This window comes from Coffea arabica, chromosome 7e (genome assembly GCF_036785885.1).
Source record: "Coffea arabica cultivar ET-39 chromosome 7e, Coffea Arabica ET-39 HiFi, whole genome shotgun sequence".
Taxonomy (NCBI): domain Eukaryota; kingdom Viridiplantae; phylum Streptophyta; class Magnoliopsida; order Gentianales; family Rubiaceae; genus Coffea; species Coffea arabica.
The window spans coordinates 4,953,102-5,091,973 of record NC_092323.1 but is presented as its reverse complement, the minus strand read 5'-3'; the positions used below and the strand labels follow the sequence as shown (position 1 = coordinate 5,091,973).

At 39.2% G+C, this 138,872-nt stretch overlaps 16 protein-coding genes, 1 long non-coding RNA gene and 2 other non-coding genes across 26 annotated transcripts in view; 15 read left to right on the top strand and 4 right to left on the bottom strand.

Annotated features, from left to right (window-relative positions):
* LOC140011027 (wall-associated receptor kinase-like 14) overlaps nt 1-3,675 on the top strand; it is a 5,158-nt gene extending 1,483 nt beyond the window's left edge. The window contains exons 2-3 of the mRNA XM_072058855.1: nt 1,599-1,673; nt 2,253-3,675. Of these exons, the coding sequence (XP_071914956.1) occupies nt 1,599-1,673; nt 2,253-3,544 (1,367 nt within the window). The 3' untranslated portion in view covers nt 3,545-3,675. The remainder of the gene's footprint in view (nt 1-1,598; nt 1,674-2,252) is intronic.
* Nucleotides 3,676-3,846: 171 nt separating this feature from the next.
* Nucleotides 3,847-4,569, bottom strand: LOC113701687 (uncharacterized). Its single transcript, XM_027222448.1, has one exon. It carries the CDS (start codon nt 4,543-4,545, stop codon nt 3,982-3,984), a length of 564 nt encoding a protein of 187 aa, XP_027078249.1. The 5' UTR covers nt 4,546-4,569; the 3' UTR covers nt 3,847-3,981.
* Nucleotides 4,570-6,692: 2,123 nt separating this feature from the next.
* On the top strand, nt 6,693-10,053 carry LOC113701777 (uncharacterized). 2 transcript variants are annotated; one of them, XM_027222569.2, is made up of 6 exons: nt 6,693-7,060; nt 7,138-7,406; nt 8,536-8,757; nt 8,868-8,958; nt 9,117-9,390; nt 9,477-10,053. In XM_027222569.2, the coding sequence occupies exons 1-6, from the start codon at nt 6,795-6,797 to the stop codon at nt 9,813-9,815; spliced, it is 1,461 nt and encodes a 486-aa protein (XP_027078370.1). In that variant the 5' UTR covers nt 6,693-6,794; the 3' UTR covers nt 9,816-10,053. The 2 variants fall into 2 exon arrangements, with proteins under 2 accessions (XP_027078370.1, XP_027078371.1); XM_027222570.2 differs by having other exon boundaries at nt 6,695-7,060; nt 8,554-8,757.
* Nucleotides 10,054-16,008: 5,955 nt separating this feature from the next.
* On the top strand, nt 16,009-19,169 carry LOC140011159 (BTB/POZ domain-containing protein At5g66560-like). Its single transcript, XM_072059660.1, has 4 exons — nt 16,009-16,708; nt 16,799-16,868; nt 16,961-18,337; nt 18,478-19,169. The coding sequence occupies exons 1-4, from the start codon at nt 16,671-16,673 to the stop codon at nt 19,060-19,062; spliced, it is 2,070 nt and encodes a 689-aa protein (XP_071915761.1). The 5' UTR covers nt 16,009-16,670; the 3' UTR covers nt 19,063-19,169.
* Nucleotides 19,170-21,981: 2,812 nt separating this feature from the next.
* LOC113701577 (cold-regulated 413 plasma membrane protein 2) lies at nt 21,982-24,952 on the top strand. The gene is made up of 4 exons (XM_027222300.2): nt 21,982-22,340; nt 24,067-24,174; nt 24,274-24,344; nt 24,452-24,952. The coding sequence occupies exons 1-4, from the start codon at nt 22,153-22,155 to the stop codon at nt 24,703-24,705; spliced, it is 621 nt and encodes a 206-aa protein (XP_027078101.1). The 5' UTR covers nt 21,982-22,152; the 3' UTR covers nt 24,706-24,952.
* A 492-nt stretch (nt 24,953-25,444) lies between these two features.
* On the top strand, nt 25,445-26,051 carry LOC113701530 (uncharacterized). The gene is made up of 2 exons (XR_003450932.2): nt 25,445-25,630; nt 25,774-26,051. It is a non-coding gene; the product is annotated as an uncharacterized lncRNA (long non-coding RNA).
* LOC113702552 (small nucleolar RNA SNOR75) lies at nt 25,768-25,860 on the top strand. The gene has a single exon (XR_003451190.1). It is a non-coding gene; the product is annotated as a small nucleolar RNA SNOR75 (small nucleolar RNA).
* Nucleotides 26,052-30,442: 4,391 nt separating the features above from the next.
* On the top strand, nt 30,443-30,516 carry TRNAI-AAU (transfer RNA isoleucine (anticodon AAU)). Its single transcript has one exon. It is a non-coding gene; the product is annotated as a tRNA-Ile (tRNA).
* Nucleotides 30,517-31,376: 860 nt separating this feature from the next.
* Nucleotides 31,377-33,717, top strand: LOC113702187 (oxygen-evolving enhancer protein 1, chloroplastic). Its single transcript, XM_027223252.2, has 2 exons — nt 31,377-31,806; nt 32,766-33,717. The coding sequence occupies exons 1-2, from the start codon at nt 31,567-31,569 to the stop codon at nt 33,519-33,521; spliced, it is 996 nt and encodes a 331-aa protein (XP_027079053.1). The 5' UTR covers nt 31,377-31,566; the 3' UTR covers nt 33,522-33,717.
* A 3,478-nt stretch (nt 33,718-37,195) lies between these two features.
* On the top strand, nt 37,196-40,448 carry LOC113700359 (CASP-like protein 5C1). The gene is made up of 3 exons (XM_027220789.1): nt 37,196-37,682; nt 39,662-39,794; nt 39,886-40,448. The coding sequence occupies exons 1-3, from the start codon at nt 37,552-37,554 to the stop codon at nt 40,078-40,080; spliced, it is 459 nt and encodes a 152-aa protein (XP_027076590.1). The 5' UTR covers nt 37,196-37,551; the 3' UTR covers nt 40,081-40,448.
* A 2,852-nt stretch (nt 40,449-43,300) lies between these two features.
* On the top strand, nt 43,301-44,232 carry LOC113701499 (uncharacterized). Its single transcript, XM_027222199.2, has one exon. The coding sequence runs from the start codon at nt 43,456-43,458 to the stop codon at nt 43,939-43,941; it is 486 nt and encodes a 161-aa protein (XP_027078000.1). The 5' UTR covers nt 43,301-43,455; the 3' UTR covers nt 43,942-44,232.
* Nucleotides 44,233-61,463: 17,231 nt separating this feature from the next.
* Nucleotides 61,464-61,976, top strand: LOC140011085 (STS14 protein-like). The gene has a single exon (XM_072059227.1). The coding sequence runs from the start codon at nt 61,464-61,466 to the stop codon at nt 61,974-61,976; it is 513 nt and encodes a 170-aa protein (XP_071915328.1).
* Nucleotides 61,977-62,227: 251 nt separating this feature from the next.
* On the bottom strand, nt 62,228-67,512 carry LOC113701761 (uncharacterized). The gene is made up of 12 exons (XM_027222540.2): nt 66,905-67,512; nt 66,723-66,801; nt 66,183-66,255; nt 65,841-65,924; nt 65,516-65,632; nt 64,886-65,308; nt 64,238-64,641; nt 64,023-64,122; nt 63,874-63,933; nt 63,718-63,804; nt 63,373-63,501; nt 62,228-63,035 (listed from the first exon to the last, which is right to left on the bottom strand). The coding sequence occupies exons 2-12, from the start codon at nt 66,797-66,799 to the stop codon at nt 62,733-62,735; spliced, it is 1,857 nt and encodes a 618-aa protein (XP_027078341.1). The 5' UTR covers nt 66,800-66,801; nt 66,905-67,512; the 3' UTR covers nt 62,228-62,732.
* Nucleotides 67,513-76,403: 8,891 nt separating this feature from the next.
* LOC113701910 (histone-lysine N-methyltransferase SUVR5) lies at nt 76,404-90,425 on the top strand. 5 transcript variants are annotated; one of them, XM_072059523.1, is made up of 12 exons: nt 76,404-76,885; nt 80,296-80,840; nt 81,959-82,261; nt 82,365-82,475; nt 83,262-83,372; nt 83,914-86,733; nt 87,325-87,486; nt 88,366-88,482; nt 88,546-88,649; nt 88,770-88,907; nt 89,455-89,542; nt 89,952-90,425. In XM_072059523.1, the coding sequence occupies exons 2-12, from the start codon at nt 80,382-80,384 to the stop codon at nt 90,057-90,059; spliced, it is 4,521 nt and encodes a 1,506-aa protein (XP_071915624.1). In that variant the 5' UTR covers nt 76,404-76,885; nt 80,296-80,381; the 3' UTR covers nt 90,060-90,425. The 5 variants fall into 5 exon arrangements, with proteins under 5 accessions (XP_071915624.1, XP_027078605.1, XP_027078609.1 ...); XM_027222804.2 differs by having other exon boundaries at nt 76,410-76,885; nt 80,313-80,840; XM_027222803.2 differs by lacking the exon at nt 76,404-76,885 and adding an exon at nt 79,012-79,192 and having other exon boundaries at nt 80,313-80,840.
* Nucleotides 90,426-90,459: 34 nt separating this feature from the next.
* LOC113701911 (uncharacterized) lies at nt 90,460-91,445 on the bottom strand. The gene is made up of 3 exons (XM_027222809.2): nt 91,266-91,445; nt 90,833-91,159; nt 90,460-90,734 (listed from the first exon to the last, which is right to left on the bottom strand). Exons 1-3 carry the CDS (start codon nt 91,366-91,368, stop codon nt 90,664-90,666), a joined length of 501 nt encoding a protein of 166 aa, XP_027078610.1. The 5' UTR covers nt 91,369-91,445; the 3' UTR covers nt 90,460-90,663.
* Nucleotides 91,446-95,085: 3,640 nt separating this feature from the next.
* Nucleotides 95,086-99,055, top strand: LOC140011102 (BTB/POZ domain-containing protein At3g50780-like). 2 transcript variants are annotated; one of them, XM_072059294.1, is made up of 3 exons: nt 95,170-95,397; nt 95,554-96,602; nt 97,677-99,055. In XM_072059294.1, the coding sequence occupies exons 2-3, from the start codon at nt 95,961-95,963 to the stop codon at nt 98,649-98,651; spliced, it is 1,617 nt and encodes a 538-aa protein (XP_071915395.1). In that variant the 5' UTR covers nt 95,170-95,397; nt 95,554-95,960; the 3' UTR covers nt 98,652-99,055. The 2 variants fall into 2 exon arrangements, with proteins under 2 accessions (XP_071915394.1, XP_071915395.1); XM_072059293.1 differs by having other exon boundaries at nt 95,086-96,602.
* A 4,156-nt stretch (nt 99,056-103,211) lies between these two features.
* Nucleotides 103,212-109,929, bottom strand: LOC113702132 (BEL1-like homeodomain protein 2). 2 transcript variants are annotated; one of them, XM_027223145.2, is made up of 5 exons: nt 109,563-109,929; nt 107,731-109,293; nt 106,070-106,452; nt 105,212-105,272; nt 103,212-104,075 (listed from the first exon to the last, which is right to left on the bottom strand). In XM_027223145.2, the coding sequence occupies exons 2-5, from the start codon at nt 109,216-109,218 to the stop codon at nt 103,425-103,427; spliced, it is 2,583 nt and encodes an 860-aa protein (XP_027078946.1). In that variant the 5' UTR covers nt 109,219-109,293; nt 109,563-109,929; the 3' UTR covers nt 103,212-103,424. The 2 variants fall into 2 exon arrangements, with proteins under 2 accessions (XP_027078946.1, XP_027078947.1); XM_027223146.2 differs by having other exon boundaries at nt 107,731-109,284.
* Nucleotides 109,930-129,899: 19,970 nt separating this feature from the next.
* On the top strand, nt 129,900-135,220 carry LOC140011133 (protein DA1-related 1-like). The gene is made up of 13 exons (XM_072059511.1): nt 129,900-130,081; nt 130,375-130,529; nt 131,283-131,420; nt 131,598-131,787; nt 132,398-132,542; nt 132,799-132,919; nt 133,101-133,184; nt 133,462-133,581; nt 133,746-133,958; nt 134,102-134,164; nt 134,261-134,376; nt 134,453-134,511; nt 134,609-135,220. The coding sequence occupies exons 2-13, from the start codon at nt 130,446-130,448 to the stop codon at nt 134,941-134,943; spliced, it is 1,668 nt and encodes a 555-aa protein (XP_071915612.1). The 5' UTR covers nt 129,900-130,081; nt 130,375-130,445; the 3' UTR covers nt 134,944-135,220.
* A 3,500-nt stretch (nt 135,221-138,720) lies between these two features.
* LOC140010974 (serine/threonine receptor-like kinase NFP) overlaps nt 138,721-138,872 on the top strand; it is a 2,409-nt gene continuing 2,257 nt past the window's right edge. The window contains exon 1 of the mRNA XM_072058698.1: nt 138,721-138,872. This exon is cut by the window's right edge and continues 2,257 nt beyond it. The gene's annotated coding sequence lies outside the window, so the exon portion shown is untranslated.

Here is a 138,872-nt window from a genome sequence, read left to right as displayed (position 1 = left end):
ACATCCAATTATAGTTTAATCACCCTTAGGTTCTAATTAAACTTTATCAAGGAGCAAGTAATTCTCAAGCGGTTTGACTCGACAAACCAAACAAGCCCAAGCTTGGGATGGAAATTCGTTTGGAGTACTTTTATACTACGTACAACACTAGTTTTATTATCTCCCCGATGGCTTAATCCAATTGTTTTTGAGTTTTGACTCCGGGCGCTATGTGAAAGGTCTTTTTGTATTTATTTGACCAACGAGAAGGAGCCATATTTTTCATATTTTGTGGGCTGATTAGGAGTCAGTCAGTCTACGCAGGATAAGGCTGCTCATTCTTGACGGAAGGAGTTCAAAAAATAGATAAAGAGGAAAACCATTGGACTCCAGAAGAATTCCTTGTCCGTCGGCATAGATTTATTACTTTTGACCTTCAAGGTTTTTAACCTGTCCAAACTCTCGGACAAATTGTGGCAACATAGTTCATTTAATTAAACAGTTAGATCTAACGACATTCTGGTTTTACTTTGTTGGTTGATTTATTTAACAACTAAAATGAAAACTTCGAAGATTATATATAGATATTCTTAATTAATTTAACTCTGTATTTTTAAAATTTCACTTCTTCCCTTCTATTTAATTAAAGATTAAAGGAAAAAAAAAATCATTGAGTCACGAAGGGAGCCTTCAGAAGAATCTTCCACGCTATGGCGTACGCCTATTGGCCAGTCATGATCATGTGTCATCATCCCCAATAATGAAGGGTGTGGAAATTTTATTGGTTTGACTTTAAGCATCGTTGATGATGGTTACCGATTGCTATGTGGCATGTGCAATGGCTTACGAGGTCCTGAAGGAAGCTAGTATGTAGTATTTGGTGTTGTCTGCAACTGCATGCTAGCTATTCACGCGACGTGTAATCTTTGGGGCCAAAGACTGAACCACTATGCGACCTAGAGGAGCTAGTAGTCCCCATGATTATTGGGATGTTAAATTCTTAAATGCGCCGCCATGGTCAATCGAGAGGGGAGACTTGGTGAAGTAGAATATTATACTAGCAGTTCACACGATCCTAAGCTTGAGGATGCAACAATCACTGATTTATTTTTCATTTATTCTTAGTGGTTCAACTCGTAAACTGATATTTAAATTGTTGAGAAACTTGACAAACGATCTCTCCTCGAGAGCTCGGGCTTGAGGAAGTCAAGCGAGCCACTTTTGTGTTACTGGTATTTGTTCCTTGCAATGCTCATTCATTCTTTTTCCCCCCCTCCCTTTCCAGTGCTCATTCTTATTAGGGCAACGATTCTAGAATCAGCATTCAAAAACAGCTCATGCATTGTCTCTTATTACATCCTTAAACAGGGTTAAAAAAAATAAAGAAAAAAATTTTCCCTAAAGACTTGAAGGCGCAATAAAAATGTTACGAATCTGAAGTGTTTGCTAATTAGAAGAAAGCATAATTAAATTAAACTCTCTGAACTGAAAAGTGTGGCTTCTCTTGCTAAGCAAGACTACCGTACCTTTAGAAGAACAGCCCTTCAGTTAACTGTTCCCTTTCATTTTTCATGCTCGTTAATTCCCTAATCTTTCATCATCATTTACAATCTCCACAGCTTCTACCTGCAATGCTTCAAGATACATGCCAGGTCGATGTGGTGGGACTACAAAAGTTGGCATTCTTGTTGGAGGTAAATTTTTATTGGCTCTGTGATTCGGAAAACTCTTCTAAACTCTTCAAATGGCGATAGAAATGTTTGCTCCCATTGCCAGATAAATTAAATGCTTTGATATCTCATTTACTGGTGGCTTCTATTTATAGCAGTCTTGTTTGATACTTGCATGGAACTTCTTTTGTCAAGGTATCATATCTGCTAAGGAATCTGCATTAATCTACACCTCTTGTAAACTTATCATGTAGAATTGCAATCTCGAGATTCAAATGGAACTATTAAAGAAATTCCAGGGTTGTGCGCTTAATTCAAAAAGTTATTCTCCTGCTCTTACTCTGCCAGATCCAGGCTGCATTTTGTTGCAACTGCCTAAGCTGGTGTAATACGTATTGCATTAATGAATCTTCACCACTCCACCACACACAAAAAAGCGGCTTTTATAACTGGAAATGGTAGTTTCTTTTATAACTGTCTCGCCTTGGTTCAAGGCTGTGAACTAATGTAATAGGGTTCTAACTAAAGTTGCCAGAGGAAATTACTATTACCGGAAAGCTAATTACTTCTAAAATTTGACAGTGGGCCGCCCTTTTTTTGTAGGGATAATTGCTGGAGCTTCTCTCATGGTTGTTTTATCTCTTTTCTACTACTGCATCCGGAAGCGATCAAAATTGTTGAAGAGCCGAATGAGTGCAAAGCGTCTTCTGGGTGAAGCTGCTGGCAGCTCTGGCATTTCTTTTTATCCCTATAAAGATATTGAGAAGGCCACATTGGCCTTTTCTGATAAACAAAGGCTGGGAACAGGGGCCTATGGTACAGTTTATGCAGGAAAGCTCCATAACGATGAGTGGGTTGCTATTAAAAAAATAAAGCATCGCGATCATGAAAGCATCGAACAAGTCATGAACGAGATCAAGCTTCTGTCTGCTGTGAGCCATCCTAATCTGGTACGCCTCTTAGGTTGCTGTATAGAGGACGGTGAACAAATCCTTGTTTACGAATTCATGCCGAATGGGACTTTGTCTCAGCATCTACAAAGAGAAAGAGGTTCAGGGCTTCCATGGACAATTCGCCTTGACATTGCCACTGAAACTGCTCGTGCAATTGCTCATCTTCATTCGGCAATTAATCCACCGATATACCATAGAGACATTAAATCTAGTAACATACTCTTAGACTATAACTACAAGTCAAAGGTGGCGGACTTTGGCCTTTCGAGATTTGGCATGATGGATGATTCCCATGTATCCACTGCTCCACAGGGAACCCCAGGCTACCTCGATCCTCAGTATCATCAGAACTTCCATCTTTCAGATAAAAGTGATGTATACAGCTTTGGGGTTGTTCTGGTTGAGATTATTACAGCATTGAAAGTGGTGGATTTCTCGCGAGCTCACAGTGAGATTAACTTGGCTGCGCTTGCTATTGAGAGGATAGGGAAAGGTTGTCTGGATGAGATAATTGATCCATTTCTTGAGCCTCACAGGGATGCTTGGACACTCTCATCTATTCACAAAGTAGCAGAGCTGGCTTTTAGATGCCTTGCTTTTCATCGAGACATGAGACCGTCCATGATGGAAGTGGCAGATGAACTTGAACAAATCAGGCTTAGTGGCTGGGCACCGCTAGACGAGAATATCTGCATGGCATCATCAGCGGCATCCTCTTGTTCGTCTCCATTTAATGGAAGTGAGAAATCTTTTAACAGTAGAACAACAAAGAAGAAGACGGGGGTAGGAAGTAGGAGAACAAACGTTTCACGAGGAGGAGGTGATTCGCTATCTACCACGGAAGAGACAAAGGACAGTTCCCTTGTCTCAGTCCAGGATCCCTGGTTAAGTGAGCAGGACTCGCCATCAACGAACAGTTTGTTGAGCAACATTGTTCACTAATGAAATTACTGTGTCGTCTGCACATAACTTCCCATTAAAGCCGTCTTGTGGATAAAATATACTATTAGGCAATGAATGGTGATTAAAGCCTTCTTGCAGCCATTATTCTGATGAAGTTGGTTTACTTATCATATCAGTCTCACTTCTTCCCGTGAACATTATTGGACCAGATTGTCTCAGCCGTCCACATTTTATTTTCTAGTAAAACAAGCTGCAGCGAAAAGAGTCAGATGACTGAAATTCGAGTTTTATCCAACAAACTTTGGTGCAAAAAACTTAAAAAAAAAAAAAAAAAAACGAGATGGAGTAAAGTTCACAGATTGCATGTAGTACTAGGAATTCAACGTCAAAGCTACAAATGAGACGGAGGATTATACATACACGATACAACCAATTACAAATTACATTCTGCGTTGCAGAAAAACGAACAAATGGGCTCAAGATTTCTGAGCTTCAGGCCCTAAAATCCCGTCCACAACTGACGTGGCAACCAGAACACCAACAAATTCAGCTCCCGCCACCACGCCCGCCTGGGCAAATCCTCCGAAACTCACCGCCCCTTCGATCTGTTTCTCCGCTGACACTATGTCTTTCTCCGCCGTCTTTAGGCCTTTCTCCGCCGCTTCAATTCCCTTTCCCGCCACTTCAATTCCCTTGTCAGCTGCCTCGAACCCTTCCCTAACTATCTCCTCAGCTGCTTCCTCCGCTTTCTTCAGCTTCTTCCTCAACCCGAACAACCCTATGTCCTGCGCTCTAGACGGCATCTCCCCAGCCTTCAGTGCTGTGGTCGCGGTCATCAGCAACAGCAACTCCCTCCTTCCCGGAATGCCAACCGGCGCAACCCTATTGACGCGAGAATTGTGCGAAACAGAGTGGTCGTGGCGCACACAGTGGAGGGTGAGTGTGCGTGCTACTATTGAGCTTGTGGACGCCATTGCTTTTCCTCTCACTAACCGGCGAGCTCTGAAGCTAATCCTCCACCAGTTTAAAACTGGTATCATCCAGATGAAAGGACCAAAAGAACCCCACCCGTCTCAAAGAGGCTTCTGGAGAAATCTTTCGGGCTTTTAGTCATTTTAAAATACAAATTTGGTCACAAAATTGTTGGTTGAGAAAATGGTTGGTTTATTTCGTCCTCCAAAAAATTTTTTTTTTTAGTTCCCACTTAATTAGCCCTTGCACAGTTGCACTTGTTTCCAAATTCCAATAGGAATTCTTTATGGTACGATTTTCAAATGAAATAGTACGCGTTTTCTAATTAAGTAACTCATTTTTATAACTAATAATAAAGTGGTACAATTCTATACACTTTTTTTTTTTTTTGAATGAAGTGATACATATTTCTAAAAAAATCATGAGACTGATAAAGTAAATTAGTTTCATTGAGTTCAATTCTGAATTAGGCTATAAGTGACAAAAGGGTTTGCCTTACTCATAATTCTAACATAGTGGTATAAATTCTCTCTTTCATTTAAGGTTTTTTTTTAAATGGACACTCGTTAATACTTCTAAATAATACATATTTTACTATATGAATGCATATACTAACAATAAACGAGTGTGTTTGGATGGTAGATTATTTGAGATAATATTTTAATGTGATATTTGTGAGATAAAAATATGATTGAAAAATTGTTGATGATGCAAGAACATAAAAATGGACAAAAAAACCACAGTCCAAATTTTGTCTCGTATTTAGAAACATTAGTACCTAAACTACATTTTAATAGGATACTCATTAAAACTCTTCATTTACAAAAAGATTTTTTTGAAAGATGCTCAAGGGACATTTGTTGAGAGTTCTAAATTGCACATAACTTACCATATCAATACATGTACTAACAATTATTATTCTATATTGCATTTATAAGCTCTTCCTAATTAATTTTATATTTCCAAAATATTAACACCTAAATTACATCATTGGTGCATTGTTAGACAAGAGTCACAAGACCCTTTTTAAAGAAAAAAAAAATCAAGTTGGTTGTTGGCATAATTTCCTTATACAGAGGAATTTGATTTCCCAATGTGGTATTTGATTTCCTTAAATTTTTTCTCGATTAAGGGTCTGTTTGGTTGGAAGTAAAATGTTTTCCTTGGGAAAATATTTTCCGTGGAAGTAATTTTCCATGAAAATCATTTCCCTTTCATCATTTTCAGGTGTTTGGTTAGCTTATTGAAAATATTTTCTTACTTCATTTTTCTGGTGTTTGTTTAACTTTTGAAATATTTTCACTTTTATCTCTATTTTTACTTTCTACACATTATAACTACATATTTCTTCCCATGCAAAATAAGAAAATTTATCTCATTGTTTAACTTTAAAAAATCTTGGAGAAAGGTATATACGAATAAAAAATATCTCCTTAAGCAAATAAATAAATTGCTGGCCATTTAGTGTCAAATATCAATCACATGCAATGCTTATTGTGACATATATCTTGCACTCTCACTGCTGAAAGTTTCTCTAGAAAAGAATGTCCCTATTATACATAATTAATTACTAGCATAGGATGAGCAGAATGAGGTTTTTTTTTATTTTGAATATACTAGGGGGAGGGTTGGGTGGTACGGGGGAGGGAGTGTAAGGAAGAGATCTTGGGTTCGAGTCTTCATGTTTACACTAAAAAAAAAAAGAACATACTACAAGATGATTTCAGTAAGTTTGGAACATACTACAGGCAAGATGCATGCATTTCGAAAAACAACTTCAGGAAGTTGGGAAAGGAAGTTGTTTTCCATAAGATGAGTGAAAATATTTTACATAGGAAAATGTTTTCAGTAACTTTTGTGCAACCAAACACGGGAAATTAGGAAAATATTTTCACCCGAAACAAACGGACCCTAAGGGACTGTAGTTTTCTAACAAGTAACGAGCAGCTTTATTTTTCTTTTCACTTCTTTTTTTTCAAAGAAGTACAAGTATTTACTACATTTGTCAGTAAAGGTAGTACTACGAATTCTCACAATTTTGGCTGCCTAAGTATGAGAGATTAGCAACAGCAAAACCAATTAATCCTAGACGGCGTCGTCTGGTAATTACCGCAATGTATCTCACAATTTTGGCCTGCCTATGAGAGATTAGCAACAGCAAAACCAATTAATACTAGACGGCGTCGTCTGGTATATTACCCGCAATATTTGGTCTCCCGAAATGAACATTTTCGTTTTTGCGCCAGAAATCGAAGGTATTCTCTTTTTAAAGTTGAGAAATAGAAAGAGGATTTAGAAAAGTAGGGTTTTGAAATTCATGGCGGAGGAAGCCCCGAATTCCGACATCGAAGGTCCAAACGTCGTCCAGAATCAGAATTCCGCTGAAGCAACCATCGAATCGGAGTTACAAGGAGGCACAGAGTCTACGTGCAACAATGCCGAGAGCTCGACCATCTCGTCCGGCTGCGAACGGGAGAAGTCTCTTGAGTACGCCGAAGAGTTGATGGAGCTCGGTTCAAAGGCCGCAAAAGAACGGGACTACGCCGAGGCCACTGATTACTACAGTCGTGCTTTAGAAATAAGGTTGTATATGTGAAACCCCAATTTCTTTACCGAGAATTTCATCTTTCTTGAGTTAATTTTGGAAATGTTTTTTCTAGGGTCGCGCATTTTGGTGAATTGGCACCGGAATGTGTGAATGCTTATTATAAGTATGGATGTGCGTTGCTTTATAAAGCACAAGAAGAGGCGGATCCTCTTGGCGCTGTGCCGAAGAAAGAAAGCGAAGTGAAGGCAGATTCCGACAAGGATGGATCTGTTGAGAGTGGAGCAACTGGTGAACCCTCTGCAACTCCTGCTGCGAGTAAGGCGGGAGAAGCTGCTACTTCAAGCACTCATCTGGAAAAAGAGAATGAACTGGAGACTGACGGTGTGTCATCCCGTGCATTATATTGTTCTATGATATTTCGCTTATTTTCAAGTGATTTATTGATGAGAGATGCACATTAAGAAAATATAAGTAATCAATGATTTACTAGTCCATTCCCATCCATTACAGTTACAGTGTTTAAAATGACTTTAGAGTGTTGTCTTGCTCGTACTTTGTCAATCATTTTGACCTGCTTTAGACTAATCTATATTTACATAATAAATCGGGCAGTCTTTTTGAGTCATTGATTGTTGTGTTGAGTTGAAGCATCTTTGCTGTAGCCCATTTATCCTTTTTGAGTAGCATTAGTTGGGATTACCTTGCTCCTGTCCGTATATCAGAGCATGAAACTTCTTCTATATTCTGTCACTCTATTTGTATTAATTTTCTAACACAAACTTTGCAGACTCCAGAGAAATTGTTCCATACCTCATCTGATCCCGGGGCTGCTGAAAACAAGGAAAATTCTATGTTTGCCATTAAAATTTTGCAATTTGGGTCCTTTTTTGGTGTTTTATGCAATTCTATTACTCTGCATGGTTTCGTCTGAATCATTACACGCTGCACAGCATGAACACTTTCAGAAAGAACATAAATATGCGCTGGTGCACTTTTCAGTAAGTTGGCATATTTTTTAGGCTATCTTGCTAGGGTTAATAGTTGGGCCTTTTCATGTCACCAATTGACTTTTCATTTGGTATGCTTCAACTTATCCTTGCTTTTCTGTTGCCATATTGCGCAAGATTGTGAAAAGTTTGTGTACTAGGAAAACAACCATGTAAAAAAGGTTTAGAAACGGTTGTATCATAAAGAAATTTATTCTTACTGTTAAACAACACTCAAAAGATATATTAGAGGTCTTACTAGTCGTTCAGTTAGAAATTTGTCTAGGTTGTAATAGATAATGCAAAATAGTTCTTATATGTTATGGCTGGTTCAGACACTTTCTCAATACTTACAGTGAGAGCTGTGGTTGCACTGAAATTGTAAGACTTGAGTAGGAGTCTCAACAGTCTGTATGTTGGTGGTAATAAATACAAACAAATTGAGCTCTTTATGTTTTCAAAGAATGGTTGAATATTGTCAATGATTATCACCATTTTGGCGAAGCATATGATCTTTTACGCAGGCTTTTCCCCTTCTCCAGAAAGAACTGAAGCGAAAGATGTGGAAGAAGATGAAGAGGAAACTGACAGTGAAGACGTAGCTGAAGCTGATGAGGATGAATCTGACCTGGATTTGGCATGGAAAATGTTGGATGTTGCCAGGGCAATTGTTGAAAAGCACTCTGAGGACACAATGGAGAAGGTAGACATATTGTCAGCATTGGCAGAAGTTGCTTTGGAAAGAGGTCTGTTTTCTGTACTAGTGAAGAGTACCTTTTTATAACTATACAGAACTCTGCAGCTTCTCTATTTTAGTTTATAAGTTACTATGATTAGCTTCATTTTATTTGTGTAGAGGATGTTGAAACTTCGCTTAGTGATTACCTGAAGGCCCTCTCGATCTTGGAACGCCTTGTTGAACCAGACAGTCGACATATAGCTGAACTGTATCCTCGTTCACTTTCAGTTTTTAAAAAAAAAAAATCTGGGATCATGCATACAAGTAATCAACTTATTATTCCTGATTTAAGCAAATAACAAATGTGTTTCAGCTTCACCTGTCATTTATATCTGACACGTCATTTTGCTTAACTGGATAATTTAGAAACTTTAGGTTATGTCTGTGTTTGGAAATTGGTTCTAAACCTGAGGAAGCAATTCCCTATTGCAAAAAGGCTATCTCCATTTGCATCTCTAGGTTGGAGCGGCTTACTAAAGAGGCAAAGGAGTTGGCAGACTCAACCTCAAAAGCAGCTGATTCAGAATCAGACCGAACTCTTCAACACTGTTCTAGTACATCCAAGTCGGTCATATCTGCCACTGCCAAAGAATCAGAGATTGAAACACTCTCTGGTCTCTCTGATGAACTAGAAAAGAAAGTGAGTTTGACTTAGATCTGCCTATGGTGATTGTTAAAGCAATTGTTTCTACTCAGCTTAATTATTGTGATTTCTTTGACATGCAGCTTGAAGATCTACACCAGCTTGTTTTGAACAAAAAATCTTTGCTTTCAGATCTCATGTATATGATGGCTGCAAAGGACATTGAAAAAACTGCAGCTACTGCTGCTGCTTCTGTACAAATGAGCTCTTCTCAGATGGGAACTGCTAATAGCACTGGGGGTGTTGATTCTTCAACTGTTTCCACAGCTCACACTAATGGTTCTGCTGGAGTAACACATCTTGGAGTGGTGGGAAGAGGAGTCAAGCGAGTCCTAATGGACCCAAGCACCTCCAACTCCAATCCTGTGAAAAAACCTTCTGTAGAGCCTTCACAAAATAACACTGATGGCAATGCTTCTTGAAGGTCCTTACATTTGAATCTTGGTATTGGAACAATATTCTGTGTAGAGATTTAAAATTGGTGGTAACATATGTCGTTAGTTCTCTATGTTGTTATTTGGTCCTTGATGCAAGAAAGTAGTTTTGGCCTTGTCTGAGAATAGCTGTGAGACAATGAAAAACTGACTGCTTTATTCCTGCAGCTTGTAGATCATCCTTGCGGCCCATGATTGCATGTTTGCACTACATTGTCATTTTCAATGTTTTGTGATGATTACTACGGGTATTTGAGTAAATGTAGTTTAATTATCATCAGCTATCTGCAATTACCAGCGATTTTAAAGCAAGTGTTCAGGCAATGTGTATGGCCCATGGTGATGATTGAATCTTGTTGAAGGCATCATAGTCGCATGTAATACTCGTTAGGTCTCTACGTGATTGTGTGTTTATCTTGTACTAAGCTTAGCTACTTGTTTTGGTGCTGTTTGCTAAGTTCATCTGTTTGTGTCGATGAACAAATATTTTATGGCAACAAGCATAGAAGTTGAAGCCAGCGGGTCCGAACGCATAAATCCATAAGCTTTTTGTATTTTGGCTTGGTACAGTGGATATATCGCCAATCACAAACTTTCATGTGATGCCTCAGAACATGGGTAGCAGGTAGCTACTGATTTGTCCTTTGTGAATGTTTGCGATATTCTCTTTAGATATGATTGGGCACAATGGGTCCATAAATGTTTTGTAACGGTTGGTCTGTCCGATGATGTATAGAGCTGTTTTTGTCCACGCATTTCGGTTGCCCAAATCAGTTTGATTAGATGCAATTTTTCTGCCGAAATCTACAATTGCAAAGTAGAAGAGAGCCGTGGGACACTTGAAAAAATCAATTCTCCGAAGCATTTTTGGAAAGATGCCAAACGCTGAATACAATGTGGCATCCTCACTGTTGCAGCTGAAAAAAGGGCGGAGGCTCCAGCTAAAGAGTATTTGGGGAATTCCTATGTAAAGCGATACCTTCAACACCAAGGTGTCTCGGAGGCGTTCAAGGAGAGAGGACAAATATTATACATCACAGTCGATAGGTGTGATTATCTATATAAGCCCCCATCCTAAGAATAAGGGGTGAAAAAGCAGTAGAATCCAAAAATAAAGCAACCTTGCATTGAAGGGGGTATAAAATATAAATCACCTGCCAAAACATGTGTTACAGAGTGAGTTGCAAGGAATGCGGGAACTTCTCCTGGGGTGGCTGTGGCAGACATTTGACGACTCTCTACTCCAGCATTGAAAAGGGGAAGCATTGTATGTGTCGACCTTGGCCAGGTGTAGCCATTCCATCCGACTCCAAACCGGAGAAGGTACCAGCTTCAACAACCGCACCCACAGGTATATAAAAATCATCGGAGCAAGCTGCTCTCCATTACCATTGTTCTCCAATTTCCCTCAATACATCTTTGGATCAAAGACACATGTGCCAAGTATCATCCAATTGCCGACATTAGTTTTTTAAACTATATATTTACTTAACCATGGTAGAAGATAAAGTTTGACGTCATTGAATAATGACAATCTATTAAATGAAACTTACCATCTTATCTAGGGGTAACCATGGTTCAGGTTTGAATCCAAATTGAATCGAGACCGACTCGACGGTTTGTTGAACCAGAACCAGAACCAGAATTGGATTTTGGAAATCGGAACTAGAATCATAACTGTAACTAAATGTTCAGGTTTAGATTCATATTCACTAAAATTTTGAATCGGAACTAGAATCGGCAGTTTAGGACCTGCTTAAACTGTCTGAAAAAATATTTGCCACCTAAATATATTTGGTCAGTTTAGAGTTCAATATCGATAGTCATCACCTAATACCTGTAATTTCAATCATAATCCAACAATCCATTGTCCCATTCTTTTAGTAGATCTTTACCTCATGATTAATTTAAATCCAAGACTAATATAATCTAAACCCATTGTCCCATTCTTTTAGTAAATCTATACTCCATGATTAACCAAAACCAATCTAATATAATCAACAATGAGATTTTTTTGTTATATAAAATTTGCATGATTTTTGCTTTTATAGAAGTTGTAATTTGATCAATCTTTTGCTATTGCAAAAGTTTTTTTCACCAATCAATCGTATTACAATAATCTACACCAAATTTCCTTCCTATAAAAAATGTACCATCAAAAGTCACCGTTATTAACTAATATAATCCATAATATAGTCCACACCGATCATCAGTACACAAAAAAACAGAGTAATTAGATACAACTTTATACATTGTATGATTTTTTGTTGATGAACTCATTCTTTGAAAACTTGTTGAGTATAACCATTATTGGTTTATATGGTGATGGAGAAAATTATACAAAAGGAAATTTTCTTTTACTCTATATAATAGATAAAATACATTTTTGATGAGATGTATAATTTTGTTCATCATTTGGCTTGTCTTTGAATGAGATATGAAAGTCCCTTTATATAGTATATCAGAAAATATCTGTACGGGTGGTACTTTAATTAATTTAGTCGAAAAAATGTTAAATGCGTCTTTTCTTGGGGTAAAGAAATAAAACAGAAAGAATAAATGAGGTTTGAATAAATAATTAAACAAATTACGAAAAGATAATTTTGATTAGCTCTCCCTCTGATCCAAACTAATAAGGATCCCTCAAATTTTGGCATGACATATTAGAGTCTTTATTTATTTATTTTTTGGAAGGACACGACATATTAGAGTCGGAACCGAAGTTTGTTGGGTTGGCTTCTTAACCAAGGTTTATTTATAAGTAAGTGTGTTCTGGACCAGTAATCAAACATGTACTGTACTCCTGGAGAGGATCCGGGTCCATAAATAACCATCAGGGTTTGTGTTTACTTGGGTTGACGAGCATTAGATATTAAAGTAAATTTGAACAAAGTATTTTATGGGGAACCTAGCGATGCACCCAATATATATATAGAAATAGCAGTTGACCCAATAATTTCTGTTCTCGCGCATAATATGCGGTGGCTTTTGACGTTAATTGGAGATATGACAAGTACCATTTTTCATTAATCAAAGTTTAGGATAGAGATGGTCATTACATTAGCATTGAGTGCTGAGCATCAAACATTTTAGTCTTTTCTTTTTTATTTTTAAGAGACAGGACAGGAAAAACAAAAGAAAAGGATAAAAAAAAAAATTTATTTGTCCAATTAACGAGTTCCGCTCGTGACTGATAAGTCACATGAATGAAACCATTCCATGGATTGACAGAGCTGCATTAGTTCACGGTTTTGTAGGCTCTACATTAAGTAACAATAATAGGGTAAGACGCATGACCAAAAAAAGCCAAGTCTGTCTATATTAAGACAAAACCAAAATAGAGCGAGACCTGATAATGGACGAGGGCCATTTATTTATTGGACTAATCAATCTTCTGCTGTGACGTGACCGTGCACGTATTGTCACGTTTAGATGAATGTTATTAATCTGTGCTGAATTTAAATTTTAAATCTAAATTTTACTTACGTGCACTGTCAGTATATATAAAATTTTATTATTATATTTTTTTTTGCTCGTTTTCTTCTTCTGCAGCAAAAATGAATTCTTCTTAAGGACGCTATGGTCAGCACACAGCAACATCACTTATCCTGGCGGGGCTTAAGAATAAACGATGGGCTATCGATACAACGGCGACTTTTGTTGTTGTTTTTTCCATCCCTCCGTGGTCCTGGTCCTGGTCCTGGTCCTGGTGTTGTCTTTTTTAAGCGTGTTTTTGTTTTGTGGCGGATGCTTTCTGCAAATTTGATCAAGGTCAATTAGCATTGACCAAACCTGCTTGCGTTTCCAAGTTCAAAGCTTGAATGTATTAAAAAATATAATAATCCCTTTTCTTTTTTAACCTTGTGCAGGGTGCCTTAAAAATTTCTATTTACTGTAATGGTTTCCAGTTTCCACTCCACTTTTAAGCTGTTAAACATGAATCAATTTGACCACATTTATGAGTAATGACCCACGTGTTCACTCAATCGGGGCCGTGATTATTGTGCCACAAAGGTGCATTCCTTCCTAAACTTCTTTTGATTCGTCTTCCGGCCTTCAAGACCTGGGTATGTACGTTCAATTTCGAAATTTGAAAAGCCTGAGCCGCAAAATTAATACTACTGGTTTTGCGACCACCTACCTGTCAATTCATTAAGATGACATTAAGGCATACAAAAGGTACCAAGATTGGGTTGGTTAGGCCTGCAGGGTCCGCTGTTACTAATGGCAAGATAACCATAGGATCTGATCTCTGGGTTTCTTTTTCGGGCATGACTCAAAGGGGTGGCCATCGTCACCTCCTTGTCAAGGACGATGAATCAATACCAATAAAAATTCTTTTACAAATGTTGGTTTGATTGTGTTGTAGGGTCTGTGCCCAATGGGTACTTGTTGAGAAAAATATATAAACGCAAATGAGAGCGATACTTACTTGTCGGTGTGGACGTGCCTGTAGTGCATCTGGTACGTAGGACGCGATTTAAGTGTGTTAACCATTAGAAAAACCCTATGTTGTATATTAACTGTTTGGATTGCATTTTCTGAAATGTTTTTGGGGAAAGATTACTTTTTTTTTTTTTTTTGGGTAGGATGTGATCTATGTATGGCAAAAAAAAAAAAGTGATCAAAAAATGTGAATAGAAATATTCTGACAAGAACCTAAAAAACTTTTCTACAAAAAATCAATCCAAACAGGACTCAATATTTATTATTGGTACTTTTATGGACATTTAATACTCTTCTAAAATTTCCGTTCCACATTCATATTGAAATTCAAACATTGATCTCGTGGGTCACGGTGAACGCGTAAGCTACCGAAGACCTTTGAAATTGGGAGCCCACGATTTCAGAGCTTCGAGTCGAACAATAGCTGGAAATGTGGGCTTCTAGTGTCGCTCGCAATCAAGTTACATCCAATCTGCTTGTGGGATCGTTTAAATCTTCTAAACTGGATCCACATAATCATACATTTTGACCCCATTTATGGTTTATCAATTTAGTTAATAAATTATTGTGGAAAGGGATTTAAATAAACAACACTAACACATCCAACACATCAGCAGAGAGAGGGGGGGAAGGGGAATAATTAGACAATAAAATATTATGGCGGTGCTCGTGAATTTGTGTATGGATAACTTGAAGTCAATCAATGTAAACGAGCATAAAAGATGTAAATGAAAAACAGATTAGTCGTAGATAGTAGAACGGATGCGGATACTTACCTGTGAATTATACCCAAAAAAAAATGCAAATGAGCATTACCCACCAAAAAGAAAACGCGAAGCGAAACGCAAACACGGAACTGAATTACGAGTTTTGGAGATTTTCTGGGAAAAGTTGCCGCTGGCGTCAAAGCACCAGAGTGAACACTCAAGACAAGCGGATTCAATCACACAAAAAAAAAAGAAGTAGGATGCACAATGCAAGCGAGGACAGCCTCAACTCGAAAGCAAAAGTGAGGTATGACTGTTGACGATGAGGGGTGAAAAGATTAAGTCAGGCCCATGCAATTCAACCAAGTAAATTTTTTGGTCTGCATAAATTATCTTTAAGAGCAAATTATTCGGTTAGACATTAAATTTTTCTAATAGTCAATATTTGGTCACTCAATTATTAATAGTAGTATTTTTTTATCCACTGAATTATCAAAAGTACACATTTTGGACCATTTTGTTTTATTCCACCATTAATTCTACCGGAACTAAGGATCTGCACTTTAGGTAATTTACTCTTATCTTCAATCACTTTGCAGTTCACGGTAAGGTAAGGTAGGCTGAGACATTTCATACGGTAAGTCATATATTTTGGTAGGAAATCAACCAAACGCAATTAGTTTTACGGAATGCATCTTTCGAAACTAGAAAAGAGTTGGTGCTTGGCTTTGTTTAACGTCTTAGACACTACTCTTTCTGATATTTTTTCTATCATCCTTTTATTTTATGTACGTCGAACTAGTCAGTATATATATATATATATATATATATTACATCAAATCACTCAGTTTAGGGTAAAAAGGGCACAAGACACGGTTGGCAAAGCAATGCATGTTTTAGGTACCCGCAGACAAATTATGACGGCAATTATCACAATAATTAGTAGCAATTCTATGTCCTACTTCTACCACTAGTAGTATTTTATTTACCACTTACAAGAAGAAAGCAGGCAATAGGAACTCGCGCTTTTGAAACTCTGCCCTTTGGCCCTTGACTATTGTCCGTGTCCATCCATGGACCAACCAAAACAGAAGTGAAAAGGAGAAAAAGAAGCAACAAGAGAAGATTCTGAATGAATTCTCCGATTTCTTTGTTGCTGCTGTTGTTTTAAAAGTAAGAGAAAGAAAGGAAAAAAGCGGCAGGAAAAGAAGAAATTTCCCAAAAGAATACGATCCATTATCATCATTATTAGTGCATGATTCATCCCTTTTCTGCTTTTTCTCCTATTCGCTGAAACCCCATTTGTCCGTTCTCAAGATCCCTGATTCCAATATATAACAACTCCCCCACGATCCAGCCTCTCTGTTCTCACTTCTCATCCATCCTACTCTTTTTTTTTTATTTTTTATCTCTGCTTGATTTTCCAGTAACACAATCATTTCCACTGCACTCATTCATTTCCCTCTGTTTCTCCTTCTTCTTCCTGGTAACCCCTCTGATTGTAGTACGTAAAAAGAGAGGGTTGATTTTTCCACTTTTTTCAGTCCCATCCATCACATCCATTCTTTCCTCTCTCCTTTTCCCTTTTATCCTGTTGGATTGAGTCGTAGCTCTCAGTTTTCATGGATCTGGTTTAGTTTTGGCCTTTTTCTCTTTTTTGGTACCAGTATCGTTTTATCGAGCTCAAAAAATGGACGCTGAGAAACCCAGTTCCAAAGGGCAAGCATGGTAAGTAAAATGAACCCCTGCTTCACACATTTTCCCTTCTCCAATCAACATGATGATTCTTGCCTTTAGTAAGAATTATTTTCCTTGTAGGTTTTGTACAACAGGTTTGCCAAGCGATATTGTAATCGAAGTAGACGACATGACTTTCCATCTTCACAAGGTCAGTTTTCGTTTTCAGTTTTCACTCATTTTAGTAACTTATGCTGATTGCTTTGCATTTTTCGACTCTTCTGTGCTTTTTCTGTTTTTCAGTTTCCTCTTATGTCAAAAAGCCTAAAGCTTCACAAGCTAATAACAGAGCAAGAGAAAATTCCAAAAACAACCTCCTCCTCCTTCTCCTCCGCTAAATTCCAAAAACCCTCTGAATCAGAGAAGGACGGTGCTGATGATAATAATACTAGTACCAAGAACAAAGATGACCAAGGAGAGATTATTGCAGAGGAAGAACTAGTCGATGACGAAGATGAGGCAGAGTACTGTCACATCACACTCCCTGATTTTCCGGGAGGTTCGGAGGCTCTCGAGACCGCCGCTAAATTCTGTTATGGCGTCAAGATCGAGCTGTCGCCATCAAACGTGGCTGCTCTCCGCTGTGCTGGAGATTTTCTCCAAATGACTGAAGAGTACTCCGAGGACAACCTCATTTCCAAAACTGAGAGGTACCTCTCCCAAACTGTCCTCAGAAACATCAAAGACTCCATTCAAACGCTCCACTCTTGCCAGAAGCTCCTGCCTCTGGCCGAGAATCTCGGCATCGTTCAGCGATGCCTTGAAGCAATTGCCAGTAAAGCTTCCTCCGCAGATCCATCCCTCTTCGGTTGGCCGGTGAGCGAAGGAATTGCCGAAAGAGCTGGTAATAATGCTCGTCGGAAACTCACAGGTGCAGCTGCTGCCAGACGCGGTGGCGCAGCTGTCGCCGGAGCGGAAGTTTGGTTTGAAGAACTGACATTATTAAGTTTAGAATTTTTCAAGCGGTTGCTTTCTGCGGTGAGAGAAGGCGATGCAAGTGCTGAAATTATTGAGAACTGTCTTATGTATTACGCCAAGAAGTACATTCCAGGAATTTCGCGAGCAAATCGGAAACCTTCGTCTTCAATCTCATCATCCTCTTCAGTTCCTTCCGAAAATGAGCAGAGAGAGCTTCTGGAGACTGTAATATCTAACCTTCCCACGGAAAAGAGCTCGAGCTCCTCTACTACCACGAGATTTCTCTTCGGCTTATTACGAACAGCTAATATACTGAATTGCTCGGATGCTTGTCGTGCTACATTGGAGAAGAAAATTGGATCGCAACTGGAACAAGCAACGCTAGATGATCTACTGATTCCGAGTTATTCGTATTTGATCGAAACGCTCTACGATGTGGATTGTGTGGAAAGGATTTTAGGATACTTCCTTCGAGGATTGGAGGAGAGATCCGCGAGTAGAATCGAAGGCGAAGGGGAGAACAGCAGCGTAAGATCAGCTGGACTAATGTTGGTCGGAAAATTAATTGACGGTTACTTATCGGAAATTGCATCCGATGCTAATTTAAAGTCGGATAGGTTTTACCAGCTCGCCATTTCTTTGCCTGACCACGCCAGACTGTTCGACGACGGCCTTTATAGAGCCGTTGATGTTTATCTCAAGGTATCATGTACTGGTATAGTAATAGAGTGAAAAGCTTCATCATCTTTTTGTTTTTTTAATCAGGAAAAATAAAAAGAGTAATTTAAGAAAGTGTGAGTGTAAATTCTGGACTCTTTTTTTCTTTTTTTTTTTGGTTGCAGGCTCATCCGAGGTTGTCTGAACAAGAGAGAGAGAAAATTTGTGGTATTTTAGATTGCCAGAAGTTGACATTAGAAGCGTGCACCCACGCGGCACAGAACGAGCGGCTGCCGCTGAGGGCGGTGGTTCAAGTGCTATTTTTTGAGCAACTGCAGCTCCGGCATGCGATTGCGGGGACGCTGCTGGCGGCGGATGTGCCCCCTGCACTGGAGACGGGGAGGCAGTTGGAGCCTGGGGAGGAGGATGAGGAGGTGGTTGGGACAGGGTTGGCACGGGCGGGGGAGGGGGAGGGAGAGGGGAACGGGAACACCAGCACGTGGAGGGCGGCGGTGAGGGAGAATCAGGTGCTGCGGCTGGACATGGATAGTATGAGGACTAGGGTGCATGAATTGGAGCGTGAATGCTCTACCATGAAGAAGGCTATTGAGACGATTGATAAGGTTGGTCCTCGTCGCGAGAGAGGTGGTGGTGGCTGGAGGAGCAAGTTTGGGTGCAAATTCAAGACTCAGGTCTGTGATTCACACGAATCGGCCGCCGTAGTGGAGGCAAGAAAAGGGCGGAGCCACCGTCATAGTAGTCCAAAATAACATGTGGACTACTTTTTTTTTTTTTCCCCTTTTTTGCTCACCTATTTCTATTCTTCTGTTTTTATTTATTCGCTATCAGTAATGTAATTAATGGTAATATTTGTTTATTTTCTCATTGTGTATGATGAAGTTGCTTGTAGATTACAGACACAAATTTCTTTTCCCTTTTCGTTTTGGGAATATTTCGGTCTAAAAATGGTTTAGATTGAATAAGTTATTGACACGCGGCCTCGGTGCATCTGAAAAGGGCCTGAATAAAAGGTGTGGTTTTACGGGCTTTAGCGGGGTACGATTTTCTCAGGAAAGAAAAGAGTTTTGGGTGTTTGTTTATTTACAAACGGTGAATTCCTTTTAGATGATGATGATGACGAGGGGGAGAAATGATTACAGCAAAGTGACAAAGCAGAAGCATTAGTGGAAGTCTGTTCCTTAGCTGATACACTTTCAGAACAATCTGCATGGATGGGTTCTCCACGTCGTTTAGATGGCAAGTTCTTTTCTTGTAGCTGTCTGCACTGCGTATGCCATGTTGTTCCGGAAACTTGAGAAGTGGTCACCACAATGTACCATTTTATGCTTTAGCACTTGCTGGATTCTGGCTGTAAAGAATCTAAAGATTGAAGCCCCCCCAAAAAATTACAAGCAAATTGCAAGTTCTAATTTCTGCTTTGTTCTTTGTCTTTCTTTCGAAGTGACAGTGAGATATGATGACTCAGTAATGTTCTTTGGTGCTTGAAAGCGAAGCAAATCTCCTCCTGGCGTGGTACATTTTTTATTCTCATTTTGTATCAAGTTTCTCATATTTCAGTTTCAAAACTAAAAAACAAGTTAAGACAGAAAAGAGTGTATTACTTTCCCAGCTTTTAAACTAAGACGGGATTAACTTAGGGTGCGTTTGATAAAATTAAAATTTGAAAGCTGAAATATGAAATTTGAATTTATCAAGTTATTGAATTATTAAGTACTAAAAATCTAATACATTTGAATGTATATCATACTAAATGAGAAATGAGTAACTCATCACTTATTTTTATGAGCAATTTTTGTTAGAAAATTTAGTGTCACTTAATGAATTTAGATGTTCAATTTTTGGTTATCAAACGCATCTGAACAGTTAAAACCTAAATCTATTAATTTTGCGTGTTGAATCGGATTATTATTTATTTTTTAACCTTGCCACTTGAAGAGGGATAGAATTTAAAAAGTGGAGAAGGGATGGAAAGATTTGAACATAATAAAGACTTTGCCGTTGACCACTTGATGGAAAAGTATTGGATTTACTAATGGCCTACTTTTTATTTGTGTTTAAGAGCTAATTTCACATAATCATAAACTAAACTGTAGACTTTTTTGTGCGTGCCTATATATAGATATAGATATCTCAAACGGTTCATTTCCATTAATCTGTAAAGGAAAACCCCTATTTACAATCACATCCTAGATAAGTCGAATGGCTTAATCCATATACTGTGTAACCCGTAATAATGGCTTAATCTATCTATGCTTCCGTTCGACATCATCATGTTTCCGCTTGACTTTCATGCTTTGTACAATAAGGGAAACAACATAATTGGAACATTTCTTTGAGCATAATGATGATGATATCTTCCAGTGCTGTAGACCTTTTTTGTATATTCAAAACAAGATTTTCTGACATCTCTGAAATGACTTATTATCACCATTCAAGTTTTATTTCTATAGCAGCTTGTGCTAAAATAACAAAATAAGCCCTTTGAAGTCTAAATTGCATCAGAATTAAGAATGATGAGCTTGACATTTCGTTCAAAGTTATGTGAAAATAAAGTTCAAGTTGCGACATTAACGCAAGCCCTATCCATTTAGTCCAAAATCAAAGTATTATTATGCCTTTTCACCCGTTATCGATGTTGTTGCCAATCAGTCCGTTTCCAATTTCCCATCTCTCAGAAAACAGCATCCCACCAACCAAAAAAAAAACGCGCACTTCCAACCAACCAGAGCTGGTAAAATGGTTCTCTTTCTAGTGATTTGGTTTTCAGTTGATATGGTTGCACTTGTTTGTTTCGTAGAAAGTACCATAGGGGAAGAAAACAAAATTTTGATTATGGGCATTCATTTTGAGACAAAAAAAAAATGCAAAATTTGCTTAGAAAAATCAAGAAAACGTGCATCAATGTCCCGTGGTTTGATTTAAGGCTTTAATAAAATCTACTAAATGAATAGGCATTTTACATCAATACAGCATATTAATTTATGTTTTTTTTTCTTGTTACTAGTAATAGTTCACATAATTTGCACGTGATTATATTAACTCAAATATAAGATCACTTAGATATAAAATTTTTTTAATGAAAATTGATTGTTTACCTGATAACAGAATATTTATATTTTCAATTTATTAAATCAATTGTTGTTACATGTTACAAAAGACTCTCTAGATACGAACTTTTTGATTTATTATATTTTGAATTTATTTTGAGCTTTTGGGTAAATTATAGATCTAGTTTTGATAAATAATTCTTAATATGGCTATGTTTCACCAAAGTTGTTTGATGAAAGAAAATCCAACATTTAATCATAATTGTTTTCATTAATGTTATAGAAAAATGTCGATTTAACCCTTCATTAAATGTTGGATTTTTTCTCATACAAGTAACGTTTAATCAACATTTTGGTGAAACATTTAGTGAAACAATTATGATTGTTTTCAATGTCACCCAAACTTTCATGGGATTATGTGAATCACCAAAGTTTAATGGACCCTGGAATTATCACTTGCTCATTTATTTGGGTATTGTGAATTTCAATTGGGAGACCCGAGGCGAGGCCCGCGGGTTCGGAGACATAGCATCGAAGTCCGCCCTGGGCCTCTCAACGCCATCCACGTTGTGTATCCCCCGCGGTCAAGAAAAACAGTTTAGATCCGCACTGCCAGTGTCTCTAGGCTGGAAAAACCCGCTTCAAAAACTGATGGAGTACGCATCATTTATGTCATTATCTTTAACAATCAAAACCTCAATTTCCATCCCATTTGTTATTGCAGATTTAAAGCATTTCGTATATTAAATTCTCAAACAAAACTAAAGAAAAATCGAGTAGGAGAAATCAGCAATGGGGAGGAGCCCAGTTGATTATTTGGCCATGAAAACGGACCAAAATCCAGTCACGGCTGAATTGATTGATTCTGACATCAATGAATTGAAAATGGCAGCCAAGAAACTCTTCAACCACGCGACCAGACTCAGCGGCCTTGCTGTTGGAACATCTTTTCTCAAATGGGTCGCATCTTTCGCTGCCATGTAAGCTAATTTCCCACTGCCACACCTCTCATTAGTCTCTATTTCTTCGAGTTAGCCGTCAGCTCTCGTCAATTTGTTCAAATGTAATCATCGGAACTTAACTCAATTTGTTGAAGTTTGCGTGTGATCATGGCGGTGGAGTTTTATAATCGTGTTTAATTATCATGTGAAGTGGGCTTTGCTCTAATCCTTGAATGATGATGTTCTTTTTTGTCAAAAAATGAAATAATGATGGAAGAACCCTGTAAATTGTTTTCGATGTCAAAGTGTTGAGGGTCTTTCCACCTAAAGAATCAATAAACAAACTTTGGACCTTTCACGCAATGATCTTGATGATGATTGTTAAACGTTGTGACTCTCAATTCTTCTCAACTTTATCTCCTTTGTTGACTCTTGTTTGTGAAAGGGTGGAATTCTGTCAAAACAACTTTATAGAACGGCTTTGACTCGTGCCATTATTGGTATTGGTAAACTATCGATCAGGGACTATATCAACAAAACAGGGTCCTTTTTTTTTTTTTTTTCAAAGCCGATTATATATATATATACATATAAAAGAGGATATGCATAAAATCTTGATCTTGACTAGATAGTATATCCATCAGATATGTTTGTTCAAATTTGTCAATTCTGTTACCAGATGAGTGGCTCAAATCCAATTTGTTTGTTGGTTGACTAAGGCCGGTTATTTCACACATTGTTGAGATGATAGACGGATTGGAATTTCCATTTGTTGGGCCAATGGGGTGGGAAAGATAGATAAATCTACACCGGTGCTGCCCATTGATAGGCAAATGCATAGAGTTTGAGTGGAGACTTCCTCTTAGAGAAGTTGTGTGGCTACTCTTTCTCCCACCGTATTCACCAATCAAATCGCATATTAGAGAAAACTGACCATTTCATTCATGCATCTTTGTGCAATATTACTGCTTAGTGCCTTGCTGGAATGCCAAGAAAACTAATGTTGAGCAGTGATTAATATTAAAAAGTGAGCAGATTGGCTGATGACGGGAATGTCTCTTTAGTCGTCACTATTACTGGCCGCCTCTATCTTAGCACCTTCTCATCCTACCAGATTAGAGTGTGTGGATGTGGTCTGAGCTATGCCCTCATTAAAAAAAAAAAAAAAAAAAAAAAAAAAAAAAGGTGGATAACAGTCACCAGGTAATTATCATGGTAACTACAGATGAATGACTTTGCTATGCAAAATTCCTAAAACATGGAGACAAATATATGCTCAATTTTATCAATATTGTAAACAAAGAACCATTTTGGTGCAATGTCAGCTTACCAAGAAAAAAAGTTGCCACTAATAAGCATTCCGTCATCTACTCGTCTCAGGAAAAGCCTGCAGGTTAACCTCTTGATTGACTAACTTAGCAACTTTCTGGCAGGTTAATTGCTAATGACTCAGTGCCTTCAGTTAGAAAAATGTCAATGGGACTGACATTCATGAGGCTCTCATATGTAGCATGGCTAACACATTTGTCCAATCTGTGGAGGGATTGCCACGACATTTTTCTGATTTATGTATATGGTTTTCTTGTATGTTAATTTCTCTCTCGACAGATTTTGACTTCTCCTCTTTCTCTTAATTTGTAGTTATTTTTCTGGATGCACAAAAGTTAATGTTGTAGTGAATATCTGCTGTCAATTTTTGTCAGACCATCAGAATTACCTTGTGAACAGACTCTGCATGTTAACCCACACTCTGCTTCTGCTGTAGTTATCTGTTGATATTGGATCGGACAAATTGGAGGACTAACATGCTGACTTCACTTTTAGTACCATACATCTTTTTCAGTTTGCCTGCAGCTCTTTTCAGCTTCTTGAGGTGATCATTTTGAGTTCCTCATCTTTTTGTTCTCCTTCTCTCTGAATTTGAGAGTTAAATAAATTCCCCTCACAACATGTAATCCGCTTTGCGATTTAGGGGAGAGTTCGGGAAGTGGGTTGCTTTCATTGCTGTTGTACTGAGGCTTTTCTACCCTCGACATTTCCCAGGTATGGAGAATTTTTTGGAAGTGGCATGTGTCATTTTTCGTCTCTGCAAGATCATGTTTCCCTTCCACTGGCTTTGACATTTGACCAGTGGTTTTTGTGAATTACAGACTGGCTGGAGATGCCTGGTGCACTAATACTTTTGCTGGTGGTTTCCCCAAGCTTCTTTGCTCACGCCCTGAGGAACAACCTGGTTGGCGTTTTCATATGCCTCATTATCGGTTGCTATCTCCTGCAAGAGCATATCCGGGCATCTGGAGGATTCCGTAATTCTTTCACGCAAAAACATGGTATTTCTAACACCGTCGGCATCATCCTCTTGCTGGTGTACCCAATCTGGTCCTTGGTACTTCACTTCCTCTGATTTCGTTTTCGTGGATGATGATGATGCTTTGGACATCGCTTCTTTAAACTTTCATTGCTCCACAAGTTCAGTGATTGATTAGTTATCGAAGTAAAAATCAAATCAATCAAACCCGAGTATTAATTGTTACCCGTAGAATAGGAATTCTTTGCTTTCCTGTGTACTGCTTGGTTTGCAAGGGAAAGATGACTCTGCAAATACTCCCACGTAACTTTTTTGATTTATTACTGGAGATTCATTATTATCATATCCTTGTGCAATCGCGGAAAAAAAACCTATTAACTCCTCGTCTTTATTTCCATCTAGATTCAGAGCTTCAGAAGAATTACTCTTCTGAAGATTTCCTTATCATCGGAAAATGCCAGCAACCGAGCGAGCACTAGAGGGACGCTGCATTTGCTACAAGTAATTGACATGATATGGTATACCCAGCTGAGTCAAGGACAAAAACAATAAGTTAACATAACAAAAAAAAAAAAATCTGCTTTTTAAGAATCAATTTAACAAAATCAGAATCAATCGAGAACACGTCAGCATCTCCCTGAATTCTAGTATGAAACTTTTGAACAAATATTTTAGAGAGCTTTTTCTAATTTTAAACAATATCTCAGACTCAAAAGGAAAACGTGGCGAGCATACAAGCTGAGACGAACGTTTTTGTAGACAGGATGTGTGGGCCTTGGCCCTTAATATGCAAGAAAAAAAGCCCAAAACTTTGAAATTTTACGTGACCGCTCAAAAGCAGGCCAGTGCTGTGCACAGTGAACATCCTTCAAGGCTCAATGAAATCCGCGGAGCTTTTCTCAACCCTAACCCTAGCAATCAGAAGACTGCCGAGTCTCCGCTCCAATGTGAATAAATACAACTGCGTTGCCCCAACCAATTCCCTAGGTTTTGTTCTGCTAATGCCGTTCCTCACTAGCTCGTAAGTGCTGTACTCTTTCCAATCATTTCCAGTTCGAACTAATAACTGAGTCAATCATCGCCCGGTATTCTTTAAGAGTGTGTGTATATATATATTTTGCTTCTTCTTTCGTTTTTCGATGATCTTTTTCGGGTGTTTCTCAGTGATGAAGATTTTTCAGATGACGAGTCTGATCGAAAATCCATTCGTTTACAATCGTGACGACAAATCGAGGCATTTGTCTGAGAGAAACTCCTTTTTTGTTTATTATTCTATTTTTCTTCATTTTCTCCTCAACATTTTTAATATCTTCCCCCCAATACCGAAGTATTGTTCTGCTTTAGTTAAGCAGCACTATTTGAAGTCAGGAATGATAATTGTAATATTTTGTTCTGAATATTCAAGTGATTGAACGAATGAATGAATTCCTGCTCATCCTCAATTCTTGGCTTCACTCGTTAATTTGCTGCTACACATTGAGTCTTCTTTTTCAATTTTTTTTTCTCGTTAAATTTTCTTCTCTCTTCCTTTTTCAAATATTGACTTTAGCAAATGGAGATACGGCGGGAATGCTGTCCCAAGGCTGTTTATGACCTTCGGTTGCAGCTGGGAAAATTTGTCCACTTTTCGGACCTTAGCTGGAAACGATGAACAACTCTGCACAAACTTTGCTGAGGTTTAATCAACTAATTGTGATGTTTATGCTTAATTTACCCCAAAGGTAAAACTTGTTCATGTCTCATGGCAGAGTAAATGGTTCAAAATCATACAATCTCATGATCACGGCGTGCCTGGCTGTGTTTTTTCCCTATGAAGGAAATTTGCTGGATTTGATACGCTGCTCTAAATCCATCTAGTCTTAGTCTACTATTTTGGTTTTTTCCAATACATATGAAACAGGAAACTCTGATAAATGATGGGGTAAATAATGTGGCAATGATGAGAAAAACTCTGTTAAACAATGAGGAACCCCTTCCTGTTATTCATTCATACGAACAGAATAGCAGCGTGGTAGCCATGATTATTTTCAAGCACTTTTGAGCCACATTCTCTCCACATTTTTGAGTATATTTTTTTAGGTCCCAATAGGTGGGTGATAATTGGAGCCCGATCAGGCAATTATTATCCTTATTATTATGGATTTTTTAATAAATAATTCAGTTATTGCTGAGATGAATGATTACTGGAGCTCATATCATATAGTAAGAATGATTTCAGGCGTACAAGAGTGTCTTATGATCAAAGAGAATGACTCAACTCACTTTGGGTTGTGAATTAGATCCTGAGTAAATATCCGGCTACCCTCTTCGAAAAATGAAAAAGGGTAAAACCAGTGTATCAATATCATTCTTCGCATGGAAAATAACGAGGATCTTTGTTTTACCATTATGAATTGCAATGCTTCCGTCGGTGATTTGTAAGACAGCAGCTGTGTGACAGAGTGCTTTCACTACTGTTAGTGGGCACGATTTGCTTTGCTGTAAATATTTTGCATTCTCAAGAACATATTTATACATGTTAATATAAGTCATAGTATTTTATAACAAGATTCGCTCGCATGGTTGGACTCAAAAGGACGTTTATTTGTTACCTTAATAAATTTGATCATGTAATGACTCAATGGCCCTAATATAATCTTACTAGTATCACAATTTTTCTGAACTTGTTTGGGTATCTCCGGGAACAAATATTTTATCGACTTGTTTAAAGAGTTGGGAATCTCTCTGCCCATTCTAAACAGTGCATGCAGAATTGGGCAACTCTAAGTGCTAAAACATACTGATGAGATGATCACTTAAAACAACTGATGGATTTAGAGCTGGACAATTTAACATAGGAGATGGCAGCTTGTAATTAGTGCTTCACTAGAAGAAATAAATCATCAGATAATAACCAGAACAAAATGATTGTTAACTATAAAAGGATAAACCAAGTAAATATAAAGGATTAACAAACCAAGTAAATATAAAGGATTAACAAACCAAGTAAATATAAGGGAAATTTGCCAAATTGGACCCTAACATTTACCAAAAACACTTTTTTAGTCCCTGACATATAAAATCAGCCAAAATGCTCCTTCACATTTAAATTGTGAGCCAATTTGGTCCTATTGCTCGTTTTTGCTCATTTCTCCGGCTAAAAATAGCACGCCCCTCTCATGTGGTCATATTTTTAGGGGCAAAACCGGAAACACATTTCATTACCTGTTGAAAGTAAAGGATAGGGGACCACCACCAAAATACACATTTCACCTTTAGCTCTCAAATTACCCTTTCCCTTTGGCTCTCAAATTACCCTTTCAAGAAACCCTATTTGCATCCCCAAATTAACAAGCATATGGAGCCAAAGGTGATTTGAGAGTGAATGGACAATTTTGTTATAATCAATCTTGAAAATTGGACAATTCAACTTAAGAGTGAATGGTCACCCTTAGATTGGAAAATGGAGAATTCACAAGCTTTATGCCCTGATCTGGCGAGAAGATTTCGCTGAATGAGTGAAGTTTTTTGTGGCATCCTGAATACTTTGTGCACCTTCCATACATGATGCTTGAGCCGCCCCTTTTAGGCAAAGGAATCACACGAAAAGAAAGGCTAAGTTTCCTGGAAGGATCACATTTTCTTTACCAAACTTGCCAAGTTGGTCTCGGTGAAGTCGTCTTCCTCGGTGTGCAGGGACGGCGGCGGCGGCGGCAGCAAGCTCAAGTGGCCGTCGCTGCTGCCAATAGAAGCGATGGAGCGGAAGGAACAAGAGCTGGGATCGGTCAGAGTGTCGGCTTCGAGAGGGGAAGTTTGAGCAATGATAATATTGCGAAACTCGTCTTCCAGGCGGGCCATGGTGATCTGGATCGCGCTGTTGGCCTTAGCAGAGTCGTCTGAGATGCTGGCGGATTCCATTGACCGTTGGATTTCATCCACGGCTTGGAAGTATTTGTCGATCTCATATCGATCGCCGTCGAAGATCATTCTGTCCCTGGCGTCCTCGGAGGCTGTGGAGTCCCAGCGGAGGATGATTTTCTCAGCTGATGCAATAGCCACGGCGTCGTTTTCCGGTGGCTCCATAGAGAGTAAAGGGTAATTTGAGAGCCAAAGGTAAAATGTGTATTTTGGTGGTGGTCCCCTATCCTTTTACTTTCAACCGGTAATGAAATGTGTTTCCGGTTTTGCCCCTAAAAATATGACAACGTGAGAGGGACGTGCTATTTTTAGCCGGAGAAACGAGCAAAAACGAGCAATAGGACCAAATTGGCTCACAATTTAAATGTGAAGGAGCATTTTGGCTGATTTTATATGTCAGGGACTAAAAAAGTGTTTTTGGTAAATGTTAGGGACCAATTTGGCAAATTTTCCTAAATATAAAGGATTAACTGTAGTGACCACAATTCAACCAACTACTTCAGGGGAGATCTATGAGGTATCCCTTTTCTTCTCCTTTTCCTTCTACTGGTGGAGACTTCGCCTTCTTTCGTACCATTTGAGGGTATTATTGTGGCATTTGAAGGTTGATCAATTGAAGGCTTTATTATGTTTTCTGAAGGTTGAGCAACAGGATCAGGATTAATGGGGTTCAACTCCGATTGAAGGCTTTATGGTGCTATTTGAAGGCCGATCAATTGAAGGCTTTTCTGAAGCTTGATCAACAGGATCAAGGTCGATGGGTTCAACTCCAAATCCAACCTGCAAAGAAACAAATAATTTTTGTGTATAGCATATTTAAAACAACGGCATATCAATAATATTTCCAAAATAATCCTTACTTTGCAGGCAATCGAACAAAATTTATATTGTGACCCTTTAACGTGTCCTTTGCATATCGCACACTTGGAGCATGCTTTTTCCTCTTGAATGTAGGAAGAAAATTTGGTGGGAGTTAATTAAAAAGGGCTGTATGCCAGAAACATCCATATATCTCCTGATATGATTAGCTCGGATAGACACTCCATACGATGCTTTAAAAACCTATAATAACAACAACTATATAACATTAAGGTAACTCGGTACAGATCACATTAAGAAGAAAATATCAATGTAAAGAAGAATCTTACTCGTATGGTTTCGTGGCGCCATTGTGAGAAAGATATGAGCACTTGTCGCAAATAGGTCCATCCATACAAGTTATGCAGTAGATTACCTTCCGAGAATGGCCTGATATTCTACAATCATTGTAGAACGTTACGGATTGGAGAACGGGGGTCAACCACTGCGGTTGATCAATTCCACTGGACATCATGAATTATCACAATACTTTGCTATGAAATACAGTACAGTAAATAAATTTTTAGGTTTAGAGGACATATATATATATATATATATATATATATATAATGTATGCAGTGCAAGTTCCAAGCTTTATGTGCATTGGGAAATCACAGTACTTGCTATTAATCGACTCAAATAAATTGGACACGCGAAGCAAGAAATGGAAAGTAGCTCATATTTTACAATCTCCTTTTTAGTAGTTTGATTTGCCATAAATTAACTAGAGAACTTCCCAACATTGTTTCATGTTCTTATGTTTATAGAATTGTGTAAATGAGGCAAAGAGGCTTGCTGATCGTTTATAGTAATAAATTTGAAGCATAGGTAATAGTAATATTGGACATTAACACATTTGAAAATATAGGAATTATGTGTTATAGCATACGTTTTTGGTATCATGATGCTTAGTAGTAGAAAAGTTTCTCAAATTATAAATTAACTCAACATTATGATGTAACTAAAACACTGAACTGCAATTTTGTTATTCAGTATGTTTCTGTTTTGGTTTTGAGGTGTGGCGATGGATAATGGCAAACGAAAGCTAGAATAATAAATTTGATTAACCACATCGCATGGCCTATTAGCTCAGTTGGTTAGAGCGTCGTGCTAATAACGCGAAGGTCGCAGGTTCGAGACCTGCATGGGCCATTGTCACTGTTTTGTTTACCCTATCATATATTTTACTTTTCTCCTCTCTCTCTCTCTCTCTTTTTTGCCCTATATATCTTACTTTCTCTCCAGACTATTTTGTGATTTTCAATAAGTAATCATTTCTTTAATAAGTTGTTTACCCTATGCAGCTTGCTTGCTCTCCTGTCCATTTTCTGACTTTCAATAAGAATTATAATTCTTTAATAAGTTCAGCACTCCCATTGATAGGAATTCACATAATGACAGATAAAAACCGTTTTCACAAGTTATAGATGAAAACACCAAAAAGCATAATATAGAATTAGATGAGATTTTTATCCCCAGCCGAATACAATCTGACCTTCACCTTTCCGGCTCCCAGGCATCTATGCCCAAATTCCTCCACCACGAAAAAGTGAATAACAAGATTTTGTTTTCTTAATTTATTTTGGGAAACCAACAAATTTTTTTCCTTTTTTTTTCGACGACGATAATAATTATATAACTTTTTCTATCCTAATGTACAAAAGAAGGCGACTAAAAAAACTTGTGTATTAGAAATTAATAGATATATAGATCTGATTAGATCAAACGAATATTTTGGCACCACTCTTAAATTTTTTTTATTACAAATGGAGTTTAAACCTTCACCTACAACTCAAAAAGAAACTTAAATCAAATCCCTCTTTGGTGGCCATTGAAACAAGCTCAGTGGTTTTTTCGCTTTGTTTTCTCGTTGTTGCATTTCTTCTCCTTTTGATTTTGGCTATAGAAATCAAACAAAAACGTGGCTGTCATTCAACGTCCAGCCTGATTGCAGGAGTTGGTATCTTTATCCAAAACACCAAGTTTGCCAGGTGGCAAGTCATAAATCCAGTAACATTAGATCAGAGTAACCAATGAAAGAAGACCTTATCCTATCTCTTATCTTACTCAGAGCAAAGCCACCAAAATATTTTTGTACTTCTTCTCCCACACAGATCATTTCCTATTGCTTACTTTGTAAGGGCGATTCAGGGGGGCATAGGATAGGAGCAGAGTAATCATCAAGAACAGAGAAAGAAGACAATGGCAGCCTCACTACAAGCAGCCGCTACCCTCATGCAACCTGCCAAGGTTGGTGTTGCATCCCGAAACAACGTCCAGCTGAGATCTTCTCCAAACCTTAGCAAGGCTTTCGGAGTCGAACAATCTTCGGCGAGGCTAACTTGCTCTCTTCAAGCTGATCTCAAGGATTTGGCTCAGAAGTGCACTGATGCAGCTAAGGTTGCTGGCTTCGCTCTGGCCACTTCTGCCCTCGTTGTCTCGGTAGGTAGCCTTGATAATTTACCACGATTCCATTTTAAACATGATTTGTAAGTATAACCGACTGTGATCGTGAATTAACAATAGCAGGAGTGTATTGAGATGCTAACAATTGTTCAATAGAGTCAGATGTCCTTAGTATAGCATGCATGTACTGACAAGAAGTTGAAATTAGGCTAGCTAAAGGAGGATTTGGAGAATGTTGCGTGACAAGATTCTGAAAATTAATACTAGTGATCACTGCCACCAGCTCCTTATTTTTGTCAAGACACTCATAAGCATTTGAAGTTTGTAAATTGGACAGATGTAACCATTCATATCATCCACATCAGAAGCACTTTTCCCTATCTGAATTTCAGCCTTTCACACAAATTGTTTGTACAACTAGTTTGTGAAATAAGCATTTGAAGTTTGTGAAATTGTTTGTACAACTAGCTTCAGAAAAGAATGGACGTTATATCAGATACTACCTGGAAAAGCAACGACCACGTTTGACTCTGGATGAGAAGATACTATTAATAACCACAAATAACAAGAAGAAATAGCGTAGGACATGTAGCATGTATGTTTGTGATGTGCAAGAGAAAATCCTTGTCCCTGGTTTTACAGGGGACAGCTTACATGGCTCGCTCAGCTATAAGAATAGGGTGGATAGTGACAAGATGTTTTTGCAGCTTGATATATTTATACAATTTTGTTGAATGCATTGGAGTGACCAAAGCTTTAAATGAAACTGCAAAAGATAAAACAAAAGGAAGTCGTGAAGAACTGACACTTAGAGTGCAATCTCGTTAAGATTGGTCTTTAAAATTCTAAATTTGCAGAATTCATTTCCGGAATGTTGTCATCTATACTGTGTGTGATTGAGGACATCCCTTTTTTCTTCTTACAATCATTTTGGGAGCCATCTATTCTAGTAGCATGACTAACTCGAAAAATGTGACTTACTGATGGGTCATTAGGGAGCAAACGCTGAGGGAGTGCCAAAAAGGCTTACCTATGATGAAATCCAGAGCAAGACATACCTCGAAGTAAAGGGGACTGGAACTGCAAATCAGTGCCCAACCATTGATGGCGGTGTTGACAAATTTGCCTTCAAGCCCGGCAAATACGATGCCAAAAAGCTGTGCTTGGAGCCCACTTCCTTCACTGTGAAGGCTGAGGGTGCTAACAAGAATGCACCCCCAGAGTTCCAAAAGACCAAGCTCATGACCCGCCTAACCTACACCCTTGATGAGATTGAAGGACCCTTTGAAGTAAATACTGATGGAACAATAAAATTTGTCGAAAAGGATGGAATCGACTATGCTGCAGTTACAGTTCAGCTTCCCGGGGGTGAGCGCGTGCCATTCCTCTTCACCATCAAACAGCTAGTTGCTTCAGGCAAACCAGAGAGCTTCAGCGGTGAATTTCTCGTGCCATCATACAGAGGTTCATCCTTCCTTGACCCAAAGGGCAGGGGTGGATCTACCGGTTATGACAGTGCAGTTGCATTGCCTGCTGGAGGCAGAGGAGACGAGGAGGAACTTGTGAAGGAAAACATCAAGAACGTTTCATCTTCATCAGGGAAGATCACCTTGAGCGTAACCAAGAGCAAGCCTGAAACTGGAGAAGTGATTGGAGTATTTGAGAGCGTTCAGCCATCTGACACTGACTTGGGATCAAAGGCCCCCAAGGAAGTAAAAATCCAAGGAATATGGTATGCTCAACTTGAATGATAGAGAGGGTCTTGAGCATCAATTAATGTACTCATTTCTTCGTATTGAGTTTTGCTGTAACGCTTTTAAGGTAATCCATATCCCACTGAACATTCCCCCAAAAAACCCACCATAGAAACGTGGAGACAGTTATCCTGCTTGTATATTATGATGATGTTTCTTCCGGTAAAAAAAAAAGGGGGGGTTTCAAATTCAACTCTGCATCGAGATGTTACATGTTAGAATTGATAGACTTCCAGAATGCTAGGGAGATGACAACAGTAAAGGAAATTTAACCAAGTTTGTATGGAATTTCGACTGAACAGTAATGAAACTGAATCAAACGTCAGAACAAGCATGTCAATAGCGATAGCAAGCTTGTCAGTGCAATTGTACAAACGACACTCCTCCTCCGTGTAATTTGTAAAAGTCTTGCATAATACTACTGATCAAACTGCTGGGGAGTAACTCATTAATTAGGAAAACCTGAGTAAACATTTGGGTACGAAATGAGTTTTGGGGGATTGTTGTGTAATGTGTAGTTTTCAAACTAGAAACGGATTCTAGTGGTAATTCGAAAGTTACAAACATAACTCTTACTTTACGGCTCTCGTGAAGAAAAAAAGAATTATTTCTTGAGATTTTGAAGATACGACCTCTATAACTATGACAACTTCTGTAAGCTTTGTTTGATATGATGGACTTGAATGAAGAGTTGAACACCAATTTTCAGATTGTGATATACGCATCAAGACTTGAATGAATTAGTCTTAAGAATCAAAAGTTTGTGGAGTGGATGCTGATAAAGCGAAAATACGAGCGAGTGGGAATATGAATTAATACAACAGGCAAAAGAAAGATAGCCACGTTTTGTAGCACGTCCCTTCCCCCCGGGGGGAATTTTACGAACAAAACTCTCCTCCGCAATTTGTAAAAGTCTTGGATATATATAATGGAGTACTAAATTATTTGTCACATATATGATCAAAGAGTTGGGGATTAACTCGTTAATTAGGTAGGTAGAGCTCAGTAAAAATTAAGGTACAAATGCAGGATAAGGACATGGACTATAAAGAATTGCAATAAAAGCTTTGTGTTTCAAATACTGAATAATAGAAACAGAGCCAGTATTTATTTGGATATGATAGAGAAAACCAAATGTAATAGAAGCTGATAAAAGTATCGTCTCCTTGGACTATTTACACTTTGCTCCCTTAAACTTGGACCCTTGTAACACTTTGCCCCTTCAACTTCAAATATATACACTTTATCCCTTATGGTCAACTTTTTGACAAGGTTAAGATGAAGTTATATTTTTTCATGATCAAAATATCCCTGGCTAATCCTTAAACGCACATAATAATTATAACATAATAAATACATATTTCTTTAATAGTTGCTAAATGCATCTAAACACAATTACACCATGTATTTCGATCTTTTAGTGTTAAAATGAATTAGATAATTCATAGAAAGAAGTCTAACCAACTCAATGTATTTATCTCAATGCCAATAGCAATACTTATTTTAATGAAATAAAGTTATTTAGTGCATTTGGAATGAAAATTATTTGCTTATATTTTTTATTGTGCCACTTTCTTATGTGTTTTATATGAGATAAAAATAAAAATGTATTGAAAAATGTATTAGAGAATTTTCAATTTTTTTAATGTAGAATGCAAATATAATACAAAGTAAGGTATGAATGTGATATAAAATTACCAAATAGCATTTATTGAATCATGAAAATCTTGTGATAGCTACAAAGTAAATGAAAATTATCAAAATTAGTCCGTTTATAATTTAAAGGAAGAGAGATAAGCGATGAAAAACTCATGCAGATGTTTTAGGAAGTTTAAATTCTTTTTTTCTCCATAATACAATTTTATAATTTAAAGGAAGAGAGATAAGCGATGAAAAACTCATGCAGATGTTTTAGGAAGTTTAAATTCTTTTTTTCTCCATAATACAATTTTTCAATTCTTTGGTTTAATACCATCTTTTATTTTTTAAAAAATTTTTAAATCATATGACTTTGTGTTTTTTCTAATAAAATGTTTTATATTCCGATTAAAAGGATAGTATTATTCTAGAACTTTTATGTAAGAGCATTAACATCATTTTATTACATTTTTGGATGGATAATTAATCATTAGCATTTGACTAGTCAATAGAGAGGGCAAAGTATATTTATTTAAAGTTCAAGGAGGCAAAGTGTTACAACGGATCAAGTTCAAGAGGATAAACTGTAATTAACCCTACAAACAAATACCCTAATCCCAAAAGAAAAGCTTCGGTTGAGGAGTAAAGAATGCTCCCGCGACGTCGCAACCGCAGATAGCCGGATCTCACTGGATTCCGTCTCTCTCTCTCTCTCGGTTCTCCAAAATACTAAACAATTCAGATAACGTCGTGAATGCCAAAACTAATACTACTCACCCCCCAAATTACACGTAACTCTCTCTGTCTCATCATAGATAAAGAATTAGACACAGAGAGAGAAAAAAAAAAGGAAAGAGGATTATTTGTTGGTGGGGGCGGGGACTTTTAAACAATCTAATTTAGGCTTTAATTAATTTTTTAGACCAGAAAACATGACGACGCGCATCGGCATGCCAAATTGATTTGATTTGATTTGATTTGAAGGAAATAATCCACCATCCGTCTCCCACTCACTCCCGGTGTGTTTTAATTTCGAGCTACTACTCAATAAAAGCATCAAATTCTTCCACACAGAAAAGAAAAGAAAAGTCGAGTCGAATTGGCAACACAAGCCAAAGGTAACCAGCTACGTCGTCGGGCCCACTTATGACTTGTCAAGCTCCGGAGCCTCTGGATGTCAATTTTCGCGCGTGGCTCGGCCCTTGAAACTTTATGAAAATTAAAAATATTACAACCAGGCGCCCTCTTCTTTTTTTTTTTTTTTTACGAAAGTTAGATTAATAAATCTAATCCCAAAAGAAACCTCAAAAACCGGCAACTTTTGAGGTCCTCCCAGGGACTTATAAATCCAACCCCAAACCCCCCCAAGAATCGATGTGGGATGGCAACCCCACAAGGGCAAGCCAGTAGGTCCACTGCTACTAAGAAGTGACGACCCCCCACGAAACCCAGTATAACTACCCTTACAGGAATTTGTCTCTTGACCTTTTCCTAAGAATTGGCTTTTTTTTGACCCCCCAACAACCAGGCGCCCTCACATTCACTAATTCTGCTCTCTCTTCTTACTCTCTTGGGAGTATTTAAATTGACACAGTATTATTGTTCTTAGCATATTAAAATTCTTTTATTACAATTGTACTAAATTAGTTACGGGGGTAAGAATGAAAAAGCGGCATCCATTTGTAGGGTCGAAAGAAGGAAATTGAAAGAGCATATGATGCATACATTGCCTTTATTGTACTGACCTCCTTTGTCGCATCAAATAATTAACAAATTTATTAATGATGTGAGTACAATATTTTATTTTGGTGCAAAAAGATGGGATTTTCCGACCTAATTGTTAGCTTTTGGATTTGTTGAGGACAAAATCAAATCATTTCAAATTTTGGAGGATGAGGAATCATTTCTGCAATTATCTTTAAAATATACAAATAAAAGAGCCTCCCAGCAATAAAATAAATGAAAAGGAAAGCAATACATATATATATATATATATATATATATATATATATATATTAAAAAGAAAAAGAAAAACCAGAGAGAGAGAGAGAGAGAGACTCAGAAGAGAGTGAGAAGAGTCCTTCCACCAATTGTGTCCACATCATCTCCTTTCTCCTCCGTAAACGCTGATCACCACCATTTCTTTCTTTTCTTTCCGACAGAACAACTAATTCGTCCCGTCAAGATATCCAATTCAAGAAAACGAAAACCCTCCCTCCCGCATGTGAAAATATTTCAGTAGTTTGTTGTCGGAACTCATTTGTGAAGCCAAATTGTACTAGTAGTGTGCTTTTACGGTTTGCGTATTCGACATAAAGGTGGAAGGCTCCCATGTCCATGCGGAGAATTCAGTCATGGTTTTGACAAATCAAATATTGCTGGGGATCATATGGATGAATTGCCGGGGGCTTTAGGGACGAGTGCCAGCTTGGCTTTGAGATTAGGACAGGCCATCTTCTCTATTGCTTCTCTGCTTTTCATGTGTTTGGATGTCGAGTTCTACAGCTACACTGCCTTCTGGTATTTCTCACTCTTTCTTTTACTGGATTTCCATGTCCCATCTTCTCTTCTTGTTTAATTTTTTTTTCATTTCTCCCCTTTCCTCTTGATCGAGTGTTTAGTTATTTTCTCACCATTTTTTCCTCATTTCTCTTTTATTTCCCAGCCAATTGTAGTTTGATGAATTAAAGTTCGGGATTCTCAGTGATCATGTATAATTGGAGATCTTTTTGGATGTCTCTGCGTCGATGTCTATGCTTTTGATTATCATAATTCAGAGTGAATTGCAATTTGTAGCTTTGGAAAAGACTGGATTCTGGTGGTGATGATTAAGCATTTTTGTTTTTTCGGTTTTATGTTGGGTAGACTAGGGAATTTTGTCTGACTGTTCAGGTTTGACAACTCAGGGGACCCCTCCCCCGAGAAGTCAGAATACTACTAATTCTAGCCAAATACAAAGCACTCAACCCCACCAACCAACCCTCTGTTTAATCTTTCAAAGACCGCCCCAAAGAAGAAGAAGAATAGAGGGGGAACTAGAGAGGACCGTGGAATGATGCATTGCATGGGTGACCCTTTGGTGGTGAAACTGTTGGAATAGGCACAAGTAGTTAGCTAGAATTTTGGTTCCTTCGATCCATCTTTTGTATGAGATTAAATTAATGCCATTAGTTTCAAGAAGTTTTCGTGGAAGTTATTAGTGGCTTTCACGCAATTCATTTGCAATAGTCTAATCAAAAGTCATCAGCTCGACATCCGGTTGAAGAGTCTCAAGGCAGAGGCTTTAACTTTGATTATTCAAACATTGAGACTAACAGTTGTTTGCGCTCGACATAATTAAAGATTTTTTAGTCAATTCACTGTTTCAAGATGCTGCAAGATATGTCATTGGCTGGTAAAACTTTTCACGATATCAATAGAATCAAATTTTTGTTAACTTGTTAGGGGATCTCAGGGGGACGAAACAAATGTTAACTTGTCTAATGAGTCGGGTATCTGATTATTCTAATCAGTGCATCAGGGAGTAGTGGCTGCGCAGAGTTGGGTGCCATTGAGTGCTCTAACATATTTACTGCATGATTTTGGCCCAGATGATTATTCTCAATCACATTGTTGTGTAGAAGTGGAAAATCTGAAGGAGTTTCGGGATTATCTCATGAGTGTGTTCTTAGAAGTTCAATTGTATCTATGTCATTTAATTGTGAATTAATATACCATTATCCCTTTTCCAATGTTGAGGTGAACCGTAGGTTGAACTGAACAGGGCTATCAGTAATTACTCGACAAGTTACATTTTAATAGGACGTTAGTTTCAAGTGCCCAGTGTTTACTTCAGGGAGAAGTTGGGAATTCCGGTGGTGCACGGGCATGCAATTTGCCTTGTTTGTCACAATTCTAAATTGAGGACTAGTGAGGGCCATTCCCGTGATCTTCAGCTTCCCCTTTGTTCGTGTTTTTAATTGTTTCTCTTAGGGTTTGACTTGTTTATGGGAAAAATGCTGCTTACTGCTGTTTTTATCTTTTCCTTCAGCTAGTGCATTGCTCAAAGTCAGTTTGACCCTGAAATCCATGAATTTTAGATTGCAGTCTGACTGAATGCCAGAAAAGTATTGAACTTCAAATTTTCTGAAGCACACAGAGTTTCTTCCTAGAGAAACAGCACCTGAACAGAAATAAAAATGTAAAAGAAAGGCTTCTAGCTTGTTTTCTGGGCATTGTTTGAACAAATCACTCATAATTTGATCTAGAAATGCAAACAAAACAAGTAGTATTACTGTGTTCCTGCTATTTGGATTTGCAATTGCTATAAAGCAGCTCTTTTTTAGTAGTCGACTGCAAAAGATGATTCCAGTTTTAGGCTTGTCCTCTCCTTGGTAGTTTGCGGCATAAAATTGTCTAAAGTTGAAGAGTATCTGAGTGTGAATGTTGCAATGCAGAGTCATCAAAGTCGTATAAGACTGAGTGGGCTTTCAGTTTCATTGTTGTTTTTAAATTTTCAGTTTCTTGGTAACAATCATGGGTTTAGTCATTCCTTGGAGTCTAACATTGGCAATGGTGGATGCATTCTCTGTATTCGTTAAACGGCCTTCTCGTCAGCCAGGAATAATGTCAATTGTTGTGATGGGAGATTGGGTATGTTGCTTTCTTCCATTTCTTTACTTTTTTTTTTTTTTGACTCACTGATTGAGCTACTGAAGAAGATGTGCGGAATTCTTTCCCACAGGTACTATGTTTTTTATCGTTAGCTGCATCCTGTTCGTCCGCTGGTGTAACAGATCTGTTGATGGTTTCTGGCGGCTCATTCTGCAGCGCAAAAATATGTGGCCGGTATCAGTTATCTGCTGCTATGGCATTTTTGTCTTGGTTTTTGTCGTTAGCTTCGTCTCTCTTCAATCTTTGGCTTTTGGCTTCCTTTTAATTACTACTATATGATATAGATATACTGGTACGTACGGATGGGCTTAGCCATCTCGTAGAAATTAGAAGTCCTATACTAAGTAAGGGGCATTTTGTTGCTTAGACATTTCACCAAATATACATTCAACATTGACCTCTCCAAATGTACAGGTACCTCGAAAGGCTCCAATTTCTAAGGAAGAAAAAAAAAAGGAAAGCCATACGTGGCGGGATTGCAATAACAAATATATATACACACACACACACACACACACAACAGCTCTACTCTTTTAAGAAAAGCAGTCTGTCGTATTAGAAATGTACAGAAAATGCTTTCGCCTGTTTTTGCCGTATCGTATAATGAACAGCTGTTGAGCCCGATTGCTCTCACTCTTCGTCCGTTAAGTTGTGTTTGGTCTCAGTTTCAGTTTCTTCTATAACATTGCAGATTAATAGAACATGGTTAATAGATGCAAGCTGATGGCAGTTGGTCCGACAAGAACACATTCCACTGGTTTTCTTTCAACTACATCGTTAAGTTGTTTTGTTAGTCTCATTACATAACATTACATCGTGGTTTACGATATTTACAACTACCAAAGTATCTATCCACGTCAAAGTCAATCAGTAAGGAACAGTTAATGAATCAAAAAGAAAACGAAATACTCTACTACTATGTTGGCACTACTCACGAACGCTGACCAGGAAGAATAGTTCCTCGTATAAGCTATATATATGTATATATATCCATTGGCATTCGAAGTTTATTGAGGTGGCCGGATAACGAGTGGGAGAGGCGGCTATTACTGGTTTATTTTGTGTTACAGTTGACCTGAGATGAGTGCATGTATGTCAAAAGCAATTACCGTTGCTTCTATAGACATATCCAGCAGCACGCTTGCGCTTTAATTAATTGACACAAACAAGTAAGCACGTACCTGGAATTGAATTGCCGGAGGAAGTATAAAACAAGAAGAAGATTTAGGTACTTGAATAATCGGTTCTATTAGCAAATTCAAAAAAATCCGAGGCATGTGTTTGACTTGTAAATGAAAGAAATAAAATATGAATGAGATCAGTAGACAATATAAAAGGCCTCTACGGGAGTCCGAAAGGAACAGGAACGGATCACAACACATCAGCAAATGTCGGGTTGCTGGTCTCAGACCCACCACGTCCGATCCATGTGCTGAGGTGTTTCTCCGCTTGGACTCAACCAGCTTGCCACATCTCTTTCAACCCTCCCCTGAAGATCGAATTTTACCATCGTAGATACCCAGGGGCAGCCAACAGTCTATTGGGCTCTTGGCCCGTAACTATCCCGTCCGCTTTAACCTCCTCTTAAATTATGTTAGAGTAAAAAAAATATACAATGCTAAATTTGTGATAAAAAAAAAAAAGATAGCTACAGGCCCGTATGAACACCATTTAGTGTCCTATGGTACCACTCCGTTAATTCGGATTGAATTGCTACTTTTTTGAGTTTCTATATAAAAATATACCATTCAGGATTCAATGATTTAATGTATATGAGATAAAATGATAATTGAAAATTATGTTACATGCTATGGCCAATCAAATTATGATAATTGAAAATTATGTTCACTCACCAAGTTTAGCTCGATCAAATCGCATCTCCGACATTTACTGACCTTGAGAGACTCGGGCTCCTTCAATGACAGTCGGCTCATTCTTTTTGGTTATAACTTATACTGTACGGGGTTTAACCCTACCGTATTTTATTCTTTTTTCCTTTTCCGTATCTTGAACTCTGTTGCACAAAGAAAGCAAGCACCACATATCTATCTATTGTGAGAATTCCAAATTCATAAAAACAGGGGGACCGACAATTTTTTCTTTTTATTCTTCCTGGGGTACGTCGGACGGACGGTAGTAGTTCCATTATCCGCCAAAAGGAATCTTGTACCTACAAGCATCGCCGTCAGCCCAAGGTTCGCCTTGCAATCGGTCAATAATAACATAGCCCTCGAGAAAAACACAACCACTGGTGCTACCAGCGGCGGTCGATTGTTTGTGCGTAAAAAGCAGGATACGCTGTTCAAGAAAATCTGGTGGTTGTTAGGTGTTGCAGTCCCACCATTAACCCTCCCATCGCCCATCACTCCACTTCACGTGAACTATTCACCGGACCCCCAAACATTGACCTGCCTACGTGATGTCAACTTTCAACCCCCTTTATTTATTTATTTATTTATTTATTTTTGGGGTACAAATCAATTTTTAATCCTAGTTACCGTGCAACTAGTATAAAAAAAAAAATTGACCAACGGTGTGACTGTCGCAAGGAGTTGATTGATATCTACTCAACGAGAGATTTCGGATTCGAATCTCTAGAAGGAGAATTGCCCTAAAAGAGTTTGACAGTACTCGAATTAAATTACTCAGGGTTCAATGTGATTATCAAACACTGAGAAATTACACCAAAAAAAAGTATACAAAAATGGCAATCAAATTCCTATAAAGAAATGCAGAGACAAATTAGTAGAACTAGAAGAGTGTGAAAAAAAATTCGATCGTGTTGATCTCCTTTTCAAAAATTGGTTTTGCTTTGGTCTTAATTTCACTATTTTGACCTCACTTCTGTGCGAATGCATTCAGCAGTTATTCCGGTTCTCTTCAGGTCTTGTTGATTGAAGAATGAATATAATGCACTTAAACAAGCATATAGTACACCATAACTCTATGACAAACAAGAAAATTTCTGCACCTGTGTGTGCTTGGATCACATGGTTCAGATATTCAATGACTCCTTGTTAATCGGATTCTTATTCATTGCAAATCTATGATGCGTTGGATCAATCAACAGAAAGAAGGTATGAATTAGATGATACGAGAGAGAATATGTAAACGAGAAGTTACAACAACACGCTAGATATGGTTAAAATCCAGCCTCTTACTTTACTGCAAATTATTACTACTACCGTAGATCCAAACCCCAAAAAAAAAAAAAAAACTACTAAAAGCAAAAGGAGTTCCTGAAAAGGTTACTTTCTTCGTAAAACGTGGGTCAGTGCTGAAGGACACAGTAGATTAGTAATACAACCTGTCATCCTTATGTTTCCAGGTTGGCATCCCACCCCACTGATCTCACAACCCGACAAAAGAAACCCTTTTTCAATTTGCTCCTACTCGCTAGATGACAATTCTGACGTGGCCTCCTGGTCCATTTCACGATACAATCATCAATTCCCACCACCTATATATACGGCCCCCAAAAAGTACTCTCCTCCCCATCTGTCTCCGCCCGCCTAAAAATACTACTTTTTCTCATGCACCCATCAAAATACCCGTAAAACACGTTCTGCTGAAAAAAAGGCGATTCACCATTTTTGAATCCAGCGTTATATTTTAGTGATAATAAGCTCCTCAAATCGTGATGGGCATATGCAGTTCTTGCGAGTCCACGAATGTGGCTACTGCCAAGTTAATACTGCACGACGGAAGGCTTCAAGAATTCTCCTACCCGGTTAAGGTTTCTTACGTGCTGCAGACGAATCCCGCCTGTTTCATATGCAACTCCGACGAGATGGAATTTGGCGATGTCGTTTCCGCCATAAGCGATGACGAGGTGCTTCAACCGGGTCAGCTGTATTTTGCCTTGCCTTTGAACCGGCTGAAGCACCGGCTTCTCCCGGAAGAGATGGCGGCATTGGCCGTCAAGGCCAGCTCTGCGCTGGGCAATAGCGGTGGCGAGAAATGCGGATGTCGGAAGAAGAGGACCTTGGAGGTGTCTTGCCAGGATTATCGGTCGAGAAAGGTGGGAGATTATGGGGACGATGGGTTGAGAAGAGGGAGGAAAGGAGGCGACGGTGGTGGGAGGAGAAGGAAATACACGGCGATATTAAGTGCGATACCCGAGTAGAGGGGTATTTTGGAAAATGTAGGATATTCAATTTATTATTGTTTTTTTTTTTTTTTGTAAATACTTATTTGGTTGAGGCGAGGCGATATGGGGTTAGCAATTAGAAACTTAGAATCGAATTTTGCCTTTTTAGTAGTAGGTTGTCTTCGTTCATTTCAAAACAAGCAAAAAAAAAAAAGAAAAAAATAAGGGTAGGTTGTCTTTCTTCTTCGGGTTGTAAAACTAACTACAAACAATTTTGCTCTTGGATGTACATGACAACTTATAATAATACTCCACTTGACATCTGCAGATCTACAGTTCGAATTCGCTCCGGAATAATTGCTTGAAAGAATATAATACTACTAAGCACACTAGTTAGAAATTTTTAGTTTGGTTAAGCAATGAATGAAAGTATACTTTTCTGTGAACATATTTTCAAGTACCTTTTTATTTCATATATATCAAATTAAATTGTTACAGTAATTTTTTTATAAAAAATCTATGTAAAAAATTTAAAAAAATGCAATCCAAACACAACCTTATTTTCAGGCGTTACTCGCGCGATGAAGATTGCCGGACGCCGGTGGCTTGGCTTCTTCCTCTTTTATCATTACAGTAGTACTATATGCTTGGCTTTGCAACTTACGCCACCTAAATGAGAATCTGCCGGAACGAGCATATAATTATCCTTAGGACTAGGAGCATTATTGCTTTGGCGTTAACCTATTGCCGGCCGGACAAGTTGTAATAAATAATAATCGATGGGATGGGAAGACAAATTCCAAACGTGTACAGACGCTCTTTTACTGTTACTCAGATTTCAGATGCGTACTAGTTTATCACTAACACAGTACAGCTGCTGAATCTCTGGTTCCATCGAATACGACAGATGAGAGGAGACAAATAAAATGAGATAGAATCCTATCAATTATTAGTAGTATTATTTGTTAGTAATTCAATTTATTGGGACTTCGAAATAGACCATCTACGCGGTTATCGTCTAAGACTAAGACTAATAATAATATTCCAAATCGTTGCAGCTTCGAGGATGACGGGAGGAGGTTGGTTTTGATGATTTGAATCATTTGACGATGGTGTGGGGGGGGGGGGGGGGGGGGGGGCCTTATCATAGAATTCGGCCTTTACAGCTGTAGGCGTCCATGTTACGTTTCATGCAGACACAAAACCCATGCATAAATAGCAAAAACATCATCATCCAATACACCAACTGCACCTATGGATGCCAAAGGTCCCGTACGTCCAACCAAGTACTCTGAACTACGCTCACTACATGCATCATGATGATTGCGGATTGCTCTTCTGTTTCTCGTACTATAGAATTTTTAAGAGAAGGGGGGAAAGAGGAGAATCGATAATTTAACGCTACGGGAAATCGGAACCTGATCTGCCAGCAGTACTGTAGTAAGTAGTGACCAAGTCCTGGCCGACGCTGCAATGTATATTCTTTTACTCGGATGAACTTGTTTGCAAATAAATTCAAACTGTCTCTCTTCCCTTTCACCCTTCCCTGTTTCTTTCTTTCTTCCTAATCTTCCCCTTTGGTTATAAGTCGTAACTAAATAAATGGAAGAGGCGTAATCCTCACTCCAAACTGTAAAGTATTTTTGGTTTGTTGCTGCATGTCGCTTCATAACGTCACCATGACAAATCTCATATCTTGGGTATTCGACCATGCCCAAACACAAATTTACACCAACACCACCAACTAAGGGTACATTTCATAAAATTTGAAGTAAATTGATACCTGAAGCTTGAATCTATTAAGCAATTGAATTGTTAAGTACTAAAACCCTAATATTTAAGCATGTTTTGCATTAAATGATAGTAAGTGAATAGGTTATCATTTATTTTTTGAAAAAAAATTTTTTTTTTTTTGCCTTGAAAATTATGTTAAGTATCACTTAATTAATTAAAATAATCTATTTTTTATTATCATACATCTAAATATATTAAAATCTGAACTCATTAAGTTTAAGTACTGAATTTTTTGTGAATACATTTTTCAATCATCTTTTTACTTTACGCACATCAAATTACTACGGTATATTTTTTTTTATAAAAACTCCAAAAAACAATTCAATCGGACTCTAAGAAATCTTTGTTCCTAGCTCCCATGGAATTTTTTATTTTCCGTACATCAATTCAAGGAAGCCTCGTGTGCTTGACGACCTACTGAAATCTGAAACAACTATCCTAAATGATTTTATGCTCAACTTTACTGATCTTGAAAAAAGATCATTTGGAGCAAGCTAGCTAGCCTCCCTTTTTTTTAGCTTCAAGGTGAACGAAGTTGACGGAATCTATCATGCATGGTTGATATGACAACGGAAAGCCTCTCTTATCAATTTTAATAACGGCCTTTTTTTTTTTTTTGGGGCGGTGGGGAAGGATGTTGATGGTCCTGATTAGACTACTGATTAGACTATAATGGCGATAGCAACTTGCAAGCTAAACTAATCAGCAGGCTTTGCCCCGAATTATGCAGTCCTTCTGGTAGACAAGGTCCCCATTTTGATTTCCCCAGGGGACTGATAGGAATAATCTTGGGTCGCATCATCATGATTCACGAGTCCAGCCAGCCAGCTAGGGGAATCCGATGTTGCTCACATTTGGGATCTGCAATGTTCAAGGTTAAAAATCAAGAAAAGCGACATAGAGTCTGTGCAGTAAACTGCAACGCAGGTGAAGAGAAAGGCACGTTTCTGAGAAAAGGGCGCACGTGAAAAATAGCAAATTAAATCACCCCTGCATAAGAACGAGATGGTGCTTCAATCATAAAAGAAAAGGCAAAAGCATCATCAAATCAAACACATAAAATATTGCAAGCTTCCGAAAAAGTTTCTCTGTTTATACGTATAAAACACTGCAAAATCCACAGTCGTCAAAATATTCAACACCACCTGAGTTGGTCCATTGTTTGAAAGTGCGCTAAGAATAATTATACTAATACTTTCTGGTCGCAAAAAGGTGTCTTTAAAGCGTTGATTATTCGTTCCATATATATATATATGGCGTCCAATTGCAATTTGCTTATTATATCGAAGGCTCCTCGGCCTTGGCTTTCCAGTTTCCACCCAAGACTCTGGCTCATTTCCCGCCCACTGTTAATAACGCTGTAGGGGTATAATTAAGTCCTAATTAAAAACCATGTGCTAAAAGTCAAGTCCGGTCTGCATTCTAAAATTATACCAGTATGCCTTTTGCAGCCACTTTTCATCGGCATCGCACTTGTATAAATCAATAATAACAAGAGCTGGTAAAGTGAAAAAGACGTATGGACTTTTTCAGGCGGATAAAGCAATCGCGTTGACATTACTGTGTATTGCGTATTATTGAGTCAACAATAAAGATAGCTGATAGCGTAGCACTAGCCGAAAGGGAGTTGCCGGAAGTGATAGCTTGGCATAACTCCAGGTTCAGTCCCCTGACTTTTCCGCCCAGGGCCAGGGGTTGAGAATTAAAGACCAACAAATGAAAAAAAAAGTTAAAACAGGATTCTGCCCGTTGTAGTTGTATCTTGTATGATTTCACTAGGTACAAATATGCTGCTTGACTGATTAGAAACGAAAATTACCACAAACAGCCATTTGATAAAGATGATAAAGGACAATATTTTTTTGTTTTTGTTTTTTTTAGGAGATCACCATAGCATCATGTAAATTTCCAATTATATAGCAGCTCTAGTTTTCGCTAAAGAAAGTTGCTATTTTGTCTTCCACGTAATTCGATGTGCAAGTTCCACGTGAACAGGCAATTTCCAGGTAATTAACATTTCAGGAATATTCCAGTTGCTTGGCAGAACAAATACGTCACTCCAAGAATTAAACGGGAAAAGATAAGAAGAAAATCGACGACTTGTGGGTTTTTTGAGATGCGATGAGGAAGCCAAAAGGTCGATAATCTGATAAAGTGAACAAGGACATTAACAAATTTGATGCCATCATCATCATCGTCGTCTTTGGATGGATAAAGGCGTGACGCGGGGATAGGATTTTCCGGATATATGTGATCGCATCGCACTCGCTGATTTAGAAGACGAAGAAAAATCGGTCTTCTGTTTTGCTTTTCGACTCAAAAAAGTACCTGTCCATTGTCATCTGTTGGGTGCTGCACTTCAATTTTATTGCCGCGAAAAGAACGAAAAAGCGGAAAAAAAATTACTGTAAGCAGAAGGATTATTCAACTGCAATTGTAGATAAAAGTGTAAAGAAGTGAATGGTGACCTACCGTGTCAAAATATTCCGCAGGGAGGCAACGATGGGATCCAGGTCAATTAATTCATGATTGAATAGAGCCAGCTACCCGTTCACAAGTTTTGAGGCGTAGTGCTATCACCGATGAAGGTTTAGGGTCATAGTTTGAGCAAGACAGTTGAGAGTGCGGAAAAATGTTTGGATGTAATCGAGTCGTCTCCAACTCAACTCGACTTACAGAATAAATACTCGAACAAGTAGTATTATTGAAACTTTAACTCGAGTTCGATACATTGTTCGTAGAATTTGAGTTTGACTTGTGAGGATGGTCATTTCGGCTTATGGAGTGCCTCCTGAAGTGCCACCTCGGCTAGACCTGTTGGTTTGGAACCCATCTCGTTACCACTTCGGCTAACGATCTTAGCCAAAGTGACGCTTGAGTGTTTGATAACTGTAGAAAGGTACGATGTGACTCCTGACACATCTGACACCTGGGAAGGCTGCTCTGATACGCCGCCTGAACCTGACAGATGTCCCCTCACATCTCATAAAGATCGGTCAAGTCTACCGGATGCACTGACCATCTCAGATCTTTATGGACACGTGCCGGCAGTCCCTCTCTCCTATCCTTCCTCTATAAATTCTCAACATTTCTATTGAGAAAGGGGAGAACCAATTTTCGGGTAACATACTACTCCCTCCTATTATACTACCTCTTTACAATCGAACTAACTTGAGTTTCGGAGTTATACCGGGGGATCCAGCCCCTCTTATTACCTGAGCAGGTGACCACGTTCAAGAGAGTGGCCCAAAATAAGAATACCTCTCCAGTTCGGGCGACTCACTCCAGCGGGACGAAAATCACCTCTTCAATTGGCGCCGTCTGTGGGAACGCGAAGACATCAGAGTATGAAGCCTGCGCGTTCTAAGAGCAGGAAGGCTCTCACCATTGGTGCTGAGCAAAGCAATACAGCTCAACAGGAAGATATTTTCGAAGGGCATGAGTCTCCGAAGACCCAGCCCGCAAACGAAGAAGCCATCACTCGTATGACCGAGTTTTTAACCGAGAACCCCAACATCTTCAAGGAGTTGGGAAGATATTTAAAGAGGCAAGGCAAGCAGAAGGCTGAGTCCTCTAAAAGAAAGTCAGATGGATCTCCTGAAGGTTCATCTGAAGAGGAGTCTGATGGGAGGCGCCTAAGCCGGAGTGCGTCGAAACGAGCGTTTTCCAAGGCCACCTCCAAGGTAGCCTCCCTAACTAAGGCCTTTTCCCGAGGTCTCCTGGGGCGACGACCTGAGGAAGAACCTCGGCCCCTGGGAATACCCGGGGTGAATTATATGAGGGTCCCGCCCTTTACTGACGACATTAACGAGGAAAGGCTTCCTCCAAACTTCAAGCTTCCCGCGATACCGTCTTATGACGGCCGAGGTGATCCCGAGGATCACATTGATACCTTCATCTCGGCCTTCCGCTTATACTGCATCGCTGACCCCGTCATATGCCGAGTCTTCCCAGTATTCCTCCAGGGGACAGCTCGAAAATGGTTCTGGGGATTAGAACCTAGGAGCATCTCAACCCTGGGAGGACTGGTGGAAAGATTTCTCCATAGGTTCATTTCATCCCGACCTACGACCCGAACCTCGGCTTACCTGCTGAACATGCAGCAGAACCCGGGTGAGTCACTTCGGTCGTATGTTCAGAGGTTCCATGAAGAAAGCGTGCAGATACCTGATCCTAATGAGCAGGTCACCATCGCCGCTTTCACCCATGGGCTCGTTTCCGGGATGTTCAACACGGGGATTCACAAGAAATATCCCCGCACCCTCCACGAGATGTGGTTAAAGGTTGAGAAGGGCATACAAGCCGAAAACCTCAACCGCATGAAAAAGGAGGTTCAAGCTGCTCGCCCGAGGACCGACCCCCGAAAGGGAAAAGAGCTTGGCCGAATTGAGGTGGGGACAGGAAGTGGCTTCCAAGGCCCTGGCCGAGATCGTCGTAGTGTGTTCGACAGGATATCCAAGGGGAAGTCACCTATCCCTGAGTCCGAGCTGACTCCTTTGAACACTAGCCGGTCTCGGGTGCTGTCCGTAATGGAACAAACAATCTTGGAAAGGCACCTCCCAAGATGTTCGGCAGCCGGGATAAGAGGAATTCGAACCTCTACTGCCTGTACCATCGGGATATAGGGCACGAAACCGAGGATTGCAACGACCTCAAAAAGGAGATCGAGAACCTCATTAGACAAGGCCACCTCAAGCAGTTCATCCGCCGAAGTGGAGGTCATCCGCGTGATGAGAATTGACGTGATAAGCGAGATGACCAACGCCGAGATGAGAGGCGGACGTCGAGAACCAGTTGCCGACCTCCTGAGGATCCTAGGGAGTTGAAGAGGCCACCCGGAGACGGATCCTCAGGTCAAGGATTAGGATATGGACCAAATATTGCCGGAGTCATCAACACCATTGCCGGAGGTCCGACGGGAGGGGATAGTCAAAACTCCCGGAAGAGGACCTATAGACAAGCCAACCCGGATCAGGCTGAGTCGAGCTCTCGCCTGTCCGATGTGATTACTTACGGGCCCAGTGATCCCGTCCCAGCTGCCTCCAGCAGTCATGAAGCTTTGGTGATTGAAGTCCTCACCAATAACTAAATCGTGAAAAAGGTCTATGTGGAGGCCAATTGTGGATTTGTCCACCTCGGCACCGTCTTGGGGTTAAGGGTGAGCCCTTTAAACCCTGTTGGTGTACCTTGGGGGGCCTCCCCAGGATTCGAACCCTTGACCTTAAAGGTCTTTGGATTGAATGCTTGGTACCCATCGGGCTAGTAAATCCACAATTGGCCTCCACAGTCTACATTGACCCGGGGAGTTCAGTTGACGTCATGTACCTCCGTACCTTTGAGAGCCTTAAACTGGCCAGGGAGGGCATGGCCCCGGTGAGAACCCCTCTTGTCGGGTTCGGGGGACACATTGTGCACCCCGAAGGGATGGTGACTTTGACAGTGACTATAGGGCGTCACCCCCGCTGCAGAACCATCCCCGTCAACTTCGTAGTGGTCAAGGCTGACTCCCCATACAACTTACTCCTAGGCCGACATACACTTAATGCTTTGCGGGCAGTATACTCCACCTATCACCTAAGTTTTAAGTTTCCTACTCCAGCGGGAGTAGCCGAGGTCGGCAGCGACGTCTGCGCTGCCCGGGAATGTTACCTCGCCACTCTACAAGCAGCCTCCCCGTCCACATCCGGAGAGAGGCCCGAGAGGAGGTCAAGTATCCTTTCAATAGATAGCATCGATCCTCAGCGAGCTGAGAAGATCCCGAGGCTGGAGACTGGGGATGAGGTGGAAGAATTCCCTCTGGACCCCACGAAGCCTGATCAAACGATTCGCGTCGGTACCCGATTGCCCAGTCCCGTCAAAAGAGGTATGGTGAGCCTCCTCATAGAATATCGGGACGTCTTTGCTTGAGCCGCAGAGGAGGTTCAAGGGGTCCCGCATCACCTCATGATACATGAGTTGAACGTCGACCCCCAAGTCCGCCCGGTCAAGCAGAAAAGAAGGCACCTCGATCCCGAGCGCAGCCGAGCTGTTGGCGAAGAGGTGGATAAACTCCTCCCTGCGAAGATCATTCGGGAGGTCCAGTATCCGACCTGGCTAGCCAACCCAGTCATGGTAAAGAAGGACACCGGAGCTTGGAGAATGTGCGTCGACTTTACCGATCTCAACAAAACTTGTCCCAAGGACTGCTACCCATTGCCCAAGATTGATACCTTGGAGGATTCAGCAATGGGTTATGAGGTCCTCTGCTTCTTTGATGCCTTCAAGGGGTATCACCAGATCGGGATGAGTCCGGAAGACCAGGAGAAGACTGCCTTCTACACTGACCGAGGCACGTATTGTTACACCACCATGCCTTTCGGACTGAAGAACGCCGAGGCCACATACCAACGCTTGGTTAACCAAGCCTTTAAGTCTCAGATCGGCCGGGTGGTTGAGGCCTACGTAGATGATATTCTCCTCAAAAGTCGGACAACCTCCACATTCCTTGCCGACCTGAAAGAAGTCCTGGAAGTATTTCGGAAGACGCGAATGATGCTAAACCCCAAGAAGTGTGTCCTGGGGGTCACTTCGGGGAAGTTTTTGGGCTACCTCGTCTCCAGGCGAGGTATTGAGGCAAATCCAGACAAGGTGAAAGCAATTCAAGAAATGTCTCCACCTCGGTGCGTCCGCGATGTCTAAAGGTTGACGGGGCGATTGGCCGCCCTGAATCGGTTCCTATCGCATTCAGCCTCCAAGGCATTGCCATTTTTCAAAGTCCTGAAAAAGGCCAACAACTTCTACTGGACTGAAGAGTGTCAACAGGCGTTTGAGCAGCTAAAGGAGTACCTCAACCACCTCTCAACACTCACTTCACCTCGCCCAGGGGACAAGTTAATCTTGTACCTATCTGCTGCCGCTGAAGCTGTAAGTGCGGTACTGATAAGGGAGGAAGGTGTCCAAACACCTGTTTATTATGTAAGCCGAGTCCTCCGAGCTCCGGAGACCAGGTACACTCAGGCGGAGAAACTTGTGTTGGCCTTAATTCATGCAGCTCGTAGGCTTAAGCCCTACTTCTTGGCCCATCACGTCTGCCTGAGGACAGACCAACCATTTCGGCAGGTCCTATCGCGACCGGAGGCCTCTGGACGCCTCACCAAGTGGGTCATCAAGTTGGGAGAGTACGACTTATCTTATGAGCCTCGCACGGCAATTAAAACCCAGGTTCTCGCGGATTTCCTTGCCGAGCTTACTTTTGAGGAAGTGAATGAGACCATCCCGGCTACTACCCAGGCTACCACCTCGTCCACCGCCGAGCCTCAACGATGGACCTTGCATGTGGATGGCTCATCCAATAGTGAGGGTAGTAGAGCTGGCTTGCTCCTCGAAGATCCCCAAGGAGAAATTTGTTCGTATGCCTTGAGGTTTGATTTTGCTGCTTCCAACAATGAAGCTGAATACGAAGCAGTCATCGCCGGCCTGCAGTTAGCTCGTAAGCTCGGGGCCGCGCATATCATGGTCTATAGCGACTCTCAACTCGTCGTGTGCCAAATACTAAGCGAATACGAGGCCAGGGAAGAGGTGATGCATCGATACCTCTCCAAGGTCCTCCAGCTAGTAGCACACTTCCAGTCTTTTGAAATCTAGAGGATACCGCGGTCACAGAACAGGAGAGCTGATGCTCTCTCCCGGCTCGCTTCTACCTCTTTTTCTGACCTGAACAAAACGGTCCTTGTAGAAGTTTTAGCCGAACCGGGGTACGAAGGGGAAGAGGTGTATCCCATCTATCCTGGGGACACCTGGATGGGACCGCTAGTCCGATTCCTCAGCCGAGGTGAACTCCCTGAAGACCGAGCTGAGTCACGCAAACTTCAGCGTAAAGCAGCTCGGTACGCCCTTCGACAGGGCCTCTTGTACAAAAGGTCCTACCTCGGCCCATGGCTACGATGTATCACCCCAGAAGAAGGCGACAGAATTCTTCAAGACATTCATGAGGGACTCTGTGGTGCCCACGTCGGTTTCAGGATGCTCGTGAAAAAGACTTTGCTGCTTGGGTACTTTTGGCCCACCATGAGGGTAGATGCCCAGGTCATGGTCATTTGCTGCCCTTCTTGTCAGCACCATGCCCCTGAGCACCACCAACCCACCAATCTTATGATTCCTATCACCTCGCCGTGGCCCTTCGAGCAGTGGGGAACTGACATAATCGGCCCATTTCCAAGGGCTCCAGGCGATTATACCTACGTGGTGGTAGCGGTGGACTACTTCACCAAATGGGTCGAAGCGGAGCCCTTGAGAAGCATCACCGGAGTGGCCGTTCAAAAATTTTTCTGGAAAAATGTGATTTGTCGCTTCGGCTTGCCCCAGGTGGTCATTTCGGATAATGGCAGACAGTTCGCGGACAATCCTTTCAAGACGTGGTGTGAAAACTTGGGAATTAAACAGCACTTCACCTCGGTGGGACACCCTCAGGCAAATGGACAAGCCGAAAACTTTAACCGAACTCTCCTCCATGGCCTCAAGACCAGGCTTCACCGGGCTGGATCGTCATGGATGGAAGAGCTCCCCAGCGTGCTGTGGTCCTACCGAACTACGCCGAGATCAGCAACTCAAGAAACACCGTTCTTTCTAACTTATGGATCCGAGGCTGTCGTTCCAGCCGAGTTCATCACTCCCAACCCGCGAATGGCCGCGTACGCTGCCAAGGTCAACGAAGAGGAGCGGCGAATTGATCTCGACCTCGCCGAAGAGAAGTGCGATATGGCCGCGGCCAAAGTTGCTATTTATAAAAATATCCTGACTGGTTATTACAATGCTCGGGTCAAACACCTAAGGTTCAGTCCAGGAGACCTGGTACTCCGGAAGAATTCGGTTAGTCGAACTGAACCCCAGGGAAAACTTAACCCCAAGTGGGAGGGACCCTACCGTGTTATTGAGTCCAGCCAAAATGGATATTGTAAACTGACTTACCGAGATGGTTCGCGTGTGCCCCGAACTTGGCATACTAAGAACCTTAAGTTGTATTACCCTTGAAGGGTACGTGTTCTTAAATCTCACTTCTTTAAGTTATTTCTCACTCGTTCTTATTTCATTACAAGTGACAAATAAGGGGACAAAACAGTAGTTAAAAGAAAAAATTGAACTCAATTGAAAAGAAGGCAAAAATATGCAAGACTAAAAAAGCCAACTTTATTGAAGTACGAAAAGCAAGAGGTGAATGACCTCGGGCCCCAATTACAAGAGCTAATGGCCGAGGTTATCTACGACCTCGGCCCACCTATTGCAAAAATAGATGCTTCTAAGCATCTCCTCCTCCGGGGTTCTGGCCTCCCATAGTCTCACCCTCTGCCTCGGTCCCCTGCTGTCCATCTCCTCCGCCGGCCTGGTTCTCCTCACTGCCCTCATCGTCTAAATCAAACTCTTGGAGCCATTTATTGAACTCAGCACGGATCTCGGCTAAGTCTTTCCCATCTTGGATGCCCTCAGCCATACGGTCGCACAGTTTCTTGGCGTCCTCATTGTAATGTTGAGCATCTTGGAGGGACTCCAACTGTTCAGAAGAAAGGAAGGGCGCTGCTTCTTTAATGGCCGAGGTATAGCCGAACATGAAGCTTGGCCGGGTGAGCTCGCCGAGGTCTCGAGTAAATGATTCTGACTTCCGGAATGCCACCACGGCAGTGACCCCGGCTTGGTCGATGGCCTCCTTGTTTGATTGTTTCTCCTGAGCTCTCCTGTTTCTCTCCTCATTAAGGGCAGTCAAGAGGGAGTTATTGGCGACTTCGGTCTTCTTCTTTGCCGCTGTGGCCTTGTCTCGCTCCAGCTCGGTGGCCTTGAGCTTTTCTTCCAGTTCGGTGATCTTCTTCTGGAGCTCGGCTGGTGACTCATAAGTTTCTATGAAGTGACCAAAGCGCTGGTATATCTCGGCGAAGAATGCCGTAGTGGAAGCCCAGGAGACCGCGGCGCTCTGCATCAGCTCTGCTGGATTCAGTTTCCTGGTGTAAGTGTTGTCCCGTGGCAGAACCGAATTCACCAGGAGCTCGTGTGCGACTTGGGGATTCTTGCAGCAGTCATTGACATTGACTTCCCACTCCGGGCACCAATGTGCCCCCGAGTGCCTTTTGTCCTCCCCGGTTGCAAGAGAAGGCACATGGTGGAGGTTGAATAATGAGGATCCTGTGACGGGGTTATCCTGGACAACGGTCGCACCTCGACCCGGGCCCCGAGGTTGAGAGGCTATGATTATCCCATGGGATGGAATTCCCACTGGAATGGACGCTCTGGACCTTCCCGGCGTGCCGGAGGTGTGCGACCCTTCGCCTATGATCACCACGGCAGGTTCGCGAGTGCCTGCCGCCGCAGTGGTCTTCTTAGCCGGCTTGGATGAGGACTCACCAGCGTCCTTGCGCTTTTTGGTTGGCCTCTTTGCCACCTCGACCTCTCCCGAGGTTATTAGGTCGGAAACCTTCATTACTGCAAAACACGAAATGAAGTTAGTTAGAATTCAAGGAAAACGAACAAGAAAGTGAGAAATGGAAAAGTACAAGGTATGTGAAGCCTAGTGGAGATGAGGACGGGATGGTCCGAGCTGATCAAGGCTCGGCTGAGCTCGCCCTTCACGAGCACTCTTTCGGAGAAGTCCCAACAGTTAATCTTCAGGCCCGACCCCGTCAACTTTTGGAAGTTGCGTTCTTTCAATTTGCCCGGGGAGGTTTCTTTGACCGAAGTGGGAGGTCTCCACCAGAATCCCCTGGGGAAGTCCTCAGTCGGGACGAAGAAAAAGTTCCTCTTCCACTCCTTTATTGAGCTCGGGGCATCATATACCAACCTTGGAACCTTGTTCCCGAAGTAGAACCACCCATTCTCGCTCCCGCTGTTCTTAAGTGAATAACAACGGCGGAAGAGGTTGATGTTCGGCTCTATCTCTTGATGTCGGCAGAGTAGCTGGAAGCCGACGAGGACGCGAATTGCATTTGGGGTGAGTTGAGTAATCCTCACCCCCCATGTACCTCAGGCAGTCCCGAAGAAACCTCGTAGTTGGCACCCTGAGCCCGGCCTCCAACTGTTCTATGTAGATGGCTACCCTACCCTTTGGAGACAGGGCGGCGGACTGATGTGGGCGCGGCAGGTAGATACTGTACTCCCTCCTCCACGGGTACTTGCGGATCACCTCGGCTATGGAAGCTTGGTCCACCGCACTGATGAAGGCCGGCATCTGGCCATAGTTTAGCGTGGCCACGTTTGGAGGAGTGGAGGGCTCCTGTACACCTTCGTCCCTAGGAACTTCATTCCCGAGGTCATCATTGTACAAGACCTCGGGCTCGACCTCAATCTCTTCGGCCTGTTCTTCCGGAGACTCAGCTCAGCGAGATGCCTCCGCACCTCCTTCCTCGGCGTCGGATATAGTTCTCTCCTCGGAAGGGTCGGGCCTCTCTGCTTCGGTGAAGTCAGGCCTCACCGTCTCTTTGTGTGTGCGAGCTGTTCTAGCCATTAATACAGAAAGAAGAAGTGAACTTACTTAGGAGATCCGGAGTGAAGAAGTTGCCGGAGAAGACGTGGTTTAGAAAGATTGCCGAAGTGAAAAAGCAAAGAGACGGAGCTCTGAGGTGATTTCAAATTTCGGTAAAGAATGGAACGGTGAAAAGAAACCCCTATTTATAGGCAACAGGGGGGAACCGAAGAGACGCGATCTTTGGGATTCCCTAAAGCTCTCTCTCTCCTCATTAATGAAGGTATTGTTCACCTGACAATCGATCGTATTGATCCGACGTTAAAGCTACCAGCCCCCGTTTCACCTTCCCCCAGTCACATCTACACAGTCGTGACGTGTCCTTGCCATGTTCCGTGTTTTACACGCTCGTTAGCCTCGGGAAGTGACGACCTCGGGAGACCACGACCTCGTTCTTCTCGAAGCTTGGGGGGCTTAGTGAGGATGGTCATTTCGGCTTATGGAGTGCCTCCTGAAGTGCCACCTCGGCTAGACCTGTTGGTTTGGAACCCACCTCGTTACCACTTCGGCTAACGATCTTAGCCGAAGTGACGCTTGAGTGTTTGATAACTGTAGAAAGGTACGATGTGACTCCTGACACATCTGACACCTGGGAAGGCTGCTCTGATACGCCGCCTGAACCTGACAGATGTCCCCTCACATCTCATAAAGATCGGTCAAGTCTACCGGATGCACTGACCATCTCAGATCTTTATGGACACGTGCCGGCAGTCCCTCTCTCCTATCCTTTCTCTATAAATTCTCAACATTTCTATTGAGAAAGGGGAGGACCAATTTTCAGGTAACATACTACTCCCTTCTATTATACTACCTCCTTACAACCGAACTAACTTGAGTTTCGGAGTTATACCGGGGGATCCAGCCCCTCTTATTACCTGAGCAGGTGACCACGTCCAAGAGAGTGGCCCAAGATAAGAATACCTCTCCAGTTCGGGCGACTCACTCCAGCGGGACGAAAATCACCTCTTCAACTTGCATAGGTTCGAGTTAAAGTGAATTTTATCGAATTCAGAGTCAGGAAAATTTGGAGATTTCATTTTTCTTAACAAATTTTAAGTGAAAATACATTATCGCCTTTCAAAAATTTTCATACAATCTAAAATATTTTATAAATTCAATTACTCTTGTGGACATAAGGATAATTTCATAATAATAATATCTTAAAACATTAAAATTAAAAAATTCGATAAAGTTCGACCAGTGTTCGAGTTTTATTATTGAATATTCGAACTCGACTCATTTTGTTTTATCGAGCTACTCGAACTTGAGTTGCTCGAGTTTGAATCGAATTTTTTATTGAATGACTTGCAAGCAGCTCGATTCGATTACAACTCTAAACAATGTGCTAGGAGAAACATATACATATATATATATATATATATATATATATAATTTTATGAAGCGGGGAAGTAAGCAAATGTTTTCGATGAAATGAGCCAACTATTCATCAAATCGAAACAGGAATTCTTTTTTAATACTGAGTTTTGACTGTTTTTAGAAATTCTACGATGACGCTGTATTCACCAGTAATCATTATGTCTCATACCGCTTACGAGTTGAAATTGTTTTGGTAATTTTATTGTCAAAGACTCTTGCTAGACTTTCGGTGGGCCTTGATCACTCACTCTCTCTCTCTCTTAATGTTTTCCAATAAAGGAAGGGTAAAACTTAAGAAATAGGGAGGGATTATGGTCTAATTAATAACCCCACTCGTAAACACCATGGTGGACTCTTTTTTTTCTTTTTTTTTTAATTGGTAACCCAACAAAGTATTTGCTTCAACTTGGTACTCCAACATCTTCGGTCCACTAATTACTGATGGGCATTGTCTTGGTAATACTTTTTTGGGCCGAAAACAACTGTTCCTAAGGAGTTGTTAAACGACGAGCGAATGTTGGACGTTCTGGAATGTATTAGACCCAGGATTGGCCCCAAGGACCTTCGCTTTACGCAGTATCTTGGCGTATTTGCAATTTACAAGGGCAGCAAAGCACAAGTTCATCCCAGCATCAAAGTCTGCTCCCCGATAATTAAGTTCCACTTATTTTTTATTAGAATTTTTTATATATAATTTCTATTTTAAATTTACTCCTATCCTATACTAAAAGGAAGAGGTAGACTTAAAAGAGTCAATAAAAAACTCGATGTGGATTGAATCTTGTAAAAAAAATGCCAACTAAGGGATCAAAAAATTTGATCGCTTGACCTATATTTAACAAGAGTTTAAGGCCTTGTTTGATAATTCAATTTAACACTTAAATTTAATGGATTCAGATTTTAATATATTTAAATTCGTTTGATAACAAAAGTTAGAATATTTAATTTCATTAAGTGTAGGGCTGTCAACGGGCCGGGTCCGGGCCGGAATTCATTATTCCGGACCCGGACCCGAATTACTATGCCGGATCCGGATCCAACCCGTTTACCCGACGGGTCTTTTATTCTATGTTCCGGATCCGGATCCGGCGGGTCCCGGATCCGGATCCGGGTCTACCCGAACAAATTTACCAAAATTTATAATTTCTAATAAAAATGAGAAAAAAATATATTTGTAAACTAATTTCTAACTAATGCAAAGAAAAAACCAAATAAGAAAAGAAATCAAATTAACTTTATTAAAATACATCACCCTAATCAAATTATATTGATAAATATATATTTTTTAAATTATTAATTCATTTATATCCGGATCCGGGTCTAATACGGGCCGGAATACTGTATTCCGTATCCGACCCGTTTTTTTGTTTGGCAAAACGGATCCGGATCCGGATCCGGGAAACGGAATTAAATCCCTACCCATACCCGCAATAATTTCACGGATCCGATCCGGATCCGGGTCTAGATCCGACCCTTTGACAGGCCTAATTAAGTGGCACTGAATTTTTTAAACAAATTTACTTCAAAAAAATAAGTGATAAATTATTCACTTAATACTTAATATGACATACATTTAACTATATCAAATTTAGTATTTAATAATTTATTAATTTAATAATTTTATTTTTCAAATTTCAAATTTTAATTTTATCAAACGCAATCTAAAATTTCCACCGGTGGCCACCTACTCTCGTAGTTGTTGGGTCATCAAAGCCCATTACTTGGGCCCGTCAAAGTCAACCGAAACTGTCTGTTTCTCTCCCTTCACTGCTGAAGACAGATACGGTAGATGCTTTTCACGTGATCCTATCTTGGAATTACCCCACTCTCTGTTATCGCTCCCATGCCTGTCAATCCAGCTCCATTCTTAATTGTAATGACCCATGCAGCCCCTTCCTTCCAATTACTGTCTAAATTTTTACTACATCTGATGCTACTAGATTTGACTGACAATGAGAAAAAATAAAAAAAAAAGGTACACGTACATGATAGTTCGTAATTTAATTTAGTACGAGATTGCATCCTTCAAACCATCAAATAAGCCAATATATAAAATCTCTTTCAGATTTATGCTCTGTTATTTTGGGTTTTTTTTTTTTATAGTGATATGTGAGGGTGGAGACCCATTACACTTGGACTAGTTTTAGCGTAGTGACACTAATAACATATCATAGGCTAACAAATTTCTAATTGAGGCTGGAGGTCTATTTTAATAAATTTCTTCTCCCTATCTCTGCAGCAGATTGCACTTGACTAAGTGATCTGCATATTTGTTACCCTCTTTCCATTGATGTTGCAGTTTACTTTCTGAGCTGATTCTTAATTTGCAAGATGAGATTGAAGTATGGACTCTTTTGCGTACCCCATATGTATCAACTCCGTACTTGTTTTAGAGCCTGTTTCAACTACAAGTTTGCGCATTTTTTTACTCCATGCCAAGAAATTTCTACATATGGACTAGTAACAAACTGGCCTTTTTCATATGCAATTTTTTGTAGTAGGATTCATGCAAGTGAGATTTTTTACCAGCATTTATGGATTTACCTCGTTTCATCTGACACACCAACATATTAATTAATTAATCGGTCGTTCCTCCGAGCCCAAAGTTCAAACTCCAAACTAGTAAGCACCAGGCTGCTGGATTTTTACGCAGGGAGCGAAGGTGGTGAATTGGCCACACATTTTTTTACCAATCAGCGATTCTGATTCAGCGGAAGAATCCACATGTGATGTGATATTTCACCACATCTGGTTTCACTTCGCCGTGATGCCACTAATAATTAGTTACCTACCCCAACCCAACCCACTCCATAAGAAAAATCCCCCCCGGGGGAAGTGCCTATATAATACCAGGGAAAAAAATACAAAAATAAAAAAAAAGTCAAGAACTCGAGTTCAGAGGAAAATGGCTAGATTCCTACTGCTTTTACTTGCAATAAGTCTGATAGCCATGGGCCACGGATCTTCAGCTCAAGTTCCGGCGCCATCCAACAATGCCAGTCAAGAATACCTGGATGCGCATAATCAAGCAAGGTCCGAAGTGGGAGTTCCCCCTCTGAAGTGGAGTGAGGCCCTGGCCAAATCCGCAAGTCTAATGGCAAGGTACCAAAGAGACCGACAAAATTGCACTTTTGCAAACTTAACCACCAGCAAATATGGCGGGAACCAGTTATGGGCTGGTGGGTTGGCGATGACACCTCGCATGGCCGTGGGGACTTGGGTTGCCGAGAAGAAGTTCTATGACCATGCCAACAATACTTGTGCAGCGGACCACCGGTGCGGAGTCTACACCCAGGTTGTGTGGAAGAATTCATTGGAATTGGGGTGTGCTCAAGCTCAATGTGTCAAGCAGCAGTCCAGTTTAACCATCTGTTTCTACAATCCACCCGGAAACGTGGTAGGAGAGCGACCCTACTAGCACTAGCAGGGGTGCTTGTATTTCGAAACCATTCAGTCGTCTGATGTATGCTGGCCTGCGTTATCATCCAAGTTGTCTCATTACATGTACTGCCTCTTTTTAGATGGTTAATCGGATCACGTACTTTGCTGAAGATGTGTGCTTCTCTTAAAAGTTAAAACTCCGTAATATTGCAGTCCTGTTATGTATGCCTGGACGCCACTTGATTGGCTTCTTCGTGATTAAATATTATAGTTTACAACCGCTCTGGGTTTCAAGAAATGAGTGGATTTCTTTCACACGCTGGAGTCTCTGTGAAACAGAGGCAGGCAGTGATGAGGGTCATGGAGATGAACCATAACCAGTATTTGCACCATAATTACATATACTATACATTAAATTATACAAGCCAAAACATCAAACTGACTAGTTCTTCCGAAGCACGGACAAACTGACGGAACTGCCTTTTAGGATGGATACTAGAGGCAACTCATACTCTGAATGCACATTACACAAACTACAGGCGGTGTAAAACCATCCTCTATCCTGATTGATTCTAACCATGAAGGAAAAAGAAAGGCCTCTTTAATGAGGATGTACCTAGAGCCGGCTTTTGAGGTTAATTCTGGGATTAGGTTTATAAAACAACAAAAGTCTGATTCAGGCTGTTGAAAAAAATGAGGATGTACCTAGAAATGATGAGATAAAAGAAAACTATGCTAAGGATCTGAAAATCAATGATCAACTGTGCATTGTTGGCCTATTCAAACAACAGCTTCACTTCACTAGCTCCTTCATTATCAGATACCGAAAAGCAAAATTATGCGCAACCCACTCAATGCACTTGCGAGACTTCCCAAGCTGACATTTCTTGATGCTTTTCCTCAGAGACTCCGGTAAAGACTTTTGGATCATTTCCAGCACTGCAGCAGGACACAGACCTGAGTCCTTGGCAAAGGCCTCTACTAGTTTAGGCAAAACGATTTTCTGATCCTTCCTAACACCAAAGGTAGCCCTAATATATTCCTCTTTCGCTTCTTCCAGCTCTGGAATTACTCTATTGGGGGTGTAAACACGGACCTGTACACACATGACACTGAAATCAGTTTCTTGAGATATATTTAATTGAGACGAGAAGGAAGGGGATGTGAGGACCAAGGGCAAAAGAAAAGGACACTCGGCTTCTAATGTTCTTCATCAAAACTTTTTCAATCCTTCCTCAGTCAATAGGTAGCATTAATGCATTAACTTATCCTTCCTCACTATCATTTCCTTCTACAACCCACCAAGGATTAACCTTCCGTAATCATTAAAACAAAATTATAAACAACACAAAAGGCCGAGAGATTTTGGCACGTCGCACAAGGAAAGCCATGCTTGTGGTAGATAAAAATCCTTTAAAATAATGGAAAACTACCGCAGGATCTGAGTGGCTCCCAGAACAAAGTGCGAAATGTAGGAGTGGTTCTGTGCGCTCAATTGCATATGCTTGCCGCTCATCTCCTGCTTTAAATTTTGTTCTTGAAGGGAGTAACATCCGAAGCCACTGCACATGAAAGCAAGCTTTATGAGGAAAGTCCAAATTTGTCAGTTAACTTATCTACCAGTTAATTAGCAGAAGCTAAAGTTACATACAAGTTCAATGAGAGATATAACAATGCCCTCAATTGCTAGGAAAGGTTCTTTAACTGAATAAAAGGGAATCCACCCCGATAATATATGGTACAGAAGATGGTATAACCATATATGAGATAGGATTTACCTGTCCAGGACGTGACATTCGACATCCCAAGATTGTATTTTGTATCACATCTGCACTTACTATGTGACCTCCAACGTTGTAAGCAGCCTGGGTTAAGCAGATGGGTAAGACAAAACATGTTAAACAAGTCTAGTTAAACACTGAATTAAATCTTACCTTCAGTAGTAGAAAAATTCTCTTCATATTGTTTTGTGGGATCCCGTAAGCCAAAAATGCCTAATAGAAAATGAATAGCATTTAATCTTAGTTCACAGTTTAATACATAAGAATATAACTTTGATCTTCTAGCTGATAAAGAGTATTACATGCATAACCAATGCATTGTGTATGTTGATCCAGAATGCTAGTTTCTCCTCATTTGTCATCTTTCTGGGCTCTATTTCTTCTAATCTTGAAATAAGAGATCTACAGCATGAGAAGGCAATAAGAGTTATCGGAATCTGTAATGGTGGAAAAGAGTTTGAATGGGAGACATAAGTTAACCTGCCGTGAGATGATAATATCACATTGGTATACTTACCTATAATTTTGTAAAAGGTGTTCAATGTCACCCAATTTCTCATTATCTCTGTATATACATTGAACTTCAACCATTGTGCTGTAAGGTCCGCTAAATTCTTTCAACCCTTCTACGTGGAAAGGATTATCCAATCGAACATCGAACGATGAGTCATTTCTAAACCCTGGGCTCCACATGTCACATTGATCCTTTGGAGAAAATGCACTGATTGATGACAAGGATGAAGTGGGAGATGAGAGGCCGTGATTTGTCAGGGGTGGATCAGCAAGCTTGCTAAATATTGTTGACATACACTTAATCATATCCTCAGAAATTTTGTTTGGTGTCTCTGAAATATGATCAGAAATGCGGGTACCAAGGTGCTCTGCCAAACTGATGACATTTGAAGAAGCATTTTGTGCGTACTGCAGAAAGGCCAGAACCACTGCTGATTAGGTGTGGTCATTCAACAAGCTTGCAAGGATCAATCTTACTCTACTGTCAATTTCCCTATGTTCTCCATATCACAAAACTATTTTGGTGGGACAGAATAATTTTGTCATCCTAATAAAAATAAAATAAAACCTAAAAAAGAAACACCTGGTGGAAGAAAATGCAAGATGCACTTAAGTTGCCTGCCTGATCATAAAAATGCAAGTCAGAAGATACCTCCGTCATGGACAACGGTTGAGAATGACAAGCTCGCAGAGCTTTTCCCAATGGCTCTGCAGGAGGAGAAGTTTTGGTTGATAGAGTTGAGCTTTGAGATAGCGTAGAATAACAACGATGCACATTGGAATCTGATGGGTTCTCCTCTCCTGAACAACTGGTTTCTTTCCGTGGATTGGAAACAAACTGATTTTCTTGAGCTGAAAGATTTGCCTTCTCTGACGTAATTTCCGATGTTGAAAACTCTAGCCGCCTTCGTCTTGGGGTAGTCAAGGGTGACTTTACCCTATCATCTTTTGCAGATGGAGATAAAGAAGATATTTGCTGATCAAATGCTTTCCTGTATAGTGAAAGAAGATATTGTTCCAAATGCCCAACTTCCACCTCTAACACTGCAATTTCTTTAATAAGTTCTGTGGCTGGCTGGAAAAATCAAAGGAACAATAACTTAAGTTTTGCAACCATGTAGTTTGTGACAAATACTGGGATAATGTTAGCACACCATTTTATCACAAAAGGGAAGAAACCTAAATCCAAAAGGCTAGAGAAAGTAGAAACAACAACAATAGCATGGTCTTCCCAACTAACACCACAATTTCCTTTTACCAGTTAAGGAACAAAATGCCCTACCTTAGGCATTAAGACGTCAGTTGCTACGCTGTGGGAGGAACATTTATAACCCAAAGCTTTCTCCAAGGCACATCGAACTGCCATTTGGTCTTGTAACCTTTTCTCCAGCTGCATTATCTGCAGGGTTTAGGAAAATTAGAGAACAACCCAAGCTGCAGGCATATGGATATATGTTCTAGGGACCTTGTCATCTTCAAGAACAGAGTTGGGACTGTGGAGTGAAATTGAAAGCCCAAATTTTTTACAGAGACTTAGGCAAGCAAGTATAGGGCAATAATATGATTGATATCTTGCATTTATCATACTCTTTTTTTTTTTTTTTTACCTCTCGTCTCAAAGAAATTTGGACTTCAGCATTGGATGATTGCTTCTTCTTGCTCGTGACACAGTCATCCAAGTGCCCCAGATCCTGTTGAGAAATAGAATACCATTTAAGAGAGAGAAGGGGGGGTGAGGGGGGGGGGAGGAGGGACGCTTCCATTCTGACTTGCATATCCTCAAAGGTATAACAGAAAGGAAGAGAAATAACTCTTAAAATTTACCAAATCATGAGAATAAGAGTTCCACTTCATATTTTTTCCTTCTACATAGCAATTTTTCTGGATTATCATCCAATAGTTTGACAGTTGCTTGAGTCACGAAAATACACGTACGACAATTTGCTTACCGATTTCAAACTATGAGAGGCTTCAACAGAATGATCCAAGTTTTCATCCCCAAGTCCTTTCTTATCTGGGAAGCTGCCATTGTATAAAAGACTTAAGAGTGAGCAAAAAATTGGCAGAAGAAGACAGCAAACTGAGCTCTGGTTAAAATCCACAACTCGAAATATGCGCTAAACGTAGCATTAAGCTACAGATACCATCATGAATGAAGCAAAAGACAAATCCTAATTGAGCCCTTCCATCCATGTAAATTTGGGGCTTCTGACAGGGAGGAAAAGTCAAAAAACCGCCTAGTAGCAGAAGTAAGAGCAAAATACAGCAAAAAGTACGGAAGCCAGAGTCCCAGGTTCGAGAATTCACGCAATGTACAAATATTGCCCTTTTTACCATTCAACTTGCCACCACACCCTTCATTAATTTGTTAAAATGCAAAGCGAGATGAAGTGTACAATGCTGAAATTCCCTGTTGATCTCTTTCAAGAGACTGATTAAAAAAACTAGCAAAGTGAAAGGAAGCAGACATCAAGAAATCTAAAGACTACCTCTTTGAACGTTTGTGTGTAGAGGTAGCAATTCCCAGCCCGTGTAAATTACCAACAACAATCCCTTCAGAAGTCATCTCTGCAAATTTTTTTTGAAGTGATTTAACCATTGCCGTTAATAATAACAAAGAATAAATAAACGTGCCATTGAAAATAGAGCAGAAATTGCAGGAAACACTTACACAGGCTCAGCGAGCAAAGAAGAGGCCCCAAGATTGGACTTTTAGAAGACCCAAAAAAAAATTTTTCTGTAGTCTCAAAATCCCAAGAAGGGGTCTTCGGAAACTTCAGCTTCGGGTCAAAAACCCCACTTGTCTTCCTGCATTGCTGCAGAATTAGACTTACCAACCCGCAATTATATGACTCCCTCAGATTGTTTGAAAAGCGCAGAGCTGGTTTGCACACAGCAAAGATTAAAAGAAAAAATGATGTCCCTTTTTGACCAGTGACGCCTTCTCTGTAAACTCTAACTATAACGCTCGAAGAAAATTAAGAGTACGAGCTTTTGGGCCGATAACAATGGTGTAGTGGGGGGGGGGGGGGGAGCGTGGAGGAGGCTTTAAGCTTTTGGTGGTAAAAGAAGCAAGAAGCGTCTGCCTTTGGTAGTTTTTACGCTCTTCAGCTGAGGAAAGTCTCCGACCATGCTCCAATTGTCAAAACTCAAAAGGTGACAAAAAGTACATGTATTTACTCAATTTTGGGTTGGGTATCTAAAGGTCCTACGTGAGGAGTAAAAATGGTGGCTGCTGGAAGAGAAGTATTTTGCAAAGCAATCAGTAGAGTATTTGGCCGTTCTTACTTCTTACTCTGGGAAGTTAACAGTAGAGTATTTGACTAAGGAGTGCTCGCATTAAGTCACCTTGGCCCTCTTGCATTATGTCATCTTTTTTTTTTTATTTATAGACAGAGAACCGTTCGTTGCCTGAGAAAAACGAAATTTATAGATGTTCGAAAATTACCCAAATTTTGTTTTGGAAACAACGAAAAACACAAAATGTGGCGGTCTTGGATCTGAGATTAACAATTTAACAAGTAATAAAAACAATAACAACCCAATCCCCACAATTTCCGTAGCTTGCTACAAGGCTAGTGGGAGTTGGTGACCGTCCCTCCACCCTTTTGGCCATGCTGCCATTTATGCATTTCTTAGCACTTTTTATTCTTACACCAACTCCATCCCACCCAGCCGTTCTTTTATTGTGTGTTTTCATAAACAAATACTTGGAGCATAAAAAATGAGTAACGTCATCTTCATATGGTTTATAGCCTTTTCGGCCTTTTTTTTTTTTCCTTAATTTTTGATGGTTCTCGTTACAATCAAAAAGCACGTAGAAACAACTAAGAAGTGACGAGCCTTCTCCCAACATAGAACGGGGGTACAACTACAAAGGGCTTATTCCAAGGGCAAGGCGAAAAAGGGGTTTGGTAATTTTGATGCAAACTGAAAGAGTGTAAAAGGGGCAGCGAAAAAGTAACCATAGGGAAAGTCAAGAGCCCCGTCAACGTACGTTCTTGACTCTTGTTTGGTCGTCAGAAGAAAAGCTATCCAAAGATTAAATACATAATACACCCTAAAGTGGGGAGATTATTTCTTGTGGGAAAAGGAAATAGTACTACAATTATCCCTGAGCCACCGAAATGAATTAGAGATGGAATTAATGTTATCATAATGCTTGTTCTTTATATACGTGATCCACATTTAGTGAACTTAATTTAATTCCTCAATCATGCTTTAGTAAGGTTCACTTCATTGGAACCTCGAATCAGGTCAATCAAGAACATATCTTTCTAAGTGCCAGACTTCCTTGCATTAGTCCGTTATAATTTTCTTTTTTTTTTCTTTTTGTGGGCCATTAAATCTCTGTTACAGAAAACTTTTGTTCTTGCAACGAGGCACCGAGGGAATGATGAAATGCAAGAGAGTTGTAATGAAATTTTGAAAATCAACTAGTTGCATTAGCTTCGAGTTTTGAAACAAAAAAGTATCGATAAAGTCGCCTTTTGCACAGGCATTCTTGTATTTACTTTAATCATGTGAAATTTCGACCAACATTAGTGGTAACCAATTTGTTCATTTCATCTGAGAAAGTAAAAAAAATAAAAATAAAAATTCAACTTTTCGTTTTGATATAACCCCATCATTCTCGAATTTTGTTACCATCCGCACAACACAAGGCATCCAAACACATAGATCCAACTGTAACAAAATAATGTACTAGAATTGAACGGGTATTGTTCTAGTAAATTAAGAGGACAGTCTTCAATAATAGCGTGAGACATGAAAAGGGATGAAGATTAGTGGAGAAAAGGGAACATTGGATGCTTGAAAGGAGCTGAGGTTTTGTGGGGTTTCTTTTGTCTAATCTCCTTTTTATCAAAGGGGGCTGAGAGAGTGGCAACTAGTTGAGAGATGCCTACATTGTCCTTCAGCATCTAAGAGACTAACGTTTGTCATAGAATCCTCCAATAAAAAATGGATCATGAGCCTTGACCTTTCCCAGTCTCGATACAAAAGAAGAAGATGGCCAGACCACTCTTTTTGTCGTCATCCACACCTGCTGACTTAGAAAAAAAAAAAGCCGCTCAGCCGTTACAGAGTACAGACCTGAAGGGAGTCAGCTACAATATGACACACAGTGTGGTAGGTGTTTCTGAGCCCTGAAACATTAAAAAGACAAATCAATATATGATAAACACACACACAGAGAAAAGGGACTGGATGTATGATAAAATCCCTCCTGACTTTGTTCAACAACAATGGTTGTTAATGCTTCAAGTTAAACAGGGTTGAGAATCACTTGGCAGTGTAGCATCCACCAGTGGCTTACTTGAAGGGGAGTAGAGACTGGTGGTGTTTTTGGACTCATTTACCTAATCTGATGATCCATATCCATTCTCTCGCCTGAGACTGAGAGGACGCTGTCAAATGGGATAACCAAATGAAACTTCTATTTTATCTTATTATCAGATTTTTATTTTATTTTTATATGAAGTGATTCAGGTGATTCTTTCCAATGTCAAACTTCAAAGGTGCCACAGAAAACGTTGAACAGGTCTTTGGTAAAGAACATTATATAATTTGGGAGTAAGTGAAGAATCCCCTACTTAAAATCAAACCCTGACAGACATGCTTGGTGGTTCCACGAAGAATCAATCGAGCTGTATTAATTAAATTCTTAGTTGTGGATTTCCAACAACTGATCCCCAATATTTTACTCGTAGTAATCTGTATTATGGTACCGAGATTTTCCACCCAAGATTTACTAGCATGGATGCCTTGTGTTGGTGTGTCCCCTCTGTCTCCCTGTGTCTCAGATCAAAATGACGCTACATTTGAATTGAATTATGACGTGCTAACTGTAACAGTTCACGCAGCCATGTTTTCAAGAAATCAAACACAAATTTCAATCCAAACCCATACAAGAAGACAAATCTGGGACAAATATAAAAACTGAACTGAAATTTGAACCCGTATCGCTGCTTTGAAAGACCTACTCAAGTGAATCCGCTTGATTATTGTGCATATATCAGAGATTAGTTGGTCCAGGATTCCGTAGGAAGACAGCATATGATTAGTAAATTATAGCAAACATAATCATGCTGTGAGTTTAGGCAGCAACAATTGACAGAAATTCAACCACGTTAACGCTCGGATTTCAAGCTGAGTCTCGGTTTTCAAATTCAAATTTCATGTTACGCATCAATCATATCTCATTACAGGTTTATATGATGTTGAAGCAATACTACTGAAAGTGTTTGTGGTAGAAAGTGGAGGAGTACTGGAAAAGGTAACAGTCTTTTGTGTTTTCTTTCCAGTAAAAAGGTGAAGTTTCAAAATCATAGAAGATGCATTAGTTCCAAAAAAAATATGACCCGGACGATTTTGGCTTTTCTTCATGATCCGTGACTATTGATGATGTTCATCTCACGAGTGAGTTCTGACCATTTATGCCTCGAGTTTTGGCAGACAAATGTTCTACTAGTTTGTTTCTACTTAATTCCTCCAACCAAAAAACTAAAAAATAAAAACTTATATCAATTACTATCATCCATTGGCGCAGCATTCGACAGCGATGTATCTTATTAAGCCCAGCTCCTAAGGTGGGATGGGAAGAGATAGCTCATAGCTCATAGCTCAGACGAGACGACAGTGTGCGTGGGGAACGATTACCAAAAGGGGTATCGTTGGTTTCGGAAAAACGTAGAATCCCCACAAATAGCAGCAAAAGCGAACTTTCCAAAGGCATTTGGACAAGCGAGTCAATGCCAATGATATATGGCTGCAAAAAGGCATCTCCCTCTCCGATGCTTGTCCCCATTTCCCATTTCCCATTTCCCCCACAAACAACTCTCTCTATTTTATGATTTCATTTCAGTCAAACAACTCCAGCCCACCTCATCCCACAACATGTTACATTACAGAGATGCTAGTATCAGATTATCCATCATTGTATCACTTTCTTGAACTTATTCTTGAACTCGGCCAGCTGAAAATTGAAATAGGTTCAAGGTTGAACTCGTACTTGGAGAACTTCCTACAACCCGACTCGTGTGGAGGAAGTAAGAATCAGAGTATATTTGCTATGTTTCTGCAGTTTTGGGCCACTCATCATCCAGCAAATGGGGACGGTGTAAAATTTTTGCCGCCATCAGCGGTATAAGCCAAGCCAACAATGATACTCATTAGCACAGCCCCAGCAAGAACAACTACTGTCGTATATCCTACGAGTACTATTAAATTTTTCATTGCTGCTACAACCCCATGTCCTGCTTCTAATACATATTTTATGTCTCCAATCTTAGATCTGCCTCCGTGATTAGTGCTTTTTTTTTTTTTTAAGAATTTTATGGTCAACTGCGAAGTGACTTGGATTTTGGGAACCAACATTTCATTGGAGGAACGGTGGAACTAGAATAGGAACTCGCCTTTAACGTTTGTTGGAAAGAATAGGAACTCGCCTGCTCGCTGAGTCTACTGACCTTGGCTTTTGGGTACAAACTCGTTTCCTCGTTGCTGAAAAAGGGTCCAACGTATAAAACCCCAAAGGGCCCATGGGCGGAGGGCTTTCTGATGTAAAACTAAAACATGGAATCATCATGATTGGGCAACATTAAACCGCCTGCCCATTCTCCTCATCGCGTGGTAATTATTCATGACCAGCCACTTTAGTTACCTACACCTCCGGCCAGGCCAGTCCATGATTCTTTTTACCTTTCTGCGTAGCGTTTGGGTATTTTGTTGGAGGGATACCTTGTATTCATGAGCCTTGATTGATTGAACATGTTGCATCTCGACGAGGAAACAGTCATTGGGAGTACTTTTTAAGGTGTAATATGCATGACATTACCAATAATTACCCCAAAAAAAGATTACCAATAATCTAGTTGGGTCTTTATACCCACTAGCCCCCTACCACAGCCTCCTTAGGCTTCCCCTCCCCCCTAGATTATGATAGAGTAGATTATGCAAATGCATCGTTGCTGACAAAAAAAAAAAAAAAATTACCCAAAAAAAGAACATTACATTTTGGAATGCCTTCCTTGTTTTCTCTGCACTTCCAATTGGATGGCTAAGATGCCGTTTCAATGTTTTAGAGTCGCTAAATGTGCGTGTTAGTAGATGGAAAAAAATTTGGCACGCTATTTTCATGATCATTTTTGTCAAATTAAACCAAAGAAAAACGCGAAAAAAAAGAGAGTTGCCGCTTCATTGCTGTCGTTAAATTCTTGTGTTTGGGTCAATTGGATGTCAATGTCTTATAATCACTTTTTTACTCTTTTTCTGAATTTGTGTGTTCTTCGTTTCATTTCTGTTTCTCTAGTTTTTCATATTTTCACCTCTCTTTTGTATGTTGTATTTGTATTGACGATAAAATGAAAGATCACGTTGAAATAAAACATTTAAAAGATATATACACGTAGTCATCTGACTATAATAAAACACTTATTAGCATTTAGACCTTATTTTCATTTGTTTTATGTTTTACAAAAGTTGATCAAGAAAAGCGATTACAAAGAATAATCAGTTAAAGTTACTTTTTTTTAGAAGAATCAGAAATATATATTATTTAGTTATTAAAAATTTAAAATGTAAGCACATGAACCTACTACGAGGAGGAAGAGGAGATGTACACGAAATGGTCTAATAAAATTCAATAACCGTTCGCATCATTTAATTGGTGCATGTATTTTTAGTTTTTTGTTGCAAAAATTTAGTGACGGTAAGATGTTTTGTCACAAAAAAAAAAATCACAAGTCCTGGTAAAAAGCTCCCAGACGGGGTTTTTTTTTTTTTTTTAAAAATGAAGTCCTCGCTAGCACATAGATTTGGTTTCAAAGTAATATTGGACAAAAAAAAGTTAACCATTTAATTTAATTGAATAGACATTAAGTTATATGGTATTTGATCCCATTAATCCAATATGACCATATTTGACTTCTTTAGTATATCAAGCAGCATGCCAATTGTAACATAATAATAAGAAAAAAAGAGCAGATGCTGAAAATGAAGTTATGAAATTACTTTGAAAAGTTTCAGAACTTTTATGATGCGACTGCCGAAGTGAAGGTCCGACCTGACCGGGTGCCTAGGGAGCGAGCTGAATCGTCCGACCTGCACGCGGGCGAGCTGCGGGGCTGAGTCCCCTGTAGCAACTCCGACGATCAAGTCAGAGGAAGATTTGTAAGTGAAAGAGTAGAGATTGTGCTATGAATAGCGTACCTGGTGCCTCTCTTTTGTGTAGTATTTATAGATGCTCAGGTAGTAGCTTCCTGGTAGGACAAGGAGTCCTTACTGGAGTGAGTGACTCCTAGGGCTCCATGACACAAGCCTAAGGATGCGGACCTCGCAGCCCATCAGGCCCATACGCCTGAGAGGCAGCGCCCGAATGGGCCGACCTGAAACCGTAGCCCAGCACCTCCAGTCCGAGCTCGTGGGTCGGACTGGGCTGTCCGTGGCCCGGGCCGATGTACGTCTGGGCCCCGATCTCGCTTGAATCCTCCTTGCTTCTGATTAGTTCGCCCTTCGCGGACGAACTGGCCAAGATGACCCCTCTGGATCAGCTTTTCAATTTCCTTCTTAAGGTGGCGACAGTCTTCAGTGTCGTGGCCCACATCCCTGTGGTACGCACAGTACAGTTTCTGATCTCTCCTGCTTCTATCCCCGGCCAAGGGCCGGGGAGGTCGGGATAGCCCTTCCTGCTCCATCACCGCGAGGACCCGAGCTCGGGGGGCGGTGAGGGAAGTCCAAGGCTTGTCTGCCCCTAAGGGTCGGCTTCTAGGCGGGTGGTCATAGGTACTTTTCCGCCCTTGGTCACGTCGCACGTCCCCCTGGTCGGTTGTCCTTCTGCGCTTGTCATCCCTCTGCCTCTCCTGTGCGCTCTTCAGGCGATTGGCCTCCTCAGCATTGGCCTTCTCATGAGCTCGATCCAACATCTCCCGAACTGACTTGGGTGGTCGCTCCACGAGCTCGGTGTATAACTTCTGCTTCCGTAGCCCGTTAATGAAGGCAGCCATGACCACCTTGTCATCTCGGTCGCGGACCTGGAGGGATTCGTTATTGAACCGCACCATGTATTCACGCAGTGATTCCTCGACCCTTTGTTGAATGGTCATAAGGTGAGCGGTGCTTTTGGAGAAGGCTCGTGAAGAAACGAACTGTGCTGAGAACAGTCGCGCGAGCTGAGTGAAAGAACTAATCGATCTGGGGGGAAGTCCCTGGAACCACTGCCGAGCCCTTCCTTCTAGGAACATCGGGAAGGTCTTGCACCTGACCGCATCTGCGGCCGTTTGTAAGCGCATCTGCGTCATGAACACGAACAGGTGGTCTTCCGGATCCGTAGTAGCGTCGTAAGATTTCATGGTTGGAATTTTGAACTTCGCGGGCAGTTGGTATTCCTCGATGTCAAGCGCAAAGAGGGAAGCAATGTACCTGTCCGCCTCCGGGTCAAGCATCAGGTCCAGCTCGTCCTGTACCTGTTGTCGCTCCCTCCGGGGGGAGAGCCCCCGGACGGGCTCCGGATGTTCAGTTCGGGAGTTCTTGTGAGATGGCTCCACGACCTCGACCTGCTCTCGCGTGAGTTCCCGACGCGCCCGCTTGGCCCCGTGATTGGGGCTCCCAGTTCGGGATTCTGACAGGTCGGCTTCTTGGACCTTAGGCTCCTTGTCGAATTGACCTCCCGACTGCCCTTTGAGGTAGTCCACGATCGCTTCGAAGGTGGGCAGGTTTGCCGCCACCGTTTGCACCAGCTGTTCAGGCGGAATCCGTGAAGGCCCCGCCCCTGCTCCTTCGGGTTTCGGATCCCGATGAGAATTTAGGGGGGCGCTTCGCTCCTTCCCCTTAGATGCACCCGCGTTCCTCTGAGACCTTGTTTTCGGCATGATTCGCGAAGAAAAGTAACGTGTTCCCACAGACGGCGCCAATTGATGCGACTGCCGAAGTGAAGGTCCGACCTGACCGGGTGCCTAGGGAGCGAGCTGAATCGTCCGACCTGCACGCGGGCGAGCTGCGGGGCTGAGTCCCCTGTAGCAACTCCGACGATCAAGTCAGAGGAAGATTTGTAAGTGAAATAGTAGAGATTGTGCTATGAATAGCGTACCTGGTGCCTCTCTTTTGTGTAGTATTTATAGATGCTCAGGTAGTAGCTTCCTGGTAGGACAAGGAGTCCTTACTGGAGTGAGTGACTCCTAGGGCTCCATGACACAAGCCTAAGGATGCGGACCTCGCAGCCCATCAGGCCCATACGCCTGAGAGGCAGCGCCCGAATGGGCCGACCTGAAACCGTAGCCCAGCACCTCCAGTCCGAGCTCGTGGGTCGGGCTGGGCTGTCCGTGGCCCGGGGCCGATGTACGTCTGGGCCCCACTACAAAGGTCAAATATGTTAAAATTAAAACGTAAAGAGCGAAATGAGAATTAGTCCAAATCATGATGATTACCTAAAATCGAAATTTACCTTCTGTACAGTAACCACCTACTTTTGTCTTTTCTTTATTGCGTGAGTTAAAGCAGTGGTTGACTTGTGACGTCGCAACTCGACGCAAACTGCGAAACCGGAAGCCCAGCCCGCGGAGAATCCCCTCCTATTCATATTTATTTAAAAAATATTTTTTTTTGCGGACGGGTTAATTTCATTCGAACCCTCAAAAGTTGGGAAAAAAAATCGAAGTCCTTAGATTAGAAAACTTATCACCCAGAAATTTATTTTAATTTCTACTCCAACTTTGCTTGCTATTAAAAGAACAAATATTGAAAAGAAATTGCCAAATAAGGCTTTTAAATTCAAAGTATGTAATGTTATCACGTTGAAAGAGTATGTTTCCTCTTTTTTTTTTTTTAAAGAAAAAGTGACTAAAAGTAAAAAAAAAAAAAAGTGACTAAAAGTACGTGAAATTATTAAAAGAATAAATTTGGAACTCAATCTCTTAATTCTCTTTTCTTTACCTATGTAAGGGATAGAGTTTCTTCTAACTTGAAAAATAAAAAATGCGCAGAAATAAAATTTCTAGATTTTTTGTAGGGTCAAATTGAAATGCAACCTTCCACCTTGGCGCTTTTAGAAAAGAAGAAGATAACAAAGATTGAAAAACCAGGGATGCTGCAAAATTCAAGAAAAAGGTCTTTAAAAAAAAAAGAAATAAAGAAAGAAAAATTCAAGAAAGGGGCACAGACCCACGCCACGTTACAGAACTACTCTAACTAAGCCCTTGCCTATGGAATCGCACATCGTCTCCCCCGCAGCCCCAACCCCCACCACAGCCCAGTAGCCCACCCCCGCATATCCCCCCCTTCCCATAACAACAAAATCTTCCCCTAGGTTTATAATTTAAAGACTAATAACACCATTACCCCAGGCCACTTTCTTCGTACCCCCTCCAGCCTCGACACCCTCTGGTCTTTTAATCTTTTTATCGCTTTCTGCTGTACAATAGCTTCGATTTATTCCCTTCCAATTTCCAACAATTGGACCTGGTACATGTCCATTCATCACGTTCCTCTAATCTTAAAAAATCTGGTCACTCTCACCAATTTTACCATCCATATCTATCTATTTCCTTACCACTACTAGATACAATTTTTTTTTTTAATTTGTCAATCGCATAAATAAAAATCCCCCCATTACAAATCCTACTACTGCAGATATAATAAAGGGATCTTCTGTGTCAAGGTACATTACCATTACCGTTGCCACCTTTCTTTTTTCCTGCCAATCTTTTACTTGTATAGCTTCTTTAGGCCTGCATGTCACCCCTCTATAGAGGTCGAAGATATGCATACGCCACTCTTGTGTATGTAACAACAATTGTTGTACAGCAAATATTTTGTGGCCATGTCTTGTGAGTCGTGACCTACCCAAAATGGGTTAGGCTTTATAGAAATCCAAGATGTGGAAAACGACCCTTTTCTTTTGGTTCGATTTTCTTCTCTAATTTATCGACCACATTCGCTCCAAGAATTTCAGGGCATGGATTTTAAATTGGACCCACTATTTGTCTAGCCATGTTTTGCACATTGCTGATCCTTGTGAACAAAAAATTGAATCTTGATTCGACTCTCCTTCCAATGTTTCTCCAGGATGTTATGCTGACAATTGGGTCAATTGTAATCTAGGGTTTCAATTCTTGAGGTTTTGGATTTGGGGATTTTATGGTTGGTAACAAATTGTAGTAAGGGCTTCAATAGTACGCATTGTTGATTCAGTTGCTGCTGTTTGGGAAAAGCTGCAGTCTTTGTGTGTAATGGAGGGGCCTGCCCTAAGCTGAAATTAATTTACCATTTTCTCCTCTTATATGTGTTATATGTGAATGTATGTGTGGCTTCCCTGCGAATCTATGCTAAAGATTGCAGTTTTGTATGGAAGAGAAAGAAAGATCAAATTTTGAAGCTAAATATTTTACTAGCCTGTAATCATTTATTTACTGAGAATAAACATGTTATAAATCGTCTGTTAGTTTGATGTGGGATTAGCAGGGGTTTTATGACGTGTATGTTGGGACAAAAGCAAATTATCATTTACTGATCTTTGTGATGGAGTTTTTTCAGTATGATTCTGGAGTAAATTCAGCAAAATTACGCGTGGCACAATAGTTTTATTTGTTTATTTATTTATTTTCTTGGTACTGTTTCTTGGGGTGCAGCTGATGAGTATTTCTATTTCTAATTTGTTTTTACTGATAAGAGAGTACTTGATTGTAAGAAAATGTTCTAGATAATGATTGAAAATCTGAAACAAGACTTGCAGGGAAGTAAAGTTTGCTCATCAGTTTTTTGTTTAACTCCTCATTAAGTGTTAGCTTTTAGTCTGAGCTAGATATTGATCAAGCCTCTAGATTTTTGGTTCTGTGATTTTTTTTTTTTTAAGTAAAAATATTTAATTAGTGCCTGATATAAACTTTCTTTGGTATAATGTAATGCATGGTGACCTGGGATTGGGACATAGAACCAAATTTTTGCACAGTGCTATGGAAGCCTGAATGACCTGTGTGAACTTGTATGCTGATATGAGTTTATGCTTAAAGTAATTGATTGCATCCCTGCATAGGTGTTCTCTAGAACTATTAGGGCAGGGCTGAAGCAACTTAAAATATCTGCACCGAGCTTGAATATGTCAATCGAGTTGTCATTGCCATGAGGAGGGCTTGATCTAAGATGAAAAGCTGCAAAAAATAAATGAATAAGACTCAAATCGTATATAGCCTCAAATCTAGCAGACTCTTATGAATTTTGTTGATTGTTAGCACATAAGAAAAAAAGAATCAGTTAAGCCTCACTCATGGTGGACTTGATTAATGTTCCTTTAGTAGTAATTATTCTACTATCAGAATGATGGATGGCATCTAGTTGCTTGTTGCAAGGAATTTTTACTTGTTGACTTGTAAGTAGTGAGCTGAATTAATTTCTATGCATTTATTTGGCAGTATGCACGCCACAACTTGAAGATGATTTGATGAACTTATTGAAAGCCTTTAGGCTTGGTTTAATATTTTGTACATTTTTTCCGCATGGGCCAACCCCTCTTCAAAGAAATGGTTTGACATGTCATCATCAAAATTGGATGGTTAACTTACAAATCTAGTTGTAGAAGAAAAAAATTTGATCTTTCAGCACAGGTTTGAGGTTCTACAATCTTCTGATGGTACCACGTCTGATCACAGGAAGAATACTTTCATAATGTGAATTACGAAGTTTGGTAATTATGGCTATTGTATTTTTGAAACGACATTGATTCTTGGTGATGATTGGAATGAAACTTGCAAAGAAATTATGAGCTTATGGAAGATGAAATCTTAAATTTGATGGCATGAGCTTATGGAAAATATTTTTACTCAATGAGTCATTGCCAGAGGTGGGGTTTGCCATTTGGACATAGGTTAAGGTGCTGGCATGTGAATCTGGTTTTGGTTGAGGGTGATAAAGTTGTTTTAAGTGGTCATCTACTTACATGCAATTGATTCTAGTACGGGATCTCAAAATTGTAAGTCAGTTCTCTCTATGAACTGTTTATGATTTTAATTAGTTTCAGTATGCTGTCTGTTAAAAGGCTTGATAAGTTTTCATGGTCTTGGGCAATGATTTTCCTGTCTTATTAACATTAATTGATTAGGCATGAGATTTAATTGATAGTTTAAGAAAAAGAATGCTGATATTGTGGTATTGCATCTGGTTATGTTTTTTATACTACTGACAGCTACAATCTGACTGTTAGCACGTTTATAGTGGTGCCTTCTTTTGAAGTTGAACTAGTTTGTATTAACCTGAACTTAGTAGATCATTCTGCCAAGCTTACTTCACATCCCTGTATGAAGATAGAAGCCTTGAGTTTCAAAAGTGCATAAAGAAAGAAGACAAATATAAGAAATTAGTTGTTTGGGCTTCTTGACTACGTTATTATTTTGGGAAAGTGAGCTTCAAGGGAAGCTTACACAGATTTCCTTTTTTAGTTTATTTGATTCGAAATCATTGGGGAAAAAAAACTAGAACAGATTGATATCGACGGTTATTTGAAAACTGTGTCCAGCTACCGTTGTCTGGAGCAAAACACAGGAAATCTTTTCCTTCATACCAAATACTTGGGTTGCCATTCTTTAATTTATTTTTGTTCTTTTTTCCCAACTCCCAACCACCCCTCCCCCTGGTTTCTTGCTATCCCGAGCCTGCTGACTTCTTCGTGATGGTTGAAGAATAAAATCAAATATTTGTTGTCTTTTCTTATTCATGTCATGTAGCAACAAGTTGTTTTTGGCATGATTAGTTTGATTTAAGGATACATTCAACTTTGTGTACATCAATTCTTCATGCATGTTGGTGTGATGATGCCCAGCGTCGATGTGTTACCTTCTTTCCCATGTCGTCAAAGTTGTAATTGGTGTGCAGTTATTTTGTCCAATGTATGGAAACACTTTTTAAGTTTTTATTTAAAGTAATGCAATAGTTTTCCTGTGGAAGAATTGGCATTGATGACTTTACATGATCATTTATTACATGAATTGAGCACTTCTATTAATTGCTTAGCACGTACTAACTAAACCTATTTGACTTGTGAGGCTGAACTTCCATTTTTGATCCTGCTGATGCCAGCTATTGTGTTTGCTTAGTATGTGAAGTTAGTGGAAATACATGATGCTATAGGTGCCACATGGGCTCAAATATTATCGTCTAGAGTCATGGAAGTCCTTCCTTGTTCTGGTGTAAGCTACACTGCAGACTCTGATTGTCCTGACCAGGGTTCTGGAACCTCCTTTATGTTTGCTGGAGAATCAAACCGTGTAGAACGTCCTGAAGAAGTTCAGGCGACAGAGTTTAAAGTAGATGACCTAGAGATTAATTTGGAAGGGCCTCTGGAGGAGAGGGAGGATGGAAGTAAATGGAGTCTTGAGGGACTGCCTGCTTCAGAAGTTAATAATAATGGAGATGCATATTATGCATATGAGATGGATGGCCAGAAGTTCTCTTTTGATTCTCATGATTCCGAAGATGAGAAGTCTATTGCTCAGGACCACATGATGGAAACTTGTCTAGATACATATGAAAGGGGACAACCGAGTGGAGATCAAGAGCCAGGACTCTCGCCTTCGGAATCAAAATGGCACGAAAGAGATGAGTCTTTAGCTGTATGGGTGAAGGTAATTGCTTATTTTATTTAAGGAGATTTAAGTCTTGGAGCCATACAGTTTCTGTTGATATTTCTCTCAAAACATATACAATTAGTTTGGGCATTTGGATCCATCAAAACAGGAAATAAAAGTTAATGGAATGAGTTTAGTTCTTATATGCAGGGATGTGGATATAGAATTTTTTTTGGATTATCCTAGGGGATTTGTAGCTGTTGGTAATGGTGTCAAATAAAAGAAAATTATCCTAAAATCATAACTAGTGTCAATTTAGGGCATAGGTTGAAGTACACAATATTTTAAACTTCTCATTGATTTGGACCTGGTAGAAGTCAACTGTTAAGACCTTACTATTTGAATTTTTAAATGGAACTTGTTTTGGTGCTTTAGTTTACTTTTTAACCATTAATTCTTAGATCTTTTGATCTAAGCTGTTTTGTTGGTGATCATCTAAGGTTCTGTTAATATCTTTTTTGTTTGAATGAGAATCTTTCATTAAGTTGCTACATTTGCAACTTTGAAGGGAAAAAGGTGTGTTACCTCATGGTCATTTCAAGTTGCTTCCATGCTACTCTAGGACTTGCATCTGACAAAAGAGGACACGGTAAAATTGAATGGAGAAGCAATTTCTGTGCTTATTTCTTATCTACAATTTTTTTGGCTGTGCCTTATATTTAAGTTATTAGTCGTCATTAAGAACATCGCTATGCTCATGTCTGTATGAAATGTTATGGAGTTCTGTGAAGTTATATCTCGAGGGTATGGTTTAGCCCTTTGCTAATCGGGGCTAAAATTCCAGAAATTAAAAATGCCAAAATAGGAATAAGACTTGATATTATTAGAAATGTCCAAAAAATATCATATTCGTAAAGAAGAAACATAGACACACTCCTATGAATGTGGAAAATATACCGGATTGCTCGATTAGAATTGGAATTGTCAAGTCATCCATACCATAACTTTTTATTTTACTCAATTCAATTAAAACAAGAATTCATTTTTATTGAATTGACGAGTTTGCTTTGTTTACTGCGAAACATATTTCATTTCAAGGTAGAATCCTATTTCCATTATACTTATTTCGATTTTTTTACTTAGTATAGATTATTTTGTGTTTTTTCCACCTGTAGTGGAGAGGGAAGTGGCAGGCAGGAATTAGATGTGCAAGAGCGGATTGGCCCTTATCAACTTTGAAAGCCAAGCCAACTCATGATAGGAAAAAGTATCTTGTAATATTCTTTCCCCGGACAAGAAACTATTCTTGGGCAGATGAGCTACTTGTTCGTCCAATGAATGAATTTCCAGAGCCCATTGCATATAAGACACACAAGGTTGGAATGAAAATGGTAAAAGATCTGACTCTTGCACGTCGTTTTGTTATGCAAAAGCTTGCTGTCAGCATGTTGAGTATACTTGATCAGCTGCACAGTGAGGTTAGTTTGTCCATATGCACTTACAAGTTAGTTTTTTTCCCTCGTATTACTGTTGATCTTCCTCAGTTTCTGCTTGTAATTTGATCCTTTCAAGTTATATCAGGCTCTCATTGAGACTGCTCGCAATGTGGCGGCCTGGAAGGAATTTGCTCTGGAGGCTTCCCGCTGTAAGAATTATAGCGACCTCGGCAAGATGCTTTTGAAACTTCAAAATGTAAGAAACTTACCCCTCGTGGTTAGTTTGAAAGATGTGAAACTTGTTTTTATGTCTGTGTGTCTCTCTCTCTCTCTCACACACACACACATGTCCAATCACTTGTAGATGTTTTCACACACACAAAGGGAAGGTCTTGTGCTTTCAAGCACTGCAGATCTTGCAGATCAAGTTTTATTGTCGAAAATGTTCTTGTGTGATACATATTCTTGTAATTGTACCCTGACAATTCCATACATTCATCTGATGCTTGTCGGATATGCACTTTGTTAGTTTCCATGCATCTGTCTCGGAATTCCACGCATGTTGTTACATAAACTGGGAATTTTTGCCTTTGGTATGGATATGCTGCTCTGCTTTCCAGCAGTTGAACTATTAACTTGATTGTTGGACAGTGATCCAGCAGACCTGATTGAACTGATTATTGTGGATTAGTTACTGTCATGGGGATTCATACTATACATGTCAACAACATTTCCAGGGTTACATGCTTTGTTCTGATGCTTCCTGATTTTGTGAACCTAGACTCTCATTTTTGTTTAAGGTTCTCAAGAAGATGTAAATTGATTTTCCTTTTGGTTTGTTATGGCCCAAGAGGAAAAAGATTGACATGGTGGTGTTGTAAAAGTCACTTTGGCTGATCTACCCTTCCACTCTTGTGCTATGCTGTAGAGCCAGAATATGTGAGATGCTTAATGTGGAGGATGAACATTGAGCTCTGTTATTGTGCGGACTTTGTTTTTGTTGTTTTAGACTGATGCAAAGGCTACGCTTTTACTGTCTCAGATGATACTGCAGTGCTGCATCAACGCAGATTGGTTGCAACACTCTCTGCCATCTTGGATACAACGATGTCAGAATGCAAATAGCGCCGAATGTGTTGAAATATTGAAGGAGGTAGGATCCTACCTTGTGGTGCTAGTCTGTGCAGCAATGTCTTATTTTTCGAGAAGGCACATAGTTGTTTCCAAAAACACTTGTCATTTTCATTTTAAAGAAAAAAGAATTAGCTTCTTAATAATAAATGCTCTGATATCCTGTTATTCTGGTCAATTTCTTGCATTTTGAGTTTTAGTCTTGGCCTATAGTGCTTCAAAAATTTGTTTAGACAAAACTTGTGATGATGTTAGCATAAATCCCTCTCAAATGCCTTGCGTCTCCTCCAAAGATGAAATGGTGCAAAACCGTGAGTTATACTTAGCTGAATGGGAATTCTGTTCACTGTCTACCTGAATGCTCTAAACTCATGATACCTGGCTTTATTTGCATATATGTCATGGCCTTCTTCATTGTCTTTTTTTTTCCCCTCTAAATATTTATTTTCCAATTTGAAACTCAACAGGGATGTATCTATTTGTTTACTTGCAACAGTAATACTGATTGAAGTTTGAAACTTGCTTCGTAACAACATTCCATGGTTACCATCTTTCTGCTTCAGGAATTGGTTGAATCGATTGTTTGGGATGAAGTGCACTCGCTTTCAAATGCAACAGCACAGCTTGACTTGAGCACTGAGTGGAGGACCTGGAAACATGAGGTGATGAAATGGTTTTCAATGTCAAATCCAATTTCAAGTGGTGGTGATCTTGAGCAACCCAGCAATGATAGTCCATTGACAGTGGGGATTCAAATGAGCAGAAAGAGGCCTAAACTCGAAGTTCGTCGTGCTGAAATGCATGGTTCACAAGCACAGGTTATTCAGAGTTCACATCAGGACGTTGCAGTTGAAATTGACTCTGCTTTTTTCAATGGTGATCTCAATAACACTGCATCATTGGATTCTGAGCCATCTAAAGATTCAGTATCTGTGGAGGCAACTGCTCAACCTATCTCCCCAGGTACTGTTGCTGATAGATGGGCTGAGATTGTTGTTGAAACTGGAAATTCTGATGTCATGCAGTTGAAAAATGTGGAACTGACTCCTGAAAGTGGTGCTATTTGTGTAAGTTCTTCAGATGCCGTTGGTAAGAGTCGCCAATGCATAGCTTTCATTGAACATAAAGGAAGGCGATGCGTACGATGGGCGAATGAAGGTGATGTTTATTGTTGTGTGCATTTAACCTCCCGTTTTTCCGGCAGCTTATCAAAAATTGAATCAGCTACACCTGTAGATTCACCTATGTGTGAAGGTACTACAGTCCTTGGCACTAAATGTAAACATCGCTCTTTGCTTGGTTCTTCTTTTTGCAAGAAACATAGACCAAAAGATGACCAAGGTCTCACCTCAAGTTTGCCTGAGAATAGGCTCAAAAGAAAGCATGAAGAGAGTTCAATGAGATCAGAAACCACAGATTGCAAAGAAATTGTAATATCTGGAGGAAATGAAGCTCCTTTGCATGTAAAGCCTATCCAAGTCATCGGTGGAGAAGCCTTCGACAGAAGCTGTTCACTTGCTTTGCCTGAGCAACCACGGGAAGATTATAGCATCCAGGAGATGGCTCACTGCATAGGTTTATGGTCTCAGGATGGCTTCGAACCTTGCCAAGAAAGTCCAAAACGACATTCTTTGTACTGTGAAAAACATATTCCTAGCTGGTTAAAACGTGCTAGGAATGGCAAGAGTCGGATAATTTCAAAGGAAGTTTTCATGGAACTCCTGAAAGACTGCCGTTTAATGGAGCAAAAGTTGAATTTACACCAGGCTTGTGAACTCTTTTATAGGTTGTTTAAAAGTATACTGTCTCTGAGGAACCCTGTTCCTAAGGAAGTCCAATTTCAGTGGGTCTTATCTGAAGCTTCTAAAGATGTTAGAGTTGGGCAGTTCTTACTGATGTTAGTCTGCAGTGAAAAGGCAAGGTTGGAAAGCCTGTGGGGCTTCAGCGTGAAGGAAAATTTGCAGGCTTCCACCTCTCTTGATGAACCTGTCACAGTCCCAATGGTAGTAGAAAATGATCAAAACAATGAGAACAGTATAAAGTGCAAACTTTGTTCTGAAAATTTTCTTGATGATCAAACACTTGGTACGCACTGGATGGACCATCATAAGAAAGAAGCTCAGTGGCTGTTTAGAGGTTATGTTTGTGCAATCTGTCTGGATTCTTTTACCAATAAGAAAGTCTTGGAAACACATGTACAGGAGAGGCACCGGGTGCAATTTGTTGAACAATGTATGCTTTTCCAGTGTATTCCATGCAGTAGCCATTTTGGGAATCCCGAGGATTTGTGGTCACATGTACTATCAGTTCATCCTAATAATTTCAAGCAATCAAGTGTTGTTGAGCAGCCTAATCTTTCTGTGGTTGATGATACTCTGCAGAATCCTAGTCAAGAGAAGTCAGCTGCAGTAGATGATCGGAACCCGGAGAGTCAGTCTAGCATCCGGAAATACATTTGCAGGTTCTGTGGCTTGAAGTTTGACTTGCTACCTGATCTGGGCCGCCATCATCAAGCGGCTCATATGGGGCCAACTCCTGCTGATCCTCGCCTCCCAAAGAGAGGCCTTCGTCTCTATGCTCAAAAACTGAAATCAGGAAGACTCACTCGACCTGGGTTTAGAAAAGGTATAGGATCAGCGTCATATAGGATTAGGAACAGAAGTGCTCAAAACATGAAGAAACACATTCAGGCAACGAGTTTGGTCAGTGCAGCAAAGTTTAATGTCCAATCCGTTCAGCCTGATGCAGCTAGTCTTGGTAGACTGGCAGATTCTCAATGCTCAGCTGTTGCAAAGGTATTGTTTTCAGAGATTAAAAGAACAAAACCACGACCAAGTAACTTAGAAATCTTATCAATTGCTCGCTTGGCTTGCTGCAAGGTAAGCCTGCAAGCCTCATTAGCGGCAAAATATGGAACCTTGCCGGAGCGAATATACCTAAAAGCAGCAAAACTCTGCAGTGAGCAAAATATTTTAGTCAACTGGCACCAAGAAGGGTTTATTTGTCCCAGAGGATGTAGGCTGATTGAAAGTGCACATCAATTGTCTTCTTCAGTGCCTCTTTTGGATGATGTAGTTGTATCTAGATCATTGGTTCCTTTGAATCCTGTGTCCAGTGAGTGGACGATGGATGAGTGTCACTATGTTATTGACTCCAGACATTTTAACCAAGATTCTGCTGAGAGAATTATCTTATGTGATGATATAAGTTTTGGGAAGGAGTCTGTCCCAATAGCTTGTGTGGTGGATGAAAACCTTTTGGGTTCTCTTCATATCATGCCGGATGGCTCTGATGGCCAAATTACAGCACACTCTCTGCCATGGGAGAGCTTTACTTATGTTACAAAACCATTGCTTGATCAATCCATTGGTCTTGAAGTGGAGGTAATTTTAGAAATTTAATTTTCAATTTCTTTCTGATTTTGATGCTTTATGTATGTTGGCAAACATACTTATTCTCTTATCTCATTTTCAAATTTCTTGTGAGTGTGAACGTTTGAGATATTTAAGAAAAGTGTGGAAAAATGAAGTAGGTCTTTAAAATGGAAAGAGGACGATATTCAAGTATGTTTTAAGATGCCTGCTTGACTGTTGGTCTCCAAAGTATGTATTAAGTTCCAGTGTTACTTCTTTTCGGTGGAGGATTTTACTTCCTTGCACTGTGAGTTTTCCTGAGGGCCTTTATTCTGATTACAAAGTAGATAACTGGATCATTTTATCATGGATCCTTTTATACTAATTTCAGAAGTATATTTCTGGATGCATATAGATCTGGTGCTGATGATATGGTGTTTAATATTGATACTTCGCATCACTAAACATTTAGTTTCTGCTTAGAAGGAATTTCTAAGAAATTATGTGATGCTTCTGCTTTTGTTAGTGTAGTTGGTGTTTTTCTTGCAGCAAGTCTCACATCAGGACAAACATAAGTTTGTGTACTTACTGTCTCTTTTCATCTATATACTCTGTTGGCAGAGTTCACAGTTGGGGTGTGCTTGTGCTCATTCAGTTTGCTCTCCTGTAACCTGTGATCATGTCTACCTTTTTGATAATGACTATGAAGATGCAAAAGACATATATGGCAAACCAATGCATGGCCGCTTCCCATATGATGAGAGAGGTCGGATCATTTTGGAGGTACTTGATTTTTGGTTTCATGCCCCATAAGTACCTGCATTTATATAATTGGGTCTTGTATGCCTTCCCTGCTGTTTCTAGTTGGAAATTGCTGAGTTGAATTTAGCTATTATCCTTATGCTTTTAGCATTTTCCTCTTCTCCCCTGCTTTTGAGTGCAATAGAGTAGGATGAGTTGTTAAAATTTGTGTTAATTCAGTTTGGCAATGCTAATTTTTCATGATTTGTGGACTTTTGTTAACTTGACGTGTTTCATCAGGTAGAAGTAAATGGATTAAGACTAGATTGTCTGATCAGATAGACATATCAAGTTATACTCCTATCTTGATAATTCAGAAGTTATCAGGTTTAACTATGATATGTATCGGCACACATGCGCAAATATCAATTTTACAATTGGGAACCCAGGTTAAGTGAGCATGTTTCTCTCGAGTCTGATTCAAGTATTGCTATAGGTGTGCGTGGAGAAGCCAGTTTGCTAATTTCCATAGAAGGATATAAACTTCACAAGAGGTTCAGACATGGAGACTTGGGCATGTTGTATGAGTGTTTGCATGACTGGTTTTGGACTTATATGAGAAACCTATGTGTGTTTCTGAATTCGTTCTTTTTCAGCTTAAAAGTGAGGCATAAGAGGTTGCATGCAAAAAAGTTTGCAATTGTAACTTTTGAACATCAACAGTTTGGGAAAATGCTTACTTTTTAGTTCTAGAGTAGTTTCTGGTAGGGATAACCTAAATGTAAATGATCCATTTTTAGGTCAAATCACTGACAGTTGACCCTTGTTATAGGACTGAGGTGCTCTGGGATCAAATGAAGAGTCTGTGTGATTGCTAAGCGCTAGTAATTGCTGATCTTCCTTTTTTGATTAATTTGTCAGGAGGGTTACCTTGTTTATGAGTGCAATCAAAGGTGCTGCTGCAGCAAAACCTGTCAGAACCGGGTTTTGCAGAATGGCATTCGAGTGAAATTGGAAATATTCAAAACAGAAAAGAAGGTATAACGCATCATTGATTCTGATTGTTTGGAGTATCAGCTAAGTTGCTGTTTGGGTTTACAGGGTTGGGCAGTTAGGGCAAGGGAAGCAATCCTGCGAGGCACCTTTGTATGCGAGTATATTGGGGAGGTCATAAATGAGCAAGAAGCAAGTGAGAGGCGTAATAGGTTTGATTTCTGTATTGAATCTTTAACAGATAGCTTTATCTTCACTATCTTCCTTTTTTTTTCATTTGTTTATTTGCCTTTTGTAATTTTCTTATTATTTTGTTGTATTTGGAGAACCAGGTACGGAAATGATAGTTGCAGATTTTTATACGAAATTGATGCTCAAATAAACGACATAAGCAGATTGACTGAAGGGCAGGTCTCCTTTGTGATTGATACAACAAATTATGGAAATGTTTCACGGTATATTAATCACAGGTGAGGGAAGACATTTGATTTCTTAGCTGTGGAAAATTATGTTGTAGCTAAGGGGTTGGACCTGCAAGAGATTTGGATGATCTGATTCTATTTTTCCTTTTTCTTGACCACTTTTATATCTATTCCCATTGTGGAAATTACTACTTCCTGATCTCAAGGAATATTATATTGAATGTAGAGTTTTATAAGTCTGAAGGAGATTTGGCACTTCATGCCATTAGGATTTTTCCCCCGTTTTTGGCAAGGAATTGAAACATGGGCTTCGGTTTCCAGGGATTTAGTTTCCAAGCTTTTTGCTGGCCCCCTTTGATCCTTAGCAGTAATAGAGTAGAAGAGAGATGAATTGTAACCTCGAGCTCTCTAGGTTAAGCGCTTTTAAGGACCTGTGATCCATGTTAGCTGCAGGGTACCAAGTTATTCATCTTTAAATCTGGAAAAAGCAGGACTTAAGAAGTAGTACTTTGGAGCAATTTATTATTTAAGGCTAAGTTGTTGTTTCGCTGCTTTACCATCTTGTGGCTCACTTATCATCTCTTGTTGCTCTTAGCTGCTCACCAAATCTTGTAAATCACCAAGTGATTGTAGAAAGCATGGATTGTCAGCTTGCACACATTGGTCTCTACGCCAGTCGAGATGTAAGTACCATTTGATTTCTTCATAAGGTGGTTATCTTTGTTTTTCGGATGGCTGGGACAAGCAAAGTTATGTTTTGCATCATAGGCTGTGATTATGTTCCATTCACTTGTGACTTATTATGGAGATGTTACTTCTTTGAATGAGGGGAAAAAATATTAATGGAGGACTATAGTTTCCTGTGAAAATGGGGACGTTTTAATGACATGATTATTTTACTGTTGGTCCCGACCACTCCCTTTTCATGGACTGACCTCTTTTTTGCGCTAAATTTTGTCATTTTTGGGATTTTCACGAATGTTTTGTTTTGCTGATACAACGGCTTTTCTTAACAAGTTCTGCAACGATCCTTAATAATGCTATGCCTCTCGTTAGACTCCTGTAACCCTTTTTCCTAAACTTTATGAGCAGATTGCCATGGGTGAAGAATTGACATATGATTACCGCTATAAATTATTACCGGGAGAAGGGTCCCCTTGCCTGTGCGGAGCTGCGAATTGCAGGGGTCGTTTATACTAAATGCTTCACCAGCTAATTGTTCTTACGCTGCCCCTGGTGGGAAGCCTCTGACTTTTCAAATTGAGAAGTCAAGAGAGGAAAGCTAAAGGCAAATTTTCTGATTTGTATCTGCTGCTTCTGTAACTGTTGAAATGGGCATGAAGCATTGGGCTCGTCGTTTAAGTCCCACCTGTAGAATTTTTGTTTTTTTTTTTCCTGGTATAGCAAATTTTATCTACCCTGATAATTTAAAGCAGACAATTTCGAGCACTTATTCTGGCCCTTTTCCTCTTGCTCAGCCTGCACAGAAAGTTGGAAAGCTTTTTTGTCATAAAACATCAGACTGGCAATTTTCGAATCAACTGTATTTGATGACTGCTGCTACCATTCTACTCGTGTCCATTATCTATTTCAGGCTATATGCGAAAGTCGAGAAAGTCTACATTTGAAGGAACGTTGCTTGTAGCGAGTGAAGAATACAGCGAGTGATTCTTCAGTTCATACCATCACTTGGTGGTGTTGTAAAGCATAAAAAAGTTATCATGTTATTTACAGAGTGTAAAAATACCCTACAAAATGTTGGATTGGTTAATTACGGGAGGATCTAAGCTGATGGTTCCATCGATTAGAACTTCATCTCCTTCTGATGGCACAGAAGGGACAGACCATAACCAATCCCAACCAGTATGAGCATTCCTGTTAAGAATGATAATCAACAACCTCGTTAAAACATGGAACAGCAGAACCGAGGGCGCGCTTGTAAAATGAAATGAAACTCTTTAGTTGGCGATTACCGTGTTCAGTAAGTTTTGCAACTTTTGTTTCTTGGCCTTTTGGTAGATGTCTCGAAGACGGTAGTTGCAAGTTCAGAAACATGGAGGCGACGACTAGCCCGCTGCCAAGCTTTTCCCGGACAACTCTTTCCCGCATGTCCAAAGACCAGAGTCCAGCACCCGTTCCATTTCCCAGATCTTCGATGGACGGTTTGATGAATAAGAAAATCCCAAGCGAAAGTGAGAATTTAGCCACTATTCTCAATCTCATCTTGGGGAATTTGGACAGTCCGTTGACCAAATTCACGATGCAACCACATGCGTACAGGGGAAACCAGAAGTACCAATCTAAAACAAGCCACAAACAGGAAACCCTATTCAACGGAACCACACAAAACTGGAGAGGAGGGGAAAAAATCTGGCAATGAAAGAAAGTGTTATTACTTTCACTGACCAGGATCATTGAGTTGAGAGGAAGCAGAGACGGCGAATAGGGATGCCATGAGAAGAGAACAGAGTCTGAATAATAATGATTTATTGCTGATCTTTGCCTCCATTTGCTGCTGCCAATAGCTTCTTCAACCTTCGGGCAGTTCTTGCCCCCTTCTAACGTTCTGGAAATGCCTGCGTCAATATATATATATATATATAGATATATATGGATAAAGATGAGAGTCTCATAGCGCATGAGCAGAAGGGAGCTACAGCTAGGGGTGGGTACGGGTCGGGTATCCGTCTGATTTGACTGAACCAACCATAATATATCGGATCAGTCATTTTGCGATCCTAATTCGCTCCTAATGTCTTCGGGTATCTGCTATTCGGATACTCGAAAAAAAGGGGCAGATCATAGGGTATCCACCCTTAAAAAAAAGAAATTCATTTTCCAATAAAAAATTTGCTTTCCACTTAATATCAACATGTTTTTCAATAAAAAAAAATCTGTTTTCGAATTAATATTGGTAGAGATATTGTAATCAAAATTCATACATCACCATTCTCATACATTTCATCCAATAATCAAACCGATCTCATAAATTTAGTACATATTAGAATTATAATATTTAATAGACAAAACGAAATTTCATGATAATTTTGAGTACATCACCATTCTCACGCATTTCATCCTTCTACAACATAACAAACACAAGGATAATAAGTAGTTGGTAACTTTCCCAGCTTCCTTAAGGATGTTATGGTACAAGACTGCATCTAAAATGAGTCGACTGTAGAATCAAGTCCGGAAAAGAATTGAACAGAGCTAATAATTTTTGGAGAAAGTATAACCAAAATAATCTTAAAAAATTTTCTCCAACTTTCTTACATCTTTGGAATAGATCTTATGGCATTAAAGGTGATGAAAAAGAAAAATAAATTTATTGCACTAAAATAAAAGGAGACAATTTTAAGAGACATAATTGCAATAAAATAAATAAATAAATGAAAGACAAAAATGTATTAATTATCTAACTAATAGAAAATTGGAGCTCTAAACACAAATCTTTGATTGAATTGATGAAAAATTTGCAGAAAAGATCAATGGAGGTAGAATAAAAATGAAAAAGGATAAAAGAGATGAACAATTTTTATGATAGAATTTCACAAATTTTTCTTTGTTTTGTTCATTTGGTTCAGGCTTTACCAAGAATATTTGTTTTTTTTAGACAAGATAAGGAGAGGCGGATCATATGGGATTAGAATATGAGGTTGTGAGCCACTTCACTTACACTTAGGATTAAAAATTATAAAATTATAAAATGAGCCTTAATTTTTTTAATATTTATATAATATACCCTGCAGGTCGGATACCTGCGAATTTTTATTTTCATGATTTGTATCTGTATCCGTTTTTTTGCCGGTACCAGACTCGCATCTGTCCCACTTAGAAAAATCGGATCGAATATCCTATTTTACAGATCGAATCGAATCAAGTTCATCGAATTTTCGAATCGACGGGTCATTTTTTTGCGGGTGCCCGACTCGCATCTGTCCCGCTAAGAAAAATTGGATCCAATATCCTATTTTTCGGATCGAATTTCCGGATCCACGATTTTTTTTGCCCACCCCTAACTACAGCAGCAGTGGTTGAGCATTGACTTTGCAAGCACAGTTCATAAAAGGGTTCAGCCAGCGCGTCTGAAAATCATTAAATTAGTCTACAACTCCTGCTGTATATGCAAGCCGTCTGACTCTGAGCTAATGTGCACATTCCTATCCTTCCTTCCTTCGTGTTTCACAGTTGTCAAAGAATTGAGATGTGATATGTTTTGAATTGCTGTTCATGGATCCATTTTTTGCTAAGACCTCGTAATCCCCCACCACCAGGGCAGAACACCAAAAAAAAAAAAATATTACAGTGCCTAATGCCCAAATGCTAATGGGGAAATCCGAAGGTGACTCCCGGAACAAAAATTGGAAGGAAGACATGTGACTGTTGCCTCCCGTCCATCACATGAAGAAGAAGTACAAACTTGGCTTTTTACTTCTTCGCACAACCATATCTACACAAGAGTTTATACTACTGTTTTTTTATATATATTTTTTCTCTTGGAACTGAGGCTAAAGTGATGCATGATGACTAAAGAATCACAGTGTATTACGAATATTTGGTTTTGTAATGCGAGAAAAAAAAATGGAACTAAAAGTTTTGAAGAATTCTTCACTGTTACAAAGTTTTGATATATATATATATATAGCCATTTTTCAGGGCAGGGGCATGATTGGGTTTTTCTTGCGGGAACTAAGATAGATAAAACACGTGCAGGTGAGGGACAGCACAAGTAGAAAGAGATGGATGGCATCATTAGCAAAGCCACGATCAGGTTTTGGGAATTCTTTCTTTTTAGTTTTTACTTTTTATAGCAGCAGGTGGCTTAGTTGTCGAATGATTTTTAGTTGCCGAATGATGATGATGATGAAAGCGTGCCACTTTTGCCCCTTTCTACCTTTCATTCATCATTTCAGAAGCTCTGCATCATATCATTGGACTTCCACCGCTAGGCCCCCGGCCCATCTGAAACGTTGGCTGGTAACAATCGATGATGGAATTGTCTCAAACATCGGTCCGAATTTCGCCATTGTCACTGCCATATAGATTGGTGCCACTGTTATACAAAGAATGATGCCCCCCTACGGCCCGAATTTCCCCATTATCACTACGATTAATGGTCCCGCCACCCACTGTTCAATGTTAATAATGACTCTGCGGCCCAACTGGGCCCAGATTCTCTAGCCATCCCTCTTCCTCTCTCTCTCTCTCTTTCTTTTTTTTGTCCCCCCCTTTTTTTTTTCTATGGGGTGGGGTTGGTCTGTGTGTGTGTGTGTGCGTGGGGGGGGGGGGGGGGGGGGTTGGTGGTGGTGCGCAATTAATTTCATTTTTTTTCCTTTGAACGGCAATTAATTTCACCTGGATCCTGAAAGCTTTTCTTTAATTTCCCGATGGCGTGCTCTTGATGGTAGACCGAGGCATTTTAGCAAATTTTGATATACATTCTAATAATATGTCGTTTCTCAGTGTGAAATTTGTCGTTTTACTGAAAAATTCATAAATAGGTGTTTTGAAATCTAAGGACTGTGACTGCCTATTTTGCCAACTCAAGTATAATGAGGTCATAAAGATTGGAACTGACTGGAGGAGAGTGGAGTTCAACTTTACTTATGCCAGAGGGAACAAAATACTACTACATTTCAACCTGGGATTTGATTAACAGGACAAAAACATCATCAATTTTGTAGTGTAGTATACATAATACATAATACACAATACATGCACATCACTATCATTTTCAAATTCTATCAACTTTTATCCACAGACCATCATATTCTTGAAGTGTCATTTTCTTGTTAATGCCCATAAACACTTGTTTTTTCTTTTTTCGCAATTTGGCGCTATATCATCTAGAGGGATATTCTTGCGAATTCAAGTTTACAAGAACTTATCCTTGAAAACGATGGTCTTCTTTTTTTTTTAGGCAAAAAGAGATTCGATCGCTCGTACACGACCACCTATAAAAGCGAAAGCAAAGTCTTCGCAATTCGCATAGAAAAACTCAAAAAGAAAGAATTACAACCTCATTGGCATGGCATGCCTGTCTTTTTTGATTGCTCTCGGACTCAGTTATCCAGACAAGTGTGCTTGTCTGTGAGTGTGTGAGAGAGGGAGAATGAAAAACTTCTAGTTGTGTTGTGTTGTGTTGTGTAATAGAAAAAGGTTTTAAAGAAGGGGAAAATTTCTCAGACCACTTCCAAAAACAATCATAGAAATCAGAAAAAGCAACCTCAGACACGCACAGTCACAGGGTAGCAAGTGAAGTTACGAAAACAGCCTAATGAGTTTCTGTCAAGTGTTTTTAACTTTTGGGGCTGTGTCATGTGCTGCATTTTAGTAACAAGACTTTTCTAAATCACTAATACAGCTCTCAAATGGGCACTCATCATTCAACTCTGTTAAATCTCAGTTAAGTGGTTCCCTTGATGCTTGACATCTAAGCTCCGTTCAATCATTTTCGCGGCCTATTGGGATTCTTATATTAAAGAGATCGAAGAGATGGGATCTCACTGGAGTCCCAGCCAGCCCAGTTGTGTTGGTGAGTCTTTTGTTGTTTTCTGGGGTTCAAAGATTTTTCTCGAGCTGAATTTGTAAAGACTCCATCTTTATCCTTCCTGAAAGCTTGTACCCCTGTGTACCACATATATTCTGTTTCTTTTTTAGAGTCTGAGGCTTCACATCTTGTTAATTGTAGGGGAAATAACTCTGGGACTTTCGCAAACTCGAACTTTGTCTTTCAGAGGGCCATTAGGCTTTCGAGCATTAGCCTTTTGGATTTCTCATTTGTTTTTGTACTATACTGCAATTTTTGTTTTTTTGGGTTGTGTTCTCCTTTAAATGTCACAATATGAATAATTCAGAATTGTGTTTGTTGTAGACTTGTAGTGCATAACTGTTTTGATTATCGGATTCTTGTATGCATCTCTTCTGGCAAATAGTACTAGGGTTCAAAAACTAGAGCTTGATTCTTGAAATTTGTAATATTCTTCAATTGGTGAAGAAAGATAGTAGGTAGAGATAATATCAAAGTCAAGGTCTACATCCCTATTCTCGTTGTAAATACCATAGCTTTATGTAGTTGTTCTTGAAGCCGTGCTGAGTATGGCTGAAATTAGAGTACCGAAGGTAGAGCAGGGTGGTCAGACCAAAATAAAAAATGTGCCAATTGCAGTGACACCAGAGGGTTTCTGGTGCTGCCCCTCTCCTGTTGTGTTTCAAAAGACCCCAAAGACACAAAGTCCTCTAAACAAACCGAAATCATCGCCTGCAACACCCTCACCGAATACTGCATTTCAGAAGAAAAGTTCTGTAAGTGAGAAAAAGCAAGCAGCCCTAGCACCAAAATCCAATCTTGTTTCAAGTGATCAAAAAGCTCCTAATTCTGATGCATCGCTACCTAGTCTGCCATCCATTACTGAGAGGACACTTAGGGTGAAGACGGAAAATGTGCAGAGGAAGGTGTCAATTGAGTTTGGGGAACCTGGAACGAGCGATCTGAAGGTGATTTTACTCGGGAAACAGGGCTTTGCTGTGAAGTTGAGTGTCCACAAGAAAATTTTGGTTGAGCATAGCAGATTTTTTGCAAACAAAATTTCAGAGCAGCAGCTTGTTTTTCCGTGTCTTGAAATTGACGACTGTGATGATGTTGAAATCTATGTTGAAACTGTTGGACTTATGTACTGCAAAGAATTGAAGCAGCGGCTGATCAAGCAAAGTGTTCCTCGTGTCCTGCGCATCCTCAAGGTATCTCATAAAATCATGCACGAATGTTTTGTTTGTTGCTTCGCATTGCATGCTTTTGGAAGTTGTCTGTCTGATCATTTCAGTTTGCAATTGCAGTAATCAGTTTGAACTATTTTATTTATATATGATTTTTGTTACAACTGTTCATGGCCGCTGGAACTGGATTAGATTCTATTCTTTATATTATTATTATTGTTTCTCATATTAAAATGATTGGAAGAGATAAAAGTCAGTGGTTATTGAGCTAAGAAGAGCCTGTCTACTTGATTTATGCATGATCATGAAATCATAGCTAAGGAGTATTAATCTTGTGACAGCCAGATTTTAGGCCTTCGCTGCTACTTCAGAGCAGTCTGGACAGAATAGGCCCTCTCTCTGACTTTGGAATAGTCTGTGATTATTCAAATATTCTTTTTTCTCCCCCTGTGTTTTGGCATTCCCATGGAAATTCCATGTTTTCAGATTGAGCAACCCAACCTACACCTACCCTGTGACGAAGAAAACTAGTTTTGACAGAACTGCAACAGATTGCATTGATGAATAAACTTTTGATTTTTGATTTTTTTTTTAATTTTAATTTTTTTTAAAGATAGAGATGGACAACTGTTGTGATTGCAAATTTGTGGCCAATTTAGCTGTAGTGGTATCCGGATTGATGCAGCAATCACATAAAATTGGGATTCAATGGCCTGTTTCATCTAAACTAGCATTCGGTGGTAAATCTTTGTCTGATGATTTGTGTTGTGTCTTTTGCCTTTTGCCTTTTGCTTTTCTTCATTAATATCATGTTGGCCAAAAGCCGATTTGAAGTTTTTGTTTGCAATTTCTACTACTATGCATTATGCTCTCATTGACTCTGAAATCCTAAATATCTATTAGTACTGTATCTAAGAACGAGAAGCAGCTCACCAGTACTCTTAGGTTGAGTTTCTTCTTATGATAATTGGCTATTTTGTGTAGCACTCTGTTATTGTTAAACAATCTTGTTTTGTATCTCGATAAGTATTTAAAAGATGTGAAATTTGTTTTGTACTTTGAATGTACGCATATTTATAGCTTGAAACTATAATGCAGATTGCAGAACAACTGGGCTTCACTTCATGCATACAGTCCTGCTTGGAATACTTGGAAGCAGTCCCCTGGGTAGGAGAGGAAGAAGAAGACAAAGTAGTTAATTCAGTGTTACGCCTGCAGGGGGAGGGAATTGGAGTGACCCCAGTATTGAAGCGTGTCTCTTCTGATGTTTCAAAGCCACCTAAGGATACACTGTCCCAAATTCTGGAGTTGATGCTGAAGAGCAATGAGGAGAGAGGCCGACGTGAAATGAAATCCATTGTGCTGAAGCTCCTTCGGGAAAGTAACAGTCTTCCTAGCTGCTCAAGTTCGGTTGATGCATGCAACGCAATAATTTATGGATCATGCAGAAGCTGCATGGATGTGCTGTTGTCGGCATTCAGACAAGCTACTGAATCTGAGTTGACCAGCAAGCTACATGATTGCAAAGAACCATTCCTAAAGCAGATATCTCTAGAAGCTGATAATCTTTCATGGTTGCTTGACATTTTAGCTGACAGGCAGGCAGCTGATGAGTTTGCAGTAATGTGGGCTAGTCAGCAAGAACTGGCTTCCCTTCATGGAAAACTTCCTATCATGTCTCGATACCATGTTAGCTGTATTACAGCAAGGCTTTTTGTTGGAATAGGAAGGGGGGAGCTTCTGCCCTCAAAGGACATCCGTCTCTTGTTATTAGAAACCTGGTTGCAACCATTGATTAATGACTATAATTGGTTACAACATGGGTGCAGGTCATTTGATCGGAAAGTTGTGGAGGAAGGAATCGGCAGGACCATTCTCACATTGCCTCTGGAGGAGCAGCAGAGCATTTTGCTAGGTTGGTTGGGCACTTTTCTAAAGGCTGGTGATAGTTGCCCAAATCTTCAGAAAGCTTTTGAGGTCTGGTGGCGCAGGACTTTTGTTAGACCATATACAGATTCAGTTAACCCCCCTCAGTCAGATACCACCGTGGGGTTGAAGATAGTAGAGAAATAAATTAAAAAAAAAGAAGAGAGAGATTACTGAGTTTACTGATGCAGAGTTTACTGAGGTATACTGGGGTTTCAGTCTCTTTTTGAGTTTTAAGAGCATGGAAAGCAATATATGGCCGGAAGTCCATATGCAGAAGCCATCCTCATTTCAGGATAAAACAGTTCCTTCTCTGAAGCTTAAACAATTCCATGAATCTCAAAATTCGAGCTGATGCATTACGGGCTCAGAGAGATTCATCAGGTTAAGGAGTTCAGATTGCTTGGTGTTTGTAAAAGTTTGTAAAATACAGTGTTGACTGTAATGCATGTCTGAGTCTGAGTTACATTTGATACGCTTGGTTCTGAAGTGAAGTGATGTCAACTGTAATGCATTTCTCACAGAAATGAGAGAAGCTGATTTAACTACAATCCAATCACTGTAATCTGTCTGTTTGCCTGCGTTTTAGCTTTTAACCAAGTCACGGAATTTGTCTCTATTATGAACTTCTACATATAAAATGCCTGGTATATTATATTGCAGGTTACTGTATATTATATTGCAGGTTACTTGATAATGTTCAATATTACTGGGGAAACCAAAGGACATTTTTGCTATAAATTGGAGTAATCATCATGGAGTGGAAAGTAACAGGCCCGGTGCTCTCGGCTTTCTTGCTTCGGAAAAAAAAAAACTTTAGGGTCGTCGACGGCGGATTATTGAACGGCTGGAAACCAAATGTTTCCCTAACTAACATTGTTGTCATGCTCATCGACCTTGCAATAATCTCTCGTTTAATTGAAATATCTTCTGAGGATGTTGATATTGGGCCTTGACGAATTGAGTATCCATAACCAACCAGACGTAGCAGCTAGCTAAGAAACAGCTGGGTTCACTCGCTCACAACTCTCAACATCCTCTGCATTAATTTATAATCAACCTCCTAAATCTTTGTAGATGATTTTTATCCCTTTTTTGTTTTTGTTTTTTTTTTTGAAGTCGTGGAAGGTGGTGGTTATAAAACAATAAATAATGTCTCCCAGTGGTCCTTGTTCTGGAAAGCAGCAGCCATCTTTCCAATTACAATTCGTTTTCTTGGACTCGAACAAACTTGATCCTTTGAGGGCCCTCTTATTTATTGAAGTTGGATCAAAGCAAATACGGGCTTTAGCTAACTACATCTGTATACGGTAGTATTAGAAAGAATGATGGCCATCATCATCAAGTTGAAAATTTTTACTGTAACACTCAACTCTATAATATGATTTATTATGTTCAGAATTTGCAACATTTCGCAAAAGTAGGGGGGGCAAAAAGAACAAAAAAAAAAAAAAAGGTTTGAAGGAGTAACTTTTGCAAAAGTTAGTATCAATGAGCATCTCCTTTTTATTATTCCTGATCAATAATTAGTAGTAGTATAAAACTTTTTTAGGATTAATATTTCCTACATTGACAGTAGTGTATCATCATGGATGAATGACAACTATGCAAAATTTGAATTTAAAATTCAATTTTTACACATGTATCATCATGGATCCAACGGTAATAGCGTATACACTGTCAATCAGTATATATACACTTGTCATCCTCTGGTCCCGTCTTCGGTTGGGTCCCATTAGTGGCAGCCATGGGGAGTCTCTTAGGAAGTGAGGAGGTTGGTGGACAAGCTTTAAGGGTACGGGCCCGGTCACTTAGTTGTCTACTTGTTCCGAAAAAGGCCAGAATAGTGCGAGAGGGGACCAACAAAACTCGCAAAAACTAGCATTTGTCATGCCCACTAAACATTCTTATCTAATCTACAGAATGTGGCCTCCGGCCAAGCAAGCAGGACAAATTTTGCATTCTACAGAATTTGGCCGTCCCTAGTAGTATTAATTTATCACTACTGCTGCTCTTGTATTTAGTTTAATAATCTGCTCATCAATTTGGCTACCCCACCAAAATTCGCCAATTACTATTCACATTAATTAATTCAAGATTGGCTACCCCATCAAGTGTGCGCGCGCGCATGCATGTTTTTGTGTGTGTATTTAGTTGCTACTTTCTACGCTTAGTTTTGACCTTGGTCTTGTTTTGAGCAAAATTGTGGAATTTGTTCCGAGTCTTTCAATATCACAAAGAAAGAAATACAATTTCTCCTCTTTTTTTTCGAATCAAAATAAATTTTTGTGACCACAAAAGTATTACTTTGGGAATGAAAGAAGAGACTTGCCTTTCACTATCTGACGATACTTGATCATATACACTTTTTTTTTTTTTTTTTTTATCAATAATATGATTCAAGAATTGAAATCCCAGAAATTAGAAGTCTCCACTTACTTAAATCTCATCTTTTTCTTGCTAAAAAACATTAAAAAAAAAAAAAAAGAGGAAGGCCTGATGGCAGCTTCGCAACAACTTGTTAAATCAACAACTATAGCAGATCATGCAGATATATCTTGGCCACGGCATGTCTCAAGCAAGCAGCAAAAGTTATAGAATAGGTGAAAGGTAATTGTTGCTTTGCATATAGTTGTTCTGAATCTTAAGGAAATGTTGGGGAATCGCTTACATTGGTAACACATATAACTAACTCACCAGCATCATCACCCAAAACTAATAAGATGGAAAGCCGATCGCCCAAAAATATATCTCTCGTGGTTGTTGTCCTTCATTTTCACCACCAAACAACCTCAATATATAGCTTCTAAAATCAATTTTAGTCCATCGCTGTTTATCATCTTTTTTGGCGAAATCATTGATGCTTCAACCAGTCCGTCCATTCGACTTCTGGTTTTTACAATCACAGTACTAAGGAGAGAATGAGTTTATTGCTTAATGGGGAAGATTGATGCGAACAAAGGACTCATCAGTATCATAATGAAGAAAAAACAGTACCATCCCACCACCACCACCATCATAAATTCTTGCCATGTCATATGATATGAACCCCTGATTCCAAAAGTACCTTAAAAATAAAATATTAGACAATGCAGGTCGTCTGATGTACCAAGTTCAGTGATATAAGGGAAATAATTAGCCACGTACCTTACCCTTAATTACGTAACAAACTATAACGTGCGTAGTTACAGATCTTTGTCACCATGAATTAATGAGATTCCTTGTCAAGTTCAAATTTTAGTTTCTGGAGAATACGAAGATTCCTTGCTCTGCGCCTCCGTAGATGTTCTTCGGAGGAGCCTGCGTTGATGCAGAAAGAAAATGATTGATGCAGCGATATCAATTCACTTTCCTTCTTTCTTTGTATTTCTCAATTTTACTGATCTTTTTGTTGTCGTTTTTACTCATAGCCTTTGCAGTAGATACTTTTTTTTCTCCATTGCCCAGCGGAACTTCACAAGCATATACATCCACGCAAGGATGGGAAAAGTTTTTTTTTTTTTTTTTTTGAAAATATTATAAAACGTTTATTCAGTTTCGTAAACCACTTTAAACACATTGATTTTGCAAGGCCTGCATGCACATGATATTGAAAATGATGTACAGTGTATTCTTTGGAACATACTTTTTTTAAAAAAAAAAAATTTCAAAATTTGGTCCATCTTAAGCATTAACTTTTTTGGGATTTTAATTAGCAACCGTTTCGCCCTTTGTTCTACAAGGACGGCTAGGAAAAATAAAAACTGCTACAAGTCCAAAAAGAATTATTAATTGACCTCATTTCCCACTTAACATAATGAATTAAAAGAAACTGTTTTAGCCCCTAAAACAAGAACCAAATTAATTTAAAAAAAAAAAAAAAAAACTTTGAGGACTGGCATTCTGTAAATATGTTGTTGCCACATGAATTAACATGTTTATAGGCCAACATCCAATTAAAAATGGCCTGTCACAAAGAAACAGATTAGAGGAAATTGATGGCTCCAACAAATGCAAAATTATACACAACAGCACTTCAGTCCACTTAATTAGGACCACCAAGACAATTATTCAGCTTTGCCTTGGGTTTGTTTAGTCCCACAGATATTTTGCCCTCTTTCCCCAAGCATTTTCATGTTATTGTCCTAATTAATAACTGCAAAAAAAAAAAGAAAAAAGAATACAGCCCCGCAAGACAATTGAAAAAAGCTGCTGTCACTGGAATGGTCATATATAAGATACCAGTTAATCTTAGCGATGTAGCTGATATATTTCCTCAGCAAATAGAACAACTCATGGAGTGTAAGTAAATTAAGCCCGTCACAGTTAATCATCTGAAAAAAACATTAGTTATGACTGCTCTCTTTCATTCTTTCTGAAGCTACCTCATGATAATTGTCCTCTCTTTTTTTTTTTTTTCTCTTTTTCTTAATCATGGATTAATAGAATAAGGAAAGGTGAACAAACTAACTAGTTCCAATTATAAACTACTCCAAAATTTGTCACTAGCTAGGAACAGAGATATTGACATCTTTCAAAAGTGGCTTTCACCACGTGACGGAGAATATATATAGAACAAGAACTAACTTGACTGAGAGTTTAATTGGTGCAAAATTCTTCTTAATTAGTTTGTATATATGCTCCTTGAATTCATGACTCGATCCAGTTTTTAGTTACTTTCGCATGGAGTATCACTACGCAACATTTAATACAGTACAAAACGTCAAATGCTCAAAATAATGGCTATACAATTACAATAATTTTGATACTGCATTGTAACATAAGTGCTATATGTGTTTCTCGTCACGTATTTGACTAGATAATAGTAGAAGTACAAATAAGAACAAAAAAACAGGTACTAAAGACCATTATCAAATCCAAATTATCTTCTGATCTTCTCTTCATCTCCAAGTACTTGTGTGATTCCAATAATTAGTTTAACTAACTGCCCCCGAAGTCTCGAACAGAAAAGGGAGTACTACTATTCTCCGGTAGGTTTCCGGCATGACGTAGCCCTAGAGTAAGTGAAACATCTCCAGCACTAGTTCCAAACCTTATGAACGTGGACCCCATCTCAGCGTTGGCAGATGTCACAATGCCGCTGCGGCGGCAGGCGGCCTCGGAGTCGTAGGCGGTCGGAAAAGATTGTGATGACATTGTTGGTGGCCTGACGGTGGCGGTTTGGGTAGCAAGAGAAGTGGAAATAGACATTTTTGAGGTGGAAGTGGTGGAGGAACAATTGTTTTTTGCTTGGTTTTCCGAGAAGCATTGTCTATTGATTGCGAAGAATGAAGGGTCGTTTTCAGAATCATTAATTTCGGATCTTTTGCCTGTTGCTGTAATTGCTGCTGCTGCTGCTGCTGCTGCTGCAGTTGTTTCTGTTGCTGTTGCTGTCGTAGCAGTTTTGGTGGCAGCTGTAGAAGATGGGGTGGTAGAAGTAGTGGCATTGGGCGTTGGTGTTTGTGCAATGTTGCTGCCATTGCTTTGGCTAGGTTCTCTCTCTTCTGCCTCTTCTTTGGCTTCTTGTTGGTACATCTCTTCCACCATGGGTTTCCACAACCGGACCCTGGCATTAATGAACCAGTTTGAGACCTGGAACACGCAATTACAAAATCAAAACATTAAACCCAAATACACATAATTGATCCGCTGCACAAATATATATACACACACATACGCGCGCGCGTACTCACACTCTACAGGATATTTTAATAAATGAGACTCATGGAATTTAATAACCTTGCTTCTTTTCTCCCATGCTACAAAATACCGGCGTGTTTTTAACTCTTTCTTGATGCTGCAATTCGGGTTTTGCTCTTGATAAGACAAAATTTGGTGAAAAAGACATTCATCATCCCGTCACTGTCATTTTAAAGAGACCAAGATTTTGCTTACCGGGCTTTGTCTTTGAAGTTATTATTGAGAAGGTCTTTCAACTATTGTACGCCAACCTATGATTAATCACCATTTTGCACTCTTTGCTTTTTTGATATCTACTTTCTTTTGACTTCTATAGGGAAAAGAGGATGAACAAAAATTATCCCTAAAATAATTGGTTTCCTTTTACAATGACATTTCTTCAAAAAATAAGACACTTAGACTTTTTTTTTTTGTGTATATGAAAGAATTGAATTCGAAATCTTTTACTTGCACTTCTTTTCCTACTACGCCACCCAACCCATCCTCTCTAAGTGAAAATTGAGCAGGGAAAAACCTTGAGCACGAATGAGTGAAAAGCCAGTACAATATTAAGTCGAAATACGAGGTGCCTATAATTAACCAAGAAGCAACTATTTGGTGCAGAATTTAGTGTAATGAATTGTTCTAAGTTTCTGGGCATGTTAGCGATAGACAAAGCCAAAGCTGCAAACTTTCACGTATTTCACTGTTCTTGCAGGGTTTTTCAGTGTTTAAGAATTCCTGTCTTCGTAGAAAAAGCACCGAAACAAGAAAGGGTAGCAAAAAAGTTTTGGCTTTTCTCTAACGGAAAGAGAAAAACCGTGGAATTAAGACCCTTATCCGTGCAAGTCCAACTGAAATAACTCCTGGTCACCCCACCCTCTCACTCTCTCTCTCTCTCTCTCTCTAATTGTCGTGTTTTTTTACGGTGCTCATCACTCAATCGTTAAAAACAGAAAAAAAAAAAAAAGAAAAGAGGAAAGAGGAAAGGTGAATAATATAAGAGAGTAAGAGGTAAAATGACGTTAGAGTAATATAGTAGTAAGTACCTGGTTTCTTGACAGACCAGTCTGTCTTGCCAACAGATGCTTATCTGCATCGCTTGGATACCTGAGAAAGAGACCAGAAAATGACATCAGATTTCTTACCTAAACCGCATAAAGGAACGCATTACTTTCTCTATCCTCCGTAGTTTTCACTGAAGGTTTCTTTTCTTTTTCCTGCAACGGGCGTGACAATCTAAGAGAGGAAGATCAGCAGCAGCAGCGACAGCAGTAAAGCGATCGAGGACACTGCTGACTGCATGCTCTGATCTGATCCCCCTCTAACATTGGCCACATCCATTAGATTCTTCCCCATTATATTTGCTTTTACTGTCATGCATACATGTATGTAGTCACGACAGACGAGAGAGAGAGAGAGAGAGGATGAGAAAAAAGAAACAGTGAGTGTGTGTGGAGGACGACGGGTTTTTTTGTTTGGTGGGGGGGTGGGGGGATGGGGGGAGGGCGGAAGATTGGGGTTGGTTTGTGAATAAAGGAATTTACTAGGTTCATATGCAATAGTCACACTAACGCCTATGTCAGGAGGGACTAATTAGGGAAAGGTTGATTATCTACTGCAATTTAGTAAAATGAATGTAGCGAGCCCTTTTCAGCTTTTTCACTGACCAAACAACAACAAAGGACACTGCTTTCAACACTGTCCAAAGTAGAGACAATACTTGGAAGTGTTGCTCCTATGTATTTCGGCTAATAATGTCTGAGCAATTACGTCATGTCTTTCCTTGTAATTTGGTAATAATGCTTTTTTTTTTGGGTCCTCCTTTAACTCAACTACGTTGGCATGGATATGGATATTTTACTAGTATCTTAAGATTAGGTCAGAGACTAGCTCAAGAAACGTACGGGTGTAGAAAATGCTCAAAAAGCCAAGCTCGCAAAATGTTGACTGAGCGTTCAGGCAAGCCCCTCTGAGGTCTCCATGCTTCTTGTTCCATCATTCCCATTTGGTGAAAGGCCCTTTGCTGTCTCAAGCTTTGTTCCAGAAGCTTAAGTCTTGGAGTCTCTCCTTTTGTCACGCCCGATGTACCGGCGTCTTTCTCTCCCAGTAGCTCACAACTGTGTTTCAGCTGCGTTGCTATGGCATCCTTGAGGCACCGGAAATGTCGAGACATTGCCTTCTGAGCAAGTGCAGTGTACGGTACTGCTGCACCGAACCCCATCACCAGATCAAATGAGTTGACCACCATTTGCATTTGTTCGCAGTAATGATTGTATCTTCGATCCACCTGCAAGTCAAGATTAATGTACATGTCGGAATTAATTAGGTTAAATCACTAAATTTTTTATACTCCTGATTAACACGAGTAAAACTGATCTAAAACTATAAGAGGGTTAAGAAAAGCCTTGGGCAAAAGTGATATGAATTCTTGAAATACTAATAAAAAAAAAGTCTATAAAGGAAGGCAAGTAAAAAACGAGAAAGTCTCTTTCCGGACAAACCAATTTTAAGTGAAATATGGATATATGAGTACCATATCACAATAATGGAAATGAGGAAACGTAACAACTAAACAACGCTAAAGCAACACAACCTAAAATAAATCATGCAATAATTGACGAGACCTAATTGTCAATTTGGTGAAATAAACGTTTGAAGGTAAACCATAAGGTATTAACATAATCTCATGTTTATTAGGTTGGAGAAGCTTTTGCGGGAAAGGCTGCAATTTTGTTGGATCCTAAACTCATATGTAGACAACAATGTATCATAAGAAAAAAAAAATAGAAGATTAATGCGTGAATACAAAGCCTGCTACCATGATATGATTGTTGACGTGAACAAAGAATATACTTATGTTTATTGCCTTGCTCTCTTTTCCCAATACAGCCAACAACATCCACAGTGTCTCCATAAAAAAATAGAGAAAACATGAAGAAAGAACCAATCTTTAGGTCAACCCCGATGGAAAAAGTCATACGTATATACATCAATGGCTTTTCCCGCAACATTTCCCATGATGGAAATGGAAGTATAATTAGCACCTGAATTAAACGTCTTAGCAAGTTGCTACGCATCTAGGACCATGAGTACTTGGTTTAGCTCAATTTGCTGACTTCCAATCAATCAAAGTAGAACATCTTCTTTCTTACCAGGAAAAATAAAATCGTCCAATGTAGTCAGTGGCCACTCTTTCTTTCATGTTTTCACCAAACAAAATCCAAGTATCCTAATACCCCCACCGATGGTATCAGTAGTGAAATAAAATATGAAATATAGAACTCTAAGAAATCAACCTCAGTTAACTCAATCTATCGAGAGCCTATTCCATTGCCGGCTGTTTCTATGGTACAAACTTGTATAATATTCCTCGAAACATGCCGGAATTTTGCTGTTGTCTTGTCCCCGGTGCATTTCATGATTAATGGACTAAAATAAACATCAATGATTGGTAATTGACGAGATGAATATAAAATTTGAGAGAGAGAGAGAGAGAGAGTGTGTGTGTGTGTGTGTGTGTGAGAGAGAGAGAGAGAGAGAGAGGGCTCAAAGAGAGAGTACGTGCCTCATCAAGCATAGATAACAGTTTGACCTTTCTCCTTTGATGCTCTAGCCTATCAGCCGCTGATAAAGGAGGGAGATCCTTTGAAGAAGAAGACGAATTTCCGCCACCACCGCCATTAGTAGCAACACCACCACCACCACTATTGCCACTTGGATTGGAATTAGGGTTAGTAGTGCTATTATTCCTTGCTAATTTGTTCTTCTTGAGTGGACCTCTACCCACACTGCAAAATTCTTCCAACAACTCCTGTGCTGCTTTTGCGTACTTAGAATTCCTCAAGACATTGACCACGCCCAGAGATGATCCGAACCCAACATGAAGCTGGTGATTCTGACCCACTCCTCCTCCACCCTGGGCTATATGCAATGGCTGATGATGGTGACCGCCACCTAAATTCTTGTAAGCGTATTGAGCAGCAGAAGAAGTATTAGACCCTCCTCCACCTTGATTGAAAAATAACACGGCTGCGCCATCTTCCATTCTTAATTCCTCAGCCTTAGCCGCTTCAAGATGTTGTAAAGAAGACGACAGCGATAAAGAAAGGCCTTGGCCTTCCACAACCCCACCAATTTCAGTAGCACTGGTAGCTACACCGCCAGTCCCACCATCGGGAACCCAAGTGAATTGTGAAGAAAGACCAAAAGGCGCACCAGCAGGAGATGCAGCACTCACTTGATGATGATGATGAAACCCTTGATGATGAAGAGTAGAAGGCGATGATATTGAGGGAAGGTTAGGAAGCAACATATGGAGAGTAGAGGACGTTGGATTAGCAGGAGGAGGATGAGATTGAGATGGTGAAGGTGACCTTGGTTGCGGATTCATTAGGAAAAGTTGCATGGCTGCTGCTGAGTCCGCATTAATGCCTGATATCTGTTGTTGTTGTTGTTGTTGTTGGTGTTGGTGGTGGTGATGATGATGAGTAGTAGTTATAGCGTCACGCTCGCCCACAACGTTTTGATTTTTGGATTCTCCCAACGATCCCAAACCACCCACCACCATTCCTCCTCCTTGTCTGTTACTATACCACTCGCTTCCTACAGGAGTAGCCGGAGGCGGTGGCGGTCTTGAGTTGCGATAATTGTGGGATAATTGGCCCTCCAATGAGATATCCCCCGGAGTTGCGGCTCCCGAAGTAAAATTAAACATTTCGGACAACATACCTGCTGTTTCATAACCCGGGAGACCACTTGATTCTACTTCATCAATGGTAACCAGAGGTGGAGGAGGGTCAAAGCCTTGAACTCTCAGTTTATCTCTACGGATCTGCTGTGCTATGTGCTGTTGATGTTGTTGTTGTTGGTGTTCCTGTTGCGATCTCTCGAACCCATTCGAGAAACTAAAGATTCCTTGGTGATGATAATCTTGGGACATAGAACTCAAAGAATTGGTCTTGTCTAGGATTAGCTGCTGCTGATGATGGCCGCCCTTAGAGGAGTACTGAGATGTAACGAAAGATAGTAGTGGAGGTTGAGTTGCTATACCCATATCATGAGTTCTTTCTTCACCATCATCTCTTTCTTCAGCCACACAACCCTTGCTTCAACTAGCTAGCTGCGCAACCTAAGCATGGATCGGTATTAAAAACATTTATATATTAAAAAAAGAAAGAAAGAAAAGAAAAGCCCACTAACCCTGGGTTGTTCATTTACAAAAAGAGTACATAGAGCAGCTAGCATAGATCATATCATTCAAATACAATAAGGAAGTAAGAAAGAAAAGGAATAAAAAAGGAAGTAAAAGAGAAAGCATCAATATGAGTCTGTTCTTTCTCCATAAATTCTTTATTTTTCAACAATTTTCAGCTTTATTCATATTGTGAGCAAAAATACCTCTCAGAGTTGCAGGATGTAAAAGAGTGCAAAGCTCTCAGACATCGTTTTCTCTTGTCTATGGGATTCGAGACTCGAGAGTAGAAGAAAGAGAGAGAGAGAACCTCCTCTCCTCTTAAATCTTGCTTTTATATCTCTTTATCTGTTGTTCCTGAGGCTGAGGCGACTGTCCTTCATCTCTCTCTCTCTCTCTCTCTTTTTCTGTCTTTCTCTTGCTCTCCTTTTCTTTCTTACTGCCTGTTGCTCCTTGCAGGAGTCTTCTCCTCTACAATCGCCTTCCCAAAACAGAGTCGAACAAACCAGAATACACTTAAAAAATGATGTAGTACTGAAAAGTTGAGGGATTGAGTGCAGCAATCTATAAATATATCCCTATAGCTTACATATATCTATATATATATCAATATCTCTCTCTCCTAGGATGCACACACCAAAGATAGGAGCGAGAGTAGAGAACAGGTCGCTGTTTTTCTTCTACCCCTCCTTTTTCACTCAACAATTTATATTTTGAACTTATTTTATATATTTATATATTTTTCTTTTGACTTTATTCCAACAACATTAATATAAAGCAAAATTTTGGCCTAGGAAAATTATAGGTCCGATTGAGTGGAAGATATGCTAAGTTACTAAAATGCCACTAGACTAAGCCCCCAACCTGCACAAATTTTTTTTTTTTTTTTTGAAGGAAACCTGCACTAACTTGCAAGTTTTCAAAGAAAAATTGCTACATTTTTCGTGGATACAATTTTCAATCACCTTTTTACCTCACATATATCAAATCGGTATAGTAATTTTTTTTACAAAAAGTCCAGAAAAATGCAATCCAAACAAGGCCAAGTACAGGAGTTCTCGAGTCGCACGAATCAACGTTGAAGCAGTAACCATGGGATTGCATATAATTAGACTAACCATACCCCTTTTTTTTGGGTAAATTAAAAGTTTGGGTGGGTTTCTCTCCGGTTACCATCACGGAATAAAGCCTCCGAAACCATAAGTTGCTTATAGAGATTCTTATAAATTGCCTATCAACACAGTTCTCATGTCGATAGCGAGATTTAAACGTACGATTTTTGTGTAAAGAAGTGACCTGTTTTTATCAACTAAGTCAAGTTGTATTAACAACCATGGTTGTAATATAAAGCCAAATTCAACTTTCTTGAAATATATTATTTACTATGACTTCAAAATGTCATTCCATAATTCCAAATTGAGGTATTCTACGTTAGCACTCTATGAAAATTTTATTACTTGTCAATAATATCAACAACAATGACTTGTTGGTATTATTGACTAATTTCTTATTAGAATCTGTACAGAAAAAAAGATAGCTAGGTATCGCCTAGGTAAGTTAGGTGAATCAAGTGAGAGTCCGAAAACGGAAAGGGTTAAGACATCAATGAGAGTGGAAGGGTGCATTTGATAAAACCAATGGTATTAAGAAATCACAAAAATCATCTGTACAGTCTATTTATCCTTGGAAATTTTGACTCGAAGGTAATTTCACTACTCTTCAGATAAAATACTCAACCCGCTATTTAAATTTATCGACAGGTCCCGTTCGGCCCCTCAACATTGGTTATTTTTGATGCAATTCGTTTTGACGTTTCTCTCTAGTAGTAAAAAGGCTGGAAATAAACATTTCAATTAGTGAAGACGCAAAAAACAAAAAAGGGGATGAAAGAAAAAAATATTATACTAGAGGCGTCCATGTTAAATGTTGAGTGAGACAGATATATTGAATGGTGTCCAATCTAATTTTCTTATGATACTCATTAAACTTGTCTGAATATTATAATTGCAAAATGAATAATAGTAGCAGTATTCGAAAATGTGCCTGTTCGTGAATAAAAAATTTTAACCCCATTTGGCAAGTGAGTTTTTTTGGTGTTTGTTTAAAATTTTAATATAGTTTACTGTAGAAGTTTTTAACAAAATTTTTGAATTGTGCTTTTTTTGAATATTTTGAAATGTATAATTTAAAAACTTTGAGAAGTTTTTTGAAGTTACTGTAGTTAAAGTTTTTAAAAAATTTGTAACAGATGAACTTGGCAAAAAAACTTGTCTGCCAAACAATGACTTTGTTGGATTAAAAACGCAGCTGAACGAAGAATTTAACAGTGCAGCCCCCAAAGGGCTATATAATTAATGATAACAAAAGGGAAAGGCCAAAGATGGCTGGCACGTGCCAACAGTTAGCCGTGAAGAGTTACGTTTGGGCGGGAGCGAACGCTATAAGGTTGAAAGCCACACGTAACTGATTTGCAGCCAATGTGGATCCACTTTAATTTAATTTTTCCTTTTTTCTCGTGGTATTGCTTTTCCTTCTCCTTTTTTGTTTCTGTTTCCTTTTATCAGATTCAACCATATCCATTTCGTTTTGATTTATCCAAGAAAGAAAATTGTTTTTCGAGTGCTTAGCTGCTTTCCCGATCATTATGAGAACATAAATGTTTCAAGTGTTGGTTCAAATTCAGGAATCGGAATCGTAGACCTCGTTATGAATTCGGATTTTGTTCGCGCTTCCTCGCGATCATGTTTTATTTGAAAGTGGGATGAGTTTAATTTTATCAAATAATTAATTAATTTGAAATCTAAATTATGAATAAATAAATAAATGACACCGGGTGTTGACATTGAAATTTTGAGAGAGTAATGTCTACTCCTTTCATTTGCCTTCGGTGAATTCTTGTAAGTAGTAATCCATCCATGTCCCTCGCGCCCATTCACTAATGTCAAGTGGAAGTGGTATCGTGCATTACTCTGGTTTCGGATCCGTGTCCAATTGGCTTGATATTTTCTTACTTTTTCAGATTGGCCGAATGGCGACAGCGATTGGACTTTTTTGAAGGACTAGAATTGGGTTTCAGAAAGCATAACGAATTATGGGGAAATTTCTAATATTGAAAACGAGGACAATTCAAGCATGATTTACTTTGAGATTTTAAAGAAAAATGTGGATTGGGCTTCATTCTGTTATCAAGTTGGAATGAAAGTGACGCTGAATTGAGATTTTGTCTTGTTTTAGAGTTTTTCTAATTTTTTTTTTTTTAAAAAAAAAAATTGTTGATACCCATCGGTTTAATCATGTGGAATGCAACTAGAGAAGTTATTACACTGTCTAGGAATTCCAATACAGAATTCATGGTACAGGACAGCTTGTACCAGCAACGTCCAAACAGGTCATTTCCGTCATTCACAAATTCCGCCTTCAGAATTTAATGTCGTCCTTCTGTAAGTTGGTTTTAAATCACTACGAGGAGAAATTATGCTATGATTCAGCCCCCGGTCCGAAATCAGAACTTAAATAGACGAAAGAAATACTACAAACGTATTTACAGAGAAATCCTCATTCATGTCTAGATTCAAAGGCCATTATTGAATCTTACATTCATTATTGTATCTGCACCACATAAAATTCGAGAACCAGAGAAAAAAGGACATTTTTCTACATTTTGATTTTTGCACGTACGTTGCCTCGAGATATTAACAGCATAGCATGGCTTTTACTTCTCATCAAATTAAAATCGCCTGCAGAGAGTTGGTAGGCAATTTGGCAGGGCTCAATCGGCATTAAGCACAAAATGACAAACTTGTCAAACCGTTTAGGAAGATTGGAACAGAGATGTTATGAAATAAATGTATCGAATAAAATGCTCTATGTAGACTTTGAGCCTTCACTTAACCAACTTATAGTAGAAAATTACAAGAAGATAAAAGGAAATGATTTTTTCAAATAGATATTTGATTTATTGACGTTTTTTAGTTTCAGTTCATCATATATACACTGTGAGATGGTTGGATACATGATACGTATGTGAAATTTGAACTTCAAATTCAAATTAAAATTAACCACAATACATCAAACAACAGTAGTGTATACACTGATAATGTATAAAAAGATTATTTCTTTTAGTTTTATCTTGTGGAGATTAGGACCCAAAAAGTACTGTCTATAAAATTCAAATGTTTGGAGTTGGCAGAAATTGAAATGTTGGATTTGTTATTATTGGGAAGGCTTTCTTTCACATATCAGAAAGTATATTCCTTTTTTTTAATAAATATATATTAAAAAAAAAGGAATATTATATACCTTCTGTACAAAGACAATATCCATCTAGCAACCAATATGATGCCTCTAAAATATGAAGTTTTGCTTGATTGACGAATTTAACCGAACTAGTACTTCCATCATCTTTCCTATCCTTTAGGAATCCACAAGCTTACTTAGAAATGTATATGAACCATAATTCACATCCTAATAGGTTTTGTGGTTCAGTTTGAAAGTGTTTTTCCGCTCCTTTGAGAAATTGTCGTCTTTATCATTCTATGTGAAATCAAATGGTGAGAAACACTCTCTACGTCTATCATTCCTGCTTTTTTTGTTGTCTAGTCGAGAATAATTAATGTACTAGTAATTCTGACACAACGTTTGAACAACTACATGGAGTCATTTTTTATGTATGAAAACGTTAGATCCCACTTTTTTTATGCCAGAAATGAATGTAAATTGAATCAAATCCCACTTTTTTAGAAGAAAAATTAATATGATTTGGGTCAAATCCTACATTTTTAGAGGCAAAAATAAATATTGGATTAAGTTGTTTCTTTAATTACAAATAAAATCTAACTTTTTTGTCCAAGAAAAAAAAGACCACGTGTGAGTCATATGATGGATTCAAGGAAAAAAGTGATTGAAAATTTTTATTGGCGTCAAATTTTATCGGCTTAATTTTGTAAGGGACTTAAAATTACTATTTTAAAAGTAAAAGGTGAAAAAAAATTTATTTAGCGAAATATGATGAATATTTTGAACGATTTTCCCATAAATTTTCTTTAAACATGAGGTTCATGTGTACATGTAGGAAAACATTGTAAATTACCTGCTAAACAACTCAAAGCGATTGATGGCTGCACTAAAATAGGGTGAATTTCTTTGCGCTTCAAGAAAAGAGGTTAACGGTGCCTTTTAATCTGTCACGTTTTATTACCATTTTTCTTCACTACCATTCACTGAGTCATATATGTGCCATTGCTTTACTATTTGATATAAAAAGTTATTTGGGAAAAAATGATTTTGAAGGTTACCTAGCACGTTTTTTTACCAGTTTTTAATTTCTAATTATCTTTTTATTATGCATATCACGTCACAAAAAAATATTATAAACAATTAAAAACTTCTCCCAATAAATTTCCAATCAAAACACATTCTTGTATTGCTATCCCAAAACATAATTGTTGGCGGCATAACTACCCAAAAAGAAAAAAAAGAAAAGAACTTACGCTCTATTTTAGATTATTCAATTTGTTTTCACCCTTTTTTTTGTGTGTGTGTGGGTGTGTTTTTTGTTTTCTGCCACCAATAAGAATGAAGAAGAAATGAAATACGGTGGCTTGCTGTTGATCATCTCACGCCCAATTTGTAGGAGAGATAACTTTCCAACTGCAAACTAGATTGATAATTGACAGGCCAACCTTCTCCCATCTGTCGCCTTTTGGATGATGTCACGTGAATCTCACCCTCCCTCACACGCTTGCCCGATTCAGGGACCACTTCATCATTGAACCCGTATTATACGTATCCCTTCTTTCGCACAAGTGCGAGTGTTATCTGCACACGTGCCCCTTTTAATTTTACCACACCGATGGCCTGTGCAGGTATAGGTCACTTTTCTAATTTATGCGCGGTCTTGAAGCGATTAATTGCTATTTGTTCAAGTACAAACGTCCTCTGAATGAGCCACGAAGGAAATCAACCATCCTTTGATAACTATCCTATTTAAATCTTGCTGTGCAGCCTTACCTATCATATTATCTGTAAAAAAAAATTAATATAATTATTTTGTATTTTATATATATCATATTGATAAGGGGAGATATCTCGAGAGAATTCACCAAAAAAAATTCAATATATAAGTTAGGAATCTAACTATGCCCTAAAAACTTAAATTGTAAAATTATATAATTATCTTTTATTTTATATACATCATATTGATAGGGGGAACATCTCGAGAGAGTTTACCAAAGTGTTCAATATATAAGTCAGAAACCCAATTCTTATCTCCAAGGAGTCCAATATATCAGTTAGGAATTCAACTTAAGCTGTTAGGTCTCGGATTTTTACTTATATATTAACCGTTTTTTCTTCATCTTTTGAACCAATGTAGGATCACCAATCGGATCCCTTGCCAAATCTATGGCGCACCTGATCCAATACCAATCAAACTTCTTTCGATCCACCATTAAGAAGAAAACTTTCACTAGCCAAACTTTGGACAAAATCCACTTGGCCATGAATAGTTCAATCTCACAATTTGGAACTCTAATATCACTTGTTAGGGAAAAACATTTTAAAAGAGTCCAATATTTAAGTCAGGAACCCAACTCTGACCCAACAATTTAAACTGTTACGTCTCGGGTCTTACTTGCATATTAACTATATTTTCTTCATTTCTCGGACCAATGTGAGATATAATACTTTACGCATGAACATAATATATATCATAAAAAATATTGAAATTTTACGTATTAAATAATATTATAAGTAATCTCCTATTCAAACGCATCTCACTATTTATGGTTGTGCGTTTCAGAATAGAAAGCTTAACAGATTAACACTACTAGTAGATTTTGGAAAGCAGATTTTTTCAAATAATATTTCGCTTGTATCATAAATACATTTCCCAATCTATCTTTTTATATTTCCAACCACCTTTTTATCTCATATACATCACACCGCAAAAAGTGCTACAATAATTATTTCAAATAATATTCTATCCAAACAGAGCATGTTCCCCTCCCCACCCTCCTCTCCCTTCTCTCTCTCTCTCTCTCTCTCTCTCTCTCTCTCTCTCCCTCTCTTGGGTTTATATATATAAAATTCTTAGAACGGAGGGAACGGAGTAACAACAAAAAAACGTCTGGAAGAAAGCACAAAGAAGTCCCGTATACCACTATTAGCTTTGTCGACCCCTGAAAAGAAGAGAGTGAGTTAATTCCATCAATTGCACCACAACTGTTGGAGGAGTTGCCGTTTTCTTTGTGCTCTGAACCAAGAATTTAAAAACAGAAAGAGAGGAGACAGCAATAAGAGAGTGAAAAAGAAAGCAGAGTAAAAGAAGGTACAACTTACAAGCGCTGGCTTCGTACGAGGAAGCGTCAACGCCAATTCCCGACTGTCTCTTTTGCCTAATGGAGGAATGGAAAAGGAAATGATGCAAAGTAAAAGTGAAAGGACGACAAATTCCAGTCCATCTCAATCCTGATAATGCAAACTCCCTAAAAGAAATTAATAATTGAAGATTGAAACAAAATAAATAAATAAATAGACCACCGCACCTAGCTCCACTTGCACTTCTCACCTTACTAAAAAGTTAGTACTATTACTTCCAAACAATCGATTGAATCCGAATGGTCTCTCAACTTTATCTCTCTCTTTTTAAAAAAAAAAAATTTTTTTTTTTCTGGTTAACTCCTTTCGACAACAGTCAAAAATTATTCCTTCCTTTCCTTTTCCGGATGCTTCCCTTTTCTTCCCACCTTTAACAAGGGACACATATAATTTCCAAAGCTTCGTCCTGCCGTGACCACAACTCCACTCGGTGAAAATTTGACATGGGGATTAATTCCTTTTGCTTTAGCTGCATACTTGATGTATTCACCCGTATAATTATTGGATGGACAACCCGTTTTGTCGATATCATTTTGGCTTCAATTCTCAAGTCAATTGGCAGAGCAGTACAAAGTAACCACGATAATATTGACAATTAGTTTGATGATTTTCTGAATAATAATTTGGCGTTGCACTTCTGATCAGACTATATATATATTTGCACCATATTATCTTATTATTCGTTCGTTAGACCGTCGTTGCTGGCGTTCCAGCCCTCCATTTTTTTTTCTTCTTCTTCTTTTTTTTTTAATGGCTGCAGTCCAATCTTATTGGTCAGGACGCCACGCCATTGATAATACATATACCAGTAGATACTCATTTTCTAATCAAAGGGGGAAAAGTGACCCTTATTTTGGTAGCCCTGTTCAAAACACTATAGTAGAAAATTGAGAAGTTCGTCCACAGAGTTGGTTTCACTTTTTTTTTTTCTCCCTTAAATTTAAATAAAATTTCCGGGGCAGGATGGGTGGCATTTAAGTCTTGGGTTTTCAACCTTACTTACCCATTAGATTAAAACTTTCTCAGCGAGTCGTTTAACTTTAATCGGCCTCCTATAATGATATATGTCAATCCCATTTTTTACCATTTTGTGTTTGCTGAAATGAATCGTCCAGAAAATACTCACAACATCAGCATAAGCTCGTACCGGTGACCCCCACAAGACTGAGCTTCATGACACCCCGCCGCATTCATCGTGTGACTTTCGTCTAATTTTCACAGTTTTATTGTTATCAATCTATGACACTTTTCCATAAAGGGGTTACAGGTTTGCAGCTGCATCAATGACTTCGACTTTTGTTTCTATGGACGAAGATACCTCTGTCATGTCATGAGTCTACATGTAGATATGGCTAGCAAGAATGACTTCACCGCCTCCGGGACGTCTGCAAATTCTTTTTCATCTATTCCTATCCATATCACAATCTTTGGATAAAAATCTAAGTTCATAAATTCATGATGATGGACTTGACGAATACGTGGTAGAATATAGTATAAAGAAATATTTTGTCCGCATTCTGGAACTTCGGAGCAACTGGTACGCAGAGATTTAACAGCCTACAAGTTTTTGAAGACTCTTGCAACTTTAAAAAAAACAAAAAAAAAAAATTGTAGGAGTCTATCAAACTGCACCTGGGTTAGTCTATACTCCCTATCTCCGTTCAGTTGGACCATTCAAACTGAGAAAAATTGCAAATCATGTTGTCATGATTAGCCCTCAAACGCGTGTTACCCTTTATTATTTTTTTTTCGCCGTCAATCTAAAAAGTGATCTTTGTACGCAATCCAATTTTTTTTTTTTTTTTAAAAAAGGGCCATGGTAAAATAAAATGTTTACACATATCTACATCATGACCAGCAAATTATATGCAAGAGTTTAGCAACGTCGAAGGCTCGAGTAGATTTGCCAATTCAAAAGGTTTGAACGCTGGTTCTGATCAAGTTGACTTGGTACCCAGTCAGTCGGGGTATTATTTTCCTTTATGTTTCGCTACCTCCTAGCGTTGTTAAAGCTTTTAACATAAAAAATTGCCTCAAAACTACAAGTGACTCTCCCTTAAAGCTTATTGAATATACCCTAAACTGATCGAATTTTGTGATGCTTGATCGAAGGCATTTTCCTATTTCTTAATATACATATCAAAAGACGTTAGTTCACTTCAGCCTATAATTTCTCCAACTTTGATGTCACCTCAATTTGATTCTCATAGTTGAAATCGTAGAATTAGGTCAAATCATTATTAGTCCAAACTACAATTGTGCAACTGTGAAGCTGCGGATGATAAGATCTATGAAGACTCGACAAGTGAAGAAAACGAGATTCAGCTACCATATACTAGTAAGTATGATCTTTTCAGTCCCAGCACTCCGATTACTACCAAATTGGAACAGAGTCCTCGACTCCTCCTATCATCCTTAGCCTTGTCCAAGTTTTTTTTTTTTTTTTTCCCTTTTTTGGACTATACACGGTAAGCTTAAAATTCTCAGCGCTATAAGTATAAAGTCGATTTGACGAAATGCCACCAAAAAAAAAAAAAAATAGAGTCCATAGTACTTCGAGGACCTGAAATCTATGTTCCCGTGATGGTACTATAATTGATGGACAATCATTGGCTGCTGCAGTCGCGAATTGAGATATATCCAACCTAACATATAAAAGGGATGATTTTTTAAAAAAGAAAGAACCTTAAATGTCACCGGAAAATAATAATAATAATAAGCACCTACAAATGTATAATCACAAGAGCAATGATTTCCTAATTGTTTGTTTGCACAAGAGATTAAGTAAGAAAGAATTGAAAAAGGTACCTTTTACCTAACGATGTGAAAAGCTAACCAACCAATGCCCAACGATTGAAGTGGGATCTCTTGATCCTGCGTATGACGTTTAAGCAACCTACAAAGCCTGATAACATTTTCCTTAGTATTTAAGCCTCGTGACATAAAGCCCCACCAAAACATTAGATAGATGATTTTTATTGATACGGTTACCTCCGCCATTGGCCCGAAAAGTTGAAATCCATCCATGTTGACACTAAAAATTTTAAGAAAATCAGCTTAAGTAATGTGGCAAAGTTGTCGATTTCAAAGGTGCCATTCATGTCACACAAGGGTACTGACTCCGGGTTGTGTTTTTTTAAACAAGAAAGAAACAGACCACTTGTTTTTAGAAAGACAAGTGAACGACGTAATCAAATGCTAAAGAGAATAGGACCGCCCCCGTCTGTGAGAGATTAGAAAGATGTATGTCAATCACCTTTGGTAGCTTCAAAAGTTTTTTTTCTTTTCCAACAATTGTACCTGTGTTATAGTTTATAATTTATTACGCCCGAAGAGGTCACATAGTGCTTGTTTTCCAATATCGCGTTCTATATTACAAATTGCAACAGCAATTAATTTTTACTCTCCTACAACTACAACTACAACTACAACACACCGGGGGATGAAAATTGTTTCCATCTGAGATTAACAAACTTATAAATGTGATGTGAGATTCAGGTCTTTTTTTGTTGGAGGAATGTCTTCTTGCATTATCTGGCGAACTATTTGACAGATATCTGTTTGAAGTAATTACAAGGTTTCTTTCCGACAGATCATATCATCATTATACAAAAAAGAATATACAGAAGTTGCCTTGACAACAATAAGAGCCAAAGTCTATCTATATGATAGATTAGGAAGAATAATTTTAACTTCTTGTGACATCTTACTTACTCTGGATTCACAAAGGTCTATGCATGTCATCTCGGATCTAGTAGGAGCTTTCTAATGCGTAGATGCGCAATAATTTGTAATTTCTTGAGGACACGGTGCCTGTGTTTTGGCGACTTCCAATGTCGGTCACCATTCCAATTGGGAGGTAGCGGGCTTTCTTAACTTCCTTTGCTCATGGAAATTTTGCGGGGCGGTGTTAATATTTGTTGTTGCGATGCTAGTTCGAACTGGGCACTTGAGAATGGAAGAGCCATGCCATCGCCATGCATGTCCTTCTCAATTAGGTCACTTTCTCATCTGATGATTACACTAACTAAAGGACCAACATTCTCATGGTATGATATGGCTCCACACCACACCACACTCGTCGGCATTTTTCTCTGCATAGCGCCCATTTCTTTGCTGTAAATGATCTTCTTGCTTGAATTTCTTCTCTTCTCTCTTGTTTCATTTCACCGTGCAGTTTTCCATTCTTTGTATTTGATCGTTGCTCATTTAAGGTTGAAGTTAAAGCAAAGAATAAAAAGGAAAAAGACAAGAGAAGAAATTTGAAAAAAAAAAATTAGAGAGAACAAATTAAAGAAAAAAACGCACAAGGAAAAACTGTGAAAAAGCACACGGCGTATAAGGCATCGAGTCGAGTGTGGCCTGTTAGGAGCATGGACAAAGCTTTAGGGCCTGGGCCCACGTCGACAAGGACCTGAAATAATTGAAAGGCAAGCACTTGTGGAAACCCAAGAGTGGGAAATGGTGGCGAAATAGCAGTGCTATCGACACGGGGTGGTCCTCTACTTGTCTCGTAAGATGCGGGTCCAGGTGGCAAGGCCGGCAGGGGTGGCCCGGGCCACGTGGGGGCGGTGGTCCAGTTGGGTCGTCTGGGCTTCTGAATCGGACACGTCTCCAGTAAGAAAAGGTTGACAGACTGTTGAGCCGAAGAGCGTGGGAGAGGCATCAAGCAAGCCATGGAGAGCAGGATCAGACGGAACAGATGGGGATCCCCTTCTTAAAGGCTCGTACCAGAGGAAGGTATATGGATGAGCAGTAAAGAGTTGTGGTGGAGGCTCCGCCGTTGGCGGCGGCTGCGGCAATCAGCTTTGAAAGCTGCTAATTTTACTGGCTGCTACGCCAACAACTATAATGCTTCCTGTTGCCTGACTGACCAACAATTTGGTTGTTATTGTACGCAAGAAAGTTTTTATTAGAAATTAATGGTTATGATGGCTATAGCTCTGTAAAGGCTTAAAGCAATGAGCACGAGTTTAGTTCTGTTCGGCATTTAAATTTAATGTATTCAAATCTCAGTATGTATACGTGTATTTGATAATAAAAATTAGAATATCTGAATTAATTAAATGACACTGAATAATCTAGATAAAATTTGTTTTAAAAAATAAATGTGATATACGTTCAAGTGCATCAAATTTAGTACTTCAGGTTTAATGGATCCAATAATTTAATGGATCCAAACTTCAGGTTTCATTTTATCAAACGCGTCCCAAGAATGACCGTTGGAGTTGGAATTTATTCATTCAACCATATCGTGATGTGATATGTGAACAACGCTTTTGAAAAATGTTTCAAGACTTGTTATGTAATTTTCTTATCGTTGCATAGGTCAATTATAGAAGAAATTCTAAGTCGTGATGTGCTTTATTTTGTGAGTTCTTTTTTTTTTTTTCTCCTTCCGGGGGTGGTCCGATTGTCGTGGGGTGGCATTGACAACTAGCATCGGCATTGGCTCAGTAGTAGCGGTCATTTGAGGTCTTTCGATGACTAAACAAGTACTAGTACAATAAGCAACAGACTCTTGGTGGTTGGATCATGCAAAAAACAAATTGACTCTTTTTTTTTTTTCTTTTTTGGTTTTTGGGGTGGGTACTAAAAACAAATTGACTGACGTCTACGGTTTTGCCTTCTTTCATCTTTTCTTATTTATTCTGCATCTTGGACCGGCAGGTTATGAAAGGTCTCTAATGGTCAGGATTACGGTGGAGACGACCAAAAAATAAAATAAAATTTGAGCATGTATTTGTAATTGGCCTGGCAGTTACGAAGTTTGGAGGCAGTACACTCATCCTAAATCCGTCGAGCTTGCAATTCCGGCCGCCGGGCCAGAAAAAGGTGCGATGAAAGTAGTCGAAGACAAAAGCAGATGCTGTCATGACTCATACCCCAACTGCAACGATTATTTCATCAATAAATCAGTTTAACTAAGTAAATTGAATTTGTTGTCATATTCACGAGCATTTGTTGTCATATTTTTTGTGTTCAATATATGGGTATGATCCAGCACAAGACCATTACTACAATAACGAAAACTATACACCACTTTTTAGCGCACAAAAATTTTACGGGCATAATTCATGAATGGCAACTGAACTTAACTCAGTTACTTCAATCTGTTACTGCATGCTAATTGTTCCTAGTTTCAATTTATCCCCTTCGACCTTTGCTAAACGTGTGATAGCAAGGTATTTTTCGTGAACAAAGAGTGATGGCGAACTGCAGCATCCACGCTAATCATAGGATTTTAGAGGATATGTTGGTCACACAATTGCTACTAGTGGAGGTGATACTGCTATCACCACAAAGAGTAATCTAGTCACTTTTTAACCATTTGTTGAGATGCAAATCAATAAAATGATATTAGTTCTAACATTTTTTCATAAAAAAAGATAAAATAGTAGCGCTATCACTTAAATTTATCTTCTTTTTTTTTTGAAAAATAAAAAATCTTGAATCCAGAAATCTCTATTTACAATCCCTCCCACCTCATCCGACGAAACCTCCTAAGATTCATCAAATTTAATCTAGCGTACTAATGCATTTTCATAGTTGATCTTATCTATACCCACTCCAACAGTAATTTATGTCATTTTAATTTCAAAATTTCAATGCTCATATGTAGTCGACTCACCACATTGGTGGTCGAACCACAATGAAACAAAGCAAAAAAATGGCTTCATTTGGTTTAGCTATTTTTTGAGGTGTTTTTGAAATATTTTACTGTATCAATGTAGGTGAACAACTTTTTATTGTAAATGTTTTTAATGGTATTTTTGAAAATAGATTTTGAAGTATTTTTAAAATTTAAAATTTTAATGTAATATTTTTAAAATTTTATCAAATCTTACAACCATCCACCACTATCCCACCCCTTCCCTCCTACTTCCCGCCACCCGTTCCCCTCCTCTGGTCGCGGGTCGTGACCAGAAAATGGTCACTGCCCGTGACCAAATTTGGTCTCAAGTTGCGACTAGAAATTGGTCGCTGGCCATGGTGACAAGAGAGAGGGAGAGGGGTAGAGGGAGAGACGTGGGGAGGAAGGAGGAGGGGAGGAAGAGGGAGGAGAAGGGAGGAGTGGGAGGAGAGGAGGTGAAGGGGCAGCCGGTGGTGATGTGTTTTTTTGTGGTTAGTGGTGATGGTAGATTTTTTTTTTTTTGGCTTATATTTAAAGTTATTTTTGATACATTATATGGATGTGATATTTTGAAGTTAATTTTGTTTGTGTATTATTATAATATTGTACATGAAAAACTTGTTTTTGAAATTTTGAGTAATCCAAACGGAACCGCGGTTTAGCAACGTATGTCGCCCCATAAACTGCACAGTTCTAAATCTGTTCCGAGTCCGCATCTCTTTTCCACTTTCCCTTTTCTCACATTGATGATTAAATTTTGGGCCCAATAGTACAGTGGGAAGGAGGACTGGTCCAAAGCTAGCCTACACCACAGGCAGATGTGGAACCAAAATGTCATCCAGCATAGGTCCATGTCGCTTCCTCCTGTCCTTTGTCCAATTTTTTTTTTTTTTTTTTTACCATTTCCTTTTCAATTTCAGACATGATGATCTAAATTAGTCACGGACTTGTGGCAATTGGGATAGATATTCAATTATTAGACTGTAGGAAGAAGAAAGTCAATAATAAAGTTTAGAACGTTAAGCCTATATCCTCCACTAGAAAGAATATGATTGTCTATGCTTGAAATTAAGTTATTATGACAAAATCTCTGCAAATGTTGTTAATCGGAAATAGATATTCCAAAAATGATATTCTCCAACAATCTTATGCGCAAAGAAGTATGATTTTCTCCAATAATCTTATGCACAGTGATGTTCCGTGCCTAAATTGAACCTAACCTTCAAATGTATCTAACTTATCTTTCTACTGATACATTTTTTAAGTTACACTTTCAAGCTCAATTAAGATAAATCAAGTAAGATGAATTAAGATTACAACAAACATAATTCGTGTCTCAGGACCAAAAACAAAAGGAAAAAGGGTTAATTTCGAGTGGCTTGGTGATTTTGTATGGAAAAGCTCTGTAATTCGGCTCATCCATATTTTGACTTGCTTAATAGGTTATTTGCAGATTAGCGGATTGTCCGTGACTGTTGTACTATGGGCCTGCAGCGGCCCACTGGATTTTGTTTCCCGTTCATCTTGTACATGAACAGTCTGTGATTCTGGCCTTCTTTTTCCTCCAACCACCCCAAAAAAAAAAAAATTCCCTGGCCTTCTATCAGTCCAAAAAATAAAATTTTGTTTTACGTATCAAAACTTCTAGGAAAACCAAATTTAAACTAAAAAAAGGCGATTATAGTCTGTCCCAAAAAAAAAAAAAAAAAGAGTTGATTGTGGGTTTTATAAAAGGAAGAGAGAAACAGATTCTAGACAGCGGGCTCGTTAATTCAGGTCCTAATGCGAAAATCTACTAGAAAATTATTTGCGGAAGAGCATGGTTTGCTCCTTTCCATGTGTTATGTGTGGTATCCTTTCTGCAATTAATTTCAAAAGAAAAAAAAAAAAGGATATCAAAATATGGTGTAGGTGATTAGGTGGAACGGAATTGCAAAATCGTACTACAAATTTTGGCTCACAAAGCTGACAAAAGCTGAACCTCAATATATAATATATAATAGCAACATTTGTGAGAAACAGATATACTGCATATGCCAGGAAGGCTGGCCGGTGGGCAGTGGCCACAGAAACCTCTGGTTTTTGAGAAGTGGCCTTTGAAAAAAACTCTGTATAACTAAGCAACATCCACTTTAGCCATGCAAACAAAATACAAGCAAAGATGTAAATAAAACCAGAACAAGCCGGGCGTCCAGCTGCAGACCCTTCCTGATGATGATGATGATGATCGGAATCAACCTTGGACTCGTGCTTGACTTTGAGCCACAGCTTCTTTGTCCTCTGAGCAAAAGTCTCTTTCTTGCTGAACTTATAACTCCTCAGATACCTTTGCCTTCCAACGTTAATGTTGTTGTTAGGGGTGGCCATGGGAGATGAACAAGAGGGGCTGCCTAAGTAGCCTTTGTTCATGCATATTGCTCTCAAGAATTCTCTGTCAGCTTCTGCCCACTGCTGAAGCTTTGCCGGGCTTAGTTTGACAGGAGATTGGGCATCGATGCACCCAGCAGCAATACAACCGCCTGCGTTCATCATCATCATCTTGTCGGTCTCCTGCTTCTTCTAATTAAGCTCACTTTATTCAGCTCAGCAGATTGACTCTTTCTTAATTTTTCCTCCTCTAGTTTATACTTGTATACGTATAAAACGTCAGATATCGGGCAACTTCCTTATTCGGTGTTCTTACTTTCCTACAAGTAACTGACGGTACTGTGAACTTGGGTTGCCCAATTTCGAGTTTCCTAAATAATCTGGCTGGTCAAAAACTAGGCACGGTACTAGCCATTATATGCGTGCCTGACAATTGAGTGCGAATATTTTAAGAAACTTTCCGAGCGAGTTTTTCTTAACTTAATGAAAGATTCTGCCACTTTCTACCAAAAGCGATTAGACTACACAAAACACACAGGTCACGAATCAATTATACTTTTCTGGTAAACAGTTAGTCATGATTTACAAAAAAAAAAAAAAAAAAAAAAAAAAAAAAAAAAAAAATTTACTTACAAATAAAAAAAAAAAAAAAGTAAAAAAGATTTAAACTTGCAAATATTTTGGACCCTCGTAGACTGTGGAGAATCTTTGCCTCATGATAAAAGATGGTTTTGCCCTGACGAGAGTCTACGTTGAGTTCTCTCATGTCTATGCATGGCTTCATTCCTCGTGCAGTGTCAGCGTCAGAGTCAGAGTCAGAGTCGTGCCAATTTTTAACAATATCTCTTCTAGCTAGTCTGTTTGCAGACTATGAACTTAGTAGTAATTCCTGCATTTTCATACCTTCCTCAAATTCAATTTGTACCGGACCAACTCCCACCTCCAATTTTTGCATAAGAATTCGATGGATCTGCCAAGCTGTATTATGTAAATTGAGCATTGCCTAAGTGCCAAGTTGTTTGGATGATTTTGAAAGCTATGGAATTTGATTACCTTCTCCGATATGATGCTTATTTAGCTTAGCTCAGCTTAGGAGATCGGTGCATGTATAACTTGGCTTCTGAAGCATCCTAAAAGTTTGATGCTCTGAGGAATATTAGACCAGTTGGAGTTGTGGTGGAGGATTAAACTGATAAAAGCTATGATTCTGGGACTGAATGTAAATCCCACTTTGAATGGTGCGGTGCTTAGGAGCATTTGTTTCGGCTTGTCTAGCTCCAACCCATCTGCGGACATCTTGTATCGTAAACGATTTCTGCTTCGCTCCTCGGACGTAGTTATTAAATGGGCTAAATTTGGGCTGAAGCTCAAGTTTTAAAGCCCTTACCAGGTCAGATCTATCTGGCCCAAAAAGCTTTACCATCTAATTGGCCCACTAGAAAAAGGTCGTCCCTTCAATAATTCTCATGGCAAGTGAAAAATACTTGACATTTCACTCGAGAAAATTTTCTTTAGCCCCGTTTAAAAAAAAAAAAAAAAACCTTGTCAGCTTGTGTTTGATGGGAAATTATTACTGTATTAATTTCTGAGATGTTATGTATTCGTGATAAAAAGTTATTTGAAAAATGCGCTTTGTCATGCAAGTAAAGTATTATTTGGAATAAATTTGCTATCCAAACACACTTAAGATGTTTTTAAAGTACAAATTGATTAATTGGATCATGTTAAGCGTTATGCTGATTAATGTCAAATGCTAGTCCTTGTCTAATAATAAGAATACTGACTTCTTTTTTTATTTTGTTCCTTAAGGGCATTGGATAAACAGCAATAAATAAAAAAATAAAAAGGAAGTGAGGTGATTAAAATTTTTTAATGTTAATCAATTATCCCTGAATTTAGGATACTTTAACCATTTGACGCTGAACATTTCAATTTTTTTTTTGGTGTGAAGTTAAATAGATCCCACCTCTTATTCCAAGAGTTTTCTAATAATAATAAGGATTAATCTTTCCTACACTGACAGTGTATACACTATCAGCGTTGGATGATTGACAACTATGCAAAATTTGAATTTGAAATTCAACTTTTGCACACATGTCATGAATCTAACGATGATAGTGTATACACCGTCAGTATAGGAAAGATTTACTCTAATAATAAAAGGCCAGCCGTCGCCATATTTTATCCTTTCAACTTCTTCCCTTCCCATCTCCCCACTTTAATCTTATCTTAAAGGTGTTAATACAAGAAGATATAGCAACAAACGCAGCCGCCCCATGCTTGCTTAGTCGCATTTGAAAGCCGCTCAAGTGGACCAAACTTCACATCCGTTAGAACATTACAGTAGCAAGTAATCCTATTATGAAACAGTGGCCACCAAGGAGGGACTTATACCACCGGGCCAATGGCTCAGAGGGCCAATGTCTAAGCCCCTCATTGGGCTGTTGGTGAGGGTTCAAATCTCACCGGCAGCGAAAAAAAATCTAAGAGTTGTGCTATAGTACTCCCTTGGTCTAGTTGGGTCTGTATACTCACTAGTCCCTACAACAGCCTCCTTAGGCTCCTCCTCCTCCTAGATTATGATAGAGTAGGTTATACAAATGTATCGTTGCTGACAAAAAAAAAAAAAGTACTCCTGTTATGAAAGATTCTAAAAGCAGGAAGGGTGGAGCCTTCATCATAATTCTTCATAATTCATAACACAAACTACCTAATGAATTGACTTAAAAAAGAGTAAAGAGGGGCAGTCAACATCATCATCCTTCACTTCCTTCTGCATCCTTAAATTACCGATAGTTGCTATTGACGGCAAGGTTAATGAAATGTCCTAATTCCTACATACAGTTCCAATCTTGCTTCAGTTCAAAGCATCATGAAATACTTACTAGTGTTTGCTAATAATTCTTGAGCATCAAATCTACCTTCCCTTTTGACTGGTGATATAAATTCATCAAAACGACGTTGCTAGCTAGTGACCGTTCTGAGATTTTGAATGTGACATGGGAAACTTTTCATGCTCATGTTTGTATTCTCGCATATACAAATCCAATTCCAATATAAAGAAGAGATGGAAGCAAGAAAATAGAACAAAACCTTTTTGTTAGCTACTAGTCGTACTAGTACTGTTGTCATGGTAGGAAGGTCCAACCGAGTGCACTCGAATCTTTTTATAGGAATCACGTATTGTATTGTATTGTTTATAAAAATCACGTATTGCATTGTAACAATGGATGAAATGTAAGATTCAAACCTCCAATCCCATCAAGCGATAAGGACTTGGTGGTGGCCAAGGTTGTTGGTTTCGTACTATTTGATTGAATATAATTTGTGTTTAGGTGTCGGTGTTAATTGTGCAGGGGGCATGGCGGGATGCAGCGCAGCCGCCATGGTCTTAACCGATGGTTCCAACCATGCACTTTAATCTAATCTGATGGAGGTTTGGTTAAAATGCTCAAATTAAACTGGTGATTAGAAAGTGATTTTTTTTTTTTTTTTTGGGTTGTTGTTGTTTTTTCCCCTTTTATTCGCTCTTTATTTTTTTCTTAAACATTGCCGCGCCGCTTTGGTACCAAAATTTCTACCCAGAAGAAGTGGAACTTCATCCCGAAACATGAATTTTGGATTCGTTTGGAAACTGGAAGAATAAATAAACAAGTTAAAAAGGACACTTTAAAGGATTTTTTTTTAAAAGAAAAAAGAAAAATAAAACAAAAGGAAAAGATTTTCCAGGGCAGCATCCACTGTGACCTTTTTCAGAAGCCATACACAAATTCGGCCAACATCAATCCACACGTCACACTTCCACGGAAGGCCACGAACTTGCATTGTTCTGCCACACATCCTAAAGTGCTCTCCATATCTTCAGTTTTGGATTCAACTCTGCTCCGAAAGCAACCTTGAAATTTAGGAGACTCGGCGCGGCCCGGGGGGGGGGGGGGTTGCGGAGGATGCGGTGGTTGAGAAACAACAAATTATATACTGCAATAAAATTCGGGAGTCCTTACTTATTCCAGTCTCTCACTCTCTCTTCACGGTCTACGCACCATTGTGGACTGCAGAAAAAGCCAAGAGATAAAACACCGAACGAAGACCACAAAATGATCCTCACTTTCACTGATGACGCCTCCTATCCCTTTTGTCAATGGGAAAAGGTTTCACTGTTATGGCTTTTGGACATGTAGTGGACTAATGGTAGGAAAAAATTGATGGGGGCTGAAAGGTCCCACGTGCTGAATAAAGCTCCTGAGTATGAAAGCCTTGCAATTGAAATTCCCACTTGGGCTTTTATCCCCTTTTTTTTTCCCAGTTTGATAGTATACCTCCGTCTTTCTTCCATCTTCAACAAAGGTATTGTCAATTGAATAATTTTCACATCATCACTTCACTTCATCGAGAAAAGGAGAAAAGTTTTTTACTTCTTGCTTGTGTTTGCGTAGAATTCAAGTGCCGTATGCCTTTTGTTTATTCATTTTTTCTGTTAACTTTTTTTTTTTTTTTTTTTAAATTGCTTCACTATTTCCTTTTTTAACTGGAACGTTCTTCTGACTCTTTCAAGAGAAATATGATTGCAATATTCATGTAATATATTTTTTTAATATATTTTCATTAATAGGTGCTTGAGGGGTGTTTTAAATTTGCAGAATTGATAAGCGGGGAGATGGAAGAATATCTCTTACGTCATCTCTATTGATAGTTGTACTTTGTGGTGACTATGCAATCAACTGAGTTGCGCTCTTGGTACGATCTGGGTTTCATCAGATTCCGAGGGATTCTGCTGATTCTTCAACTGTTTGAGGTGAGGTTCAGTACGTTTGATGTTCTCTTCTCTTTACTTCTTCTATTGGCTTAGTGGTCAATTCACTCTTTTTTTCTTCTTTCCTTTTTTCTCTTTTCTTCTGGGGTCCGAGTATCTTTGAGTTCCACTCATCCAACTTTAGAGGAAGCCACCCAACTTTCAAGAATCAATCTCTTTTTCTCCTTATGGAATTGTTGATTGCGATCAATTTGCTTTCTTTTTCCTGTGTTTTATTGTGCTGGAAAGTTCTGTTTGTCTGACATGTTATGGAGATCACTTTGTCTTGTCCTTTCAATTCCGTTTCTCTTCACATTTTGATGCATATATCTTCATGGCACGGGGTTATTGGGACATTCATTTAGATGAACTCAGGTTGCTAATTTAATTTTACAATTTGCATTATTCGAACATTCATTAATTCCGTTTCTCCTCTGAGCTGCTTTAGCCATTGATCAATTAATTGTATTGAAATCATCTTGATCAGCTATTGCTTATTTCAAGGACTTCATCTTTGTAGCATACTATCTTCTTACCATTTCTTTTTTGTACATATCAAATCCAATTGACCTGCAACGGATGGAAATGAAAATAAGTTTTTTTTAAGATCACCAACTGATGATAGTTTTGTTTCTGTGATATGATATAGAATTATACCCCTCTTTAGAGTTTGTGGAAGTTAAATTCTCATGTTGTTGTATTCTAGTTTATTTTTCTTGTAAGTTTAAATAATTTAGTTGCAGGACATAATTGCAGACCTGCCGGTGTATAATAGATTGCATCATGGGTTGGCTAACCAAGATTTTCAAGGGTTCCAGCCACAAACTCTGGGAAGGGCAATATCATGGAAAATATGAAGATGATGCAATTTGGGAAGGACCTTCTACTTCAGTGGTAATTGATACTTGACTTAACTTTCTTATATTGTCAATGTTGGGGCCGTTGTTTTTTTTTTTTTTGGGGGGGGGGGGGTGTTTGGTGGGGGCTGTGACAGGTTCTTCTTTATTGCGTCATAGTTTTTCTCTTGGAACTTCTTCCCTGCTAACTCAGTGTTTTGTGATTTGAACCCAGGATGTCTGGTCAGATTTTGACAATGAAGAAATTGATCATGCAATAGCGCTTTCTCTTGCAGACGAGGATCAGAGAGCTGTTGCAGAAGAGGAACAAAAAGCTAGTGACGAAGAAGATCAGAGAGCTGTTGCAGAAGAAGATCATCAAGAAGCTCCGGAAGAAAAAGATCACAAAGGGAAGAAAGTGATTGGTGAGTTACATGGCCATAAAACATGAGATGGACCATTTTAAGCCAAATATAAGGTTGAAAATTCTGGTAATTAGAAATAATTTGTTCCCTGGTATTCTAGAACCCAAAGATAGAATGGTGGAAGCTTAGAGCCAAAGCAATGCATATTGCTTCCTGCTTCTTTATTGCTGCAGTCTTGGAAGGAATTTTTCATAATATGTTAAATAATTCTTGTTACTGTTGCCTCTTTCTTTGTGCACAAGATTGAATATGGATATTGTTCCTTTACTCCCTATAGATTTATTTGCAGTACTAAGTCGGCAATGCTGCACAATACAGCCTCTGAACAAATTCTTACCAACAGTGTATGAATTAATTATTTTGGGATTTTTAGTGTGCCTTAGAGTTAACTCCTGATTGCTTCTTCAGTTCAGAAGTTTTTCATTGAATTGAAGCAGTATCAGTTTATCTTTCAGCTCCATCATGGACTAACTTCATTTGTTTTTTTAGTTTGGATTTAGTTGCTGAATTGGAGCTAGAATCCTTCTACAATTTTGCTGTTAATTTTGTCGTTTAAGCATTCTTTAATCTTTAGATATTATCTTTCTCCTGGATATTTTTCACAATACAGAGGATGAGCCTAATTTGGAGGAAGATGAGCAACTCGCAAAGGCTCTTCAAGAAAGTTTGAATGTGGAGTCTCCACCATCCCCACCTCAATATGATTATGGAAGTTTTTTCCCACCCTATCAGTTCTTCTATCCATCCGGGTACAGGTAATCAGCGCCTGTATCTCCTATGGTGGCTTAACTATTATAGACAGCTGAATATCAATAAGTGTCAAGTACTTTTTGTCATTATTGTTAGACCAGTGTGTCATGATCTCAGGAAGCAAGTATAGATGGTTATTTTGTCCTGCTTAAAGTAGTCTGTGTGGAAACTACTTTCAAAAAGGATTCTTTTTTCCCCTTAAGGGTCTGACTTTGTAATTCATGCTAAACCTGACATTTAGTGAATGTAATCGTATTTTAGGATCTGTGCTGGTTGTAAGGCTGAAATTGGTCATGGACGATTTTTGAGTTGCATGGGAGCTACTTGGCATCCAGAATGCTTTCGGTGTCATGCTTGTCAGCTACCAATATCTGATTATGAGGTCAGAACCTTACTAAAGCTGTCCAAAGTTTTACTTAACCTGTTTCTAAAGTAGTTTTTCTGTCTTGATTAAGTCTTTCCTTCAAGGTCAGTTTGTTGCTTGCAGAATCACTTCAATTACATGTCTTGGTGCTTATTATGAAGGTATTTAACTGATTTTGTCTCTGAAAATTTTATTACAGTTTTCAATGTCTGAGAATCGGCCATACCACAAATCCTGTTACAAGGAGCTGCATCACCCTAAATGTGATGTCTGCAAGAATTTTGTAAGTCCATTTTCTAAATTAATATCTGATATGTCATAACAACTTGTTTTCGTCCATAACATTTCTGTAATTTCTTGGTTCTGCTACAACTTGTCAATTGCTGTTTCGTACTTTGAAAGGAATGGTGATTGAATTCTCAAGGATGATATCCCAAAGTTATATTAGATTGTGGCTACCACTTCGGTGTGGCTACAATATTTACTTCATCGAATCATGCTGACCATATGGTACCACTTTTTTCTTTTTCTTTTTTTCCCCCTCCCCATCATGTGTTTAGATCCCAACAAATGCAGCTGGTCTCATCGAGTATAGGGCACATCCTTTCTGGCTACAAAAGTACTGCCCATCTCATGAGCATGATGGAACTCCTCGTTGTTGCAGCTGTGAGAGAATGGAGGTTAGTTAACAGAACATAAACTGTTTGAACATAGGAAATTGCAAGATTCAAAATGAAAAAACCAGAAAATGACAAAAATGAACTCTATCAAGAGGCGCCTAAATAAAATTTGAACTTTCTTTTAGTAGCTATTTTGCTGATGTGAGACATTTTCACTGATGCAGCCAGTGGATGCCAGATACCTTATCCTTGATGATGGTAGAAAGTTGTGTCTGGAGTGTTTAGACTCTGCAATAATGGACACTAATGAATGCCAACCTCTTTACCTTGAAATACAAGATTTTTATGAAGGTCTAAATATGAAAGTAGAGCAGCAAGTTCCTTTGCTCTTGGTTGAGAGACAAGCACTTAATGAAGCCATGGAAGGAGAAAAGCATGTTAGTTTTATGCTCTGAAATCTTTTTACCTGTTCCAGATTGTGCCTCTTTCCATTGAAAACCTGCTCTGTTCCATTTCAAGTTTTTTCTATTAAGCTGTTGAAAAACTATTTTAATTTCTCTTGTACCTATTCTGCACCCAGGGTCATCATCACATGCCTGAGACCAGAGGACTTTGCCTGTCAGAAGAACAAACCGTTAGCACTGTAGGAGTCTTTCCCTGACATTTAATTTTAATGAACTCAACTGCATGCATGTAATTGTTGTGCTTATCTTCTGTAATTATTCACTCGCAAATACAGATTTTAAGGCGGCCAAGAATTGGTGGTTATCGAATAATAGACATGTTCACTGAGCCGTATAGGCTAATCCGCCGATGTGAAGTGACAGCAATCCTCATTTTGTATGGTCTCCCCAGGTAAGAACGGTTTCTCCTCTACCTTGTGGCTATAGTTGATTGTTTCTTCATGATGTACACTATAATATTACTGTAGGTTGTTGACTGGGTCCATCTTGGCTCATGAGATGATGCATGCGTGGCTAAGGCTTAAAGGTGCTTGTTTACCCCAACTGAGATAGTTTCCTTACTTTTCCTCTCTCTTACTCTGCAATATGCTTGACTGCATTCAATATGGTTGGATGCTTTTCAGGTTACTCCAATCTAAGTCCGGAGGTTGAAGAAGGGATTTGCCAGGTTTTAGCTCATATGTGGCTGGACTCTGAAATCATAGCTGGTTCTGGTAGTAATGTTGCTTCTACTTCTTCATCCTCATCATCTGCCTCCTCCTCGTCCTCTTCAAACTCTTCAAAAAAGGGCAAACGCTCTCAGTTTGAGAAGAAACTTGGCGAGTTCTTCAAACATCAGATCGAGTCAGATACCTCAGTAGCTTATGGAGATGGATTCAGAGAAGGTAACAAGGCAGTTCTCAAGTATGGGCTGAGGAGAACCCTTGATCACATCCGGCTTACTGGATGCTTTCCGTAATAAATGGCTCGGACATCTCAATCTTGTCACTTAATCATCAATACTTTTTCTGGTCGTTTGTATACCAGTTCTGCAGCTCTGAAGCGCCTACAAACCAAACATATCAGACAACAAATGCTCTAAAATGCTGCTATCTTGTGAATCATGTAATTGATACTCTTTCAACATTGGAGTCCTTGTAGTACATTACTATTAGCCAAACATGTGTTGATAAATAATAGAAAGACACATACTCGTAAAATTAAATGAATATACACGGTCATTTTTTATGTGCAAATTTTCCTCCTTTTCATTTTGACTTGCTTCAATAAGCTGCTTCCTTCTTCTTTTTTTTTTTTTTTTTTACTTTATTTTGTTGTTGAGAATTATATGCCTCTGTGTGTTTTTAGTTTATGAACGCTTCCTTTTCTACGTTTTCACAAAAGTTTTTGGGTTATAAAAAGTTGTATACGTAAAGATATTCATGATAAGCATCATTGACGAAAAGGGGAAAAAAAGCACGTCTGTGTCAAATTAACGAAACTCGCTTGGATATCAAATTTTTTTCAAATACTATTTCGCTTCCATTGTAAGCACGTTTTTCAATTCATTTTTTTATATTTTCAATCACATTTTTATCTCATATACATCATATTACAAAATGTACTTCAGTAATTATTTTAAATAAAATATTCTATCCAAACACATCCGTCTGTTTTCTTCTGTCCTTCGAAACAAGGACAAATCCATCAGTTTTTGCATCACTAGTGCAGTGACAACTTAAAAGCCATTTTAAGCCAGCTTTGGAGACGCTTTTTTTTTTTTTTTAAACCTTGCTTAGCAAATTTTGGCCCCTAGACGTACAATCATGCATGGGGCGCGTTCTCAATTGTTCTCATTTGACAGAATCGAATCAAGAACAAAAGAGGTATGCGGTATGCCTAATAAAACTTCAAAAATCAGCTTTAGTGAAGCAGATAGTTTGTGGAGCGTGGGCAGAACTAGAAGCAGTTTTCAAGGTCAACGTCCAACTGGTGAGCGGCAATAACATATGTTTCTGAATTGTAGTCATCGGACCAAGTGGGATTGGTGTGGAAAGGCATGCCTTTACTTTTCGAAGACAATGGATAAGGTTATCTTACATTTCGGTCAAAATGAAAAACTAAGGCCTTGTTTGGATTGCAGGTTTCCGTCGAAAAATTACGTCGTTTTTCGTGATCGCATTTCTCTATTACCTTTTTTCCTCACATACATCAAATTGCTACAGTAATTTTTCCATGAAAAATCACAGAAAATGCAATCCAAACACAACCTAAGAACTCCTTTTTTCCTTTAGTTCCGATTTAAGAGTTAGACTAGGTGATCTCTTCTTTCTCACGCAAAGCCTCTCTCGTGATCATCATCATAAAAACCGGCCAGACCCGGGGACCTGGGCATCATACCGGGCTGGGTTTTTAGTTTGACCGGATATGCCCATATCTTTAGTTTGACCGGATAAGAAATTGATCCGGTCAAATTTGGATAAACTCACTTGGCCCAGTGATTCAATCGAAAATTCGTTTGATTTTTCAATTGATCCTATTTACCTTTTTTTAAAAATAATTGTGAGTTTTTATTTTTGAAACAAAATGTATATAAGCTTTTGATAAGATTTGTACATTAAATCTTCATTTAAATATGTATAAAATTTTACCACTTGCTTAGTTTTTATTTGATAACTAAATATTTTTAAATAAATTTGTTTATTTTTTATTATACAATTCATTCTTTTAAATTGACAAAATTTTATTGGTTAGAAAAATACTTTATTTTTAAGCAAAAAATAAAATAATGAAAAAATGCTATATTTTTTAAAACAAGGGATATAAATTTTGTTTTATACTTGACTATATTATTTATTTATTTAAAAGTACAATAAAATGAAATTAAATCTTCTATTAATATCTATATATTTATTAGATGTCTTTCTAAGTATAATAATTAGTATCTAAAAGTATTTTATTATATATTTTATGTATATTAAAATTATTATTTTATATTTATAAATATTAAATTAATACTCACTGGTTCAACTAGTGACCCATTGACTCAATTCCTCTAGCAGTTCCTTACTGGGTCGGATTTAATAACTATGCTCCTCATCTTGATAGCACGGGAAAAGACACATTTTGTGATGAGGCCATGCAAATGCAAGGAAGGCTCTTGCCAGGGATTCAATTAACAAAATACTAACAAAACCACCAAAAACAGCAACATAAGTCATTATTTTGAAAATTTCTTTTCCTCATGACATGTGTCCATCCGATGACGCCAGAAAATTTTCAACCGAAATTGAGGCGTAACTCGGATTTGAAGAGGAAAACAAATGAACTACTTTGAGCATTCTGGTACAGGGGTACAAATTATACTAGAGAAGCATAGCGCAGGTAAATAATCGGCCCCTGCTGTACTCTTTTGGGAGATTGAGGTTTCATACCGTCCAGGCCCTCCTGTCCTAGGGAATCCACGTCCACTCTGACTTTGTTATGTGGACTGAGACAACCTGCACAAAAAGAAGATGAGCCAACCAGGCAACCCCACGAACGCATAGGCCCTATTTTTGGACAAAAGGGTTCGCCATGCAATGGGTAGTTACCACCATTAACTATTTCCCAATTTCAGACATTATCGAATCTTTTTGAAGTATGCAATGTGAGTTTATCATGGTCAGTCTATTAATAATTCGGTTGTCTTTTTCTGTTTTGCTGAGCTTCTCATATCTCAAGGTGAACTCAAGAGGGCAAGGGGCCAAGTCCAAGCCCTGAAAGGAGATTCCCATGTTAATTGTGAAGGAGAATACTGGGGACTCCACTTAGTTATGGTGCAAGACTGAAGAGGTGAGGACAGGCTTAAAAGCCTCAATTGCAAATTGGGTGTGTCAGAATCTCCTGCTCATTAAGGCAACTGCACGTATGCATTTGACTGAGTAACAAATGCGAAGTCTTTTTCTTTCTTTTTCTAAATATATATACGTGGAGACCTGGTCTGGTTTTTGGCTGCTCAAGGGGCGTTGTTGCTTTGCATTTGATATTTTCTGCGCCTCTCACATGAACGGGTTCCTCAGAGCACAGAGCAGTGGAGTGTGGGTTCCTGTCATCATCCGGTAGGGCGACAGAGTGACAGGTCATTCCTATGAGTTCGAGTCTTTTAAAATCCAAATGTAGTTGGTTTGGACAATTGAGTCTGATGTCAGACTCAAGAAGAACCCAGGTTAAGGAATATTCTGTTGTCCTCTTCTGAATAACTGCTGAGCGCATCTGGACAAATACCAAATTACTGATGAATGATTCAATGGAGGCTAAACCTATAGGACAATTATGCGCATGCCCGGCCGTGTTCAAGAAACAGTCCCACTATGCTACCCTGCACTGGTAAAGATATAATCATGTTGAACTAATTCTTAGAAATACACATCACTATACAAATCTGTTTTTTTTCTTTGGGCGCTCTCTCTAGAAGTCTAGATTACCGCAAGGATGCAGCTGTCTAACTCCTTGAACTGACTCTTTCTGACTTTGTCACATAGTTTTTTCTGTATAAAATTTGATGCGAAGGACGAGTTCTTGCCGTCTTGACTTGTGTCATCGTATTAGATTAGCATATATTATGCTTCTCAAAGACATTATTGGGATATTAACCATTACAGAAAATTGCCAATTAGTGATGAAAATGTCCTTGTCAAGTAAATAATCTACTTTTGGCTAGGCATTCTTTGTACCACTATTTAACTGTTCCATAAGTTTCAGTCACCAGACATACACATCACTATACCAGGCGGATCAAACGGGAGAATCACCAGCAGAATAATAGACAAACCAAAGATCTTATTTAATTCGGCAACATTGAATCCCCTGGTCTGATTGCAGTAAACTACACACAATTTCCAGCTTTTCTTTCGACTTTTACATCAC

Bases quoted from the DNA above. Each gene is read 5' to 3' on its own strand.
- LOC113701777 (XM_027222569.2), top strand. From the start codon at position 6,795: ATGGCGGAGGAAGCCCCGAATTCCGACATCGAAGGTCCAAACGTCGTC. The intron at 7,061-7,137 runs GTTGTATATGTG...TGTTTTTTCTAG, and splicing joins AGTCGTGCTTTAGAAATAAG to GGTCGCGCATTTTGGTGAAT. The intron at 8,959-9,116 runs GTATCCTCGTTC...TGGATAATTTAG, and splicing joins AGTCGACATATAGCTGAACT to AAACTTTAGGTTATGTCTGT.
- LOC113701761 (XM_027222540.2), bottom strand. From the start codon at position 66,799: ATGACTTCTGAAGGGATTGTTGTTGGTAATTTACACGGGCTGGGAATT. The intron at 63,502-63,717 runs GTAAATCCTATC...TTTCATGTGCAG, and splicing joins GAATGTCACGTCCTGGACAG to TGGCTTCGGATGTTACTCCC. The intron at 63,036-63,372 runs GTAGTTTTCCAT...ATGTGTGTACAG, and splicing joins GGAGCCACTCAGATCCTGCG to GTCCGTGTTTACACCCCCAA.
- LOC113701911 (XM_027222809.2), bottom strand. From the start codon at position 91,368: ATGGAGGCAAAGATCAGCAATAAATCATTATTATTCAGACTCTGTTCT. The intron at 91,160-91,265 runs GTCAGTGAAAGT...GGCTTGTTTTAG, and splicing joins CTCTCAACTCAATGATCCTG to ATTGGTACTTCTGGTTTCCC. The intron at 90,735-90,832 runs GTAATCGCCAAC...CATTCTTAACAG, and splicing joins TGCAAAACTTACTGAACACG to GAATGCTCATACTGGTTGGG.
- LOC113700359 (XM_027220789.1), top strand. From the start codon at position 37,552: ATGGATGAATTGCCGGGGGCTTTAGGGACGAGTGCCAGCTTGGCTTTG. The intron at 37,683-39,661 runs GTATTTCTCACT...TTAAATTTTCAG, and splicing joins TACAGCTACACTGCCTTCTG to TTTCTTGGTAACAATCATGG. The intron at 39,795-39,885 runs GTATGTTGCTTT...TCTTTCCCACAG, and splicing joins TTGTTGTGATGGGAGATTGG to GTACTATGTTTTTTATCGTT.
- LOC140011102 (XM_072059293.1), top strand. From the start codon at position 95,961: ATGGCTGAAATTAGAGTACCGAAGGTAGAGCAGGGTGGTCAGACCAAA. The intron at 96,603-97,676 runs GTATCTCATAAA...ACTATAATGCAG, and splicing joins GTGTCCTGCGCATCCTCAAG to ATTGCAGAACAACTGGGCTT.
- LOC113701577 (XM_027222300.2), top strand. From the start codon at position 22,153: ATGGGGAGGAGCCCAGTTGATTATTTGGCCATGAAAACGGACCAAAAT. The intron at 22,341-24,066 runs GTAAGCTAATTT...CTTCTGCTGTAG, and splicing joins GTCGCATCTTTCGCTGCCAT to TTATCTGTTGATATTGGATC. The intron at 24,345-24,451 runs GTATGGAGAATT...TGTGAATTACAG, and splicing joins CTACCCTCGACATTTCCCAG to ACTGGCTGGAGATGCCTGGT.
- LOC113702187 (XM_027223252.2), top strand. From the start codon at position 31,567: ATGGCAGCCTCACTACAAGCAGCCGCTACCCTCATGCAACCTGCCAAG. The intron at 31,807-32,765 runs GTAGGTAGCCTT...ATGGGTCATTAG, and splicing joins CTTCTGCCCTCGTTGTCTCG to GGAGCAAACGCTGAGGGAGT.
- LOC140011085 (XM_072059227.1), top strand. From the start codon at position 61,464: ATGGCTAGATTCCTACTGCTTTTACTTGCAATAAGTCTGATAGCCATG.
- LOC113701687 (XM_027222448.1), bottom strand. From the start codon at position 4,545: ATGATACCAGTTTTAAACTGGTGGAGGATTAGCTTCAGAGCTCGCCGG.
- LOC113701499 (XM_027222199.2), top strand. From the start codon at position 43,456: ATGGGCATATGCAGTTCTTGCGAGTCCACGAATGTGGCTACTGCCAAG.
- LOC113702132 (XM_027223145.2), bottom strand. From the start codon at position 109,218: ATGGGTATAGCAACTCAACCTCCACTACTATCTTTCGTTACATCTCAG. The intron at 106,453-107,730 runs GCACGTACTCTC...CTTGACTTGCAG, and splicing joins TGTTATCTATGCTTGATGAG to GTGGATCGAAGATACAATCA. The intron at 105,273-106,069 runs GTACGTTTCTTG...TCTCTTTCTCAG, and splicing joins TTTGAGCATTTTCTACACCC to GTATCCAAGCGATGCAGATA.
- LOC140011133 (XM_072059511.1), top strand. From the start codon at position 130,446: ATGCAATCAACTGAGTTGCGCTCTTGGTACGATCTGGGTTTCATCAGA. The intron at 130,530-131,282 runs GTGAGGTTCAGT...ACATAATTGCAG, and splicing joins TGATTCTTCAACTGTTTGAG to ACCTGCCGGTGTATAATAGA. The intron at 132,920-133,100 runs GTCAGAACCTTA...ATTTTATTACAG, and splicing joins TACCAATATCTGATTATGAG to TTTTCAATGTCTGAGAATCG.
- LOC140011159 (XM_072059660.1), top strand. From the start codon at position 16,671: ATGGACGCTGAGAAACCCAGTTCCAAAGGGCAAGCATG. The intron at 16,709-16,798 runs GTAAGTAAAATG...TTTTCCTTGTAG, and splicing joins AGTTCCAAAGGGCAAGCATG to GTTTTGTACAACAGGTTTGC. The intron at 16,869-16,960 runs GTCAGTTTTCGT...TCTGTTTTTCAG, and splicing joins TGACTTTCCATCTTCACAAG to TTTCCTCTTATGTCAAAAAG.
- LOC113701910 (XM_027222803.2), top strand. From the start codon at position 79,160: ATGCAATTGATTCTAGTACGGGATCTCAAAATT. The intron at 88,483-88,545 runs GTATAACGCATC...TTGGGTTTACAG, and splicing joins TATTCAAAACAGAAAAGAAG to GGTTGGGCAGTTAGGGCAAG. The intron at 88,650-88,769 runs GTTTGATTTCTG...TTGGAGAACCAG, and splicing joins GCAAGTGAGAGGCGTAATAG to GTACGGAAATGATAGTTGCA.